The sequence below is a fragment of the Lycium barbarum genome, chromosome 1 (assembly GCF_019175385.1).
Source record: "Lycium barbarum isolate Lr01 chromosome 1, ASM1917538v2, whole genome shotgun sequence".
NCBI lineage: Eukaryota > Viridiplantae > Streptophyta > Magnoliopsida > Solanales > Solanaceae > Lycium > Lycium barbarum.
In genome coordinates, this window is record NC_083337.1 from 162,712,215 (window position 1) to 162,837,482 (window position 125,268).

The window sequence follows — 125,268 nt, forward strand, 5'->3', positions numbered from 1 at the left end:
GTGTTTGCTACAAATACGCATGGTGTTTAATACGGGGCCCACAATTATTTTCACATTTATTAGAGTAAGGAAAAAATTAAAAAGTAATTAAATTCTATCTTATTTTAATATATAAGTATTTTAAGTATGTTACTGTACAATAATTTAATTTGCTCCCACTAATGGATTGATACGCACGCGGTAATGAATCCATCATTATTGACTTAATGAGATACTTTGGAAATTACATGAATATTGTTTGATTTTTTAATATGGGGTGCACTTTTTTTTTTGACATTATTAATTTGCATTATTTTTATGTATATATATATATATATACTATGTTCAAAACACGATTAATATAACATTGTAGTTTGTACTCCGTATCTAAAACTTTATTATATTAGTGTTTACTACGAATACAAAGTCTTTTTTGACATTATTTTTTTTAATATGGGGTTCAATTTTTTTTTTTTTGATATTGCTTGATTTTGTTAATATGGGGTCCACTTTTTTTACCGTGAGTTTGGAGATGGTGGGTTCCACTTTTTTTTTTATATATTGCTTGATGTTGTTTAGTATGGGGTCAATATATATGGGGCCCATAATTTTTTTTTACAATTTTGTTTTTTTATGGGCCTGTTTAATATGAGGCCCAATTTTTTATTTTTTTTATTTTTATATATACTATGTTCAAAACATGATTGATATAACATTGTAATTTGTGCTCCGTATCTAAAACTTTATTATATTAGTGTTTGCTAAGAATACAAAGTCTGCACTTTTTTTTTTACATTGTTTATTTTTTTAATACGGGAGTCATTTTTTTTATATATATTGCTTGATTTTGTAAATATGGGATACTATGTTCAAAACACGATTAATATAACATTGTAGTTTGTGCTCCGTATTTAAAACTTTATTATATTAGTGTTTGCTATGAATACGCATCGTGTTTAATATGGGGCCCACATTTTTTTTAACATTGTTTGTGTTTTAAATATGGGATCCACTTTTTTTTTAATACTGGATGTTATTTAATATGGGACCCACAATTTTTTTTTAATACTGGATGTTGTTGAATATGGGGCCCACATTTTTTTTTTAGGGCCTGTTTAATATAGGGCACAATTTTTATTTTTATTTTTATGTTGGTGGGGGGGGGGGGGGGGGGGGGTCCACACACGGACGACGAAAGAAGCACCAACCGGTGCTTCTAATATAGTAGAAATACATATATATATATATATATATATATATATATAGGAACGTAATTGTATTTTTCCACATGTTAAGCCCCATGTATTAGTTGTGGTCTTCTCACATGTTCTCAACAATTCTCCCTTTATGAGCTAATTTTTTTAGGTTGAGCTAAGCTCAAAATCTCTTTTTCAATAGTATTGTTCTGTGGCGCAATATTGAGCATGGGAAATTATGTACTGGATATTCAAGCACCATCGCACCATATTAAGCTTCCATGGCACTGCGTTGCTATAGTTTTCATGATTTAAGGTGAAGTGTACATAAGAATTTTGAGATTAAATTACAATTTCGTTTATAGCAATTTGCAATTCCTTTATTCTTTGCAAAAAGCTTCAAATATTAATGAAATTCTTTCATGAAAGACGTTTATAAATTATTAGTTAAATAAAAGAGTATAATAAAAAGAATTAGCAAATTAAATTTTAAAAAGTTACAATAACATACTAGATTATTACAATTGTTTAGTAAACGATCCCTTTTTATTTCGCTTACAATTTATGGACCTTCTAGACCACGGTTTAAAAATTCCTTTTGAGCAAATTATAAGATCTTACAAAAAAATATTAGACCATGATCTAAAATTTTATAAATATTAGATGAGAGTTCAATATTTTTTCAATTTCAACTTCAAGGGCTATTCTACGCAACTTTTAAGAATATGGGCATGGTAGCCTAAACAAAGGACATTTGCACAAACCAACCGATTATTACATACATGCGGACCTAGTAAGAGCCCAGTGGGTTCATCCGAACCCCCTTCGGCAAAAAATTGCACTGTATATACAAGGTGAAAATTATTTTTTATGTATATATAGTAGACGTTAAACCCCCTTAGTTTCTTCATTTATGACTTCTTTATATTTTTGAACCTCCTTGACATAAATCCTGGCTCCGCCACCGCATACATACATACACCGCTTCTCTTTTCAGAGCTAAAAATATGAAAATTTGACCGTTAAAGTAAAGAGATACATTACGCGCACTATAAAACTCAAACGAATGTTAACCCTTCTCTTTGCATTCACAACTGTGATAACCCCAAAATTCATAGAGAAAAACGATTATCAAAAATAGCAAAGCAAGAAAAAGAAATCAACAATTTGTTCAGAGTAATCAAGAAGAAGATATTAAAATGGCTACCAGAGACGTAGTTCCAAAAATTACCCAAAGGTGACGGAAAAAATAATCTTTTTGCCATCCCCTTTCTTGTATTTGATGCCATGCCCTATTGGGTTCTTTGTTGTCAATATTTTTTTTCATGTGGAATCAACTTTGAGGACTCATTACTAGTTGTTTGTTGTTGGTTTTAATTTTGTTGGATTAGTATTGAAAGAATTTGTTTGGGTTTTTTTTTTGTTAATGCAAATAGTTATTTGTGAATATTCAGTATCCGCAAGAAAATTTGAAGTGTTGTATATGATCTAGTTGTTTAGATTCTTGATCACTAGTAAAGAAATTCTAAAGAGTTCTGAAAACTGTCTGTCCCTATTTTATGATTCATGTAAAATTTCATATTTTCTTGATCAATCAATGGTAATGTAAACTTGTTCACATTGCTATTCCAAGTCCCAATAAACAAGGAAGATTATGCAAGGTTGACAACCAGAGTAAAGCTACTCAATACTTATATTAGTACACTTATTTTAAGTCCAATATTCTGGTTTTGTTTCAAGAACAATATTTGATGAATAGGAGCAATGAGAATTTGTATAGCTGATTCAAAACTAGGTGTTTGTTGAATTTACTTTGTTCTTCTCGTTTATCCGCATTTCAAACACTACTGGTGACTAATCTCATGAAATCCCATGTCAGCTCTTTTTCTTCATCATGTATAGATTTTTTTAAGGATAGTTATGTAAGCCATGGATTTCTAGAATCAGACCGCTCTGAGCTTGAAAATATGGAATGTTTAACGTGCATGTCAAGAAAGAAGAAAACAAAAATGTTAATTTCGTCTGAGGTATCATACAAGACTGGCAGTCCATTCCTTCAAGAAAATATTGAGTTCTTTATGATACCAACCTGGTATATCATGTACTAACAAGGTATCGTAGATAGCAGATTCATTCCAACATTGCTCAACATTGCTCAACATTCCAACATTCCAACATTGCTCATATCTCATCGTTTAATTGTTTCAAATATTTTATGAAAGCGTTGCACAAAAAATCGCAATTTCGTCCACTCATATGCAAGTCATCTTTTGCAAGTTTCTTTTTCTTATTGTTATTTTAAAATAGCCTTATTATTTAAAACCTTAGCAACATTTATAAATTTTATTTGAAATTTTCCTGTTATGCAAATTATCATATTTTTCCTACAAATTTCATTCTAAAAGGTATCTCATTTAAAACTTTAGTGATATTTATAAATTTTATAGCATTGGAAGTCCCCTTTGATGCAAATTATTATATTGATCTATAAGTTTATTAGCATGTTTATTTAGAGCCTTACCAACATTTATAAACTTTTATTTCGAATAGCATTTTAAAATCTCCTCCTATACAAATTATTAGTCCTATTTTTATAGCCTTATTATTTGAAGTCTCTATAAATCTTATTATAAATAGCATTTAAAATATTCTTTTACACAAATTATCATATCTTTCTGCAAGCCTTATCTTTTAAAAGGGATAACACTATTATGCTAATTTGAAGTTTAAACAGCATTTATAAGTCTTAGCATTTCCTTTTAGGAAAGTTATTATATTTCTCTACAAACTATTTCAAGCGGCGTTATTATACTTTCCTTGGAAACCTTAGTAATATGTGCAAGCTATTTTTCTCAAAATTCAAATACTATATTCAAATCTGGATTAATTAACCTAAGTTTGGTCGGATAACCGTAAGTTAGCAGATTCTAAAGGATGCCTAATCCCTTCCCTTTAGGATAATATAGAACTCTTACCTAGAATCATCCTGGTTAAGCAGACTATTAACGGAGGTTTAGGTTTAACTTTACCTTAGTTAGTATCTAGGTGTCCTAATTCACCGTTAAATTAATTAGGTGGCGACTCCTTAAAACAAAGCAATATAGGAATCTCCAATATGTTGTACTCCGCTTCGACCCGGTTAAAATGGGGTATAACAGCTTGGCGACTCCACTGGGGAAATCTAGGTTCTAACCATAACAAACTTAGGTTAATAATTAATTTGTTGGATGTTTAGTTGTTTTCTTTATGTTTGCTTTTATTGTTGCCGTGTTTGTTTCTTTTATGTTCTTTTAAGTGATTGCTTTATTATGTGAAACTTTCTATGTAATAACATGTTACTGCTTTCCTTAATTTGGCATTCCGTTCATATTTCCTCCACTTCTGGAAAACTCACACTATCACACGTACACGCGAGGTGTGTTTTGCGCACCCGCAAATTTTTCTTCGTAGAGTCCAAATTTTAGGAGAGTTGGCGTATGCGCGGGGTGCCCGAGTAACGGGGACCGCGTAGCCTTCTCACTCGAGTAGTCCGCTCGGGAACCTTGTGTCATAGGAAGCCAACTCCTAGTCAGCCTAAGATAAAGCTAAGCCAAAACCCTTTTTAAGAACATGCACGAAATTAGGAAGGCTTAATACCCAAGGCGTATTAAGTCCATTAGTCAACCTCGTCCAAATGTCCAAGTGGGTTCATGACCCCAAGCGACGCTTATCATGTTATGTGTGCATTATTTGAAGTTGATTGGGCCAAATATCGACCATTGCTCTAATTAATTAAACTTTAGGATGGTGGGGTTTGACTAACCTTTTGTGATGCAGATAGCCATGAAGATCGTCAGTTTTTGAAAGAAGCTTGGACGCAGTTGAGCTTAGCTTATTATTAGGAATATTTGTTCTTTTCTTATTTGACATGTAATAAAGCTTAAAAATATTTATGTACTTCATTTTGGGAATAGACCCGTTTAATTAATTAAAGAGCAAATGGGATGACATATAATGGCACCTTCATCTTTCAAATACACGTTAGGCCTACCTCGGGCATAAGGAGGTCCCCTGCGTATTAACATGCGTGACTGTTATCTTATATACTTGTGTTATAAGCTTTTAAGTTGCGTGCTTGCTTGCTAAGTGGTTTACTTGAATTTATTTGCAATATGCTCGCTTTTGAACTTATTTGCGATTATCACCTGATGCCAAGCTCATTACTTAAATTTATTTGAAGGCTCTTATTTGAATTTATTTGTGAAAAGTTATTACTTGATATTTACTAACATCATCTTTGTTTCAGAAGAAAAGTAAAATTTATATTTGCTTTGCCGCACAATTGCATATTGTTCATTAATTATTTTGCATCATCTTCACTTCAAAAAAAAAAAAAAAACTATTTATTCCGCGGTTAGCGCACTTTAGCCACTCTAGAGCACCTTTGAGATCGTTCGCATTCTTAGCATGACTCCCGACAAATTTCTAATCGTCGGAGGAAATTTCCTAATTTTCGCATACATGAACTAGCCTTGAAAATCCTTAAAGTTAACTCTTATCATTCCAACTTTGTTTTAATAGGCATTCTCTTATCGTTATTTGCTTAGTTAGTCAAATCTATTAGTGTCGAACAATTTATCTCGCATCAAACTACAAATTCTAGAGCCTTTTGTGTCCTTTTACGGGTATGATCTTTTGTCTCAAACGACGAAACATTTGACCCGTTAGCTCCATGCCTCGTAGAATCCATTTGCACTCGGTTTACGTCATGGAACTTTTACTTTCCAATTCTATCATCTTCAGCATTTATCGTTTCTTCTATTGGTAGATGTCCAAATTTATTGGTCCAATCTATCAAATGGCACTTCTCGATATTTGTTCGATTTTTTGCCATCAAGTTGTTCAAGAATGACTGTTCAAGTACCTTGCTTCTGCGGAGCCTTCGCTGAGTCAATCGCGTCATTCTGGGTCGCTGAAATCTATCTTCGCGCACCCATTAATTTCAATTTTTGGCATGCAAGTCGAAGGACAACCTCATAGGTCTCCTCTCCTTGACATTTTGCAACCTGCCAATGCTTCGTAACTCTCGGGTATATTAAATTCAACCGTCTTGCGCCCGATAAATCATGATCTTCTCTAAGCTAATCTCTTGCATTATTAAAAAAAAAAAATCTTTTTACACGCATATGAACTACGCCTGACCTGATTCCCATGGGGGATACGTAGGCGGCCCGCATAGGCCTCGGTCGCATCATTTTAGAACCCTCAATTTCATTTCTGTTTGTAATATGAACTACGCCTGACCTGATTCCCATGGGGGATACGTAGGCAGCCTATATAAGCTCGGTCTCACCATTTCAAAGCTCAACATCCTTTGCGCCAGAAACTGGGACAATTTTTTTTAAAGGCATCACCGCAAGGTGACAACGAGAGACTTGGAAGAATATTGGTTCAACAGAATCATCGGGCAGAGGAAGACTTCCGAAAAGGGGCACTCGCTTTGTTTCACGATGTGTCACAGTTATGAGTTCGGCCGAAAATCATTTATCACTATACACATATTTTACTATGTCTATTTTACTTTGAAATAATGTGATTGTAATCAGACTGTTTACTAGTTGGCCAAGACTTAAAATGAGCGGAGGTTACAGGTTCAGACGAAGTTGGAGGCGTGAAGCGCCAAGAGCCGGATCCTCCAAGTCAACGCGAATCAACCCCCTCCCCAAACTTACAAAATTTTCTTTGGATGCAGGTTTCAAGCTGCAGAAGCTAAAACCTGTACAGCCTTTTACGGATGGCGCGTCGAACGGTTTGAGAGTTCTTCTATCAATTATGCCTTCAAATGTCAATAACTTTCGGCAATCAATAAGCTAATCTTGCAAATTTTTTTTTTTTCAAATATATATCAACGCACAAATATTTTTCTATTGCCTTCGAATACATTGCTTTATTTATTTTTAAATACCCCTGCGTATGCTCGCGGCCGCATTGCACTGCACCTGCATTGCTCACCTTTCGTATGATGCATGGGCTGCGCACCGCCCTTCGCATCGCTTTCATATATTGCCTGGGCCATGCACCGCCCTTTTAAATTTCTGCACAAGGCCATGCACCGCCTTTCATATGATGCATGGGCTGCGCACCGCCCTTCGCATCGCTTTCATATATTGCCTGGGCCATGCACCGCCCTTTTAAATTTCTGCATAAGGCCATGCACCGCCTTTCATATGATGCATGGGCTGCGCACCGCCCTTCGCATCGCTTTCATATATTGTCTGGGCTATGCACCGCCCTTTTAAATTTCTGCATTAGGCCATGCACCGCCTTTCATATGATGCATGGGCAGCGCACCGCCCTTCGCATCGCTTTCATATATTGCCTGGGCCATGCACCGCCCTTTTAAATTTCTGCATAAGGCCATGCACCGCCTTTCATATGATGCATGGGCTGCGCACCGCCCTTCGCATCGCTTTCATATACTACATGAGCCATGCACCGCCCTTTTAAATTTCTGCATGGGCTGCGCACCGCCCTTTGCCTCGCCTTTCATATATTACATGGGCCATGCACCGCCCTTTTAAATTTTCGCGTAAAGACATTGCACCGCACCTGCCTTGTTCTATTATTATTTTGTTAATACCCTGCATATGCTCGCAGCCGCATTGCACCACACTTGCATCGCTGTGTTTCAATATTTATTCTTATTGACTATTTTTATCTAGTTTTTAGTTTCGCAGGAGCTTTAGCGCAACGTGGAACTATTTATTCGGCAGCGAACTGGGGCAATACGTCGGGAAGGACAAGCAGACTTCTCGACAAGGGTCAAAAATCTGCCTCGAACACTCGGCTCCAAATTCAAATTTCCCGTTCACGTTCCAGCACAATCAATTCTCAGGGTTCTATCACAATACCCAGTGTCATCATAATTCGACACTGGGACAATATTTTTTTGCGAAGATTCGCATCAAATCGTGAGCTGCCAGTCATAGGTGTCGTAGTCTTCCCGGAACTACACGCGGCCTGATTCTCGTGCAACCCGAGATATGTAGGCGATTCAAAGACCAGAGTTCGGCCGTAATTTTCTTTACCCTTAATCCTCCATGGTCCTTTAGCCGGGACAAAATAGGCTACTAAGTCAACGTCTTTGCCCGAAAATTCTTTCATCATTACCAGGCAAAGAGGGACAAGTTGTTGACACCCAATTTTGTCCCACCTTTCCTCCAAAATACCTATTTTTCGCTTCTAATATTTTGGCAACTTTAAAAAATAATTATTTGCATTTTTTACTATAATTAGCTTTTATTAATACCGGCATTTCATTATCCTGTCATTATCTTTTACTACCGTCATTACTACCATTATTATTATTACTATTATTATTATTATTATTATTATTATTATTATTATTATTATTATTATTATTATTATTTTTGTTACTATTTTTTATTATTACTAGTATTATCATAATTATCATTTCAATATTTTTACCGTCTTACGCACACGCATCGCATTTATCTTCGCATAATTAAATAACAGCATTTACTTACTGTTGAATTTCAAATATTATTGCACTGCTATTATGACGGCATAATTTATTATCCGAGTATTAATAATTGCACATTAAGTAATTTAAATTAGTCTTTCATTTAAATGTAGTAGCCCAATCAACTCATAAACATTTTTGACCAGCCCATATTTTGAACTCAATTTTCAAATCAGTCCACATTTTAATACCCAGCCCAAAATAAAATCGACCCAGTCCATTAAATCATTTGACCCGACCCAATTCCATTTGAACAAAAAGGAACCACTAGGGTTCCTTTTAATCTCCTTCACGCCGCCAACCCCCTATCGCTCTCTCTCTCTCTCCTCTCCCTTCCGCTTTTCTCTCCCTTCTCTCTTCCACGCCACTGCCGCTCCTCTCCACTTACCCCTGTCCCCCCACGCCTCTGTCACCCACTACACTCTGTCTCCCCGCTCCTCTCTCTCTTCGTCACAAGAAACCCTAAAATTCGCCCTATATATAATCGTTTTCCAAGTCAAGAAAGGGGGATTTTTTGGATGGTGGAAATCCCTCAAGAACAGAGGGATCATCGGAGACAGGAACCATCGGGGGCGAAACTATTGAAAGCCTGGGAAAAACCCCCAAAAGAACAGGGCCCTTTTCAGAAAATTCCCCAGTAACTGATTTTTCGATTCAAGAGATCCCCTGCAAAGTGCATTTTTAGCTGTCATAATATTACCTAATATCGATTAGAAAATACCGAACATTTTGATTGATTCTCTGTTGGCCGTTTCGAATCTGAGAAGATATCGACTTAGGATTCGGTGGTGTTTCGAGGTAAGATCGAAACCCCGCACCCATTTCGCTGCACACGAAATAGGTCAGTCGTCTTATTTCTTTTTCATATATATATATATTTGTACGAAATTTGGCTGAAGTTGTGTTTTAATGTGTGTTGTGGATGCGCTGTTTATTTATGTTAATTGCTTTCGTGTTTCGACGTTACGAGATTAAGTACATAGTAGAACACAGTTGATCATCGATTCAAATCGACATCCTATGTTCATTTCTTTCTGTTAAAATTTACCCTTCTGTTTTCACGAAAAAAAAGTAAATTTCTTTCCTCGTGTTTTAAAGTCCAACATTCCTGTGTGTTTATAAGAGCAATAGTCTAGATTTTAATTGGTTAAGGTTATATGTAATAAGTTAATTAGGTTATGTACGATTTGTTTCATTCTCGGTATGCATTTGATTCAGCCAAATTATGTTCAGTTTATAACATATGCTTATCTTGGTTTAGTTTGATGATGTGAATCATCTACAGGGCAGTCAACTTTAACAATATTATGTATAACTTTGTATCGATTTCAAATCCTTGATAAGTGGCTCGGCTTAAAAAAAACATGATGCTTAGCTTAATCTTGAATTTGATTTATGTGGAAGGGTGAAAGGTTGCGCCAATAGATTTTCCTGAAACCTGAATATTGTGTACGATCAGCATTGTCCATCTTATTAAAATGTGTTCATGCGGTTTGGTATTGAGATTAAACTATTACTGCGTGTCTCCCGATTCGAGCTAAAACTCTCTAAATTTCCTTTCGCATGACTTTACATGTTAAAATACGTGATAAGATGTCTTTTCCAGTGGAAATAGTATAGGTATGGTGTGTGATCTTGAGAGTAAATGTTCGAGATGTTTAAATAAGATCACTGTCAAGATGGTTTGTAAGGATCTGTCATTGCATAAGGATGTCTCTCAGATATTTAGATGGCTGGGATCTTATCTTTATTTGTCTCAATGTAGTTGAGAGTTTGTTTAACTCAAGTTAGAGGTCTGGTATTAGGTCTGATTGTTTGACACCTGCATTTTGGCATCATATGGGGACTGTTTGAAATAATTGGAATAAGATTATATTCTAGTTTTCAAACCACAGATTCTGGGTTGGCCTAAATATATGCAAAGGTTTGATTATTGCTGAATTGAATGAAGAATACATACTAGTTATTGAATTATATATTAAGAGGTTGGGAAACAATTCATTATGCTATGTAGACCTCTTTGTAGGAATAATAAAATACAAGATATAGGAAATGAAACCTAATCTTTCTATAAACATATAGGACATGCAAGCTTGAGCTTCTGGAAACAGTAATCTCATTTTTCCTCTCACACATCCCTGAAGATCTCACTGTAACAGTTTTCTTTATTTTCCTTGAAAGTGATTGTAAAGCTATTTGTTGCCTACATAGGAGGAATCCCGACATATCCTATGAGCTAAAAAAAATTTCAGTAAACTGTTTCAACTTGGTGGGAAATTTGTTCTTTATTTGAATTGATGTGGGTGTGCAGAGGAGGTGTTTTAGCTAGAAGATGTCTTCCTTAACTAAAATGATTTGAAATAGCGGTCTTATTTATGCTCACATTGAGGATATTGAAATACAGTCTATTAACAAACTAAGTATGAAAGGTGATTTTGGTTAAATGCTTGACTCATCTACACCTAGAGCAGTTCCATTTGTGATATCTGTGTCCTAAATAAAAATCAGAATCCGTTATCAACATATAGTTATAGCAGAATGCATTAGTTAGGTGTCCGAATGATTTTGAGATCTGCTGCAATCTTCTTTATGCCTATTGTTAATGCGTGTATTTAGAAGTCTAACATTCATGTGTGTTTATAGTGCTTTATTTAATAGTTACGTACGTTTCTAATCCTTATTATATTTTTCTTTACATGTACACATCCGAGCAAATGGAGTCTCGATTAGGGATTCATTTTCCTCCGCATTCGGTTGGGCTAGAAGCCCAACATGGCTTCCTCTCGTGTCCAGTTGACCCATAAAAAAATATATATACTTTCTGGGCCAAGGCCCAATAGCAAACAGATAACAGCAGCAGCCCCGTAGCCATTCAAATGAAATTTTGGACTGAAGTCCAACAACAATCTGATCATAGCAGCTTTGAAAATGGGCCGAGCTCACTTAAATTATCTCTGACTCTATTTATTTCGCGCATATTAATTTGTATTATTCAACTAACTCTCTGTTTGTTCCGTTTTATTAGTTTAGATAAATCCTAGTCAATTAGTAGGTTTAGTTAGTAATGGGTAGTTAGTTTTGGGAAAAGAACTAAAATATTTTGCAAATATCTTTTAAGGTTATCTAAATTATGCATACGTTTAGCCGAATATAGTTAATAACATAATTTTGGTTTATACTTCTAAAATGCAAGGTCAATTAACATCTCATCGTTTAATTGTTTCAAATATTTTATGAAAGCGTTGCACAAAAAATCGCAATTTCGTCCACTCATATGCAAGTCATCTTTTGCAAGTTTCTTTTTTTTGTTGTTATTTTAAAATAGCCTTATTATTTAAAACCTTAGCAACATTTATAAATTTTATTTGAAATTTTCCTGTTATGCAAATTATCATATTTTTCCTACAAATTTCATTCTAAAAGGTATCTCATTTAAAACTTTAGCGATATTTATAAATTTTATAGCATTGGAAGTCCCCTTTGATGCAAATTATTATATTGATCTATAAGTTTATTAGCATGTTTATTTAGAGCCTTACCAACATTTATAAACTTTTATTTCGAATAGCATTTTAAAATCTCCTCCTATACAAATTATTAGTCCTATTTTTATAGCCTTATTATTTGAAGTCTCTATAAATCTTATTATAAATAGCATTTAAAATATTCTTTTACACAAATTATCATATCTTTCTGCAAGCCTTATCTTTTAAAAGGGATAACACTATTATGCTCATTTGAAGTTTAAACAGCATTTATAAGTCTTAGCATTTCCTTTTAGGAAAGTTATTATATTTCTCTACAAACTATTTCAAGCGGCGTTATTATACTTTCCTTGGAAACCTTAGTAATATGTGCAAGCTATTTTTCTCAAAATTCAAATACTATATTCAAATCTGGATTAATTAACCTAAGTTTGGTCGGATAACCGTAAGTTAACAGATTCTAAAGGATGCCTAATCCCTTCCCTTTAGGATAATATAGAACCCTTACCTAGAATCATCCTGGTTAAGCAGACTATTAACGGAGGTTTAGGTTTAACTTTACCTTAGTTAATATCTAGGTGTCCTAATTCACCGTTAAATTAATTAGGTGGCGACTCCTTAAAACAAAGCAATATAGGAATCTCCAATATGTTGTACTCCGCTTCGACCCGGTTAAAATGGGGTATAACAAGTTGTTCATTTCTTCGGGAAAAAACGCTCCTCAGTCCTTTATGATACCCACACAGTATATTCATATACTGTCAGGGTATCTTAGAGGACTCATTCATTTCTTCGAAAAAAACACTAATCGGTCCTCTATAATACCCACACGGTATATTCATATACTGCTAGGGTACCATAAAGGCTTGGTTCATTTCTTTGGGGAAAAAACGCTTCTCAGTCCTCTATGATACTCACACGGTATATTCATATACTGCCAGGCTATCATAGAGAACTGATTCATTTCTCTGGAAAAAAACTACTCGGTCCTCTTGGATACCCACACAGTATATTCATATACTGTCAGGGTATCATAGAGGGCTGGTTTATTTCTTCGAGAGAAAAAAAAAACACTCTTCGGTCATCTATGATACCCACACGATATATTCATATACTGCTAGGTATCATAGAGGACTAGTTCATTTCTTCGGAAAAAAAACACTCTTTGGTCCTCTATGATGCCCACACCGTATATTCATATACTGTCAGAGTATCATAGATGAGTAGTTCATTTCTTCGGGAAAAAACGCTCCTCAGTCCTCTATGGTACCCACACAGTGTATGAATATATAACCAGGGTATCATCAAAGACTGATTCATTCCTTCCAATACAGTCATATTATATATATAAATTTTGTTTGTATTCGTAAAAAAGTTATAAAAAGTTTTTTATATTAATTTATGTTTTAATAAATAAGTTAGTAACCTTGGTATTTTTTTTAATTACATTTTGTTGTAGTGTAATACATTTAATTTTAATATTTATATATTTATTAGTTTAAAAATAGTTAGTTAATATTTTTATCTTTAAAAAGACAATTAAAGAAGGACAAATGAAACATAGACAAAAGGACAAAAAAAAGAAGAAGATAGATTAGCTACTAATCTTCAAAACAAAGTCGGTGCAATGCCACCGTTTCGACACAAATACCTAATTAAGGCATGTCTTAATGTAAACTATTAGAAAGTGTAAAGATTAATAATGAGGAGTAGTGGTGTCAAAAGGGGCTGGGCTGGGTCAAAGAATTAAATGGGTTAGGACGGGCTGACCTTTTTAATTGAAAGACCTGCAAAATGGCAGCCCAATCCTGCCCTAAACGGGCCGCGGGTTAGGACAAGCTAGCCCTTTAAGTTTTTTCCTCTTCCGAAATAATATTTTCAAAGTGATTTTTGGTACAATTTAAACATGAAACTTTTACAATATGAAATAGAATCCTCTGCCACCCATTCTTGCTCAAATCCATATCATAGAATAAAAAATTCAAGAGAACAAATATAAATTATTATTTTTAATCACTAATTCAGATCACGTTCAAAAGATATTAAACATAATATAAATTCTAAGACTAAAAAGTATTACTCCAATTTCTAATTATTACTTAGTAGTAAGTATATTCTTTTTTCTCATTACTTTTTATCTTTTTGTTTAATTTTTTTTTTAAATAATTAATTTATTATTCTTTTCTGGCCTCAACCCAACCCTTGAGGCCGGCGGGCCAAGAAAGACTGTGCTTTTGAGCCTCACTTCTATATGAGCCAAGAATCTTAGCCTAACCCTACTTAAATAAAGAGTTGGGTTGGGTCGGCCTCGCGGGCTAAGCCCATATTGACAGCTCTAATGAGGAGCCTTGGTTTGTTTGGGATAAATAGTGCTCCAGAAGAGGAGGAAAGTAAAAGAGAAAGGCCTCGCCCCATAAATCAGGCTTTGCTAAGGAATGAATGTGGGTAGATCAGGTAATTATTTTCAGCCGAATGGGTAAAATTATAATTTAATTCCAAAGGGATAAAGAGACGTAATTAGTTTGGGATTGATGGGTAATTTGTGTAGCTTTCCCTATAACTTATACATTGACATACTTATTAATGCTAAAGGTCGTTTATCATCTTTTCTAAGTTATCTTTACGTGTTTGCAATCAAAAGTTATAATCAATTTTTAAGTAACTTGGTAGTACAAAAGTGGACATAAATAAAGGCTAAATCATTTCTAAATTAGTGTAACACCAACTAAGCATCAACGTTAGGAGATTGACATAAAATGTCCATTTGCACTAGTAGCTTCATAATACATTGTGACAAAAGGGAGTATATTCTCTTCCTCAATTTTCTCCGCATCCATCCAAATTTGAGAAAACGAATGCGCTCTTAAATATTTTCCAGTTATCACATACGTTTATCACCCTTCCTTTTAGTGATGGGGAGAGGCACGAAGCAAAGGATGTCCAGTAATAATCAATACGTACCTACTCTTACACATAAATAAATGTACCGATTATACTACAACTATTAGTAAATAAATGTACCGACTGTACCACAACTACCGACTATACGACAACTACTACTAAATAAATGTACCGATTATACTACAACTACTAGTAAATAAATGTACCGACTGTACCACAACTACCGACTATACTACAACTACTACTAAATAAATGTACCGACTATACTACAACTACTAGTAAATAAATGTACCGATTGTACCACAACTACCGACTATACTACAACTACTACTAAATAAATGTACCGACTGTTCCACAACTACCGACTATACTACAACTACTACTAAATAAATGTACCGACTGTACTACAACTACCACTCCTTCCTTTTCTCGTACCATCATCCAATATTCATATTTTTTTGTTGTTTTCTATCCCATGTCTGATATCCATAGTGATGTCCTACTAATCCGGTTACTTGTTTGATTACCTTGAGTTCACGTTATATATGCTTCATTGAATGGGAAACTATTCCCTACCAAACTGACTTTATTCCGGGCTTAAATTTAAAATTATTGATTAAAAGCGAAGGAATCACATACATCCAAGGCGAAGCTAGTGTTTAAGATATGTTTTCCATCAAACGCATTAATTTTGATTCAAATTTTATATTTATCTTTAAAAATCCATTTAATAAAATATAACCTACTAATTTAAAAGGCAATATTTTCGAACTTATAATCTTCGCATCCTAGCTCAATTACACATGTATTCCACCATAGGCAAGCAGGGGCGGATCTACAGTGCCTCGTGTGGGTTCCGGGGAACCATAACTTTCATCCAAACGTTATATGTATAATGGGAAACCTGTTAACTATAAGATAATTTGACATGGGAACATACCACAAAGTCATGCAGATGGCTTCGTGGATAAAGGGAATCAGCAAAGTTTCATCCCAGCCCTTGGACTAGGGATCGATTCTCCATCTGTTTTTTGTTTTTTATAAACTCCATCTGTTTTTTGTTCTAAACAAAACACCTGGGGACCAATATCTCTGGCCATTTTTTGATAAACTTCACTCTGTTTTTTGTTTTACACAAAATCACAGCCTTACTTTATTTCTTTTTTTTCCTTTTAAAAATCACAACAGTCAAAATAAAATGAGACCACAACAAATTTAAAACTTGCTGGAAGTATTACTTTTGCCCAATCTCACTTCTTCAAATCAATTTGAAACCAAAAAATAATGAAAAGTGAGAAAGCTTCGAGTTCTAAAACAATGTTGTTGGTTCTTCCATTTTGTATCAGGTCCTTTCATTCTTCTTCCTCATTTTTTTTTAGTTTTCCTCTTACATTGTAATACATTTCTTCTTAATTTTTTCTAACCATTGTCATGATATATATATATATGAAGTAGTTTTTCGGGTTCCCCGAAAGGGAAACCTCTCTCCATCTTCAGACATGTAAGTTTTTATCTATGTTTTCTGTACTAATCTCCCTACTATGTAAATTATTTTATGTTCAATATTATGTTGAATTAAAATATTATGTTTGAGTAATTACTTACCTGTTGTTATGAATCTATTACTCTTAGTATATGGTTATTCTCTTAATTTCTTAATGAACTCGATGGATTAACCTGTAAATTCCTAGGTGTTTGAAAGGCCGTTTTAATGTCCAAATGATAAAAGGACGATGTTGGCCATGGTAACCGGGGTGTGGTTAAAGAAGACGGATATTAAGAACCAAAATTAAGAGAAAGAGATGAACAGTGTAATAAAGATTCATAACTAAACAGATTTATTTAAAAAAAAAAAAAAAACGAAAAAATGAAAAAACGAAAAATATAAAAATATAAAAATTGGGAGAATAGGCAGAAAATAAGAAAAACACCTACATGATAAGTAGATTCAAGGAGTGAGGAAGTACCGAGTAGGATTGTTTAACATATAAGTAAAAACCACATAATATTGCTATTTTTCTTTCTACAAAAATTAAAACTTATATATTTAGAACTTATATATCTATTGAAACAAAAATATAACCCCCCTATCCCATTTTGGTATCAGAGCGAGAAGATTTTTGGACCTAAATCTGTATTTTAAACCCATATTTTAGACAAAAATATAAACTAGTTTTACTTATTTTTTTTTTGGTAATGAAAGATAATTATTTAGCTGTAAAACAAGAGTTAGAAAAATTATATCCGGAATATACTAAATTAAGCAGTACCAAAGAAAACCAGTTAAGACTACAAGAGTTAATAGATATAATATCAGGATTAGAATATAAATTACTACGATATATAAAATCTAGAAAGACTTTAAAAAACCAAAAGCGATTTAGACCATATTGATTGTATGAGAACACTACCCTTTGTCAGACAAATACAAATTAATCATTGGTATTTATATAGAGATATAAAGAAAAGACGAGAAAATCAACAAGTAGAAAAAGCCCTAAGTGCATATTTAGAGATAATAAATTCAGAAACATTATCATCACTAATACAAAATAGACTTTTACAAAGTCAGATTAACGAAGAAACAATCTCTGCTATAACTTGGGAATTACACGGTATAAGAGAAGATATAGAAAGACTTACAACTAGTATAGAACATCAGAAACAAGTTTGTAAAATAAAAATCCCGTTAGGATAATAAATAAAGCTAGAGAGATAGATATCTTAAAAAATCTAGAATACTTAGACTTAAAAATATACCCAGAAAAGAAGTATAGAGCATTAACAGACCATAGTATTATAAAGTGTAATTTTAGTAACGGAGATCATATATTACATAGTGAAGATAAACAATTAAATACATTAGTAGATTTAGTCATAAATTTCAGTGAAAAAGTACAAGAAAATAATAAAGATATTACTAGAATATTAGAAGTAGTAGCTACATCTCAGACTAAGCAAAAGAAAACCTTTGAAAAATTAGAACAAAACCTAGATTACTTAAAAACACAAGAATTAGAATTAGAAAAGAAAGTTCAGACTCTAGTTAATAAATTTAATCTAGAAAAATTACCTACAAAAACGAAAATAGAAAAGTTAGTTAAAGTTATTATAGAAAAACCAAAAGAAATAGAACTAAAAACAACCCACATAGTCTCTAAAATAACACAACAAGTAGAAGTTTTAACTAGTGACATTAGAGAATTAAAAAAGACAGTAGCAGAATTAAAAGAAATCACTCTTTCATGAGTAGACCAACATTAGTTCAAGAAGAAGCCTCAAAATTAATAGAAAAATCTATACCTTTACCAGCAGACTATAAAGATTATATACCTAGCGCTAAATCGGACCAAATAATAATACAACAGAATACTACTATAATTTCATTAATATTAGAAATAATAAAGAAAATAGAAAAAATAGTACCAAGGTTAGAATTATTAGACGAACGCATCTCGTGGTTAACTGAACAACAAAGAGAAAAAAATAAAGAGACGTTTAAAAATAAAGAAGTTGACGAATTAATAGACCAATTAAAAAAGGTAGAAATAACACCTCAAAAAGATAAAGTTAAAGTACTTAGAAAACCACAAAAATGGACCTTCTTTCAACTAGACAAAGAAACGAAGGAGGATCAGAAAGGCAAGAAAGACAAAGAGTAAATTTTTCAGATAATAGAATAAGTAATAATTTCTTATCAAGAATTTTAAATAGAAGAACCCCAGAAGAAAATAATCAGCAGTTAAGTGAGGTAATAGACGTAGATAGAGATATACAAATTTTTCAACAAAACCAATTGAAACTGTTAAATCCAAAAACTCTATATAATATAAGACAGTTTTCAAGTACAGCTCAATTATATAGACATTATAGAGAACAACAAATATCAGCCATAGGAAATAAAATTACTACCATAAATTTAATAGACCCAGTAGCTGTGAGACAAATAAAAAATACTAGAAGAAGTTTAATGCATATGGGATTAATAGTAGTAGGATTAAAAGGACTAACTAGAAAGAACTTAGGAACTAAAGTTTTAATAGTAATTTATGACGATAGATGGTCAGACATGAAAAAATCAATAATAGGACTAACGGAAGTAGACATGACAAATAATGGAGGAATATTTTATATTAGCCCAGATTTTATAATGAATTTAGCAGAATTTGGAAAGCACATAAAAATAGGAATACAGACCAAGGGATATGAAGAGATGTGTGACGGTAATAATTTATTAATATGCGTAGGATTTCTAGGAAAAATGACTAATAATAGTAATACAAAATTTAAAATTAAGGTAGAAGATGTAGTAGAAATAATGGGAAATAAAGGAATAAGACTAATAAAGCCTATAAAAATAAATCCTGAAGAATATGCAGGGATGGAATGGAATCTAGAGGATTTTAATACAAAAAAGATTTTACAGCCAGAATCCCACCTAATGTACACTAATTCTAAGGGAGAGACATATGTACGTTTTACTAATTATAATTATATGCCACAAAAAGACATAGAAGAAGAAAGTACTTTAGACGAAAATGAAATTACAGACACAACTTTTATGAATATAGAATTAATACAAGACGAGTTTGCGGTAGACGAAGCTATAGAAAAAGCAAAAAGACTTCAAAAAGAAAATAAAAATATGCTTTTTAAATGTAAAGGATGTAAGTTAGGAGAATTAACAATAGAAGAAACCATAAGTCACTTTAAATTATGTGAAGCCCGAACTGATAATTGGGGATATAGAGTAGAACAGATAAACCAAAGAAAATCAGACGATTTTGATAAAATATTAGAAGACAAGCAAAACAGTGATGACGAACTAGAAATAGACTCTATAATAAGTCAAAAAGAATTAATGGAATCTAGTGCATCTAGTTCTAGTCCATTTCAAAGAACAACAGGAGAACAATATACTATAGATACTAGCACAAGAAATGTACCTAGAAGAAGAGTTTTTAGAACAGGAGGAGAACCTTTAAATAATGTTAAACCATCAGGAAAAAGAATGCCTATAGAAGAACCCATTATTCTTCAAGAAGGAGGTAATAAAGATAAAATATTAAATATAGCAGCACATGACCCGCAAAGATGGAATTCAGTGATAGATCTTTGGAAAGGAATAGTAGTAGCAGACTATATAAAAACATATAGTGAAACAGACGCAGAAACAATGTATAAATATTTAGAAACATTTTTAGGAGAATCAGCCAAAGCTTTATGGGAAGCTTATAAAGAAAATTTTCCAATGGAATTTCAACACCTAGTATCCATGGGAGCAAACCCATATAATTTTACTAATAAAATACATACTTTGATTACAGGGGAAGATCCAAATAGTGGATTATTAGTACTACAAAGAAATGCAGTAATAAAATTAGAACAACTAAGCATAAGTAGTTGGTTTCATATTAAGAAATTTTTAAACGATTATTTTTACTACTGTACTATTAGTGGAAATGCATTTAATCAAGAATTAGGTAAAAAGTTATTTAATAAACTACCAGGAGCCTTAGGAAGAGAAATAGAAGATAGATGGAATAAGAGAGACGGAGTAATGCAGAATCCTAATTTAACATGGTCCATAGGACATAGGATACAACATATAATGGATATACTACAAGAAAAATGTACTCATATACAAATACAAAAACAGTTAAAAGAAAATGAAATGAACTTTTGTAAAAGCGTAGTTTACACGACACAAAGTTATGATAAAGACAATTATAAAAAGAAAAAGCATAAAAAATACCGAACGCAGTATAATAGAAATTATCCTCAATATAATAGAAAGAAATATTATCTTAGAAAATCATCAGCTAGAAAACCTTATTTAGACAGAAATAGGCATGTAAGAAAGTACCGAACAGAAAGAAATTATAGAAATAAATTAGAATGCTTCACTTGTGGAAGTATGATTACAAGAGATGGAGTAATTTTCTTAAAACATATTACTCATACACCAGTACAAGTTCTTAAGACTGAAACAAGGATTCGTCATAAAAAGATCCCTACCACAGACCTGCAAAAGAAAAAAGATAGTTGTTGTAAAGAATGTGAAGAAAAGAATACATGTTGTAAAGAAAAACAAGAAATAAAAAATTTAACTTTAGAAGAAAAAGAAATTCTAGAAGAAGAGGAGTTGCTAGAAAAAGATTATACTTTAATAGATATAGAGACAGAGTTATATAATTTTAAAACAGGAATAGAAAAAATAGGAATAATAAAAAATCAAAAGGACCTAGATAATATAATAAAAATTCTAGATGAAATAGAAATTATTGGAGAAAAACCATTAAGACACTGGAAAAATAACAGGATTGTATGTAAATTAGATATAATAAATCCAGACTATATAATTAAAACAGCATCTATTGAAGCAACAAATCAAGATGTAGAAGATTTTAAAGTACAAATAAAAGAACTATTGGACTTAGGAGCAATACGGAGATCTACTTCTAAACATAGATCAGCAGCATTTATGGTAAGAAATCATAGTGAAATAGTAAGAGGAAAAGCAAGAATGGTAATAAATTATAAAAGACTTAATGATAACACTAGAACAGATGGATATAAGTTACCAGACAAAACATAACTAATAAATAGAATACAAGGAAAGAAAATATTTAGCAAATTTGATTGTAAATCAGGATATTGGCAGGTACGAATGCATGAAGATAGTATAGAATGGACTGCATTCACCTGTCCTGAAGGACATTTCGAATGGTTAGTAATGCCATTTGGATTAAAGACAGCTCCACCAATTTTTCAAAGAAAAATGGATAGTATATTTGGAGAATATAAAAGGTTTGTATTAGTATATGTAGATGATATATTAGTATTTAGTAAAGATATTAAAGAACATTTAGGACACCTACAAACGGTATTTAGATTATTTGTAGAAAATGGGATAATAATTAGTAAAAAGAAAATGGAATTATGTAAAAATTATATAAACTTTTTAGGAGTAGTACTAGGAGAAGGTAAGATAAAATTACAACCTCATATAGCCAAAAAAGCTTTAGAAATGCCAGACAAGTTAGACAATGTTAAAGAATTACAAAATTTTTTAGGAATAGTCAATTATGCTAGAAATTTTATAAAAGATTTAGGAAAAATAGCAGGACCATTATATTCAAAGACTGGATCAAATGGTCAAAAACACTTTAATACTGAAGACATTAAATTAGTACAAAAAATAAAAGAAAAAATAAAAAACATTCCAGATTTAAATATGCCACTAGAAACAGACTATTTAATTATAGAAACAGACGGTAGTTTTGAAGGATGGGGAGCAGTATTAAAAGCAAAACCTAGTAAGTATAGTAATAAAAATGAAGAAAAGATATGTGCTTATCAAAGTGGTAAGTATAAAGAAAAAGGAAATATGAGTAGTATAGATGCAGAAATCTTAGCCGTAATATATGGATTAAATAGTTTCAGACTATATATTTTAAATAAACCAGAAATACTAGTTAGAACAGACTGTGAAGCTATAGTTAAATTCTATCAAAAGATAAATGATAAAAATAGTAGTAGAAGACGATGGCTAAATTTTTTAGATACCATTTCAATTTATAATTTAAAATTTGAACATATAAAAGGAAAAGATAATAATTTAGCAGATCAATTAAGTAGATTAAATATTACTGCTAACTAAATTTTTTATTTGGACAGCATGAGACCTTCCAGTTCTCAGACAGCAGACAAGGGGAAAGGCATAGCCTCAACCCAAGACACATACAGACAGACAGTATTAGGTAACCTTCATTTTAGACCTACATCTTTATTAGAAAGAAATGCTATGGAAGAAAGAATACAATTCGGAGCCAATAATTTAGTAGTCTATCAGCCATCAAATTGGACTTTTAAAGTATTACCAGAATATGTAATAGATAGACAACAAAGATGCTTAGTGGATAATTTATGGATTTCGCGTAATAAAAAAGACGGAGCTAAACCTTTTGTAGCCACTATAAATGCACTTTGTCAATATTTTACAGACCGAAATTTAGACAAAAAATTTAAATTTTATGTTGTAGTTCACGGTAAAACTAATGGTATTTTTCAGACTTGGATAGAAGTTGTAGACTCTATTAAAGACATAAGAAAACCTCTTTTTAAGGGATTTAATAATTTTACTGAAGCATTAGATTATGCTAGAGGGACATTGGGTCCAAATTATTATATTTCTCCAGCTCTCAGACAAAACCCAGACAAAATCCCCCAGTACAATGTACAAAAAGACACAGACAAAATAATCTTTTGCGACCATTGTTCTACCATGACTGATGTAGTCAAAAGACTAAACCAGCAAAAAGAGACATTGGTTCAAGAAAAAATGCAACTCTTGGATCAGGTGAAGACATTAGAACAAAGACTACAAGCATTAAAATTCGAATTGATGCAGTCTCAGAGTTCTCCATCTCAGAAAAAAATGGATGAGACGGGTGTGCATTCCCCAATGAATGCAATTAGACCCACTGTATCGGGTAAAGATACAGCTAGTCCGGTTCAAACGGTAGCCGGTAAAGACTTATCAAATCCGTTAATGGCTGTCACTTTGCCAAAAAGTGAAGACGAGGGATGTTCATCTCTCCAAACCAGACGGAGACTACCAAAGACACTTACGCAAGGAGCGGCTTCTACAAGGAAAAGCACACTTGCAAAAAAGAAGAAAAATGAAAAAATAGAAAATATAGTAAAAGAGACACTAGAAAGATTTTTTCAGACAAAAGAAAAAGATAAATATATAGTCAAAGATCCTAGTCCAGAATTATCTCCAAGACAAGAGATGTCACCAGTCCATTCAGATTTTGAAGGAGAAGATATTAATTTTCAAGACTCGCAAGATCCAAATGATGTAGATTCAGGCATGAGTTTTGACTCAATTGCCCTACACAATTTAGACACTTAGATCAGTTAAAAAAAAAAAAAAAAAAGAGATTTGAAAAGACATGGTTAGACATGGTTCAGAAAAAGATGAAAGAAAAAGACAAAGGCGAAGTAGAGAAAAAGTCATGAAAGGAAAAGACAAAGTGAAGTAGAAAGAAAGTCATGACTTGGAAGATTTAGTTCGGTGGATCATGAGGACAAAGACATAGAAAAGAGAAACAAGGACATTAAAAAAATGACAAAAGCATCAATAATTAAAGACAAAGGTATGGAAAAGAGAGAGACAAGGACATTAGTCATCTTTTAGAAAAATGAGATGAGACAAGCTCAATAATAGAGGTAGAAGACTTTTGACTTTGGACTTTGTAATTTTTCAAGACACGTTGGAGCAATAATGTTGACAGTTCAGAAAAAAGAAGACCAGATTTTATTAAAGTAGCTGTAATAAAGTAGTAGTTTTATCTAGAAATGGGACAGCTCAGCAAACGGACAAAATTATAAAGTATCTTTTGAAAAGTTTCATGTGACGATGGGGCCCTAAGAGTACCCGGCTGAACTCAAAAGATTCTTCACAAATTTGAAGTCCGCATTTGAAGTCCGTCAAACCCCTATAAATAGCAGTGTTTTGCAGAGAAGGAGGGCATCAGAAAATTAACATCGATCAAGAAGAAAGACACAATCACCAAAAAAGCCTTCAACAAAAAATTCTCTCACCAACCACTCCATATTCCTCTTCCCTTCCAAAAATGCCCCAACTCCTTTTCCGAATAAAATCCTTTGTAATATAACTTCCCTGTAAAATAGTTTTAATCTTTCCAGTAATTTTCTTTTTGTGTGAAGTAGTTTTTCGGGTTCCCCGAAAGGGAAACCTCTCTCCATCTTCAGACATGTAAGTTTTTATCTATGTTTTCTGTACTAATCTCCCTACTATGTAAATTATTTTATGTTCAATATTATGTTGAATTAAAATATTATGTTTGAGTAATTACTTACCTGTTGTTATGAATCTATTACTCTTAGTATATGGTTATTCTCTTAATTTCTTAATGAACTCGATGGATTAACCTGTAAATTCCTAGGTGTTTGAAAGGCCGTTTTAATGTCCAAATGATAAAAGGACGATGTTGGCCATGGTAACCGGGGTGTGGTTAAAGAAGACGGATATTAAGAACCAAAATTAAGAGAAAGAGATGAACAGTGTAATAAAGATTCATAACTAAACAGATTTATTTAAAAAAAAAAAAAAAAACGAAAAAATGAAAAAACGAAAAATATAAAAATATAAAAATTGGGAGAATAGGCAGAAAATAAGAAAAACACCTACATGATAAGTAGATTCAAGGAGTGAGGAAGTACCGAGTAGGATTGTTTAACATATAAGTAAAAACCACATAATATTGCTATTTTTCTTTCTACAAAAATTAAAACTTATATATTTAGAACTTATATATCTATTGAAACAAAAATATAACCCCCCCTATCCCATTTTGGTATCAGAGCGAGAAGATTTTTGGACCTAAATCTGTATTTTAAACCCATATTTTAGACAAAAATATAAACTAGTTTTACTTATTTTTTTTTTGGTAATGAAAGATAATTATTTAGCTGTAAAACAAGAGTTAGAAAAATTATATCCGGAATATACTAAATTAAGCAGTACCAAAGAAAACCAGTTAAGACTACAAGAGTTAATAGATATAATATCAGGATTAGAATATAAATTACTACGATATATAAAATCTAGAAAGACTTTAAAAAACCAAAAGCGATTTAGACCATATTGATTGTATGAGAACACTACCCTTTGTCAGACAAATACAAATTAATCATTGGTATTTATATAGAGATATAAAGAAAAGACGAGAAAATCAACAAGTAGAAAAAGCCCTAAGTGCATATTTAGAGATAATAAATTCAGAAACATTATCATCACTAATACAAAATAGACTTTTACAAAGTCAGATTAACGAAGAAACAATCTCTGCTATAACTTGGGAATTACACGGTATAAGAGAAGATATAGAAAGACTTACAACTAGTATAGAACATCAGAAACAAGTTTGTAAAATAAAAATCCCGTTAGGATAATAAATAAAGCTAGAGAGATAGATATCTTAAAAAATCTAGAATACTTAGACTTAAAAATATACCCAGAAAAGAAGTATAGAGCATTAACAGACCATAGTATTATAAAGTGTAATTTTAGTAACGGAGATCATATATTACATAGTGAAGATAAACAATTAAATACATTAGTAGATTTAGTCATAAATTTCAGTGAAAAAGTACAAGAAAATAATAAAGATATTACTAGAATATTAGAAGTAGTAGCTACATCTCAGACTAAGCAAAAGAAAACCTTTGAAAAATTAGAACAAAACCTAGATTACTTAAAAACACAAGAATTAGAATTAGAAAAGAAAGTTCAGACTCAAGTTAATAAATTTAATCTAGAAAAATTACCTACAAAAACGGAAATAGAAAAGTTAGTTAAAGTTATTATAGAAAAACCAAAAGATTAGACTCACTAAAAATTTTTGTAATTCTTTAACATTGCGTAAGTGTCTTTGGTAGTCTCCGTCTGGTTTGGAGAGATGAACATCCCTCGTCTTCACTTTTTGGCAAAGTGACAGCCATTAACGGATTTGATAAGTCTTTACCGGCTACCGTTTGAACCGGACTAGCTGTATCTTTACCCGATACAGTGGGTCTAATTGCATTCATTGGGGAATGCACACCCGTCTCATCCATTTTTTTCTGAGATGGAGAACTCTGAGACTGCATCAATTCGAATTTTAATGCTTGTAGTCTTTGTTCTAATGTCTTCACCTGATCCAAGAGTTGCATTTTTTCTTGAACCAATGTCTCTTTTTGCTGGTTTAGTCTTTTGACTACATCAGTCATGGTAGAACAATGGTCGCAAAAGATTATTTTGTCTGTGTCTTTTTGTACATTGTACTGGGGGATTTTGTCTGGGTTTTGTCTGAGAGCTGGAGAAATATAATAATTTGGACCCAATGTCCCTCTAGCATAATCTAATGCTTCAGTAAAATTATTAAATCCCTTAAAAAGAGGTTTTCTTATGTCTTTAATAGAGTCTACAACTTCTATCCAAGTCTGAAAAATACCATTAGTTTTACCGTGAACTACAACATAAAATTTAAATTTTTTGTCTAAATTTCGGTCTGTAAAATATTGACAAAGTGCATTTATAGTGGCTACAAAATGTTTAGCTCCGTCTTTTTTATTACGCGAAATCCATAAATTATCCACTAAGCATCTTTGTTGTCTATCTATTACATATTCTGGTAATACTTTAAAAGTCCAATTTGATGGCTGATAGACTACTAAATTATTGGCTCCGAATTGTATTCTTTCTTCCATAGCATTTCTTTCTAATAAAGATGTAGGTCTAAAATGAAGGTTACCTAATACTGTCTGTCTGTATGTGTCTTGGGTTGAGGCTATGCCTTTCCCCTTGTCTGCTGTCTGAGAACTGGAAGGTCTCATGCTGTCCAAATAAAAAATTTAGTTAGCAGTAATATTTAATCTACTTAATTGATCTGCTAAATTATTATCTTTTCCTTTTATATGTTCAAATTTTAAAATATAAATTGAAATGGTATCTAAAAAATTTAGCCATCGTCTTCTACTACTATTTTTATCATTTATCTTTTGATAGAATTTAACTATAGCTTCACAGTCTGTTCTAACTAGTATTTCTGGTTTATTTAAAATATATAGTCTGAAACTATTTAATCCATATATTACGGCTAAGATTTCTGCATCTATACTACTCATATTTCCTTTTTCTTTATACTTACCACTTTGATAAGCACATATCTTTTCTTCATTTTTATTACTATACTTACTAGGTTTTGCTTTTAATACTGCTCCCCATCCTTCAAAACTACCGTCTGTTTCTATAATTAAATAGTCTGTTTCTAGTGGCATATTTAAATCTGGAATGTTTTTTATTTTTTCTTTTATTTTTTGTACTAATTTAATGTCTTCAGTATTAAAGTGTTTTTGACCATTTGATCCAGTCTTTGAATATAATGGTCCTGCTATTTTTCCTAAATCTTTTATAAAATTTCTAGCATAATTGACTATTCCTAAAAAATTTTGTAATTCTTTAACATTGTCTAACTTGTCTGGCATTTCTAAAGCTTTTTTGGCTATATGAGGTTGTAATTTTATCTTACCTTCTCCTAGTACTACTCCTAAAAAGTTTATATAATTTTTACATAATTCCATTTTCTTTTTACTAATTATTATCCCATTTTCTACAAATAATCTAAATACCGTTTGTAGGTGTCCTAAATGTTCTTTAATATCTTTACTAAATACTAATATATCATCTACATATACTAATACAAACCTTTTATATTCTCCAAATATACTATCCATTTTTCTTTGAAAAATTGGTGGAGCTGTCTTTAATCCAAATGGCATTACTAACCATTCGAAATGTCCTTCAGGACAGGTGAATGCAGTCCATTCTATACTATCTTCATGCATTCGTACCTGCCAATATCCTGATTTACAATCAAATTTGCTAAATATTTTCTTTCCTTGTATTCTATTTATTAGTTATGTTTTGTCTGGTAACTTATATCCATCTGTTCTAGTGTTATCATTAAGTCTTTTATAATTTATTACCATTCTTGCTTTTCCTCTTACTATTTCACTATGATTTCTTACCATAAATGCTGCTGATCTATGTTTAGAAGTAGATCTCCGTATTGCTCCTAAGTCCAATAGTTCTTTTATTTGTACTTTAAAATCTTCTACATCTTGATTTGTTGCTTCAATAGATGCTGTTTTAATTATATAGTCTGGATTTATTATATCTAATTTACATACAATCCTGTTATTTTTCCAGTGTCTTAATGGTTTTTCTCCAATAATTTCTATTTCATCTAGAATTTTTATTATATTATCTAGGTCCTTTTGATTTTTTATTATTCCTATTTTTTCTATTCCTGTTTTAAAATTATATAACTCTGTCTCTATATCTATTAAAGTATAATCTTTTTCTAGCAACTCCTCTTCTTCTAGAATTTCTTTTTCTTCTAAAGTTAAATTTTTTATTTCTTGTTTTTCTTTACAACATGTATTCTTTTCTTCACATTCTTTACAACAACTATCTTTTTTCTTTTGCAGGTCTGTGGTAGGGATCTTTTTATGACGAATCCTTGTTTCAGTCTTAAGAACTTGTACTGGTGTATAAGTAATATTTTTTAAGAAAATTACTCCATCTCTTGTAATCATACAGCTACCATTATTATGTAACATGAAGTCTAATCCTATGACAAAGTCTACATTTATATTAAGGTCTCTTACCCATATCTTATCCATTTTATAACTTGGCTTGTAAAACTCTGAACATGTATTTATAAAGCTAATGTAGGCTTTATGAACATAATGTCTATATATATTATGGGTTCCATCCATTTGCATGGCCGCAACTGGTTTTTCTAGAATTTTTATTAAATTAGGTGGAACTATTCTTTTATTTATTATGCACTTTGTGCACCCTGAATCTACTAATGCTAACGTTTCTATCTCATAATCATCTATTTTAATTCTTGCAAGTATTTTTATTGTTCCTAATTTTTTATCTTCATTACATACTAATGCTTCATTGCCTTCTATGCTCATTAATTCTGCTTGAGATTCTTCTGGTATTATTGTTAATGGTTTCATTATTGGTTGTATATTTGATAATCTTATTTCTTCGTCTTCACTATCTACTTCTCTTTGTTTTCCTCTTTCTAGGTTACATAATCTGGTTTCTAATTCATTTATTCTTGTTTCTAATGTTATTATTCTTAGACTAATAGTAGGGTCTTCAATTTTCTTATGAGTTGTTTCTTTATTTATTTTTGTTTTAAATTTTTTTTCTATACACATTGTACATCCTTCTATGTAACAATTTTTACATTTAACTCTTTTGTCTCTACTAGGATACTATTTACAAAAGAAACATGCATTACTATCCAATCCTTTATTTCGTTCAAACTCATGGTTACAGTCTTCGGCTATATTTGCTAAATTATCCATGGCTTCTAAGTCTAGATTTTCTAATCCTATTTCATTAATTAATTCGTCTGCTTCTGAGTCTGATGAGTCTGTTTTGATTTTTTCTTCAGTGCCTACACTTACTATAGAATATATGCTTTCTGTATCTGACATATACTCGTCTACATTTATTAATGTTTCTTGAAAATCTTCAATTAGCTGGGAATTTCTTGTCTTATTATTTATTCTTTTTGGACATGTATTTGCTAAGTGTTCTACACTTTCACAAGTGAAGCATTCTAATTTATTTCTATAATTTCTTTCTGTTCGGTACTTTCTTACATGCCTATTTCTGTCTAAATAAGGTTTTCTAGCTGATGATTTTCTAAGATAATATTTCTTTCTATTATATTGAGGATAATTTCTATTATACTGCGTTCGGTATTTTTTATGCTTTTTCTTTTTATAATTGTCTTTATCATAACTTTGTGTCGTGTAAACTACGCTTTTACAAAAGTTCATTTCATTTTCTTTTAACTGTTTTTGTATTTGTATATGAGTACATTTTTCTTGTAGTATATCCATTATATGTTGTATCCTATGTCCTATGGACCATGTTAAATTAGGATTCTGCATTACTCCGTCTCTCTTATTCCATCTATCTTCTATTTCTCTTCCTAAGGCTCCTGGTAGTTTATTAAATAACTTTTTACCTAATTCTTGATTAAATGCATTTCCACTAATAGTACAGTAGTAAAAATAATCGTTTAAAAATTTCTTAATATGAAACCAACTACTTATGCTTAGTTGTTCTAATTTTATTACTGCATTTCTTTGTAGTACTAATAATCCACTATTTGGATCTTCCCCTGTAATCAAAGTATGTATTTTATTAGTAAAATTATATGGGTTTGCTCCCATGGATACTAGGTGTTGAAATTCCATTGGAAAATTTTCTTTATAAGCTTCCCATAAAGCTTTGGCTGATTCTCCTAAAAATGTTTCTAAATATTTATACATTGTTTCTGCGTCTGTTTCACTATATGTTTTTATATAGTCTGCTACTACTATTCCTTTCCAAAGATCTATCACTGAATTCCATCTTTGCGGGTCATGTGCTGCTATATTTAATATTTTACCTTTATTACCTCCTTCTTGAAGAATAATGGGTTCTTCTATAGGCATTCTTTTTCCTGATGGTTTAACATTATTTAAAGGTTCTCCTCCTGTTCTAAAAACTCTTCTTCTAGGTACATTTCCTGTGCTAGTATCTATAGTATATTGTTCTCCTGTTGTTCTTTGAAATGGACTAGAACTAGATGCACTAGATTCCATTAATTCTTTTTGACTTATTATAGAGTCTATTTCTAGTTCGTCATCACTGTTTTGCATGTCTTCTAATATTTTATCAAAATCGTCTGATTTTCTTTGGTTTATCTGTTCTACTCTATATCCCCAATTATTAGTTCGGGCTTCACATAATTTAAAGTGACTTATGGTTTCTTCTATTGTTAATTCTCCTAACTTACATCCTTTACATTTAAAAAGCATATTTTTATTTTCTTTTTGAAGTCTTTTTGCTTTTTCTATAGCTTCGTCTACCGCAAACTCGTCTTGTATTAATTCTATATTCATAAAAGTTGCGTCTGTAATTTCATTTTCGTCTAAAGTACTTTCTTCTTCTATGTCTTTTTGTGGCATATAATTATAATTAGTAAAACGTACAGATGTCTCTCCCTTAGAATTAGTGTACATTAGGTGGGATTCTGACTGTAAAATCTTTTTTGTATTAAAATCCTCTAGATTCCATTCCATCCCTGCATATTCTTCAGGATTTATTTTTATAGGCTTTATTAGTCTTATTCCTTTATTTCCCATTATTTCTACTACATCTTCTACCTTAATTTTAAATTTTGTATTACTATTATTAGTCATTTTTCCTAGAAATCCTACGCATATTAATAAATTATTACCGTCACACATCTCTTCATATCCCTTGGTATGTATTCCTATTTTTATGTGCTTTCCAAATTCTGCTAAATTCATTATAAAATCTGGGCTAATATAAAATATTCCTCCATTATTTGTCATGTCTACTTCCGTTAGTCCTATTATTGATTTTTTCATGTCTGACCATCTATCGTCATAAATTACTATTAAAACTTTAGTTCCTAAGTTCTTTCTAGTTAGTCCTTTTAATCCTACTACTATTAATCCCATATGCATTAAACTTCTTCTAGTATTTTTTATTTGTCTCACAGCTACTGGGTCTATTAAATTTATGATAGTAATTTTATTTCCTATGGCTGATATTTGTTGTTCTCTATAATGTCTATATAATTGAGCTGTACTTGAAAACTGTCTTATATTATATAGAGTTTTTGGATTTAACAGTTTCAATTGGTTTTGTTGAAAAATTTGTATATCTCTATCTACGTCTATTACCTCACTTAACTGCTGATTATTTTCTTCTGGGGTTCTTCTATTTAAAATTCTTGATAAAAAATTATTACTTATTCTATTATCTGAAAAATTTACTCTTTGTCTTTCTTACAAGTAGGTATATAATGATAACACTCAATATATATATATATTGAGTGATTTGTAATTTTTTAAATATATAATGAATATCGATACTCATTCTTTTATTCTATTATTATTGTATATTAATTTGAGATCGAGGGAAATAAGAGTGCAAATTTTGGTTTAACCGATAAATGAACCGTAACGAATGCTATTGGTTTATCGATATTGAGTTATCAGTTAAACCAGACCGTTGGCCTAGAAGATATTTTTTTATCCGCTAACCGAATAACTGATGACTGATAACAAATATCTTATTCGTTCGGTCATCGGTTTAGCTTGTGTACAAACTAATAACCGATAAATCGAACTGAAAACAAATAAAATCTAACCGAACCGAGCAGGCCAGTAAGCAGCCCTAACTAGCCCCACAACTTTCAAATCCTAAATCCGCCTCTGAGGCAAGTATGTTTTTTTTTTTTTTTTTCCAATCACCACAGGCAAGTATTGATCATTTTTCCTTTTTGTTATTTGGAAGCAAATTTAACTACGGCCCTGAAACGTCAAAGTCTAAATCCGTCAAATTAAAATATTTATAACGTGCTAGATTTTGCCCGTTTCATTTTGTTTCTCGTCGTTATCTTCCCCTTTTTTCTCTATAAAAACCAATGTAGACTTATTGCCATTTTCTCATTACAAAAAATATTACTGTGCTAATTTCTTCTTCTTACAGCCCAATAAATTAATTATTCGCAGCGATGGCAATGTTAGGAGGTATTACCGATGTTCCTGCAGGATCCGAAAACAGCGTTAAGTACCAAGATCTTGCTCGTTTTGCTGTCCAGGATTTTAATCAGAAACAGGTTACTATTTTTTTTGATTTATTCTTCTAAAAGTTAGAGATTTGATGGATTTTCCTGTTTGTGGATTTGATTTTGTTTGTTCTTGTTTTTTAATGTTGTTTGATTGTGTTTTTAAATAATAGTCCAATGGTGTTGGCCTTAATAATTAATGATACCACTGTTTCTACAGTTTTTATGTTGTTTGATTGTGTTCATTTTGCACTCTTCCTTTTTTTTCTTCTTTAACAGCATATGCTCTGGTATGATCACGGGTTTAAGTTATACATATTAGCAGTGTAAAGGTTCGACTTAACTGGCTATCACAAATTATTGCGCAACTATATTAGCTTGTTTTTAAGAGTTACTTGATGTTGTAGCAAGAGGCGGATATAGGATTTGAAGGTGGCGGGTGTCACAATGTTAGGAACGTGTATTTGGATCGGGTCCATCTCTTTTTAGTTTATTCGGGTCCACTTAATAGGTCTTTTTATTTATAAATATGAAAATTACATCTCAAAAATCAAGAAACTAACATAATTAGCTTCTTAAATAAGGAATCACATCCATTAACAACAAGGTAAAATCAACATTTTCACCAAGGAACTTGCATCTTTTATGTATATTAAAAGTTGAACTTGCACAAGTAAAATAACATCTTCAATAACGGAATTACACCAATCAAAATAAGAAAAATAATAGAAAAACTCTTCAATAGGTAATTACACCCCATAAGTAAATGTAGAATTAGATAAACTACAAGTTCTCAAAAATAAATCATAAATTTCATATTTTTTCTAAGCAATGCTTACGAAATTTCTATCACAATTTAAGTAGTAAACTGATTTAAATTGAATTTAACCATTATAGAATAACACAATTTTTTATAATACACTCCCTCCGTCCATTTTTATTTATCCACTATACTAAAAATATATGACCACTTTTACTTGTAAGTTGTATAGTTTGAAAAACCAAGACATAATTTACTTTTTTATACCTATTTTACCCTTATTATTAAGTACTACAATTTATTTCTCATTTTATTTATTGTTTATTAAGAGTGTCTCGAGTTAAATATAGACAATTAAACATGGACGGAGGGAGTAATAAACAAAAGAAATTATAAAAAAAAATTGAATTTTGATCTCAATCCAAAATTCCCATTGAGACCCACGTCTTTCGATTTAAATACTCACATATTTGAGATTGAGAGAAATGCTGAATTTAAGGGATTTTGAAGTTTCTATTTGTGTGTTCTCGCCAGAGATCACAGATAAAATAATAGAATAGAGGAAAGGCAACATAAATAATAAAAAGATAAATAGAAAATTGGGAGAGCCGAAAAAGGAATTACTGGTACAAAGGAACTAAAAAGCACAAAGAAAGATGGGAGTCGAAAAATGTTCAAACTTGTGTCTACCAACCATGACACCTTTATCTAATTTGCGACTGAGGGTTGCAGGATTAAATATTTAACCTAGTTTAAGCATATTGCAACATAGGTATATAAAAAATTTATCAAGCCACCCCCACCCTAGAGGGTGGATCCGCCCTTGGTTGTAGCCTATAGCTAAGGGCGGAGGTAGAGTATGACTTACGGGATCTGATAAGTTCAACAACTTTGGCTCGAACCCTTTATATATGTTAAAAATTCATTGAACAAGTATAATAATAGATTTCAAACCCAATAAATAAAATCGGTTATCGGTAAAATCTTGAACTCCACTCCACAATTAAAATTAATTCTGGATCCAACGGAACTTAAACTCATTACATCCCATGTTGCTACTAAAAATAAGATTATGTTGGATTAGCTCTGGCACAACTCTATTTGTTAGACCAAGCAAATAAGCCATACGCTGAAGAGCAACTTACAAAGTACTACTCTTAAGTAACATAATTAATCATTCAACGAACAAAGAACTTTTGTATTAAGAAATTGTATAAGAAAGTAACATATAGCCTCATAACATTTTTAACTCTTTACACTAAGAAAACTCTACTATGCTTGAATATTGAAAAATGAACTGGGTTAGTCATGACCTTAGATTGGAGAGAGGTGCTTAGACAGGACATGACCCAGTTTCAGCTTACCGAGGACATGACCTTAGATAGGAGGTTATGGAGGACTCAGATTAGGGTAGAAGGTTAGTAGATAGTCGCAGTTTTGATATATAGTCTATTGTCATTTGATGCTTGCTACTATGTATTGTTTCTTGTACTTCAATTATCTTATTTATCTGTGGTAGCTACTGCTTTCTTTTCTCAGACTGCTCTATCATGACTTATTCGCTTTCTTTAGTTTCATTTTCATTTTACTTTGAATTGCTTGTGCTTATCTGACTTTTTCTTATGTTTTCTCTTGAGCCGAGGGTCTTCCGGAAACAGCCTCCCTATCTTCCAAGACAGGGGTAAGGTCTGCGTACACTTTACCCTACCTAGACCCCACATTGTGGATTTCACTGGGTATGTTGTTGTTGTTGTTGTTGAACTGTGTTAATCATATACATGTGGGGATAAAAAAGTGGTTTCCATATAAATTTATAGTATTCAATTGTAACCAGCTTTGCAAATGCACAAACTTCAAGCTTGTTTAAATTTTAGGTGGATAATCTGAAATGTTTACTTTTTGATGTCTTGAAAGTAGAGATGAATTCAACATTTAAACTTTATGCATTTTGAGTTACTTAGTTCTAACGAACTGTACTTCGCATGCTAACTCCGTCCCTTCTTCAAATGCATTATTAAGAATTAGTTTATTAAGTATTCATGACTTATAATTCTTTCATTTTGAACAACATGTGCTCTGTGAAGAATGCTCTTTTGGAGTTTGTAAAGGTTTTGAGTGTGAAGCAACAAGTAGTTAGTGGAATGATGTACTATATAACACTTGAGGCAATTGATGGTGGAAAGAAGAAAACATATGAAACCAAGATTTGGGTGAAGGAATGGGAGAAGTTCAAGGAAGTTCAAGAATTCAAGCTTGCTGGTGATGCCCGAGGGAGCTAATTAACTATTGCTTGGTGTATGAAATTACTCTTATGTTGGAGATAAATAAAGTCATTTTTATGTGGAAGTATTTGGATGTCGTAGTGTAAGTGTGTAGTGTATTCTCCAGGGAGCTAATTAACTATTGCTTGGTATATGAAATTATTCTTATGTTGAAGATAAATAAAGTCATTTTTATGTGGAAGTATTTGGATGTCGTAGTGTAAGTGTGTATATACACTACTATAAAGTTTTTAAGGTATTGAAAATGTTACTTAGTTCAACATATTCTGTACGTAATATTGATCTGTACGGATTTTTTTTTTTTTTTTTTTAACGTCATATGCAAATTAGTATTTTCCTTTTACTTTGGTTTTGTGTGAACTCACTGGAGATTTTTATGGGTCGGGTAATATCGAATATTTAAAGCATGATAACAATAAAATAGCAGTTGGGGATGTAGCTCAAATGGTAGAGCGCTCGCTTTGCATGCGAGAGGTACAGGGTTCGATCCCCTGCATCTCCACTTTTCATTTGGCTAATAAACTAATTAGGGTTTCAAGAATTCATGAAAAAGAAGCTATGTCCACATTATTATACAATGCATAAGTTGTTAGAGGAAAACCTTACTTCTATTTTAAGTAACTCTAGCAAATTTACAAAGAAATCTGAAAATTTTACAAATATTTAATCCTAACATTTATAACTTGTATATTAATTAATTTAAAGGATGGAAAATAAAACCCAAAAAATTGCATCTGAACTCACTAAGCTCACTAAGCAGCATTGCATAGTTTAAAAGCTAAACAACTTACATTTAGGAGCCTAAATGTTTGACACATTTATATGCTCCAAAGATTTATCCCTTGATAAATGACAAAAATAATAAACAATGAATCAGGGTTAAGAGAAGAACATAAATTTCTCTCACGAGAAAAAATGGATTGTAAAAGACAACAACTTTATCAAATTAGTTTTATTTTAACCAACTTTCTGCATTCAAGTAATAAGCTCGAAGGACTCGATCCCCTAGACGACAATAATGATGATTTATGAAAAGCTGGAAAAATGAAGAACTTGAAGACTGCAATTCGATATATCAATAAACAACCTTTGTGTAAATTAAAATGATTTATGAAAACTACAAATTAACTTTACATTCTTAATCTAGGCTTTTAAAGTAATTGACTCACATAACTAATAAAGGCTACATGCATAGTATACATTGGCTTCCTTCCCTTGCTTTTACTTTCGGAAATACTTCGCCTGGAGACACCAAAAGTAAAGAACTTTATATCAATCAATTAATAAAGGATGTTATATATAGTCAAGAAATTTACTGTTGAAATTTCAAATTGCCATCGAAATATTTGTTTTCCAAATCATGAAAAGCAATTGATTCATATTTTGTCTTCCCCATAGAGTCAAACTAAATCATCTGAGACTGAATGTTGATACTGAGGGACATTAGACGTAAGGACAAATTGCATCACCCATAAACGAAAAGAGATTACGAAATTCCAAAAACCTTAGCTTTGACGCATACTCACTACTCCAATACATATAGTTTGTCAAAGTATATAATGATGTTGAATGTTTAATTGGGAAGACCCCTTCAATATTTGCAAATTAAATTTGTAACTCATGACATAAAGTTAGTAACTGAAATTATAATTAATATGTTAAAACATGTCCAGCCATGTTGAGGAAAGAAAAGGGCTGATCGAGTCAGTTACTTTTAAAAGGGAGGAATAAATATTTTTAGCTGTATAAATTGAGTGATAAATGAAAGAAAAGAAGGAAAAAATATCAAAAAATTTAGAAAAAAGATAAATATGAATGGAGGCTATAGAGAGGTGCCACATCACTTTGTCTATGCCTAGCTTTATATTATATGTAGATATAGATATAGATTATATTTTTAACATGTTAAGCCCCATATTAGTTGTGGTCTCGTTATATGTTCTTAACAATTCTCCCTTTGCGAGCTATTTTTTTTCAATAAGTTGAGGTAAGCTCAATTTTTTTTTTCAATAGTGTTAGAATCATATTGTTCGGTATCTCAATATTGAGCATGAGAAACTGCATACTGGATATTCAAGCACCGTCGCACCAGATTAAGCTTCCATGGCACTGCATTGCTATAGTTTTCATGATGCAAGGTGAAGTGTATATAAGACTTTTGAGATTAAATTACAATTTCGTTTGTAGCAATGTGAAATTCCTTTATTCTTTGCAAAGAGCTTCAAATAATTAATTAAATTCTTTGAGGAAATTTTTAGAAGTAATTAAATAGAATGATTTAAAAAAAATTAGTCATGCTAAATTTAAAAAATAAATTAACAATAAATTACACATCTTTTAATTGTTTTTTAAATAATTAAGCGTAATATCGTGAAACTACAAAATAAATTAGTGTTAGAAGTCAAATCTGAAGGGCGATATATGAAATTATCCCTTATTATTATTATTATTATTATTATTGCTACTACTACTCCTCCTCCTGTTATCCTGATTATTGCCAGAAATTTTTGACGGTCATATCTTTTTGAGATAATTGTTTAGTAAATGATTCCCTTTCTATTTCTCTTGCAATTTATGGATCTTTTAGACTACTGTCTAAAATATTTCTTTTGAACAAATTAAAAAATATTCCAAGAAAATATTAGATCACGATCTAAAATTTTTTTTAGATATTAGATGACAGTTCAATATTTTTTCAGTTTCAAAGATTATATTTGCACAATCTTTAAGAATATGGACAAAATCCGATTGGTAGCCTAAACAAAGGACTTTTGCGTAAACCAACCTATTACCACATATGAAAATTTGACCGTTATAAAGAAAGAGACACATTACGCGCACTATAAGACTCAACCAAATATTAACCCTTCTATTTGCATTCACAATCTGTGATCACCCCAAAATTCATATAGAAAAAAAAAAGGATTATCAGAAATAGAAAACCAAGAAACTTCACTTGCTTGAAATGGCTTCCAGAGACGTAGTTCCAAAGATTATACCCAAAGGTGACGAAAAAAATAGTCTTTTTGCCATCCCCTTTCTTCTATTTGATGCATGTCCTATTGTCAATATTGTTTTTCTTGCGGAATCACTTTGGGGACTCATTACTAGTTGTTTGTTGTTGGATTTTCATTTTCTTGGATTAGTATTGAAAGAAGTTGGGGTTTTTTGTTAATGCAAATAGTTATTTGTGAATACTCAGTATCCCCACAAAAAATTGAAGTGTTGATTGATAATAATGAGTATCAATCTTTCTTGGGGTTTTTTATTAGGTTAATACCTGTTTATATGATCTATTTGTTTAGATTCTTGATCACAATTATTGAAATTCTAGAGAGTTGTGAAAACTGTCTGTCCTTTTTTTTTTTTATGATTCGTGTAAAATTTCATATTTTCTTGATCAATCAATGGTAATGTAAACTTGTTCACATTGCTATTCCAAATCCGAATAAACAAGGAAGATTATAAAAGGTGTCAATCAGTGTAAAACTTGTTGTCTTTTATCCGCATTTCAAACACAAGTGGTGACTGGTCTTTTTCCTCATCATGTATAGATTTTTCAAGGATAGATATGTAAGCGATGGATTTCTAGAATCAGACCTCTCTGAGCTTAAAATATGGAATGTTTAAAGTGCATGACAAGAACGAAGAAAACAAAAATGTTAATTTCGTGTGAGGTATTATACAGGACTGACAGTCCATTCCTTCAAGAAAAAGTTGAGTTCTTTATGATACGAATTTGGTATATCATGTACTAACAAATTATCGTAAATAGCAGATTCATTCCAACACTGCTCAATCATTTATGAAGCCCACATGGTATATTCATATACTGCTAGGGTATCATAAATAATTGGTTCATTTCTTTAAAAAAACACTCTTCGGTCCTCTATGATACCCACACGATATATTCATATACTGCTAGGTATCATAGAGGACTAATTCATTTCTTCGAGAAAAAAAAAACACTCTTTGGTCCTCTATGATGCCCACACCGTATATTCATATACTGCCAGAGTATCATAGATGAGTAGTTCATTTCTTCGGGAAAAAACGCTCCTCAGTCCTCTATGATACCCACACAGTGTATGAATATATAACCAGGGTATCATCAAAGACTGATTCATTCCTTCCAATACAGTCATATTATATATATAAATTTTGTTTGTATTCGTAAAAAAGTTATAAAAAGTTTTTTATATTAATTTATGTTTTAATAAACAAGGTAGTAACCTTGGTATTTTTTTTAATTACATTTTGTTGTAGTGTAATACATTTAATTTTAATATTTATATATTTATTAGTTTAAAAATAGTTAGTTAATATTTTTATCTTTAAAAAGACAATTAAAGAAGGACAAATGAAAAATAGAAAAACGGACAAAAAAATTAAAAAAAGATAGATTAGCTACTAATCTTCAAAACAAAGTCGGTGCAATGCCACCGTTTCGACTAGGCCTGTGCACTAATCGGTTCAATCCGAATTTCCGAACCAATTCGAATCAATTTGGATAATTTAATTTGGATAATACAATTCGATTTCGATTTACAAATGCAATTGTAAAATATTACGGTTTAACGGTTCGGATACGGTTTGCTTCAATTATCAACCGAACCGATCCGAACAAACCGAATTTGTATGCCACTAGTGACTAATATGACTAATTTGGTATATGTAATGTGGTGTTGGCGGATTTGTATGCTTGCACAAGTTGTCAAGCTCTTGTTTTGTTATTTATATGATATTATGCTTGCAAGTTTATGGTTTTTTCTTGGTTAATGTCTTGGTTATAAGGCTGCAAGTTTAGGATCTCATTATTTTTTTGTTATGTTTACTCTAAAACTAAAATGAAATAGTTGCTTGTTTAAATTTCGAATAAATCGAACAAATCGATTTGTGTAACCGAACCGAAACAATAAAAAACGAATCAAATTGTACCTAGAATGGATCGAGTTTGGTTGAGAATTTTAGAAAGCCGAAATTCAAAATTTCAACTCGGTGATGGCCAAAACCGAACCGAACCGATTCGTGCACAGGCCTAGTTTCGACACAAATACCTAATTAAGGCATGTCTCAATGTCAACTATTAGAAAGGGTAAAGATTAATAATGAGGAGTAGTGGGGTCAAAAGGGGCTGAGCTGTGTCAAAGAATTAAATGGGCAGACCCTTTTAATTGAAGAGTTTGCAAAATGGCAGTCCAACCCTGCCCTAAACGGGCCGCGGGTTAGGATAGGCTAGCCCTTTAAGTCTTTTCGTCTTCCGAAATAATATTTTCTAAGTGATTTTTGGTACAATTTAAACATGAAACCTTTACAATATGAAATAGAATCTTCTACCACCCATTCTTGCTCAAATTCATATCATAGAATAAAATTTAAGAGAACAAATATAAATTATTATTTTTAATCAGTAATTCAGATCACGTTCAAAAGAAATTAAACATAATATAAATTCTTAGACTAAGAAGTATTACTCCAATTTCTAATTATTACTTAGTAGTAAGTATATTCTTTTTTCTCATTACTTTTTATTTTTTTGTTTAATTTAATTTTTTTAAAATAATTAATTTATTATTATTTTCTGGCCTCAACCCAACCCTTGAGACTGGCGGGCTAAGAAAGGTTGTGCTTTTGAGCCTCAATTCTATATGAGCCAAAAATCTTAGTCTAACCCTACTTAAATAAAAAGTTGGGTTGGGTCGGCTCGCCGGCTAAGCCCATATTGACAGCTCTAATGAGGAGCCTTGGTTTGTTTGGAATAAATAGTGCTCCAGAAGAGGAGGAAAGGAAAAGAGAAAAGTCTCACCCCATAAATCAGGCTTTGCTAAGGAATGAATGTGGGTAGATCGGGTAATTATTTTCAACCGAATGGGCAGAATTATAATTACATTCCAAAGGGATAAAGAGACGTAATTAGTTTGGGATTGATGGGTAATTTGTGTAGCTTTCCCTATAACTTATACATTGACATACTTATTAATGCTAAAGGTCGTTTATCATCTTTTCTAAGTTATCTTTACGTGTTTGCAATCAAAAGTTATAATCAATTTTTAAGTAACTTGGTAGTACAAAAGTGGACATAAATAAAGGCTAAATCATTTCTAGATTAGTGTGACACCAACTAGCATCAACATCAGGAGATTGACATAAAATGTCCATTTGCACTAGTAGCTTCATAATACATTGTGATAAAAGGGAGTATATTCTCTTCCTTAATTTTCTCCGCAATCCATCCAAATTTGAGAAAACGAATGCTCTTAAATATTTTCCAGTTATCACATACGTTTATCACCCTTCCTTTTAGTGATGGGGAGAGGCACGAAGCAAAGGATGTCCAGTAATAATCATTACGTACCTACTCTTACACATAAATAAATGTACCGACTATATTACAACTATTAGTAAATGAATGTTCCGACTGTACCACAACTACCGACTATATTACAATTACTACTAAATAAATGTACCGACTATACTACAACTACTAGTAAATAAATGTACCGACTGTACCACAACTACCGACTATACTACAACTATTACTAAATAAATGTACCGACTATACTACAACTACTAGAAATAAATGTACCGATTGTACCACAATTACCGGCTATACTACAACTACTACTAAATAAATGTACCGACTATACTACAATTACTAGTAAATAAATGTACCAATTGTATCACAACTACCGACTATACTACAACTACTACTAAATAAATGTACCGACTATACTACAACTACTAGTAAATAAATGTACCGATTGTACCACAACTACCGACTATACTACAACTACTACTAAATAAATGTACCGACTGTACTACAACTACCACTCCTTCCTTTTCTCGTACCATCATCCAATATTCATATTTTTTTGTTGTTTTCTATCGTGTCTGATATCCGTAATGATGTCCTACTAATCCGGTTACTTGTTTGATTACCTTGCGTTCACGTTATATATGCTTCATTGAATGAGAAACTATTCCCTACCAGACTGACTTTATTCTCGGCTTAAATTTAAAATTATTGATTAAAAGCGAAGGAATCACATACATCCAAGACGAAGCTAGTGTTTAAGATATGTTTTTGATCGAACGCAGTAATTTTGATTCAAATTTTATATTTATCTTTAAAAATCCATTTAATAAAATATAACCTATTAATTTAAAAGGCAATATTTTCGAACTTATAATCTTCACATCCTAGCTCAATTACACATGTATTCCAGCACAGGCAAGCAGGGGCGGATCTACGGTGCCTCGTATGGATTCCGGGAACCATAACTTTCACCCAAACGTTATATGTATAATGGGCAACCTTTTGACTATAACATGATATGACATGGGAACATACCACAATGTCATGCAGATGGCTTCGTGGATAAAGGGAATCAGCAAAGTTGCATTCCACCCCGTGGACAAGGGATCGATTCTCCTGTCCACGTTTTTGATAAACTTCACTCTGCTTTTTGTTTTACACAAAATCACAGCCTTACTTTATTTTATTTTTTTCCTTTTAAAAATCACAACAGTCAAAATAAAATGAGACCACAACAAATTTAAAACTTGTTGGAAGTATTACTTTGTCCAATCTCACTTCTTCAAATCAATTTTGAAACCAAAAAATAATGAAAAGTGAGAAAGCTTCGAGTTCTAAAACAATGTTGTTGGTTCTTCCATTTTGTATCAGGTCCTTTCATTCTTATTTCTCATTTTGTCCAATCTCATGAAGAAACTATTTCATCTAAAGATGTTGGAGATGCTCATGTTGCTGCACACGTAAATGAATTCAATACCATTGTAAATCAATTGTCATCGGTAAGAATTGACTTCGATGATGAAGTGCAAGCTCTAATTTTGTTGGCATCCCTAAAATATAGTTGGGAGCCAATGAGAGCAGCGGTTAGTAATTCTATTGGTAGTGACAAACTAAAGTTCAACGATGTTAGGGATCGTATCCTTGCTGAGAAAATGCGCAGGACAGATTCCGGAGAGGCATCGACGATTTTTGCTTTTAATGTTGAAAACAAAAGCAGAAATTATGACAGAAACAACAATCGAAATAGGGGCAGATCGAAGTCAAGGAATGGCAGAGGTCAATCCAGACCAGGACGAACATTTGAGTGTTGGAACTGTGGAAAACCAGGTCACTTCAAGAAGAACTGCAGGGCGCCAAAGAATGAGGACAACAAGGGGGCTGGAATCAACACTGCTATGGAAGACATTGGCGATGCGTTGTTGCTATCGGTTGACAGCCCGATAGACTCTTGGGTTCTTGACTCAGGAGCGTCCTTTCATACCACCCCACATCATGATATAATGACGAAACAGTCTGTACGGACTAAAACAGGCTCCAAGACAGTGGTATTTAAAGTTTGACAGCTTTATGAAGAAAGCTGATTTTTCAAGGTGCGAGGCAGATCACTGTTGTTACTTCAAGAAATTTGAAGACTCGTACATGATACTGCTACTCTATGTCGACGACATGCTAATCGTAGGAGCAAACCTACAGGATATTGATCAGTTGAAAAAAGAGTTATCGGAAGAGTTTGCAATGAAGGATTTGGGAGCTGCAAAGAAAATCCTTGGGATGAGAATCAACCGAAGCAAGGAGGGCATCAAACTCTCACAAGAAGAATATGTGAGGAAAGTTATCAAAAGGTTTAACATGCATGATGCCAAGCCAGTCAGCACTCCCTTGGCTGGACACTTTCGGTTGTCAAAGGATCAGTCGCCGACAACCGAGGATGAGAAGAAGCAGATGGACAAGATACCTTATGCATCTGCAATCGGTAGTCTTATGTATGCAATGATATGTACAAGGCCAGACATTGCACATGCATTGGGAGTTGTCAGCCGATTTATGAGCAATCCGGAAAAACAACACTGGGAGGTTGTGAAGTGGATATTCAGATATCTGAAAGACAGCTCGAGTTCAGCTCTGTATTTCCGAAAATCAGAAACAGGATTGCAAGGGTATGTTGATGCTGACAACGGTGGTGATGTTGATAGCAGAAAGAGCACATCCGAGTATGTTTATACCTTCGGAGGTACTGCAATCTCTTGGGTTTCCACGTTGCAAAAAATAGTAGCTCTCTCTAGTTGTGAGGCTGAGTACGTTGCTGTGACGGATGCCACAAAGGAAATGATGTTGCTATAATCTTTTCTGCGGGAATTGAATCAGGACCACGAGGGAAGTGTGATATAATGTGATAGCCAAAGTGCCATTCATTTGGAAAAGAACCCGGTCTACCATGCTCGAACGAAGCACATACAACTCCGGTACCATTTCATTAGATCAACTTTGGAAGATGGAGTGTTAGTGCTTGAGAAGATCGCAGGGAGTCAGAATCCAGCAGACATGCTGACAAAGGCAGTGACGATAGACAAACTGAAGCAATGTTCAGCTTCAGTTGGCCTGCACGAATTATGAAACTAGGAAAGAGCTGCTGCATCGATCAAAGTGTGAAGACAAATTAAAATTAGCCTTCAAGTGGGAGAATTGTTGTGTACTGTTCACGCGTATAAATACGCAGTTTACTGTTCACGCATATAAAAACGCGATTTATTATTTACGCGTGTTACTGTTCACGCGTATAAATACGCGGTTTACTGTTCGCGCGTTATTTGAAGCTTATAAATAGAGCTCTAAGCTTCATTTGGAAATACCACCAAAAATTGAAGAAGACAACACATCCCAAAGAGAAAGAAAAATCTAACAGAAATACTCTTAGTGAAATGCCTAAGTAAGAGAAGGCTTTTGAGAGAATTTTTAGTAAAAAATTCTTGAGTGAAATTGGGATTGGGGTTGTGAGGTTGAGTGTAGTAAACACTTGTAATATTTCTTCTTTAATAAGATCTGCAGCAGCAACGTGGACGTAGCTCTCACATTGAAGGTGAACCACTATAAATCTGTGTGTGTTATTTATTTATTCTTCGCTTACACCACGACGTAAGTAGGTTCTGTCTAAGGAGGTTGGTATTTAAGTGGTCCAGCTGTGACCCTCCAATCTTTCCTGGGAACCTGCTTACAAAGGTCAGATTTGGGATTCAAATCCTAACAGAGCCTTGGTTTGTTTGGGATAAATAGTGCTCCAGAAGAGGAGGAAAGGAAAAGAGAAAGGTTTCGCCCCATAAATCAGGCTTTGCTAAGGAATGGATGTGGGTAGATCGGGTAATTATTTTCAGCCGAATGGGTAAAATTATAATTACATTCCAAAGGGGTATAAAGAGACGTAATTAGTTTGGGATTGATGGGTAATTTGTGTAGCTCCCTTTAACTTATACACATTGACATCCATATTAATGCTAAAGGTCGTTTACCATCTTTTCTAAGTTATCTTTACGTGTTTGCAATCAAAAGTTATAATTAATTTTTAAACCTAGTAGTACAAAAGTGGACATGAATGAAGGCTAAATCATTTCTAAATTAGTGTAACAACAACTAGCATCAACGTTAGGAGATTGACATAAAATGTTCATTTGCAGTAGTAGCTTCATAATAATTGTGCCAAAAGGGAGTATATTCTCTTCCTTAATTTTCTCCGCATCCATCCAAATTTGAGAAAACGAATGCTCTTAAATATTTTCCAGTTATCACACACGTTTATCACCCTTCCTTTTAGTGATGGGGAGAGGCACGAAGCAAAGAATGTCCAGTAATAATCAATATGTACCTAGTCTTACACATAAATAAATGTACCGATTGTACCACAACTACCGACTATACTACAACTACTACTAAATAAATGTACCGACTGTACTACAACTACCACTCCTTCCTTTTCTCGTACCATCATCCAATATTCATATTTTTTTGTTGTTTTCTATCGTGTCTGATATCCGTAATGATGTCCAACTAATCCGGTTACTTGTTTGATTACCTTGCGTTCACGTTATATATGCTTCATTGAATGAGAAACTATTCCCTACCAGACTGACTTTATTCTCGGCTTAAATTTAAAATTATTGATTAAAAGCGAAGGAATCACATACATGCAAGACGAAGCTAGCGTTTAAGATATGTTTTTGATCGAACGCAGTAATTTTGATTCAAATTTTATATTTATCTTTAAAAATCCATTTAATAAAATATAACCTATTAATTTAAAAGGCAATATTTTCGAACTTATAATCTTCACATCCTAGCTCAATTACACATGTATTCCAGCACAGGCAAGCAGGGGCGGATCTACGGTGCCTCGTATGAATTCCGGGAACCATAACTTTCACCCAAACGTTATATGTATAATGGGCAACCTTTTGACTATAACATGATTTGACATGGGATCATACCACAATGTCATGCAGATGGCTTCGTGAATAAAGGGAATCAGCAAAGTTGCATTCCATCCCGTGGACAAGGGATCGATTCTCCTGGCCACATTTTTGATAAACTTCACTCTGCTTTTTGTTTTACACAAAATCACAGCCTTACTTTATTTTATTTTTTTCCTTTTAAAAATCACAACAGTCAAAATAAAATGAGACCACAACAAATTTAAAACTTGTTGGAAGTATTACTTTGTCCAATCTCACTTCTTCAAATCAATTTTGAAACCAAAAAATAATGAAAAGTGAGAAAGCTTCGAGTTCTAAAACAATGTTGTTGGTTCTTCCATTTTGTATCAGGTCCTTTCATTCTTATTTCTCATTTTGTCCAATCTCATGAAGAAACTATTTCATCTAAAGATGTTGGAGATGCTCATGTTGCTGCACACGTAAATGAATTCAATACCATTGTAAATCAATTGTCATCGGTAAGAATTGACTTCGATGATGAAGTGCAAGCTCTAATTTTGTTGGCATCCCTAAAATATAGTTGGGAGCCAATGAGAGCAGCGGTTAGTAATTCTATTGGTAGTGACAAACTAAAGTTCAACGATGTTAGGGATCGTATCCTTGCTGAGAAAGTGCGCAGGACAGATTCTGGAGAGGCATCGACGATTTTTGCTTTTAATGTTGAAAACAAAAGCAGAAATTATGACAGAAACAACAATCGAAATAGGGGCAGATCGAAGTCAAGGAATGGCAGAGGTCAATCCAAACCAGGACGAACATTTGAGTGTTGGAACTGTGGAAAACCAGGTCACTTCAAGAAGAACTGCAGGGCGCCAAAGAATGAGGACAACAAGGGGGCTGGAATCAACACTGCTATGGAAGACATTGGCGATGCGTTGTTGCTATCGGTTGACAGCCCGATAGACTCTTGGGTTCTTGACTCAGGAGCGTCCTTTCATACCACCCCACATCATGATATAATGACGAAACAGTCTGTACGGACTAAAACAGGCTCCAAGACAGTGGTATTTAAAGTTTGACAGCTTTATGAAGAAAGCTGATTTTTCAAGGTGCGAGGCAGATCACTGTTGTTACTTCAAGAAATTTGAAGACTCGTACATGATACTGCTACTCTATGTCGACGACATGCTAATCGTAGGAGCAAACCTACAGGATATTGATCAGTTGAAAAAAGAGTTATCGGAAGAGTTTGCAATGAAGGATTTGGGAGCTGCAAAGAAAATCCTTGGGATGAGAATCAACCGAAGCAAGGAGGGCATCAAACTCTCACAAGAAGAATATGTGAGGAAAGTTATCAAAAGGTTTAACATGCATGATGCCAAGCCAGTCAGCACTCCCTTGGCTGGACACTTTCGGTTGTCAAAGGATCAGTCGCCGACAACCGAGGATGAGAAGAAGCAGATGGACAAGATACCTTATGCATCTGCAATCGGTAGTCTTATGTATGCAATGATATGTACAAGGCCAGACATTGCACATGCATTGGGAGTTGTCAGCCGATTTATGAGCAATCCGGAAAAACAACACTGGGAGGTTGTGAAGTGGATATTCAGATATCTGAAAGACAGCTCGAGTTCAGCTCTGTATTTCCGAAAATCAGAAACAGGATTGCAAGGGTATGTTGATGCTGACAACGGTGGTGATGTTGATAGCAGAAAGAGCACATCCGAGTATGTTTATACCTTCGGAGGTACTGCAATCTCTTGGGTTTCCACGTTGCAAAAAATAGTAGCTCTCTCTAGTTGTGAGGCTGAGTACGTTGCTGTGACGGATGCCACAAAGGAAATGATGTTGCTATAATCTTTTCTGCGGGAATTGAATCAGGACCACGAGGGAAGTGTGATATAATGTGATAGCCAAAGTGCCATTCATTTGGAAAAGAACCCGGTCTACCATGCTCGAACGAAGCACATACAACTCCGGTACCATTTCATTAGATCAACTTTGGAAGATGGAGCGTTAGTGCTTGAGAAGATCGCAGGGAGTCAGAATCCAGCAGACATGCTGACAAAGGCAGTGACGATAGACAAACTGAAGCAATGTTCAGCTTCAGTTGGCCTGCACGAATTATGAAACTAGGAAAGAGCTGCTGCATCGATCAAAGTGTGAAGACAAATTAAAATTAGCCTTCAAGTGGGAGAATTGTTGTGTACTGTTCACGCGTATAAATACGCAGTTTACTGTTCACGCATATAAAAACGCGATTTATTATTTACGCGTGTTACTGTTCACGCGTATAAATACGCGGTTTACTGTTCGCGCGTTATTTGAAGCTTATAAATAGAGCTCTAAGCTTCATTTGGAAATACCACCAAAAATTGAAGAAGACAACACATCCCAAAGAGAAAGAAAAATCTAACAGAAATACTCTTAGTGAAATGCCTAAGTAAGAGAAGGCTTTTGAGAGAATTTTTAGTAAAAAATTCTTGAGTGAAATTGGGATTGGGGTTGTGAGGTTGAGTGTAGTAAACACTTGTAATATTTCTTCTTTAATAAGATCTGCAGCAGCAACGTGGACGTAGCTCTCACATTGAAGGTGAACCACTATAAATCTGTGTGTGTTATTTATTTATTCTTCGCTTACACCACGACGTAAGTAGGTTCTGTCTAAGGAGGTTGGTATTTAAGTGGTCCAGCTGTGACCCTCCAATCTTTCCTGGGAACCTGCTTACAAAGGTCAGATTTGGGATTCAAATCCTAACAGAGCCTTGGTTTGTTTGGGATAAATAGTGCTCCAGAAGAGGAGGAAAGGAAAAGAGAAAGGTTTCGCCCCATAAATCAGGCTTTGCTAAGGAATGGATGTGGGTAGATCGGGTAATTATTTTCAGCCGAATGGGTAAAATTATAATTACATTCCAAAGGGGTAAAGAGACGTAATTAGTTTGGGATTGATGGGTAATTTGTGTAGCTCCCTTTAACTTATACACATTGACATCCATATTAATGCTAAAGGCCGTTTACCATCTTTTCTAAGTTATCTTTACGTGTTTGCAATCAAAAGTTATAATTAATTTTTAAACCTAGTAGTACAAAAGTGGACATGAATGAAGGCTAAATCATTTCTAAATTAGTGTAACAACAACTAGCATCAACGTTAGGAGATTGACATAAAATGTTCATTTGCAGTAGTAGCTTCATAATAATTGTGACAAAAGGGAGTATTTTCTCTTACTTAATTTTCTCCGCATCCATCCAAATTTGAGAAAACGAATGCTCTTAAATATTTTCCAGTTATCACACACGTTTATCACCCTTTCTTTTAGTGATGGGGAGAGGCACGAAGCAAAGTATGTCCAGTAATAATCAATATGTACCTAGTCTTACACATAAATAAATGTACCGACTATACTACAACTATTACTAATAAATGTGCCGACTATACTACAACTACTACTAAATAAATGTACCGACTGTACTACAACTACCACTCCTTCCTTTTCTCGTACCATCATCCAATATTCATATTTTTTTTTTGTTTTCTATGTCGTGTCCGATACCCATAATGATGTCCTACTAATCCGGTTACTTGTTTGATTACCTTGAGTTCACGTTATATATGCTTCACTGAATGGGAAACTAATCCCTACCAAACTGACTTTATTCCGGGCTTAAATTTAAAATTATTGATTAAAAGCGAAGGAATCACATACATCCAAGGCGAAGCTAGTGTTTAAGATATGTTTTCAATTGAACGCAGTAATTTTGATTGAAATTTTATATATATCTTTAAAAATCCATTTAATAAAATATAACCTACTAATTTAAAAGGCAATATTTTCGAACTTATAATCTTCGCATCCTAGCTCAGTTACACATGTATTCCACCACAGGCAAGCAGGGGCGGATCTACCGTGCCTTGTGTGGGTTCCGGGGAATCATAACTTTCACCCAAACGTTGTATTTTATAATGGCAAACCTTTAACTGTAAGATAATTTGATATTATAACGTAATACACAGTCATGCAGATGGCTTCGTGGATAAAGGGAATCAGCAAAGTTTCATCCCACCTCCTGGGGACCAGGGATCGATATCTCTGGCCATTTTTTGATAAACTTCACACTATTTTTTGTTTTACACAAAATCACAGCCTTACTTTATTTCTTTTTTTCCTTTTAAAAATCACAACAGTCAAAATAAAATGAGACCACAACAAATTTAAAACTTGCTGGAAGTATTACTTTTGCCCAATCTCACTTCTGCAAATCAATTTTGAACTAAAAAAATTATGAAAAGTGAGAAAGCTTCGAGTTCTAAAACAATGTTGTTGGTTCTTCCATTTTGTATTAGGTCCTTTCATTCTTCTTCCTCATTTTTTTTTAGGTTTTCTCTTATATTGTAATACATTTCTTCTTAATTTTCTCTCTCTCTCTCTATATATATATATATGTCATGTTTGAGTGATTTGTAATTTTTTAAATATATAATAAATATCGATACTCATTCTTTTATTCGATTATTATTGTATATTAATTTGAGATCAAAGGGATTAAGAGTGCAAATTTTGGTTTAACCGATAAATGAACCGTAACGAATGCTATTGGTTTATCAATATTGAGCTATTAGTTAAACCAGACCGTTGGCCCCTAGAAGATATTTTTTTATCCGCTAACCGAATAACTGATGATCGACAACAAATATCTTATTCGTTCGGTTATCGGTTTAGCTTGTGTAGAAACTAATAACCGATAAATCGAACCGAAAACAAATAAAATCTAACCGAACCGAGCAGGCCAGTAAGCAGCCCTAACTAGCGCCACAACCTTCAAATCCTAGATCCGTCTCTTAGGCAAGTATGTTTTTTTTTTTCAACCACCACAGGCAAGTATTGATCATTTAACTACGGCACTGAAACGTCAAAGTCTAAATCTGTCAAATTAAAATATTTATAACGTGCTAGATTTGGCCTGTTTCATTTTGTTTCTCGTCGTCATCTTCCCCTTTTTTCTCTATAAAAACCAATGTAGACTTATAGCCATTTTCTCATTACAAAAAATATTACTGTACTAATTTCTTCTTCTTACAGCCCAATAAATTAATTATTCGCAGCGATGGCAAACATAGGAGGTATTACCGATGTTCCTGCAGGATCCGAAAACAGCGTTAAGTACCAAGATCTTGCTCGTTTTGCTGTCCAGGATTTTAATCAGAAACAGGTTACTATTTATTTATTTATTCTTCTAAAAGTTAGAGATTTGATGGATTTTCCTGTTTGTGGATTTGATTTTGTTTGTTCTTGTTTTTTAATGTTGTTTGATTGTGTTTTTAAATAATAGTCCGATGATGTTGGCCTTAATAATTAATGATACCACTGTTTCTACAGTTTTTATGTTGTTTGATTGTGTTCATTTTGCACTCTTCCTTTTTTTCTTCTTTAACAGCATATGCTCTGGTATGATCACGGGTTTAAGTTATACATATTAGCAGTGTAAAGGTTCGACTTAACTGGCTATCACAAATTATTGCACAACTATATTAGCTTGTTTTTAAGAGTTACTTGATGTCGTAGCAAGAGGCGGATATAGGATTTGAAGGTGACAGGTGTCACAATGTTAGGAACGTGTATTTGGATCAGATCCATCTCTTTTTAGTTTATTCGGGTCCACTTAATAGGTCTTTTTATTTACAAATATGAAAATTAAATTTCAAAAATCAAGAAACTAACATAATTAGCATCTTAAATAAGGAATCGCACCCATTGACAATAAGATAAAATCAACATTTTCACCAAGGAACTCGCATCTTTTATGTATATAAAAAGTTGAACTTGCACAAGTAAAATAACATTTTCAATAAGGGAATAACACCAATAAAAATAAGAAAAATAATAGAAAAACTCTTCAATAGGTAATTACACCCCATAAGTAAATGTAGAATTAGATAAACTACAAGCTCTCAAAAATAAATCATAAATTTCATATTTTTTCTAAGCAATGCTTACGAAATTTCCATCATAATTTAAGTAGTAAACTGATTTAAATTGAATTTAACCATTATAGAATAACACAAATTTTTATAATACACTCCCTCCGTCCATTTTTATTTATCCACTATACTAAAAATATATGACAACTTTTACTTGTAAATTGTATAGTTTGAAAAATCAAGACATAATTTACTTTTCTATACCTATTTTACCCTTATTATTAAGTACTCCAATTTATTTCTCATTTTATTTATTGTTTATTAAGAGTGTCTCGAGTTAAATATAGACAATTAAACATGGACGGAGGGAGTAATAAACAAAAGAAATTACAAAAAAAAAAATTAATTTTGATCTCAATCCAAAATTCCCATTGAGACCCACGTTTTTCGATTAAATACTCACATATTTGAGATTAAGATAAATGCTTAATTTAAGGGATTTTGAAGTTTCTATTTGTGTGTTCTCGCCAGATATCACAAATAAAACAATAGAATAGAGGAAAGGCAACATAAATAATAAAAAGATAAATAGAAAATTGGGAGAGCTGAAAAAGGAATTACTGGTACAAAAGAACTAAAAAGCACAAAGAAAGATGGGAGTCGAAAAATGTTCAAACTTGTGTCTACCAACCATGACACCTTTATCTAATTTGCAACTGAGGGTGGCAGGATTAAATATTTAGCCTAGTTTAAGCATATTGCAACATAGGTATATAAAAAAATTATCAATCTAGCCACCCCCACCCTAAAGGGTGGATCCGCCCCTGGTCGTAGCCTATAGGTAAGGGCGGAGGTAGAGTATGACTTACGAGATTTGATAAGTTCAACAACTTTGGCTCAAACCCTTTATATATGTTAAAAAATTCACTGAACAAGTATAATAATAGATTTCAAACCCAATAAATAAAATCGGTTATCGGTAGAATCTTGAACTCCACTCCACACTTAAAATTAATTCTGGATCCAACGGAACTTAAACTCATTACATCCCATGTTGCTACTAAAAATAAGATTATGTTGGATTAGCTCTGGCACAACTCTATTTGTTAGACCAACCAAATAAGCCATACGCTGAAGAGCAACTTACAAAGTACTACTCTTGTAAGTAACATAATTAATCATTCAACGAACAAAGAACTTTTGTATTAAGAAATTGTATAAGAAAGTAACATGTAGCCTCATAACATTTTAAACTCTTTACACTAAGAAAACTCTACTATGCTTGAATATTGAAAAATGAATTGGGTTAGTCATGACCTTAGATTGGAGAGAGGTGCTTAGACAGGACATAATCCAATTTCAGCTTATCGAGGACATGACCTTAGATAGGAGGTTATGGAGGACTCAGATTAGGGTAGAAGGTTAGTAGATAGTCGCAGTTTTGATATGTAGTCTATTGTCATTTGGTGCTTGCTACTATGTATTGTTACTTGTACTTCAATTATCTTATTTATCTCTGATAGCTACTGCTTTCTTTTATAAGACTGCTCTATCGTGACTTATTCGCTTTCTTTAGTTTCATTTTCATTTTGCTATGAGCTACTTGTGCTTATCTGACTGTTTCTTATGTTTTCTCTTGAGCTGAGGGTCTTCCGGAAACAGCCTCCCTTTCCGAGACAGGGGTAAGGTCTGCGTACACTTTACCCTCCCCAGACCCCACATTGTGGGATTTCACTGGTATGTTGTTGTTATTGTTGAACTGTGTTAATCATACATGTGGGGATAAAAAAGTGGTTTGCATATAAATTTATAGTATTCAATTGTAATCAGCTTTGCAAATGCACAAACTTCAAGCTTTTTTAAATTTTAGGTAGATAATCTGAAATGTTTTCTTTTTGATGTCTTCAAAGTAGAGATGAATTCAACATTTAAACTTTATGCATTTTGAGTTACTGAGTTCTAACGAACTGTACTTCGTCCCTTCTTCAAATGCATTATTAAGAATTAGTTTATTAAGTATTCATGACTTATAATTCTTTCATTTTGAACAACATGTGCTCTGTATTTCAGAATGCTCTTTTGGAGTTTGTGAAGGTTTTGGGTGTGAAGCAACAAGAAGTTGCAGGAATGATGTACTATATAACACTCGAGGCAATTGATGGTGGAAAGAAGAAAACATATGAAACCAAGATTTGGGAGAAGGAATGGGAGAAGTTCAAGGAAGTTCAAGAATTCAAGCTTGTTGGTGATGCCCCAGGGAGCTAATTAACTATTGATTGGTATATGAAATTACTCTTATGTTGGAGATAAATAAAGTCATTTTTATGTGGAAGTATTTGGATGTCGTAGTGTAAGTGTGTAGTGTATTCCCCAGGGAGCTAATTAACTATTGCTTGGTGTATGACATTACTCTTAAGTTGGAGATAAATAAAGTCATTTTTATGTGGAAGTATTTGGATGTCGTAATGTAAGTGCGTATATACACTACTATAAAGTTTTTAAGGTATTGAAATTGTTACTTAGTTCAACATATTCTGTACGTAATATTGATCTGTACGGGATTTTTTAATTAACGCCATATGCAAATTAGTATTTTCCTTTTACTTTTGTTTTGTGTGAACTCACTGGAGTTTTTTATGGGTCGGGTAGTATCGAATATTTAAAGTATGATAACAATAAAATGGCAGTTGGGTATGTAGCTCAAATGGTAGAGCGCTCGCTCTGCATGCGAGTGGTATAGGGTTCGATCCCCTGCATCTCCACCTAATAAACTAATTAGGGTTACAAGAATTCATCCCGATGAAAAAGAAGCTATGTCCACATTATACAATGCATAAGTTGTTGGAGGAAAAGCTTACTTCTATTTTAAGTAACTATAGTAAATTTACAAAGAAATTTGAAAATTTTGCAGATATTTAATCCCTTTTTAAAATTTAGTGAAAACGAACATTATTATGAATATGCATACAAAAATAATATTGTAAACATCTATAACTTGTATATTAATTAATTTAAAGGATGGAAAATAAAACCAAAAAAATTGCATCTGAACTTCACTAAACAGCATTGCATAGTTTAAAAGCTAAACAACTTACATTTAGGAGCCTAAATTTTTAACACATTTATATGCTCCAAAGATTTATCCCTTGATAAATGACAAAATTAATAAACAATGAATCAGGATTCAGAGAAGAACATAAATTTCTCTCACGAGAAAAAATGGATTGTAAAAGACAACAACTTTATCAAATTAGTTTTATTCTAATCAACTTTCTGCATTCAAGTAATAAGCTCGAAGGACTCGATCCCTCTAGACGACAATAATGATGATTTATGAAAATCTGGAGAACTTTAATCAGTTAAAAGAAAAATGAAGAACTTGAAGACTGCAATTCGATATATCAATAAACAACCTTTGTGTAAATTAAAATGATTTATGAAAACTACAAATTAACTTTACATTCTTACATCTATCACAGGCTTTTAAAGTAATTGACTCACATAACTTTTTTTTTTTTTTTTTATCTCACAAACAAAACAAAATCATTGAATAACATGAAAAACATAAGTTCCTCAAAATGATTGTATGAATAAACCTTCATCACAAGGTCTACTAGAAAGTTGATAATGCTTAACAGACTACAGAACAATTCTAAATTGCTCACTTCTTCTCGTCCTTTGCAGCTTCAGCTGCCCTCTTCTGCCTCACTCCAACATGTCGGGCATTTGTACGCTCAATTCGCAGCTTGCCATAGGCATTGAATGATTTCATCTCCTCTGTGACCTTCACAAGTTCAACAGCTGGCTGCTCCCTAGTAATAGGCATGTATGAACCCTGGACCTGGGTGGCAGTAGCAAGCTCCTCTGCACTAGAATCACCAGCCTTGACCTTCTTGGCACACCTTGGGAAGATAACTAGCTTAGCCTTGTAAGTCTTCAGCCTCTGGACGTTGGTTTGTAGACCTTCCAAGGATCTGTTCCTGCGACGATGATCAACAGCAATGCCAATGGTTGGTGCTAGTTTTTTGGGAATACCAGCTGCCTTCAGTTCTTCAAGCGAAAATCCTCTGCCAGCACGGACTTTCATGTTGTATTTTAGTGTTTGTCCATGAACAATGGGTCGGAGAGATCCAGCAGTTGGCCTAGGGAAGATCTTCACAGCCTTCTGCTGCCTAGCATTGCGTCTCCTTGTTTTCCTAGCAGGCTGATTGAACCATGTCTTTACATAGTTCTGCCAATGCTTCTTGAAGTGACCATTGGGAATAACGCTGTTGTGCTTCATGTCTTACCTGGGGGGGGGGGGGGGGGGAAGATTGGGGGCTAGGGTTCTGGAGGCAATGGTAGAACATTGACTCACATAACTATTAAAGGCTACATGCATATTTTTTAAGCAACATCCATGTATACATTGGCTTCCTTCCTTGCTTTTACTTTCGGAAATACTTCGCCTGAAGACACCAAAAGGTAAAGAACTTTCTATCAATCAATTAATAAAGGATGTTATATATAGTCAAGAAATTTACTGTTGAAATTTCAAATTGCCATCGAAATATTTATTTTCCAAATCATGAAAAGCAATTGATTCATATTTTGTCTTCCCCGTAGAGTCAAACTAAATCATCTCAGACTGAATGTTGATACTGAGGGACATTAGAAGTAAGGACAAATTGCATCACCCATAAACAAAAAGAGATTACGAAATTCCAAAAACCTTAGCTTTGACGCATACTCACTACTCCAATACATATAGTTTGTGAAAGTATATAATGATGTTGAATGTTTAATTGGGAAGACCCCTTCAATATTTGTAAATTAAATTTGTAACTCATGACATAAAGTTAGTAACTGAAATTATAATTAATATGTTAAAACATGTCCAGCCATGTTGAGGAAAGAAAAGGGCACATCTGATCGAGTCAGTTACTTTTAAAAGGGAGGAATAAATATTTTTAGCTGTATAAATTGAGTGATAAATGAAAGAAAAGAAGGAAAAAATATCAAAAATTTTAGAAAAATAGATAAATTTGAATGGAGGTCATAGAGAGGTATCACATCACCTTGTCTGTGTCTAGCTTTATATTATATGTAGATTATAGTTTTAACATGTTAAGCCCCATAGTAGTTGTGGTCTCGTTATATGTTCTTAACAATTCTCCCTTTGCGAGCTATTTTTTTTCAATAAGTTGAGGTAAGCTCAATTTTGTTTTCAATAGTGTTAGAATCATATTGTTCGGTATTTCAATATTGAGCATGAGAAACTGCATACTGGATATTCAAGCACCATCGCACCAGAATAAGCTTCCATGGCACTGCATTGCTATAGTTTTCATGATGCAAGGTAAAGTGTATATAAGACTTTTGAGGTTAAATTACAATTTCGTTTGTAGCAATGTGAAATTCCTTTATTCTTTGCAAAGAGATTCAAATAATTCATTAAATTCTTTGAGGAAATTTTTAGAAGTAATTAAATAGAATGATTTAAAAAATAATTAGTCATGCTAAATTTAAAAAATAAATTACACATCTTTTAATTGTTTTTTAAATAATTAAGCGTAATATCGTGAAACTACAAAAGAAATTAGTGTTAGAAGTCAAATCTGAAGGGCGATATATGAAATTATCCAGAAAGTCTTTTTTCGTGCATCCATGAATAGGAAGATTGCTGCCAAGTTAGCTCAAATGAATTACTATTCTTGAAAGTAGCTATGCATAGGAGGATAGAGTGTACTGGTTGTTTGGGAGTTTGTACTGAATTGTTCGCTTCGTAAACAATACATTTAGTTACAAAAAAAAAAAAAAAAAAAAAAAAAAGGACAAAATCCGATTGGTAGCCTAAACAAAGGACTTTTGCGTAAACCAACCTATTACCACATATGAAAATTTGACCGTTATAAAGAAAGAGACACATTACGCGCACTATAAGACTCTACCAAATATTAACCCTTCTATTTGCATTCACAATCTGTGATCACCCCAAAATTCATATAGAAAAAAAAAAGATTATGAGAAATAGAAAACCAAGAAACTTCACTTGCTTGAAATGGCTTCCAGAGACGTAGTTCCAAAGATTATACCCAAAGGTGACGAAAAAAATAGTCTTTTTGCCATCCCCTTTCTTCTATTTGATGCATGTCCTATTGTCAATATTGTTTTTCTTGCGGAATCACTTTGGGGACTCATTACTAGTTGTTTGTTGTTGGTTTTTCATTTTCTTGGATTAGTATTGAAAGAAGTTGGGGTTTTTTGTTAATGCAAATAGTTATTTGTGAATACTCAGTATCCCCACAAAAAATTGAAGTGTTGATTGATAATAATGAGTATCAATCTTTCTTGGGGTTTTTTATTAGGTTAATACCTGTTTATATGATCTATTTGTTTAGATTCTTGATCACAATTATTGAAATTCTAGAGAGTTGTGAAAACTGTCTGTCCTTTTTTTTTTATGATTCGTGTAAAATTTCATATTTTCTTGATCAATCAATGGTAATGTAAACTTGTTCACATTGCTATTCCAAGTCCGAATAAACAATGAAGATTATAAAAGGTTGACAATCAGTGTAAAACTTGTTCTCTTTTATCCGCATTTCAAACACAAGTGGTGACTGGTCTTTTTCCTCATCATGTATAGATTTTTTAAGGATAGTTATGTAAGCGATGGATTTCTAGAATCAGACCTCTCTGAGCTTAAAATATGGAATGTTTAAAGTGCATGACAAGAAAGAAGAAAACAAAAATGTTAATTTCGTGTGAGGTATTATACAGGACTGACAGTCCATTCCTTCAAGAAAACGTTGAGTTCTTTATGATACGAATTTGGTATATCATGTACTAACAAATTATCGTAAATAGCAGATTCATTCCAACACTGCTCAATCATTTATGAAGCCCACATGGTATATTCATATACTGCTAGGGTATCATAAATAATTGGTTCATTTCTTAAAAAAAACACTCTTCGGTCCTCTATGATACCCACACGATATATTCATATACTGCTAGGTATCATAGAGGAGTAGTTCATTTCTTCGGAAAAAAACACTCTTTGGTCCTCTATGATGCCCACACCGTATATTCATATACTGCCAGAGTATCATAGATGAGTAGTTCATTTCTTCGGGAAAAAACGCTCCTCAGTCCTCTATGATACCCACACAGTGTATGAATATATAACCAGGATATCATCAAAGACTGATTCATTCCTTCCAATACAGTCATATTATATATATAAATTTTGTTTGTATTCGTAAAAAAGTTATAAAAAGTTTTTTATATTAATTTATGTTTTAATAAATAAGTTAGTAACCTTGGTATTTTTTTTTAATTACATTTTGTTGTAGTGTAATACATTTAATTTTAATATTTATATATTTATTAGTTTAAAAATAGTTAGTTAATATTTTTATCTTTAAAAAGACAATTAAAGAAGGACAAATGAAAAATAGAAAAACGGACAAAAAAATTAAAAAAAGATAGATTAGCTACTAATCTTCAAAACAAAGTCGGTGCAATGCCACCGTTTCGACACAAATACCTAATTAAGGCATGTCCCAATGTCAACTATTAGAAAGGGTAAAGATTAATAATGAGGAGTAGTGGGGTCAAAAGGGGCTGAGCTGTGTCAAAGAATTAAATGGGCAGACCCTTTTAATTGAAGAGTTTGCAAAATGGCAGTCCAATCCTGCCCTAAACGGGCCGCGGGTTAGGATAGGCTAGCCCTTTAAGTTTTTTCGTCTTCCGAAATAATATTTTCTAAGTGATTTTTGGTACAATTTAAATATGAAACCTTTACAATATGAAATAGAATCTTCTACCACCCATTCTTGCTCAAATTCATATCATAGAATAAAATATAAGAGAACAAATATAAATTATTATTTTTAATCAGTAATTCAGATCACGTTCAAAAGAAATTAAACATAATATAAATTCTTAGACTTAGAAGTATTACTCCAATTTCTAATTATTACTTAGTAGTAAGTATATTCTTTTTTCTCATTACTTTTTATTTTTTTGTTTAATTTAATTTTTTTAAAATAATTAATTTATTATTATTTTCTGGCCTCAACCCAACCCTTGAGACTGGCGGGCTAAGAAAGGTTGTGCTTTTGAGCCTCAATTCTATATGAGCCAAAAATCTTAATCTAACCCTACTTAAATAAAAAATTGGGTTGGGTCGGCTCGCCGGCTAAGCCCATATTGACAGCTCTAATGAGGAGCCTTGGTTTGTTTGGAATAAATAGTGCTCCAGAAGAGGAGGAAAGGAAAAGAGAAAAGTCTCACCCCATAAATCAGGCTTTGCTAAGGAATGAATGTGGGTAGATCGGGTAATTATTTTCAACCGAATGGGCAGAATTATAATTACATTCCAAAGGGATAAAGAGACGTAATTAGTTTGGGATTGATGGGTAATTTGTGTAGCTTTCCCTATAACTTATACATTGACATACTTATTAATGCTAAAGGTCGTTTATCATCTTTTCTAAGTTATCTTTAAGTGTTTGCAATCAAAAGTTATAATCAATTTTTAAGTAACTTGGTAGTACAAAAGTGGACATAAATAAAGGCTAAATCATTTCTAGATTAGTGTGACACCAACTAGCATCAGCATCAGGAGATTGACATAAAATGTCCATTTGCACTAGTAGCTTCATAATACATTGTGACAAAAGGGAGTATATTCTCTTCCTTAATTTTCTCCGCAATCCATCCAAATTTGAGAAAACGAATGCTCTTAAATATTTTCCAGTTATCACATACGTTTATCACCCTTCCTTTTAGTGATGCGGAGAGGCACGAAGCAAAGGATGTCCAGTAATAATCATTACGTACCTACTCTTACACATAAATAAATGTACCGACTATATTACAACTATTAGTAAATGAATGTTCCGACTGTACCACAACTACCGACTATATTACAATTACTACTAAATAAATGTACCGACCATACTACAACTACTAGTAAATAAATGTACCGACTGTACCACAACTACCGACTATACTACAACTATTACTAAATAAATGTACCGACTATACTACAACTACTAGAAATAAATGTACCGATTGTACCACAATTACCGGCTATACTACAACTACTACTAAATAAATGTACCGACTATACTACAATTACTAGTAAATAAATGTACCAATTGTACCACAACTACCGACTATACTACAACTACTACTAAATAAATGTACCGACTATACTACAACTACTAGTAAATAAATGTACCGATTGTACCACAACTACCGACTATACTACAACTACTACTAAATAAATGTACCGACTGTACTACAACTACAACTCCTTCCTTTTCTCGTACCATCATCCAATATTCATATTTTTTTGTTGTTTTCTATCGTGTCTGATATCCGTAATGATGTCCTACTAATCCGGTTACTTGTTTGATTACCTTGCGTTCACGTTATATATGCTTCATTGAATGAGAAACTATTCCCTACCAGACTGACTTTATTCTCGGCTTAAATTTAAAATTATTGATTAAAAGCGAAGGAATCACATACATCCAAGACGAAGCTAGTGTTTAAGATATGTTTTTGATCGAACGCAGTAATTTTGATTCAAATTTTATATTTATCTTTAAAAATCCATTTAATAAAATATAACCTATTAATTTAAAAGGCAATATTTTCGAACTTATAATCTTCGCATCCTAGCTCAATTACACATGTATTCCACCACAGGCAAGCAGGGGCGGATCTACGGTGCCTCGTATGGATTCCGGGAACCATAACTTTCACCCAAACGTTATATGTATAATGGGCAACCTTTTGACTATAACATGATATGACATGGGAACATACCATAATGTCATGCAGATGGCTTCGTGGATAAAGGGAATCAGCAAAGTTGCATTCCACCCCCGTGGACAAGGGATCGATTCTCCTGGCCACGTTTTCGATAAACTTCACTCTGCCTTTTGTTTTACACAAAATCACAGCCTTACTTTATTTTATTTTTTTCCTTTTAAAAATCACAACAGTCAAAATAAAATGAGACCACAACAAATTTAAAACTTGTTGGAAGTATTACTTTGTCCAATCTCACTTCTTCAAATCAATTTTGAAACCAAAAAATAATGAAAAGTGAGAAAGCTTCGAGTTCTAAAACAATGTTGTTGGTTCTTCCATTTTGTATCAGGTCCTTTCATTCTTATTTCTCATTTTGTCCAATCTAATGAAGAAACTATTTCATCTAAAGATGTTGGAGATGCTCATGTTGCTGCACACGTAAATGAATTCAATACCATTGTAAATCAATTGTCATCGGTAAAAATTGACTTCGATGATGAAGTGCAAGCTCTAATTTTGTTGGCATCCCTAAAATATAGTTGGGAGCCAATGAGAGCAGCGGTTAGTAATTCTATTGGTAGCGACAAACTAAAGTTCAACGATGTTAGGGATCGTATCCTTGCTGAGAAAGTGCGCAGGACAGATTCTGGAGAGGCATCGACGATTTTTGCTTTTAATGTTGAAAACAAAAGCAGAAATTATGACAGAAACAACAACCGAAATAGGGGCAGATCGAAGTCAAGGAATGGCAGAGGTCAATCCAGACCAGGACGAACATTTGAGTGTTGGAACTGTGGAAAACCAGGTCACTTCAAGAAGAACTGCAGGGCGCCAAAGAATGAGGACAACAAGGGGGCTGGAATCAACACTGCTATGGAAGACATTGGCGATGCGTTGTTGCTATCGGTTGACAGCCCGATAGACTCTTGGGTTCTTGACTCAGGAGCGTCCTTTCATACCACCCCACATCATGATATAATGACGAAACAGTCTGTACGGACTAAAACAGGCTCCAAGACAGTGGTATTTAAAGTTTGACAGCTTTATGAAGAAAGCTAATTTTTCAAGGTGCGAGGCAGATCACTGTTGTTACTTCAAGAAATTTGAAGACTCGTACCGTGCCTTGTGTGGGTTCCGGGGAATCATAACTCTCACCCAAACGTTGTAATTTATAATGGGAAACCTTTTAACTGTAAGATAATTTGATATTGTAACGTAATACACAGTCATGCAGATGGCTTCAAGGATAAAGGGAATCAGCAAAGTTTCATCCCACCTCCTTGGACTAGCGATCTATTCTCCGGGCCACATTTGTTTTTTTTTTTTTATAAAACTCCTGGGGACCAGGGATCGATATCTCTGGCCATTTTTTGATAAACTTCACACTATTTTTTGTTTTACACAAAATCACAGCCTTACTTTATTTCTTTTTTTCCTTTTAAAAATCACAACAGTCAAAATAAAATGAGACCACAACAAATTTAAAACTTGCTGGAAGTATTACTTTTGCCCAATCTCACTTCTGCAAATCAATTTTGAAATAAAAAAATAATGAAAAGTGAGAAAGCTTCGAGTTCTAAAACAATGTTGTTGGTTCTTCCATTTTGTATTAGGTCCTTTCATTCTTCTTCCTCATTTTTTTTTTAGGTTTTCTCTTATATTGTAATACATTTCTTCTTAATTTTCTCTCTCTCTATATATATGTCGTGTTTGAGTGATTTGTAATTTTTTAAATATATAATAAATATCGATACTCATTCTTTTATTCGATTATTATTGTATATTAATTTGAGATCAAAGGGAATAAGAGTGCAAATTTTGGTTTAACCGATAAATGAACCGTAACGAATGCTATTGGTTTATCAATATTGAGCTATTAGTTAAACCAGACCGTTGGCCCCTAGAAGATATTTTTTTATCCGCTAACCGAATAACTGATGACCGACAACAAATATCTTATTCGTTCGGTTATCGGTTTAGCTTGTGTAGAAACTAATAACCGATAAATCGAACCGAAAACAAATAAAATCTAACCGAACCGAGCAGGCCAGTAAGCAGCCCTAACTAGCGCCACAACCTTCAAATCCTAGATCCGTCTCTTAGGCAAGTATGTTTTTTTTTTCAACCACCACAGGCAAGTATTGATCATTTAACTACGGCACTGAAACGTCAAAGTCTAAATCTGTCAAATTAAAATATTTATAACGTGCTAGATTTTGCCTGTTTCATTTTGTTTCTCGTCGTTATCTTCCCCTTTTTTCTCTATAAAAACCAATGTAGACTTATAGCCATTTTCTCATTACGAAAAATATTACTGTACTAATTTCTTCTTCTTACAGCCCAATAAATTAATTATTCGCAGCGATGGCAAACATAGGAGGTATTACCGATGTTCCTGCAGGATCCGAAAACAGCGTTAAGTACCAAGATCTTGCTCGTTTTGCTGTCCAGGATTTTAATCAGAAACAGGTTACTATTTATTTATTTATTCTTCTAAAAGTTAGAGATTTGATGGATTTTCCTGTTTGTGGATTTGATTTTGTTTGTTCTTGTTTTTTTAATGTTGTTTGATTGTGTTTTTAACTAATAGTCCGATGATGTTGGCCTTAATAATTAATGATACCACTGTTTCTACAGTTTTTATGTTGTTTGATTGTGTTCATTTTGCACTCTTCCTTTTTTTCTTCTTTAACAGCATATGCTCTGGTATGATCACGGGTTTAAGTTATACATATTAGCAGTGTAAAGGTTCGACTTAACTGGCTATCACAAATTATTGCACAACTATATTAGCTTGTTTTTAAGAGTTACTTGATGTCGTAGCAAGAGGCGGATATAGGATTTGAAGGTGACGGGTGTCGTAACATTTTCAATAAGGGAATAACACCAAAAAAAATAAGAAAAATAATAGAAAAACTCTTCAATAGGTAATTACACCCCATAAGTAAATGTAGAATTAGATAAACTACAAGCTCTCAAAAATAAATCATAAATTTCATATTTTTTCTAAGCAATGCTTACGAAATTTCCATCATAATTTAAGTAGTAAACTGATTTAAATTGAATTTAACCATTATAGAATAACACAAATTTTTATAATACACTCCCTCCGTCCATTTTTATTTATCCACTATACTAAAAATATATGACAACTTTTACTTGTAAATTGTATAGTTTGAAAAATCAAGACATAATTTACTTTTCTATACCTATTTTACCCTTATTATTAAGTACTCCAATTTATTTCTCATTTTATTTATTGTTTATTAAGAGTGTCTCGAGTTAAATATAGACAATTAAACATGGACGGAGGGAGTAATAAACAAAAGAAATTACAAAAAAAAAAAAAAAATTGATCTCAATCCAAAATTCCCATTGAAACCCACGTTTTTCGATTAAATACTCACATATTTGAGATTAAGATAAATGCTTAATTTAAGGGATTTTGAAGTTTCTATTTGTGTGTTCTCGCCAGATATCACAGATAAAACAATAGAATAGAGGAAAGGCAACATAAATAATAAAAAGATAAATAGAAAATTGGGAGAGCCGAAAAAGGAATTACTGGTACAAAAGAACTAAAAAGCACAAAGAAAGATGGGAGTCGAAAAATGTTCAAACTTGTGTCTACCAACCATGACACCTTTATCTAATTTGCAACTGAGGGTGGCATGATTAAATATTTAACCTAGTTTAAGCAAATTGCAACATGGGTATATAAAAAAATTATCAATCTAGCCACCCCCACCCTAAAGGGTGGATCCGCCCCTGGTCGTAGCCTATAGGTAAGGGCGGAGGTAGAGTATGACTTACGAGATTTGATAAGTTCAACAACTTTGGCTCAAACCCTTTATATATGTTAAAAAATTCACTGAACAAGTATAATAATAGATTTCAAACCCAATAAATAAAATCGGTTATCGGTAGAATCTTGAACTCCACTCCACACTTAAAATTAATTCTGGATCCAACGGAACTTAAACTCATTACATCCCATGTTGCTACTAAAAATAAGATTATGTTGGATTAGCTCTGGCACAACTCTATTTGTTAGACCAACCAAATAAGCCATACGCTGAAGAGCAACTTACAAAGTACTACTCTTGTAAGTAACATAATTAATCATTCAACGAACAAAGAACTTTTGTATTAAGAAATTGTATAAGAAAGTAACATGTAGCCTGATAACATTTTAAACTCTTTACACTAAGAAAACTCTACTATGCTTGAATATTGAAAAATGAATTGGGTTAGTCATGACCTTAGATTGGAGAGAGGTGCTTAGACAGGACATAATCCAATTTCAGCTTATCGAGGACATGACCTTAGATAGGAGGTTATGGAGGACTCAGATTAGGGTAGAAGGTTAGTAGATAGTCGCAGTTTTGATATGTAGTCTATTGTCATTTGATGCTTGCTACTATGTATTGTTACTTGTACTTCAATTATCTTATTTATCTCTGATAGCTACTGCTTTCTTTTATAAGACTGCTCTATCGTGACTTATTCGCTTTCTTTAGTTTCATTTTCATTTTGCTATGAACTACTTGTGCTTATCTGACTGTTTCTTATGTATTCTCTTGAGCTGAGGGTCTTCCGGAAACAGCCTCCCTATCTTCCGAGACAGGGGTAAGGTCTGCGTACACTTTACCCTCCCCAGACCCACATTGTGGGATTTCACTGGTATATTGTTGTTATTGTTGAACTGTGTTAATCATACATGTGGGGATAAAAAAGTGGTTTGCATATAAATTTATAGTATTCAATTGTAATCAGCTTTGCAAATGCACAAACTTCAAGCTTTTTTAAATTTTAGGTAGATAATCTGAAATGTTTTCTTTTTGATGTCTTCAAAGTAGAGATGAATTCAACATTTAAACTTTATGCATTTTGAGTTACTGAGTTCTAACGAACTGTACTTCGTCCCTTCTTCAAATGCATTATTAAGAATTAGTTTATTAAGTATTCATGACTTATAATTCTTTCATTTTGAACAACATGTGCTCTGTATTTCAGAATGCTCTTTTGGAGTTTGTGAAGGTTTTGGGTGTGAAGCAACAAGAAGTTGCAGGAATGATGTACTATATAACACTCGAGGCAATTGATGGTGGAAAGAAGAAAACATATGAAACCAAGATTTGGGAGAAGGAATGGGAGAAGTTCAAGGAAGTTCAAGAATTCAAGCTTGTTGGTGATGCCCCAGGGAGCTAATTAACTATTGATTGGTATATGAAATTACTCTTATGTTGGAGATAAATAAAGTCATTTTTATGTGGAAGTATTTGGATGTCGTAGTGTAAGTGTGTAGTGTATTCCCCAGGGAGTTAATTAACTATTGCTTGGTGTATGACATTACTCTTATGTTGGAGATAAATAAAGTCATTTTTATGTGGAAGTATTTGGATGTCGTAGTGTAAGTGCGTATATACACTACTATAAAGTTTTTAAGGTATTGAAATTGTTACTTAGTTCAACATATTCTGTACGTAATATTGATCTGTACGGGATTTTTTAATTAACGCCATATGCAAATTAGTATTTTCCTTTTACTTTGGTTTTGTGTGAACTCACTGGAGTTTTTTATGGGTCGGGTAGTATCGAATATTTAAAGTATGATAACAATAAAATGGCAGTTGGGTATGTAGCTCAAATGGTAGAGCGCTCGCTCTGCATGCGAGTGGTACAGGGTTCGATCCCCTGCATCTCCACCTAATAAACTAATTAGGGTTACAAGAATTCATCCCGATGAAAAAGAAGCTATGTCCACATTATACAATGCATAAGTAGGGCTGTTCACAGTTTTGGTTAAAACCAAAACCAAACCGAAAATTTAACCAAAACCGAATAAAATAACTGACATTTGGTTTAGTTTGGTTTGGTTTGGTTTGGTTTTAAATTTGAAAAACCAATAATATTTGGTTTGGTTATGGTTATAGTAAAAAATAACCGAACCAAACCGATAATTATATACATAAAATTTATAATTATTTATATGTATAATATTAGCTTTTCATAAATAATTAAAGATATTTTATACCTTTTAATTATTAATTTAATTTTGGTCTACTTATTTTTAAGGCCCATGTCTTAAAAGAATATGTCCTACAATCCAAGCCCAACTCTAATAAGTCGTAAGCATAAGAGTTGTTTGTATTTTGAAACCTCTGTTTGACTTGTTCTTTTGAATCTAAACTGCGTTGCAAGTTTGGTCCACCTGATTTGCCAACAGCGTGTCTTTCCCTCAATATGCAGCAAAGTTCACCCTTGTGGGCTATGAGGAAAAAAAAGCTTCATAAGAAATTTGAAGAATGTAGAGAGAGAATATTTGAATTGTCACGGCTAGTCATAAACCGAAAAACCGAACCAAACCGACAATAACCAAACCGGTGGTTATTATTTTACTTGGTTTGGTTATGGTTTTAGACATTTAAAAACCGACTAAATTGGTTTGGTTATGATTTTTACCAATAACCGACCCAAACCGAACCATGAACACCCCTATGCATAAGTTGTTGGAGGAAAAGCTTACTTCTATTTTAAGTAACTATAGTAAATTTACAAAGAAATTTGAAAATTTTACAGATATTTAATCCCTTTTTAAAATTTAGTGAAAACGAACATTATTATGAATATGCATACAAAAATAATATTGTAAACATCTATAACTTGTATATTAATTAATTTAAAGGATGGAAAATAAAACCAAAAGAATTGCATCTGAACTTCACTAAACAGCATTGCATAGTTTAAAAGCTAAACAACTTACATTTAGGAGCCTAAATGTTTAACACATTTATATGCTCCATGTCACACCCCATTTTAACCCGTGAGAGTTAAATTTAGAAGTATGATGTATTGGAGATTCCTGTTTTTCGTGTTTGTTGTTAAGGAGTCGCCACCTAATTATTTACGGTGAATTAGGACACCTAAAGTTTATTAAAGTTATATTTAAAGTTAACTCTGTTTAAGGTCTGCGAAACTTAAGATTCTAGGTAAGGGTTCAATTAGTCTAAAGGGAAGGTATTAGGCATCCTTTAAGACCCATTAATAATGGTTAACCGACCGGACTTATAATTAATTAGGCTAAGTGTAAATATAGTATTATAGGAAAAAGAAAGTAACTTTGTAAGTATGACTAAAGTTATGGATGGACATGTAAGGATACTATTAAAATAGAATTTGTAGAAAATAATAATTTGTATAAAAGAGTACTTTAATGCTATTTTGAAATATGACTTATAAATGTTGTTAAAATTTTAAATGAAAGTATAATAGTGTTGTTTAAAATAATATTTATGGAAAACATAATAATTTGCGTAAAGAGTTTCTAAATGTTAATTGAGACTCAAAATATTGCTAAGGCCTTAAATGAGAAATATAATAATGTTATTCGAAAAAATAAGATTTGTAAAAAATAAGATGATTTGCCTATGAATAATAGCCTTTTAAAAGATGATTTGTTAAATGTTATCTTTAGATGAAATGATGTTATATGAATATGGTGGTATAGAAATGCCTAGACTTATGTTCTTAAATACGATGAAAAACCCGTAAGTTTCTTTCTATCTTTTTTTTATCACTCTTTATTTAAACAATTTCGGCTAAAAAATATGTATAATTGGATAAATCTTGTAAATGTTTATAAAATATGATTGAACTCCTATTTAACGATGTTTTGAAGTTCATGAGATAGTAAGAATAAAATATGATTCACTTAACTTAAAAAAACATATAGTCATATTATTTGAAAATCCATTATTCGAATAAGTATTATAGAAGTGAACGTAATTTGTGGAATTAACTACCCATAACTAAACTAAACCCTGAATATTACTAAAGTTTGTCTAAACTAACAAATGAGAAAAAATGTTAGTCATACAATACTCATCAAATGCACATAAAAAATAAAAATATAGGAATTGGTATGATGTAAATGGGCTCAGCCCATTAAGAAATACTGTTATCCGCTACTGTTGGGCTTCGGCCCAGCAGATTTTGTTCATATATTGCTACGGGCTGTCTCTGTCTGTTGGGCTTTGGCCCATATGTTATTTTCCGTTCGGCTGCTGCGAGGGGCTGACCAGAGAGGAGCTGTGTTGGGATTTTGGCCCAACGCCCAAAATGCGGGAGAAAATGACGAGTCGCTTGGACTCGTATGCGGGATGTCGTGCATAAAAAAAAGAAAGAAAGAAAAAAAAAACGATTAGGAAATGAGCAGTGAATAGCAAAGATAAAAAAAAAAAAAAAAACAAACAAACGATTAGGAAATGAGCAGTGAATAGCAAAGATAAAACACACATGACATTAAATTTCCAAGCAGACACAGGAAGTTACAGCAAACCTAAAGAAAAACCTTCAGATGTTTAATTAAAGCATATGTTATAACTTTACTTATTAGTAACAAATCTGGTCTCATTTGAAACATGATTATCACAAATCAGAAATGTATAGGCTAAACACTGAGTATTACAAAGTCCTCCGTTAGAAGGTTGGCCAGGCCCAAAGTGACCTTGATAAAGTTCAAAACAGATCTGTTCACAATGTACTGATGATTTAAATCGAAATGGAAAAGATCACTTGGCAGAATTCGAGACAATGAATAATGCACAATGCTGATATTTCATGATATAAGGAAGCTCTATCATATCACGACACATTTAGGAAGTTCATAGAAGCGATTAAGAGACAGAACTCGAATGATACACACGATATTCAGAACCTTAAAGACAGCAAAACAGTTGTACATGCAAGATTTCCTTAATAAGCTTAACAAGCACAGAGGAGAACTATCGTAATCGAATTTTAAAAAAAAAAGTGCTATGCCATGAAGAATAGGAAACTAATAATGCATACTACCACAGATCCAAGGTGTTACTAGGCAGACCAAATAAAACCACAAACTGACATCTTAATCCCATACTCAAGTCATGACGACCAACTAATATTTCAATGGACACTTAAAACACAAACAGCCAAGACTGAATTTAAACTTTCGGTTATTTAAGGCAACCTCAGAACTCCACTGGTGCATGCGAGTTCGAGAAATAAACAATTACCATGGTTGAGAGGTTCAAGTAAGATTATTCAATTTAAACCTATGAGATACCAGCAATTGAACAAAACATTTAAGTAAATAGGGACTGGTTATTTCTTTGACGCTTCTGATTTCGATTAAGAGTTAAACATACGGAGCAATAACATAGTCTCGGATCATCCAAATTTTACAGGGAAAAAACCGACATACGCAGATTCACAGAGATAAAGATATAACACAGTAGGGTGAACCATAAAGCGATTAACACACATAAACATAACTGTCAAACCATATGAATTTAGTTAAGATGAGTTTGATTGAAGAACACACTGATTCTAAGCACAAAATCATTTTAACTGAGAATTAGCAGGTGGTTAAACTAATCTGGACAGGACTAACAATTATGAACATACTGAATCAGAAACCAAACATTATGGACAAAATCATCCACGCACGAACTCATATGAATACCTAAATACTGACAGAATTGAAATCAAACTAAACCAAACTAGATTTGGTCACATTAAACACTCCACTTGAAACTCATAGTAACAATATCACTGCCACTGTTTCATATAAGCATTAACCAAACAAAAAAACCTAAACTTACGAAAGACAATTATGAGGATGGTTCAGTGTCAATCCGTTCTAATCACATACACAATATACCTAAGATATACACATCATGATGGGTATATCAGATGTATATCGAAGATATATCTTCTTCCTACCTTGATAGCCCACTGTATATCCTATGTATATTCATCATTGATTAGGTTCTAAACCCTGAGAGTTCGGTCTAATCATCCAAAACTACAATGTACTTCTTTCAAATTCATTTTTAGTAATCAACATCTTATTCTAACAGCATCCAGGCATCAAACAAGCGATACAATAATAAAGAAAATATATAACTACTCAAGACGACAGAATAACTTAAATTCTTAACCCAAACAGAAATTAAAGACAATAAGCGATAAATGTGTCAAAGTTTACCTCTTTTGTGTGCAGTGAAGTGGGGATCGTCGAGGTCTCGAATCTACACTTGAATGCGATGAATTCGAACTCGAGAAAAAAAAAGTCTTTCAAAGTCGAAAAAAAATCGACAGATCCGAACACTCTTTTTTTAAAAAGGAAGTTCGGTTTGATTTTTTAGTAATCCCAAAAAACGTAGATAAAATGGCTCGAAACAAACTTAAAGTGAAGCAGATTTGAATTTCTAAAGTAATGGAATCCCCCCAAATGTTGAATCCCCTCCCCTCAAAAATACTGAATCCCTCTCCTCAAAGTACTGAATCAATTCCCAAAAATCTCAAAATCCCTTAAAGCGATTTCTCCAAAAAATACCCTTTTTTTTTTCGATCTGTTTTCTTGTTGATTTCTCTCAGTTCATTTTTTCTGATATGTTTTGATCTTGTTTCTTCTCCCCCTCTTCTCCTTCGTCCCCCCTCCATTTATAGGGCTTCGTTTGGTTTAATAAAAGAGAGGAGAGTGCGAGAGAGACGGAGGAGTGGGGGACAAAAGTGAGTGGAGGGGAGCGTATGTGGGGGTGCGGCGGAAAGGAGAAAGAGAGAGGAGTGAGTGAAAAAGGGAGGGAATCAAGGAGCGGCGACGATGAGAAAAAAAAAGGAAAAAGAAAAGAGAGAAAGAGATGAGGGAAGGCGGAAGAAAGAAGAAGAGGAAAAAGAAAGGGGGAAGGGAATTAGGTTAAAGGGGAAGGGGAAATGGTGGGCCGGGTCGGGTGAGTGTGGTTGGGCTGGATCTGTTGAAAACGTGGGTAATGGGCTGGTCCGTTTGGGCTGGTCCATTAATTTAAATATGGGCTGATAATGTGGGTTGAGTATTAAAGATGTGGGCTAATTATTTGGGTAGGGAAATAATATTGTATTTTAAAGTCATTAATTTAGCTAAAAATTGTTGGTCCTTCCTTCTCTATTTAAATTATTTTTTGGGCTTCTAGTTTAATAACTGGTATAATATATATTATGTAAATAATTAATATGTAGAAAAAATAAATATTTTGCAAAGTGTTGTCTTGTAATTAATTTAACGATTCCAAACCCGAAAAAAGGAAACGATGACTAACCGTTTAAAATCTGTGATAAAGTAATACTTATAATGTTAAAAAAATAAAAGTAGCGAAAATAATAGTAGTGAAAATAAAATATTTAGCTTGTCAGTAAATTTAGAAACCCAGGTAAATTAAATAGGGGAGGGACAAAATTGGGTGTCAACAGATGCCCCTCTTCGACCGGAGACGATGTAAGAGTTTTTGGGCGAAGAAGTTGACGTAGTAGCCAATTTTGTTCGACCAACAACATATGAATTTGTAAGGAAATACGGTTTCAGAGAACTGGTGGAAAATATTATGAGGGTATAAGGAATTATGGTCGAACCTGTTGAGAGAATGTTATTTATAAATTTATAACTTTGCAAGGGTTGTAGACAAGTGATGAGAACGTTCAAGAATGGAACATATGTTTATAGCCTCCTAATTATAAATGTGGCGCGCGACACACCTTTAAGTAGGACTCTACTAGGCACGATATAAATTCTTCAAAGATGCCCCAGTGTTGAGTTATGGAGACACTAGGGGTGTAGAAAGGAATATGAGGTTGTGAAAAGAGTAGATTTAGTAGAATTTTAGCGGAGGATGTGAAAGAGAAATTAACCTACGTCTCACGTGTTTATGGACATAGGCGGAATTGAGTTCGAGAGTAGATTCGTGACCTTTGCTTGTGAGTTTGGTATTCCTCTTTAGCAAATTTGCCCCAGTTCACTGCGTAAGATAAAGTTTCACGCGTGTTACTGTTTACGCATATAAATACGCGGTTTACTGTTCACGCGTGTTACTGTTCGCGCGTTATTTGAAGCTTATAAATAGAGCTCTAAGCTTCATTTGGAAATACCACCAAAAATTGAAGAAGACAACACATCCCAAAGAGAAAGAAAAATCTAAGAAAAATACTCTTAGTGAAAGACCTAAGTAAGAGAAGGCTTTTGAGAGAATTTTTAGTAAAAAATTCTTGAGTGAAAGTGGGATTGGGGTTGTGAGGTTGAGTGTTGTAAACACTTGTAATATTTCTTCTTTAATAAGATCTGCAGCAGCAACGTGGACGTAGCTCTCACGTTGAAGGTGAACCACTATAAATCTGTGTGTGTTATTTATTTATTCTTCGCTTACATCACGGCGTAAGTAGGTTCTGTCTAAAGAGGTTGGTATTTAAGTGGTCCAGCTGTGACCCTCCAATCTTTCCTGGGAACCTACTTACAAAGGTCAGATTTGAGATTCAAATCCTAACAGAGCCTTGGTTTGTTTGGGATAAGTAGTGCTCCAGAAGAGGAGGAAAGGAAAAGAGAAAGGTTTCGCCCCATAAATCAGGCTTTGCTAAGGAATGGATGTGGGTAGATCGGGTATTTATTTTCAGCCGAATGGGTAAAATTATAATTACATTCCAAAGGGGTAAAGAGACGTAATTAGTTTGGGATTGATGGGTAATTTGTGTAGCTCCCTTTAACTTATACACATTGACATCCATATTAATGCTAAAGGTCGTTTACCATCTTTTCTAAGTTATCTTTACGTGTTTGCAATCAAAAGTTATAATTAATTTTTAAACCTAGTAGTACAAAAGTGGACATGAATAAAGGCTAAATCATTTCTAAATTAGTGTAACAACAACTAGCATCAACGTTAGGAGATTGACATAAAATGTTCATTTGTAGTAGTAGCTTCATAATAATTGTGACAAAAGGGAGTATATTCTCTTCCTTAATTTTCTCCGCATCCATCCAAATTTGAGAAAACGAATGCTCTTAAATATTTTCCAGTTATCACACACGTTTATCACCCTTCCTTTTAGTGATGGGAGAGGCACGAAGCAAAGGATGTCCAGTAATAATCAATATGTACCTAGTCTTACACATAAATAAATGTACCGACTGTACTACAACTATTACTAATAAATGTGCCGACTATACTACAACTACTACTAAATAAATGTACCGACTGTACTACAACTACCACTCCTTCCTTTTCTCGTACCATCATCCAATATTCATTTTTTTTTTGTTTTCTATGTCGTGTCCGATACCCATAATGATGTCCTACTAATCCGGTTACTTGTTTGATTACCTTGAGTTCACGTTATATATGCTTCACTGAATGGGAAACTAATCCCTACCAAACTGACTTTATTCCGGGCTTAAATTTAAAATTATTGATTAAAAGCGAAGGAATCACATACATCCAAGGCGAAGCTAGTGTTTAAGATATGTTTTCGATTGAACGCAGTAATTTTGATTCAAATTTTATATATATCTTTAAAAATCCATTTAATAAAATATAACCTACTAATTTAAAAGGCAATATTTTCGAACTTATAGTCTTCGCATCCTAGCTCAGTTACACATGTATTCCACCACGGGCAAGCAGGGGCGGATCTACCGTGCCTTGTGTGGGTTCCGGGGAATCATAACTCTCACCCAAACGTTGTAATTTATAATGGGAAACCTTTTAACTGTAAGATAATTTGATATTGTAACGTAATACACAGTCATGCAGATGGCTTCATGGATAAAGGGAATCAGCAAAGTTTCATCCCACCTCCTTGGACTAGCGATCTATTCTCCGGGCCACGTTTTTTTTTTTTTTTTTTTATAAAACTCCTGGGGACCAGGGATCGATATCTCTGGCCATTTTTTGATAAACTTCACACTATTTTTTGTTTTACACAAAATCACAGCCTTACTTTATTTCTTTTTTTCCTTTTAAAAATCACAACAGTCAAAATAAAATGAGACCACAACAAATTTAAAATTTGCTGGAAGTATTACTTTTGCCCAATCTCACTTCTGCAAATCAATTTTGAAATAAAAAAATAATGAAAAGTGAGAAAGCTTCGAGTTCTAAAACAATGTTGTTGGTTCTTCCATTTTGTATTAGGTCCTTTCATTCTTCTTCCTCATTTTTTTTTTTAGGTTTTCTCTTATATTGTAATACATTTCTTCTTAATTTTCTCTCTCTCTCTATATATATGTCGTGTTTGAGTGATTTGTAATTTTTTAAATATATAATAAATATCGATACTCATTCTTTTATTCGATTATTATTGTATATTAATTTGAGATCAAGGAGAATAAGAGTGCAAATTTTGGTTTAACCGATAAATGAACCGTAACGAATGCTATTGGTTTATCAATATTGAGCTATTAGTTAAACCAGACCGTTGGCCCCTAGAAGATATTTTTTTATCCGCTAACCGAATAACTGATGATCGACAACAAATATCTTATTCGTTCGGTTATCGGTTTAGCTTGTGTAGAAACTAATAACCGATAAATCGAACCGAAAACAAATAAAATCTAACCGAACCGAGCAGGCCAGTAAGCAGCCCTAACTAGCGCCACAACCTTCAAATCCTAAATCCGTCTCTTAGGCAAGTATGTTTTTTTTTTTCAACCACCACAGGCAAGTATTGATCATTTAACTACGGCACTGAAACGTCAAAGTCTAAATCTGTCATATTAAAATATTTATAACGTGCTAGATTTTGCCTGTTTCATTTTGTTTCTCGTCGTCATCTTCCCCTTTTTTCTCTATAAAAACCAATGTAGACTTATAGCCATTTTCTCATTACAAAAAATATTACTGTACTAATTTCTTCTTCTTACAGCCCAATAAATTAATTATTCGCAGCGATGGCAAACATAGGAGGTATTACCGATGTTCCTGCAGGATCCGAAAACAGCGTTAAGTACCAAGATCTTGCTCGTTTTGCTGTCCAGGATTTTAATCAGAAACAGGTTACTATTTATTTATTTATTCTTCTAAAAGTTAGAGATTTGATGGATTTTCCTGTTTGTGGATTTGATTTTGTTTGTTCTTGTTTTTTAATGTTGTTTGATTGTGTTTTTAAATAATAGTCCGATGATGTTGGCCTTAATAATTAATGATACCACTGTTTCTACAGTTTTTATGTTGTTTGATTGTGTTCATTTTGCACTCTTCCTTTTTTTCTTCTTTAACAGCATATGCTCTGGTATGATCACGGGTTTAAGTTATACATATTAGCAGTGTAAAGGTTCGACTTAACTGGCTATCACAAATTATTGCACAACTATATTAGCTTGTTTTTAAGAGTTACTTGATGTCGTAGCAAGAGGCGGATATAGGATTTGAAGGTGACGGGTGTCACAATGTTAGGAACGTGTATTTGGATCAGATCCATCTCTTTTTAGTATATTCGAGTCCACTTAATAAGTCTTTTTATTTACAAATATGAAAATTAAATTTCAAAAATCAAGAAACTAACATAATTAGCATCTTAAATAAGGAATCACACCCATTGACAATAAGATAAAATCAACATTTTCACCAAGGAACTCGCATCTTTTATGTATATTAAAAGTTGAACTTGCACAAGTAAAATAACATTTTCAATAACGGAATAACACCAAAAAAAATAAGAAAAATAATAGAAAAACTCTTCAATAGGTAATTACACCCCATAAGTAAATGTAGAATTAGATAAACTACAAGCTCTCAAAAATAAATCATAAATTTCATATTTTTTCTAAGCAATGCTTATGAAATTTCCATCATAATTTAAGTAGTAAACTGATTTAAATTGAATTTAACCATTATAGAATAACACAAATTTTTATAATACACTCCCTCCGTCCATTTTTATTTATCCACTATACTAAAAATATATGACAACTTTTACTTGTAAATTGTATAGTTTGAAAAATCAAGACATAATTTACTTTTTTATACCTATTTTACCCTTATTATTAAGTACTCCAATTTATTTCTCATTTTATTTATCGTTTATTAAGAGTGTCTCGAGTTAAATATAGATAATTAAACATGGACGGAGGGAGTAATAAACAAAAGAAATTACAAAAAAAAATAAAAAAAATTGATCTCAATCCAAAATTCCCATTGAGACCCACGTTTTTCGATTAAATACTCACATATTTGAGATTAAGATAAATGCTTAATTTAAGGGATTTTGAAGTTTCTATTTGTGTGTTCTCGCCAGATATCACAGATAAAACAATAGAATAGAGGAAAGGCAACATAAATAATAAAAAGATAAATAGAAAATTGGGAGAGCCGAAAAAGGAATTACTGGTACAAAAGAACTAAAAAGCACAAAGAAAGATGGGAGTCGAAAAATGTTCAAACTTGTGTCTACCAACCATGACACCTTTATCTAATTTGCAACTGAGGGTGGCATGATTAAATATTTAACCTAGTTTAAGCAAATTGCAACATGGGTATATAAAAAAATTATCAATCTAGCCACCCCCACCCTAAAGGGTGGATCCGCCCCTGGTCGTAGCCTATAGGTATGGGCGGAGGTAGAGTATGACTTACGAGATTTGATAAGTTCAACAACTTTGGCTCAAACCCTTTATATATGTTAAAAAATTCACTGAACAAGTATAATAATAGATTTCAAACCCAATAAATAAAATCGGTTATCGGTAGAATCTTGAACTCCACTCCACACTTAAAATTAATTCTGGATCCAACGGAACTTAAACTCATTACATCCCATGTTGCTACTAAAAATAAGATTATGTTGGATTAGCTCTGGCACAACTCTATTTGTTAGACCAACCAAATAAGCCATACGCTGAAGAGCAACTTACAAAGTACTACTCTTGTAAGTAACATAATTAATCATTCAACGAACAAAGAACTTTTGTATTAAGAAATTGTATAAGAAAGTAACATGTAGCCTCATAACATTTTAAACTCTTTACACTAAGAAAACTCTACTATGCTTGAATATTGAAAAATGAATTGGGTTAGTCATGACCTTAGATTGGAGAGAGGTGCTTAGACAGGACATAATCCAATTTCAGCTTATCGAGAACATGACCTTAGATAGGAGGTTATGGAGGACTCAGATTAGGGTAGAAGGTTAGTAGATAGTCGCAGTTTTGATATGTAGTCTATTGTCATTTGGTGCTTGCTACTATGTATTGTTACTTGTACTTCAATTATCTTATTTATCTCTGATAGCTACTGCTTTCTTTTATAAGACTGCTCTATCGTGACTTATTCGCTTTCTTTAGTTTCATTTTCATTTTGCTATGAACTACTTGTGCTTATCTGACTGTTTCTTATGCATTCTCTTGAGCTGAGGGTCTTCCGGAAACAACCTCCCTATCTTCCGAGACAGGGGTAAGGTCTGCGTACACTTTACCCTCCCCAGACCCACATTGTGGGATTTCACTGGTATGTTGTTGTTATTGTTGAACTGTGTTAATCATACATGCGGGGATAAAAAAGTGGTTTGCATATAAATTTATAGTATTCAATTGTAATCAGCTTTGCAAATGCACAAACTTCAAGCTTTTTTAAATTTTAGGTAGATAATCTGAAATGTTTTCTTTTTGATGTCTTCAAAGTAGAGATGAATTCAACATTTAAACTTTATGCATTTTGAGTTACTGAGTTCTAACGAACTAAACTTCGCATGCTAACTCCGTCCCTTCTTCAAATGCATTATTAAGAATTAGTTTATTAAGTATTCATGACCTATAATTCTTTCATTTTGAACAACATGTGCTCTGTATTTCAGAATGCTCGTTTGGAGTTTGTAAAGGTTTTGAGTGTGAAGCAACAAGTAGTTAGTGGAATGATGTACTATATAACACTTGAGGCAATTGATGGTGGAAAGAAGAAAACATATGAAACCATGATTTGGGTGAAGGAATGGGAGAAGTTCAAGGAAGTTCAAGAATTCAAGCTTGCTGGTGATGCCCCAGGGAGCTAATTAACTATTGCTTGGTGTATGAAATTACTCTTATGTTGGAGATAAATAAAGTCATTTTTATGTGGAAGTATTTGGATGTCGTAGTGTAAGTGTGTAGTGTATTCTCCAGGGAGCTAATTAACTATTGCTTGGTATATGAAATTACTCTTATGTTGAAGATAAATAAAGTCATTTTTATGTGGAAGTATTTGGATGTCGTAGTGTAAGTGTGTATATACACTACTATAAAGTTTTTAAGGTATTGAAAATGTTACTTAGTTCAACATATTCTGTACGTAATATTGATCTGTACGGAGTTTCTTTTTTTTTTAACGTCATATGCAAATTAGTATTTTCCTTTTACTTTGGTTTTGTGTGAACTCACTGGAGATTTTTATGGGTCGGGTAATATCGAATATTTAAAGCATGATAACAATAAAATAGCAGTTGGGGATGTAGCTCAAATGGTAGAGCGCTCGCTTTGCATGCAAGAGGTACAGGGTTCGATCCCCTGCATCTCCACTTTTCATTTGGCTAATAAACTAATTAGGGTTTCAAGAATTCATGAAAAAGAAGCTATTGTTAGAGGAAAAACTTACTTCTATTTTAAGTAACTCTAGCAAATTTACAAAGAAATCTGAAAATTTTACAAATATTTAATCCCTTTTTAAAATTTAGTGAAAAAGAACATTATTATGAATATGCATACAAAAATAATATTGTATTTAATCCCTTTTTAACATTTAGTGAAAAAGAACATTATTATGAATATGCATACAAAAATAATATTGTAAACATTTATAACTTGTATATTAATTAATTTAAAGGATGGAAAATAAAACCCAAAAAATTGCATCTGAACTTCACTAAGGAGCATTGCATAGTTTAAAAGCTAAACAACTTACATTTAGGAGCCTAAATGTTTGACACATTTATATGCTCCAAAGATTTATCCCTTGATAAATGACAAAAATAATAAACAATGAATCAGGTTCAGAGAAGAACATAAATTTCTCTCACGAGAAAAAATGGATTGTAAAAGACAACAACTTTATCAAATTATTTTTATTCTAACCAACTTTCTGCATTCAAGTAATAAGCTCGAAGGACTCGATCCCCTAGACGACAATAATGATGATTTATGAAAAGCTAGAGAACTTTAATCAGTTAAAAGAAAAATGAAGAACTTGAAAGCTGCAATTCGATATATCAATAAACAACCTTTGTGTAAATTAAAATGATTTATGAAAACTACAAATTAACTTTACATTCTTAATCTAGGCTTTTAAAGTAATTGACTCACATAACTAATAAAGGCTACATGCATATTTTTGAAGCAACATCCATGTATACATTGGCTTCCTTCCCTTGCTTTTACTTTCGGAAATACTTCGCCTGGAGACATCAAAAGGTAAAGAACTTTATATCAATTAATTAATAAAAGATGTTATATATAGTCAAGAAATTTACTGTTGAAATTTCAAATTGCCATCGAATATTTGTTTTCCAAATCATGAAAAGCAATTGATTCATATTTTGTCTTCCCCATAGAGTCAAACTAAATCATCTGAGACTGAATGTTGATACTGAGGGACATTAGACGTAAGGACAAATTGCATCACCCATAAACGAAAAGAGATTACGAAATTCCAAAAACCTTAGCTTTGACGCATACTCACTACTCCAATACATATAGTTTGTCAAAGTATATAATGATGTTGAATGTTTAATTGGGAAGACCCCTTCACTATTTGCAAATTAAATTTGTAACTCATGACATAAAGTTAGTAACTGAAATTATAATTAATATGTTAAAACATGTCCAGCCATGTTGAGGAAAGAAAAGGGCACGTCTGATCGAGTCAGTTACTTTTAAAAGGGAGGAATAAATATTTTTAGCTGTATAAATTGAGTGATAAATGAAAGAAAAGAAGGAAAAAATATCAAAAAATTTAGAAAAAAGATAAATATGAATGGAGGTCATAGAGAGGTGTCACATCACCTTATCTATGCCTAGCTTTATATTATATGTAGATATAGATATAGATTATATTTTTAACATGTTAAGCCCCATATTAGTTGTGGTCTCGTTATATGTTCTTAACAATTCTCCCTTTGCGAGCTATTTTTTTTTTTTCAATAAGTTGAGGTAAGCTCAATTTTTTTTTTTTCAATAGTGTTAGAATCATATTGTTCGGTATCTCAATATTGAGCATGAGAAACTGCATACTGGATATTCAAGCACCGTCGCACCAGATTAAGCTTCCATGGCACTGCATTGCTATAGTTTTCATGATGCAAGGTGAAGTGTATATAAGACTTTTGAGATTAAATTACAATTTCGTTTGTAGCAATGTGAAATTCCTTTATTCTTTGCAAAGAGCTTCAAATAATTAATTAAATTCTTTGAGGAAATTTTTAGAAGTAATTAAATAGAATGATTTAAAAAAAATTAGTCATGCTAAATTTAAAAAATAAATTAACAATAAATTACACATCTTTTAATTGTTTTTTAAATAATTAAGCGTAATATCGTGAAACTACAAAATAAATTAGTGTTAGAAGTCAAATCTGAAGGGCGATATATGAAATTATCCCTTATTATTATTATTATTATTATTACTACTACTACTACTACTCATGTTATCCTGATTATTGCCAGAAATTTTTGACGGTCATATCTTTTTGAGATAATTGTTTAGTAAATGATTCCCTTTCTATTTCTCTTGCAATTTATGGATCTTTTAGACTACTGTCTAAAAAATTTCTTTTGAACAAATTAAAAAATCTTCCAAGAAAATATTAGATCACGATCTAAATTTTTTTAGATATTAGATGACAGTTCAATATTTTTTCAATTTCAAAGATTCTATTTGCACAATCTTTAAGAATATGGATATAGATATCTGAAGTGTGCAGGCAGATATCTATAGGATGTGTCTAGCTGGGGCTGTTTATCATATATGGCTCGAAAGAAATGCTCGAGTGTTCTCACAAGGACAGAAGGAAGACAAGGCTTTGGTCAAACAGATTATCCAGAAAGTCTTTGTTCGTGCATCCATGAATAGGAAGATTGCTGCCAAGTTAGCTCAAATGAATTACTATCCTTGAAAGTAGCTATGCATAGGAGGATAGAGTGTACTGGTTGAATGAGACAGATTTGAGGCTAGTAGCTCAATTTGTTTGGGAGTTTGTACTGAATTGTTCACTTTGTAAATAATACATTTAGTTACAAAAAAAAAAAAAAATATGGACAAAATCCGATTGGTAGCCTAAACAAAGGACTTTTGCGTAAACCAACCTATTACCACATATGAAAATTTGACCGTTATAAAGAAAGAGACTCATTACGCGCACTATAAGACTCAACCAAATATTAACCCCTCTATTTGCATTCACAATCTGTGATCACCCCAAAATTCATATAGAAAAAAAAAAAAGATTATCAGAAATAGAAAACCAAGAAACTTCACTTGCTTGAAATGGCTTCCAGAGACGTAGTTCCAAAGATTTTACCCAAAGGTGACGAAAAAAATAGTCTTTTTGCCATCCCCTTTCTTCTATTTGATGCATGTCCTATTGTCAATATTTTTTTTCATGTGGAATCACTTTGGGGACTCATTACTAGTTGTTTGTTGTTGGTTTTTCATTTTCTTGGATTAGTATTGAAAGAATTTGGGGTTTTTTGTTAATGCAAATAGTTATTTGTGAATACTCAGTATCCCCACAAAAAATTGAAGTGTTGATTGATAATAATGAGTATCAATCTTTCTTGGGGTTTTTTATTAGGTTAATACCTGTTGATATGATCTATTTGTTTAGATTCTTGATCACAGTTATTGAAATTCTAGAGAGTTGTGAAAACTGTCTGTCTTTTTTTTTTTTATGATTCGTGTAAAATTTCATATTTTCTTGATCAATCAATGGTAATGTAAACTTGTTCACATGGCTATTCCAAGTCCGAATAAACAAGGAAGATTATAAAAAGGTTGACAATCAGTGTAAAACTTATTCTCTTTTATCCGCATTTCAAACACAAGTGGTGACTGGTGGTCCCATGAAATCCCATGTCTGCTCTTTTTCCTCATCATGTATAGATTTTTTAAGGATAGTTATGTAAGCGATGGATTTCTAGAATCAGACCTCTCTGAGCTTAAAATATGGAATGTTTAAAGTGCATGACAAGAAAGAAGAAAACAAAAATGTTAATTTCGTGTGAGGTATTATAACAGTCCATTCCTTCAAGAAAACATTGAGTTCTTTATGATACGAACCTGGTATATCATGTACTAACAAAGTATCGTAAATAGCAGATTCATTCCAACACTGCTCAATCATTTATGATGCCCACATGGTATATTCATATACTGCTAGGGTATCACAAAACAATTGGTTCATTTCTTAAAAAAAAACACTCCTCGGTCCTCTATGATACCCACACGATATTCATATACTGTTAGGGTATCATAAAGGACTAGTTCATTTCTTCGAAAAAAAAAACACTCTTCGGTCCTCTATGATGCCCACACGATATATTCATATACTGTGTGGGTATCATAGAGGACTCATTCATTTCTTCGAAAAAAACGCTAATCGGTCCTCTATAATACCCACACGGTATATTCATATACTGCTAGGGTATCATAAAGGACTGGTTCATTTCTTTGGGGGGAAAAATGCTTCTCAGTCCTCTATGATACCCACACGGTATATTCATATACTTCCAGGCTATCATAGAGGACTGATTCATTTCTCCGGAAAAAAAACTACTCGGTCCTCTCTGATACCCACACGGTATATTTATATACTGCCAGGGTATCATAGAGGGCTGGTTCATTTCTTCGAGAGAAAAGAAAAACACTACTCAGTCCTCTTTGATACCCACACGGTATATTTATATACTCTCGGGGTATCATAAATGACTGGTTCATTTCTTCGGAAAAAAATACTCCTCGGTCCTCTATGATACCCACACAGTATATTCATATATAACCAGGGTATCATAAAAGACTGATTCATTCCTTGCAATAGAGTCATATTATATATATAAATTTTGTTTGTATTCGTAAAAAAGTTATAAAATGTTTTTTATATTAATTTATGTTTTAATAAATAAGTTAGTAACCTTAGTATTTTTTTTAATTACATTTTGTTGTAGTGTAATACATTTAATTTTAATATTTATATATTTATTAGTTTAAAAATAGTTAGTTAATATTTTTATCTTTAAAAAGACAATTAAAGAAGGACAAATGAAAAATAGAAAAACGGACAAAAAAAAATTAAAAAAAGATAGATTAGCTACTAATCTTCAAAACAAAGTCGGTGCAATGCCACCGTTTTCGACACAAATCTATATATAATATAAAGCTAGGCATAGACAAGGTAATGTGGCACCTCTCTATGGCCTCTATTCCTATTTATCTTTTTTCTCCTTTTTTTGGCTTTTTCTTTTATTTTCCCTATTTTTCTTCCAACTAATCACTCATTTTATCCGTTCAATGTTGAATTATTTATTTCATATTGATTAGATCTTAAAGCTCTTCAAATCCTCATCAGTACGTCCCTTTGCTTTCTCATTGTCTTTTTTTTCCTTTCTCCATAATAACTGTAAATATTTTTGTTTCCTTACTCTATGATTAATGTCAATTATTCTGTGTAATTATATGTAATGACTAACCATTATTCCTTTGACGTTACTAACCATTCCAAAAGCCACTTTCTTCATCCCTTTTAATTTCTCTTTCTCTACTTTCCGTTCCACTTTGTATTAATTTAATGTATATTAATGTAGTATTCACTTTTAATGTATATTAATGTAGTATTCACTTTGTATTCTTTAACCATTCTATGTATAAAAGCAAACAATATAACAACAATTTGGCATTCTACATTTTCATCCATTAGTTGCACCTATGTATAATAGTATATGATCTTTTGTTTGTTTGTTAGATTATTTATTTATTCAAGGAAGCTGACCAGATGAGCTATTTCTTAATCCCTTTTTACTTTTTGCTTAACATATTTTATTTTATTTTCTTGATTATACTCTTCCTTAATTTCTACGATCTTATTGTTTGAATTTTCATGTCACCTTATAAGAAAAGATTTTTTTCTAATCTAAGTGAAGGTGTTTTTTTGAAGAAAATATTACTATATATATTTTGTGATGAGAATATTTTAAGATGATGAGGCTTATCCACACTCTGGTGGAAAATTTTTATCTGAAAGGTAAGTTACATAAGATAAATACTTTTATCATATATCTTTCTACTCATAGACATAGCTATTTCAAGTTTAATTTGACTTATGTTTGTAATTTTTCTAGGAAAACAAGCCCTGGATAAGCTATCAAGTTGACACAAAAGTTGATTGGTGAGAATGATTTCATTGCGGTAGTCTTTAACGATTTCATTGCGGTAGTCTCTATGACCCTTGATATTTTTACTTGAATATAAATTCCACAAGAAGTAGTCAAGAGTGTTTTTTTTTCCCCTGTAATTCCTTTTTATTTTTAGTTCTCTTCTCGTATCAAATAGAGATGTTACTATTTTCAATAGCTGTATAAATTGCACTTCAGTTTTTATCTGTTTGGAAACCGTCTTTCATTATTAATTACTTCATTGTTCTTTGAGGTGAAGGATGATCCAGACAAGCGTCAAACTATTACTAAGTTGTGTTTTCGCTAAAGGCATGCTAAAAAATCTTTATTGCCATTGATCAGAAAATTGGTGTTAATGAGTCCTTTGTTATAAGCTGTCGTTTATTTTGGAAATTGTATCAGCTTTTGCTTACTATGAAGTTATTATCTTCATTATCCTTATATATGTGGAAGAGTAGAGTGATTGCAACACACGTTTGTTGTTTGTTGTTAGTTGCTAGCCTTCTTTTTTCCGTTTTAGTTCTAGAAGTTGATGGTCAAAATCTGTAGAAATCTCAAGTATTCATACTTTACTTCGTGATATACTGCTTATTGAACTAAATATTTATCGGTGGAAGTGAAAGTTTTAAAGTACTTATTGAATTGAATACAGACTACTTGATTATTGTCAATAGTAATGAGATTATTCTCTCTTAATATATTGACAATCTAATTTTAAATTAGTGTATATAGGCAATCGATGTGCGGGCCTTGGGCAATATCTTGAATGTTAAAGGTGTTTTTATGCTCGAATATTGCACATATATTTATACATGAGTGTTTACAGTCCAATTGACGCAAGTGCCTTTTGCACTTTCTTGAATGTTAAAGGGGTTTCTAAGCTCGAATATTGTACATATATCTACATGTGAGTGCCTATAGTCCAGTTGATGCAAAAGTGGTACTTTCTTGAATGTTAAAGTTGTATTTAGTCTCGAATATTGTACATGCATCTATACATGAGTGTCTACAGTCTAATTGATGCAAGGGCGGCCTTCGGCACTTTCTTGAATGTTAAAGGTGTAGGCTCAAATATTGTGCATATATATGTGACCACTAGGTTGAAATTAATTTAAAAAGAATATTCTAAGTTGAAAATATAATTTTGTAAAGTTAGTTATACGTTGATTTGTACTTCACTTAGCAAAAGAAAAAGGTTTGGAAAATTTTAAGCCTGATAAGGCTTCAGCCTTTGCTTTGTATTGCTGCACTTGGTAGTTAACAAACCCAATAATAAGTTGGTATTTTTTTTAGCTTTGAATTCAGGTGTTCTCTTATTTGAATATAAGAAAAATGATACTTAAAGTAAAAGCATGTATTAGAATTCTTCTTCTTTTACCATTTCTTTAGAAAAGAAATTGATAATGAAAAATGCAGTTCAACTAAAAACTAATTCCAAATAGTAGTATCTTTTTTATTTAATCAATCTAATAAAATTAAACTTTCTATGCATATACAATGAATATTTTTTTTTTATCTATTCTATCTAAATTAATTTTATAAAAACATTTTTTGAAAACTTATTGGTATTTTTATAATCGCGCGAAACGCGGACAAATTTACTAGTACCTAATTAAGGCATGTCTCAATGTCAACTATTAGAAAGTGTAAAGATTAATAATGAGGAATAGTGGGGTCAAAAGGGGCTGAGCTGGGGCAAATAATTAAATGGGCTAGGATGGGCGGACCCTTTTAATTGAATAGTTTGCAAAATGGCAGCCCAACCCTGTCCTAAACGGGCTGCGGGTTAGGACAGGCTAGCCCTTTAAGTTTTTTTCTCTTCCGAAATAATATTTTCTAAGTGATTTTTGGTACAATTTAAACATGAAACCTTTACAATATGAAATAGAATCTTCTACCACCCATTCTTGCTCAAATTCATATCATAGAATAAAAAATTCAAGAGAACAAATATAAATTATTATTTTTAATCACTAATTCAGATCACGTTCAAAATAAATTAAACATAATATAAATTCTAAGACTAAAAAGTATTACTCCAATTTCTAATTATTACTTAGTAGTAAGTATATTCTTTTTTCTCATTACTTTTTATCTTTTTGTTTAATTTTTTTTTTTAAATAATTAATTTATTATTCTTTTCTGGCCTCAACTCAACCCTTGAGGCCGGCGGGCCAAGAAAGGCTGTGCTTTTGAGCCTCACTTCTATATGAGCCAAGAATCTTAGCCTAACCCTACTTAAATAAAGAGTTGGATTGGGTCGGCCTCGCGGGCAAAACCCATATTGACAGCTCTAATGAGGAGCCTTGGTTTGTTTGGGATAAATAGTGCTCCAGAAGAGGAGGAAAGGAAAAGAGAAAGGTTTCGCCCCATAAATCAGGCTTTGCTAAGGAATGGATGTGGGTAGATCGGGTAATTATTTTCAGCCGAATGGGTAAAATTATAATTACATTCCAAAGGGGTAAAGAGACGTAATTAGTTTGGGATTGATGGGTAATTTGTGTAGCTTTCCCTTTAACTTATACACATTGACATCCTTATTAATGCTAAAGGTCGTTTACCATCTTTTCTAAGTTATCTTTACGTGTTTGCAATCAAAAGTTATAATCAATTTTTAAACCTAGTAGTACAAAAGTGGACATGAATAAAGGCTAAATCATTTCTAAATTAGTGTAACAACAACTAGCATTAACATTAGGAGATTGACATAAAATGTTCATTTGCACTAGTAGCTTCATAATACATTGTGCCAAAAGGGAGTATATTCTCTTCCTTAATTTTCTCGGCAATCCATCCAAATTTGAGAAAACGAATGCTCTTAAATATTTTCCAGTTATCACACACGTTTATCACCCTTCCTTTTAGTGATGGGGAGAGGCACGGAGCAAAGGATGTCCAGTAATAATCAATATGTACCTAGTCTCAAAGGATTTTTTTCCTTTTAAAAATCACAACAGTCAAAATTAAATGAGACCACAACAAATTTAAAACTTGGTGGAAGTATTACTTTTGCCCAATCTCACTTCTTCGAATCAATTTTCAAACCAAAAAATAATGAAAAGTGACAAAGTTTCGGGTTCTAAAACAATGTTGTTGGTTCTTCCATTTTGTATCAGGTCCTTTCATTCTTCTTCCTCATTTTTTTTTAGTTTTCCTCTTATATTGTAATACATTTCTTCTTAATTTTTTCTAACCATTGTCATGATATATATATATATATATATATATATGTTGTGTTTGAGTGATTTGTAATTTTTTAAATATATAATGAATATCGCTACTCATTCTTTTTTTCGATTATTATTGTATATTAATTTGAGATCGAAAGGAATAAGAGTGCAAATTTTGGTTTAACCGATAAATGAACCGTAACGAATGCTATTGGTTTATCGATATTGAGTTATCAGTTAAACCAGACCGTTGGCCCCTAGAAGATATTTTTTTATCCGCTAACCGAATAACTGATGACTGATAACAAATATCTTATTCGTTCGGTTATCGGTTTAGCTTGTGTACAAACTGATAATCGATAACAAACAAAATCTAACCGAATCGAGCAGGCCAGTAAGCAACCTTAACTAGCCCTAACTGAGAACCCACAACCTTCAAATCCTAGATCCACCTCTGCACACGCAAGTATAGTTTTTTTTTTTTCAACCACCACAGGCAAGTATTGATCATTTTTCCGTTTTGTTATTTGGAAGCAAATTTAACTACGGCACTGAAACGTCAAAGTCAAAATCCGTCAAATTAAAATACTTATAACGTGCTAGATTTTGTTTCTCGTCGTTACCTTCCCCTTTTTTCTCTATAAAAACCAGTGTAGACTTATTGCCATTTTCTCATTACAAAACATATTACTGTACTAATTTCTTCTTCTTACAGCGCAATAAATTAATTATTCGCAGCGATGGCAAGGTTAGGAGGTATTACCGATGTTCCTGGAGGATCCGAAAACAGCGTTAAGTACGAAGATCTTGCTCGTTTTGCTGTCCAGGATTTTAATCAGAAACAGGTTACTATTTTTTTTGATTTATTCTTCTAAAAGTTAGAGATTTGATGGATTTTCCTGTTTGTGGATTTGATTTTGTTTGTTCTTGTTTTTTAATGTTGTTTGATTGTGTTTTTAAATAATAGTCCGATGATGTTGGCCTTAATAATTAATGATACCACTGTTTCTACAGTTTTTATGTTGTTTGATTGTGTTCATTTTGCACTCTTCCTTTTTTTCTTCTTTAACAGCATATGCTCCGGTATGATCACGGGTTTAAGTTATACATATTAGCAGTGTAAAGGTTCGACTTAACTGGCTATCACAAATTATTGCGCAACTATATTAGCTTGTTTTTAAGAGTTACTTGATGTTGTAGCAAGAGGCGGATATAGGATTTGAAGGTGGCGGGTGTCACAATGTTAGGAATGTGTATTTAGATTGGGTCCATCTCTTTTTAGTTTATTCGGGTCCATTTAATAGGTCTTTTTATTTGCAAATATGAAAATTACATCTTAAAAATCAAGAAACTAACATAATTAGCATCTTAAACAAGGAATCACATCCATTAACAACAAGGTAAAATCAACATTTAACCAAGGAACTTGCATCTTTTATGTATATTAAAAGCTGAACTTGCACAAGTAAAATAACATTTTCAATAAGGGAATTACACCAATCAAAATAAGAAAAATAATAGAAAAACTCTTCAATAGGTAATTACACCCCATAAGTAAATGTAGAATTAGATAAACTACAAGTTCTCAAAAATAAATCATAAATTTCATGTTTTTTCTAAGCAATGCTTACGAAATTTCCATCACAATTTAAGTAGTAAACTGATTTAAATTGAATTTAACAATTATAGAATAACACAAATTTTTATAATACACTCCCTCCGTCCATTTTTATTTATCCACTATACTAAAAATATATGTCCACTTTTACTTGTAAGTTGTATAGTTTGAAAAACCAAGACATAATTTACCTTTTTATACCTATTTTACCCTTATTATTAAGTACTCCAATTCATTTCTCATTTTATTTATTGTTTATTACGAGTGTCCCGAGTTAAATATAGACAATTAAACATGGACGGACGGAGTAATAAACAAAAGAAATTATAAAAAAAAATGAATTTTGATCTCAATCCAAAATTTCCATTGAGACCCACGTTTTTCGATTTAAATACTCACATATTTGAGATTAAGAGAAATGCTTAATTTAAAGGATTTTGAAGTTTCTATTTGTGTGTTCTCGCCAGAGATCACAAATAAAATAATAGAATAGAGGAAAGGCAACATAAATAATAAAAAGATAAATAGAAAATTAAGAGAGCCGAAAAAGGAATTACTGGTACAAAGGAACTAAAAAGCACAAAGAAAGACGGGAGTCGAAAAATGTTCAAGATAGATTCAAACTTGTGTCTACCAACCATGACACCTTTGTCTAATTTGCGACTGAGGATGACAGGATTAAATATTTAACCTAGTTTAAGCATATTGCAACATAGGTATATAAAAAATTTATCAATCTACTCTAAAGGGTGGATCTGCCCCTGGTTGTAGCCTATAGGTAAGGGCGGAGGTAGAGTATGACTTACGGGATCTGATAAGTTCAACAACTTTGGCTCGAACCCTTTATATATGTTAAAAATTCACTGAACAAGTATAATAATAGATTTCGAACCCAATAAATAAAATCGGTTATCGGTAGAATCTCGAACTCCACTCCACAATTAAAATTAATTCTGGATCCAGCGGAACTTAAACTCATTACATCCCATGTTGCTACTAAAAATAAGATTATGTTGGATTAGCTCTGGCACAACTCTATTTGTTAGATCAAGCAAATAAGCCATACGCTGAAGAGCAACTTACAAAGTACTACTCTTGTAAGAACATAATTAATCATTCAACGAACAAAGAACTTTTGTATTAAGAAATTGTATAAGAAAGTAACATATAGCCTCATAACATTTTGAACTCTTTACACTAAGAAAACTCTACTATGCTTGAATATTGAAAAATGAACTGGGTTAGTCATGACCTTAGATTGGAGAGAGGTGCTTAGACAGGACATGATCCAGTTCTAGCTTACCGAGGACATGACCTTAGATAGGAGGTTATGGAGGACTCAGATTAGGGTAGAAGGTTAGTAGGTAGTCGCAGTTTTGATATATAGTGTATTGTCATTTGATGCTTGCTACTATGTATTGTTTCTTGTACTTCAATTATCTTATTTATTTGTGGTAGTTACTGCTTTCTTTTCTCAGACTGCTCTATCATGACTTGTTCGCTTTTTTTAGTTTCATTTTCATTTTACTTTGAACTGTTTGTGCTTATCTGACTTTTTCTTATGTTTTCTCTTGAGCTGAGGGTCTTCCGGAAACAGCCTCCCTATCTTCCGAGATAGGGGTAAGATCTGCGTACACTTTACCCTCTCCAGACCCCACATTGTGGGATTTCACTGGGTATGTTGTTGTTGTTGTGGAACTGTGTTAATCAAATATGTGGGGATAAAAAAGTGGTTTACATATAAATTTATAGTATTCAATTGTAATCAGCTTTGCAAATGCACAAACTTCAAGCTTGTTTAAATTTTAGGTGGATAATCTGAAATGTTTACTTTTTGATGTCTTCAAAGTAGAGATGAATTCAACATTTAAACTTTATGCATTTTGAGTTATATAGACAAGATCATTAAAAAATTAAAGTTACTGAGTTCTAATGAACTGTACTTCGCATCGCATGCTAACTCCGTCCCTTCTTCAAATGCATTATTAAGAATTAGTTGATTAAGTATTCATGACTTATAATTCTTTCATTTTGAACAACATGTGCTCTGTATTTCAGAATGCTCTTTTGGAGTTTGTAAAGGTTTTGAGTGTGAAGCAACAAGTAGTTCAAGGAATAATGTACTATATAACACTTGAGGCAATTGATGGTGGAAAGAAGAAAACATATGAAACCAAGATTTGGGTGAAGGAATGGGAGAACTTCAAGGAAGTTCAAGAATTCAAGCTTGCTGGTGATGCCCCAGGGAGTTAATTAACTATTGCTTGGTATATGAAATTACTCTTATGTTGGAGATAAATAAAGTCATTTTTATGTGAAAGTATTTGGATGTCGTAGTGTAAGTGTGTATATACACTACTATAAAGTTTTTAAGGTATTGAAAATGTTACTTAGTTCAACATATTCTGTACGTAATATTGATCTGTACGTGATTTTTTTTTTTTAACGTCATATGCAAATTAGTATTTTCCTTTTACTTTGGTTTTGTGTGAACTCACTGGAGGAGAAATGTTTTTGTGGGTCGGGTAATATCGAATATTTAAATCATGATAACAATGAAATGGCAGTTGGGGATGTAGCTCAAATGGTAGAGCGCTCGCTTTGCATGCGAGAGGTACAGGGTTCGATCCCCTGCATCTCCACTTTTCATTTACCTGATAGACTAATCAGGGTTGCAAGAATTCAACCCAATGAAAGATGAAAAAGAAGCTATGTCCACATTATACAATGCCTAAGTTGTTAGAGGAAGCTCTGTTCTATTTAAGTAATAGTAAATAAAATTTTACAAATATTTAATCGCTTTTATTATGAATATGCATACAAAAATAATATTGTAAACATCTATAACTTGTATATTAATTAATTTAAAGGATGGAGAATAAAACCCAAAAAATTGCATCCGAACTTCACTAAGCACCATTGCATAGTTTAAAAGCTAAACAACTTACATTTAGGAGCCTAAATGTTTGACACATTTATATGCTCCAAAGATTTATCCCTTGATAAATGACAAAAAATAATAAATAATGAATCAGGGTTCAGAGAAGAACATAAATTTCTCTCACGAGAAAAAATGGATTGTAAAAGACAACAACTTTATCAAATTAGTTTTATTCTAACCAACTTTTTGCATTCAAGTAATAAGCTCGAAGGACTCGATCCCCTAGACGACAATAATGATGATTTATGAAAAGCTGGAAAACTTTAATCAGTTAAAAGAAAAATGAAGAACTTGAAGACTGCAATTCGATATATCAATAAACAGCCTTTGTGTAAATTAAAATGACTTATGAAAACTACAAATTAACTTTACATTCTTACATCTATCATAGGCTTTTAAAGTAATTGACTCACATAACTATTAAAGGCTACATGCATATTTTTTAAGCAACATCCATGTAGGGGTGTTCATGGTTCGGTTTGGGTCGGTTATTGGTTAAAACCATAACCAAACCAATTTAGTCGGTTTTTAAATGTCTAAAACCATAACCAAACCAAGTAAAATAATAACCACTGGTTTGGTTCGGTTTTTCGGTTTATGACTAGCCGTGACAATTCAAATATTCTCTCTCTACATTCTTCAAATTTCTTATGAAACTCTTTTTTCTTCATAGCCCACAAGGGTGAACTTTGCTGCATATTGAGGGAAAGACACGCTGTTGGCAAATCAGGTGGACCAAACTTGCAACGCAGTTTAGATTCAAAAGAACAAGTCAAACAGAGGTTTCAAAATACAAACAACCCTTATGCTTACGACTTATTAGAGTTGGGCTTGGATTGTTGGATATATTCTTTTAAGACATGGGTCTTAAAAATAAGTAGACCAAAATTAAATTAATAATTAAAAGGTATAAAATATCATTAATTATTTATGAAAAGCTAATATTATACATATAAATAATTATAAATTTTATGTATATAATTATCGGTTTGGTTCGGTTATTTATTCGGTTATTTTTTATTATAACCATAACCAAACCAAATATTATCGGTTTTTCAAATTTAAAACCAAACCAAATCAAACTAAACCAAATGTCGGTTATTTTATTCAATTTGGTTAAATTTTCGGTTTGGTTTTAATTTTAACCAAAACTGTGAACAGCCCTACATCCATGTATACATTGGCTTCCTTCCCTTGCTTTTACTTTCGGAAATACTTCGCCTGGAGACACCAAAAGGTAAAGAACTTTATATCAATCAATTAATAAAGAATGTTATATATAGTCAAGAAATTTACTGTTGAAATTTCAAATTGCCATCGAAATATTTGTTTTCCAAATCATGAAAAGCAATTGATTCATATTTTGTCTTTCCCGTAGAGTCAAACTAAATCATCTGAGACTGAATGTTGATACTGAGGGACATTAGACGTAAGGACAAATTGCATCACCCATAAACGAAAAGAGATTACAAAATTCCAAAAACCTTAGCTTTGACGCATACTCACTACTCCAATACATATAGTTTGTCAAAGTATATAATGATGTTGAATGTTTAATTGGGAAGACCCCTTCAATATTTGCAAATTAAATTTGTAACTCATGACATAAAGTTAGTAACTGAAATTATAATTAATATGTTAAAACATGTCCAGCCATGTTGAGGAAAGAAAAGGGCACATCTGATCGAGTCAGTTACTTTTAAAAGGGAGGAATAAATATTTTTAGCTGTATAAATTGAGTGATAAATGAAAGAAAAGAAGGAAAAAATATCAAAAAATTGAGAAAAAAGATAAATATGAATGGAGGCCATAGAGAGGTGTCACATCACCTTGTTTATGCTTAGCTTTATATTATATATAGATATAGATATAGATTATATTTTTAACATGTTAAGCCCCATATTAGTTGTGGTCTGTTATATGTTCTTAACAATTCTCCCTTTGCGAGCTATTTTTTTTCAATAAGTTGAGGTAAGCTCAAAAATTTTATTTTTTTTCAATAGTATTAGAATCATATTGTTCGGTATCTCAATATTGAGCATAAGAAACTGCATACTGGATATTCAAGCACCATCGCACCAGATTAAGCTTCCATGGCGCTGCATTGCTATAGTTTTCATGATGCAAGGTGAAGTGTATATAAGACTTTTGAGATTAAATTACAATTTCGTTTGTAGCAATGTGAAATTCCTTTATTCTTTGCAAAGAGCTTCAAATAATTAATTAAATTAATTCTTTGAGGAAATTTTTAGAAGTAATTAAATAGAATGATTTAAAAAAAACAAATTAGTCATATTAAATTTAAAAAATAAATTAACAATAAATTACACATCTTTTAATTGTTTTTTAAATAAAATTAAGTGTAATATCGTGAAACTACAAAAGAAATTAGTGTTAGAAGTCAAATCTGAAGGGCGATATATAAAATTATCCATTATTATTATTATTATTATTATTATTATTATTATTATTATTATTATTATTACTGCTACTACTACTCCTCCTCCTGTTATCCTGATTATTGCCAGAAATTTTTGACGGTCATATCTTTTTGAGATAATTGTTTAGTAAATGATTTTCTTTCTATTTCTCTTGCAATTTATGGATCTTTTAGACTACTGTCTAAAAAATTTCTTTTGAACAAATTAAAAAATCTTCCAAGAAAATATTAGATCACGATCTAAATTTTTTTTAGATATTAGATGACAGTTCAATATTTTTTCAGTTTCAAAGATTATATTTGCACAATCTTTAAGAATATGGACAAAATCCGATTGGTAGCCTAAACAAAGGACTTTTGCGTAAACCAACCTATTACCACATATGAAAATTTGACCGTTATAAAGAAAGAGACACATTACGCGCACTATAAGACTCAACCAAATATTAACCCTTCTCTTTGCATTCACAATCTGTGATCACCCCAAAATTCATATAGAAAAAAAAAAAGATTATCAGAAATAGAAAACCAAGAAACTTCACTTGCTTGAAATGGCTTCCAGAGACGTAGTTCCAAAGATTTTACCCAAAGGTGACGAAAAAAATAGTCTTTTTGCCATCCCCTTTCTTCTATTTGATGCATGTCCTATTGTCAATATTTTTTTTCATGTAGAATCACTTTGGGGACTCATTACTACTTGTTTGTTGTTGGCTTTTCATTTTCTTGGATTAGTATTGAAAGAATTTGGGGTTTTTTGTTAATGCAAATAGTTATTTTTGAATACTCAGTATCCCCACAAAAAAATGAAGTGTTGATTGATAATAATGAGTATCAATCTTTCTTGGGTGTTTTTTATTAGGTTAATACCTGTTGATATGATCTATTTGTTTAGATTCTTGATCACTGTTAATGAAATTCTAGAGAGTTGTGAAAACTGTCTGTCCTTTTTTTTTATGATTCATGTAAAATTTCATATTTTCTTGATCAAATAATGGTAATGTAAACTTGTTCACATTGCTATTCCAAGTCCGAATAAACAAGGAAGATTATCAAAGGTTGACAATCAGTGTAAAGCTACTCAATACTTATATTAGTACACTTATTTAAGTCCAATATTCTGGTTTTTGTTTCAAGAACAATATTTGATGAATAGGAGCAATGAGAATTTGTATAGCTGATTCAGACGAATTTGTATAGCTGATTCAGACTAGGTGTTTGTTGAATTTACTTTGTTCTTCTCTTTTATCCGCATTTCAAACACAAGTGGTGACTAGTCCCATGAAATCCCATGTCAGCTCTTTTTCCTCATCATGTATAGATTTTTTAAGGATAGTTATGTAAGCGATGGATTTCTAGAATCAGACTTCTCTGAGCTTAAAATATGGAATGTTTAACGTGCATGTCAAGAAAGAAGAAAACAAAAATGTTAATTTCCTGTGAGGCAGGGAGTAGTTGATACTGTTCTAGCCTGCCAACATTCTTTATAATACTAGTAGAAAATGTCTGATTTGTTGAATTCTTTTGTGTTTCACTGTTTTGCATCTATGACTGCATTTTTTCTTGCCTTAGATTGCTATAATTCTTGTTTAAAAGGACATTCTTATGCTACACAAAATTTATACAGATTTCTACATTCTCTTGCACTGATCTCATATGACAATTTTTTTTGGATACGATCTCATATAGTAACTGCATCTATCACCATTTTTCGTTGTGTCTTTTAACTTTCGTTCATTGCCATCAGCCTCATGTCATTGGCCAGAGAATTCATTTTCTTGGCCAAGGTTTTTCTTGTTTTGTATATAATCAGTGAGTTTATATTCTTTACTAATATGTGAGTTTGAACTATTTAGTAGTAGGAGGGGGAGAGGTTAAGAAGAAGAATGGACAAGCAGATGGAAGAAATAGGCGTGCTTTGGGAGATATTGGAAACCTTGTTACTGTTCCTGCTGTTGGAGCAAAGCCTCAAACTAAGGTTTCTCGCCCCGTCGCTAGGTAGAATTCAGTTACTCTGAAGAACTTTATGCTTTTTGGTCTTATCTTGTATAGCCTACCCCAATTTGCTTGGGCTTGAGGCTTAGTTGTTGTTGTTGTTGGTTTTATCTGGTATGTGCATGTGTAACTAATATGAGAATTTTCAACATTCAGGAGGTTTGCTTCCCAGTTAATAGCTAAGAAACAAGAACCAGTGCAGAAGAACAAGGTAATTTCATCATTATCTGTTTGAATAATAGTTCTCAAAAAAGTTTTCCTATTAGTATTTTTCTGATTTTAAGTATAGGTCCGAGATGGTTTATATATTCAGTTCTTGAAAAGAAAAAACTTTTTCCAAAAGTTGTCCAATCAGCTTATTATTTTGGTTTGTTTGTAGAAGAAGCCTCTTGTAGAAGTAACTAAAGAAGTTGCGGCAAGGAAAGCTGTTGGTGTTCCAACAAAAGCCGAAGCTATTAAAAAGGATTCTGTCAAAGCAAAAGCTGATATAATTAGTGTTATACGCCCTGATGACGATGCAAAAACCATTGAAGAGATCCCCTTGAACGAAAGAAAAGTAAAGAAGAGTGAAAAAACTCTTACTTCTATCCTAACTGCGCGAAGCAAGGTTGTTCTTTTTACCTCTTCCCTTAGCTTAAAATGTAGTAAGCAAGATCAGTATGTAGTGTAACTGACCAATTATCTTTCAGGCTGCTTGTGGACTCTCCAACAAACCAATAATACAGATTGATGATATTGATGCTGCTGATGTTGATAATCACTTGGCTGCTGTCGAATATGTTGAGGATCTTTACAAATTTTACAAGCTCGCAGAGGTATGATGGTGAATATCATCTGCCTCTGTTTTGATGTTCTGGTTGTTATACCCCATTTTAACCGGGTTGAAGCGGAGTACAACATATTGGAGATTCCTATATGCTTTATTTTAAGGAGTCGCCACCTAATTGATTTTACGGTGAATTAGGACACCTAATTATTAACTAAGGTAAAGCTAACTAAACCTCCGTTAATAGCCTGCTTAATCAGTGTGATTCTAGGTAAGGGTTCTATATTATCCTAAAGGGAAGGGGTTAGGCATCCTTTAGAATCCGTTAACTACGGTTATCCGACCAATCTTAGGTTAATTAATTGAGGTTTAAGAAATTTAAGAAAAATAGCTTTTGAGAAAAGAAGAAAAAGAAAAAAATAACTTATAGCTAACAAGTTTAAAATATTATTATATGAATGATGCACTCTGTATGATGAAAAATAAGTATTTAATTTTAGAGTGGCAATCCTAAATGACAGAATCTACCCCTTTCTAATCCTACATGAATCATAGGTTCTCCACCTAATTTTAAAACACACACAATCCAAAACGCAGACAAATCAGCAATCATAAAAATGGATGAAAGGAAATGAATGATACGAAAAAAGAATAAAAACGTTACAGGCGGCCTCTAACGAGTTTCGCCTGCCCGATGTGATCTAAGAATTGCGGCGCGAGATGACCCTATGGATGGGTGTGCTGAGTCTCCTCTTGAGACTTTGTTTTAATAAAATCCCGAATTAAGACTCCGTTTGTTCCGATGTGTACATGTAAAAGAAAGGGGAAAAGAGATAAAGATTAGCACCCAACCGTGACAAAAGCTATTATTGTTCTGAGAAAATGTAACAAATTAATTAGTTCCTTCTTTACTTTAACCCAAGTATAGAAAAACAACAAAAGAAGCTAAAAAACATGAGCGACATTATTTTAAAAGCAAACCACATAGAAGAACAGCGAGCAAAAGCTGACTAATACCAACAACTAAGAAACAACCGTGACAAGAAAACCTATAACATGAACGCAAATAAACAGAAACGAGAATTTCAAAGCAAACCACATAGAAGAACAGGATTGTAAAATGAAAGGAAGAAGGAAAATCACTTAAACAGATTCTGAAAGAAAAGGGGAAACTCATTAATTGGAAACACCACAGTGAGGGAAAGCTAAGGCGGAACCACACTTGAAATTAACAAAATATTCATAACTAATGGCTCTGTTCCGGTTGGCAAACAACTAACATTTTAGTTACGTTTAGCATGGTACGACTATTCTTGGACCATGAACAAAATTAGCTCAATGTTTAATCAAAATCCAGAGCCAGAAAAGGTAACGTATTGGTTATGCTTAGTTCTATCTCCGTTAAAGATAACAAGTTGCTGGGTTTTAACTAATTGCTCTTAACATTGATCTTCACCATATACTAAGGGAGAAAAACGCAAAGAGAACATAGTAAAAACTTCATATTTTCATACAGTAGCAAGGAAAACTAATTTTTTTAGCTAGATAAAACAAACTTAAGCTAATCTTATACGACACAGACACATAGAGTTAAAAGTAGAAGAATTCTAAAATAAAGAAGGAAATTACTGAAACTACTAATCTAATCTACTTCTAATAAAAGCTAATAAATAAACTAATCTCGAAGCTAATATAAAATCATAATCGGCAGAATCAAAATAGAAATGCTAAGACAATGAGAGAATTACCTTCTTCGGGTGCAGCGAAGTGAGGCGCGGGGTTTCCAATCTACCTCGAAACACCACGAAATCCGAACTTGCGCGCGGTCGAATTCAAACAAATAACAAGGGCAAAACAGAAAAGAATTTAGTGCTTGAATCGATATTTAGAAAATTAAAACTAATATTTAAAGAGGGAAATTCGTGCGATTAGGGACTGATATTTTCAGGAGTATTCAAAGCTGAGGAACTTCTTTTCAGGGAGGTTTTTTCGCGATTCCAAAAGCCCCCTATCCCGATTCAACCCACCACCATTTATAGGGTTTTTGATCTTTTGGCGTTGAAGAAAGAGGGAGGAGCGGGAGAGAGAGAAGAGCGGGGAACAAAGAGGGAATGGGGTGACAGACGCGTGGGGGACAGGGAGGAATGGAAGGGCAGTGGCGTGGGGAGACAAGGGAAGGTGGCGAAGATGAGCGATGACAGAGAAGAGAAGAGGGAAAGAGAGAGAGAACAGGGATGGGGGTGGTGTGCGGCGTGTAGAGGTAAAGGAAAATGAAGGGAAAATTGGATCGGACCCGGTCCATTTGTGGACTGGGTCAATTTTTAGACTGGGTATTAAAGGATGGACTAGTGAATTAAAACATGGACTGGTCTAAAAAATTGAGATAAAAATATGGTCTAGTCCAAAAAGTATTAGGAGTTAATCGGACTTTGATTTGGGGTCCGGTAAGTCAAAATACGGACCGAGTGCAAGAAATAGTTTGGCTTCTAAATTTGAATAAGAGATCCATTTTAATGATGTACTAAGGGTTCCAGAATATCACCTAATACGAAAATGTGTAATTATAAGAGACCTGAATAATAAAATTATATGATGTTGCAATGACCGTGCAATAATATTTTAACAATAAATAAACGCTATCATTTTAAATGTGCGAAATAAATGCGATGTGTATGCGGAAGTTGGTAAAACGCTGAAAAAATGCAAATTTCAATAATACTAAATAATAGCAGCAAATAAATAGCGGTAGTAATACTGCTAATAATAAAATAATAATGATGATAATAATAACTGCAGTAGAATAATAAAATGTGGGTGTTAATAAGAGATTAATAATTATAGTAAAACTTAAATGCATATTTTTTTTTAAAAATTTTCAAAATACCAGAAGTATAAATAGGTATTTCGGAGGAGAAGCGGGACAAAATTGGGTGTCAACAACTTGTCCCTCTTTGCCCGGTAATGATGAAAAGAGTTGTCGGGCAAAGACGTTGACTTAGTAGCCTATTTTGTCCCGGCTAAAGGATTTTGGGGCCTAAGGGTTAAGAATATTACGGCCGAACTCTGGTCTCTGAATCGCCTACATATCTCGGGTTGCACGAGAATCAGGTCGTGTGTAGTTCTGGGGAGACTACGACACCTATAACTGGCAACTCACGATTTGATGCGAATCTTCGCAAAAATATTGTCCCAGTGTCGAGTTATGATGACACTGGGTATTGTGATAGAACCCTGAATATGGAGTGTGCTGGAATGCGAACGGAAGATTTGAAATTGGAGTCGAGTGTTCGAGGTAGATCATTGACCCTTGTTGGGAAGTCTGCTTATCCTCCCTGACGTATTGCCCCAGTTCGCTGCCGAAGAAATAGTTCCACGTTGAGCTAAAGCCCCTGCGAAAACTTTAAACTAGATAAAGATAGTCAGTAAAAAATAAATATTGAAGTAAAGCGATGCCAGTGCAGTGCAATGCGGCTGCGAGCGCACGCAGGAGCATTTGAAAATAATAATAAAACAAGGCAGGTGCGACGCGATGCCTTATGCAGAAATTTTCACAGGGCGGTGCGCAGCCTTATGCAGAAACTACAAAGGGCGGTGCGTAGCCCATGCAAACATGGAAGGCGGTGCATAGCCTTATGCAGAAAATTTAAAGGGCGGTTCATGACCCAGGCAGTATATGAAAGCAATGCAAAGGGCGGTGCGCAACCCATGCATCATATGAAAGGCGGTGCGCAGCCTTATGCGAAAATTTTAAAGGGCGGTGCATGGCCCAAGCAATATATGAAAGCGATGCAAAGGGCAGTGCGCAGCCCATGCATCATATGAAAGGTGGTGCACAGCCTTATGCAGAAATTTAAAAAGGGCGGTGCATGGCCCAGGCAATATATGAAAGCGATGCAAAGGGCAGTGCGCAGCCCATGCATCATATGAAAGGCGGTGCACAACCTTATGCAGAAATTTAAAAAGGGCGGTGCATGGCCCAGGAAATATATGAAAGCGATGCAAAGGGCAGTGCGCAGCCCATGCATCATATGAAAGGCGATGCACAACCTTATGCAAAAATTTAAAAGGGCGGTGCATGGCCCAGGTAATATACGAAAATGATGCAAAGGGCGGTGCATGGCCCATGCATTATATGAAAGGCGGTGCACAGCCTTATGCAAAAAAAAATAAAAGGGCGGTGCATGGCCCAGGCAATATATGAAAGCGATGCAAAGGGCGGTGCGCAGCCCATGCATCATATGAAAGGCGGTGCACAGCCTTATGCAGAAATTTAAAAGGGCGGTGCATGGCCCAGGCAATATATAAAAGCGATGCAAAGGGCGGTGCGCAGCCCATGCATCATATGAAAGGCGGTGCACAGCCTTATGCAGAAATTTAAAAGGGCGGTGCACAGCCCATGCGACATATAAAAGGCGGACGAGCTTAAAATGTCCTATTAAAGGCGGACTAGCCTAAAATGTCCAATTAAAGGCGGACAAGCCTAATGTCATATTAAAGGCGGACAAGCCCAAATGTCCAATTAAAGGCGGACAAGCCTAAATGTCCTATTAAAGGCGGACAAGCCTAAATGTCCTATTAAAGGCGGACGGGCCTAAATGTGCTATTGAAGGCGGACGGGCCTAAAATGTCCTATTAAAGGCGGACGAGCCTAATGTCATATTAAAGGCGGACAAGCCTAAATGTCCAATTAAAGGCGGACGAACCTAAAATGTGGTGCTTTTGCGAACAATGATGATGTGCCTTTGCAGGGCATTTGAAAGTAATAATGTAATGCAGGTGCGGTTGCTTTTGCAGTGCGGGGCATTTGAAAACAGTAGTGCGTATGCAGTGCGTGGTATTTAAAATAGTAGTGCATGCAGTGCGGGGAGTTTAAAGCAATAGTGCATATGCAGTGCGTGGTATTAAAAATAATAGTGCATGCAGTGCGGGGAATTTAAAGCAGCAGTGTGTGGTATTTAAAATAGTAGTGCATGCGCAGTGCATTTGAGAGCATTTGAAAGCAATAATATTTGTGCGTCGACACGTTTGAAAAATCATTTGCAAGACTCAAGCATTAATTTGTTGCGAATCTCGCAAATTATTGATACTCGAGAGGCATAATTGTTATAATAAAGATCAAACCGTTCGACGTGCAATCCTTGCAAGGCTGCGAACATTATATATTTTGGCTTCTGCAACTTGGGAACCGTGAAACAAAGCGAGCGTCCTTTCTCCCAAGTCTTCTTTTTGCCTGATGACTCTGTTGGCCATATTCTCTTTCATGTTCCTCGATGTCGCTTGTGATGATGCCCTTAAAAATTGTCCCAGTTACTCGCATAAGAGGGTGTCGTTTTGCTATGATGCCCCTTAAAACTGTCCCAGTTTCTGGTATAGGAGGATATTGAGCTTTTGCGGTGATGCCCTTAAAATTTGTCCCAGTTTCTGGTATAGGAGGATATTGAGCTTTTGCGGTGATGCCCTTAAAATTTGTCCCAGTTTCTGGTATAGGAGGATGTTGCTTTTGCGAATGACGAGACCGAGCCTGACATAGGCTGCCTATGTATCCCACTAAGGGAATCAGGTCAAACGCAGTTCAAATTACAAGGCAGAATAAAATTGAGATAGAAGACGGTGCTCGATCTTATGCTAAAATTTCAAAGGGGCGGTGCACAGCCCAAAAATGTCCTTTTAAAGGCGGACGAACCTAAAATGTCCTATTAAAGGCGGACGAGCCTAAGATGTCCAATTAAAGGCGGACGAGCCTAAAGTGTCCTATTAAAGGCGGACTAGCCTATAATGTCCAATTAAAGGCGGACGAGCCTATAATGTCCAATTAAAGGCGGACAAACCTAAATATCCAATTAAAGGTGGACGGACCTATAATGTCCTATTAAAGGCGGACGGGCCTAAAATGCGGTGCTTTTGCGAACAATGGTGTTGTGCCTTTGCAGGGCATTTGAAAGTGATAATGTAATGCGGGTGCGGTGCGATGCGGGGCATTTGCAAATAATAAAGCAATGCTAGTGCAGTGCAAATGCTTTATGCAGGAATTTCAAGGGGGCTGTGCTCAGCCTTATGCGAAAAATTCAAAGGACGGTGCATAGCCCAGACAACGCATAAAGGCGGAATGAGCCCGAAATGACCTGCTTGATTTATGGTTACCAAAATTAGTACGGAGCGAAGAGCCTTTGCGATGCTTGATTCATATACGGTGAGACGTGTCTCGACGCAGTGCGTAATTTGCGGCAACAAATATTCATGATGCAATGCCGAAGATTTGGGGGACTTTCTACCCTGCCAAAATTTGCAACTAAAAGGTTCCTGCACTCAAAGAAATTTGTAAATTTCAAAATTAATTAGTATCAAGTTGACTTTGCCCTTTGTTGTATCTGAATCTTGCAATTGCCGATTTGATACTGTGCGATGTCCTTCAAGAATAGCTAAAATATGTCCCTGCATTACTCAAAGAAAATTTTGTTAGTGTAAAATAACATGGTTGCCTTGCATCGAACACCAAAGCTTTGGCGTTGAATCTGCATTTCTTGAGGTGATGGCATTGCAACAATCTGGTGACGCTGATATATTGTTCGAGATTTCGATTCATGTTTTTTGTCGAATAATGATAGGCCATTTGCAAAGCTGCCCCAGTGTTGCTTTATGGGGAGGATGGAATTTTCACTATATTAAGACCGTGTCCGAGAATGGACTGCCTACTTATCCCGAAGGAATCAGGTCGAAAGTAGTTCATAACAAGCTTTAGCAAAAATTACAAGAAGGAAAGCTGATGGGTGGAGAATGCTAGTGACGGTAGATCCTTTCAATAGTCTTGCTTAGTCCTATACTTCCTTTTCAAATGTCTCGGTGCCAATTTTGACAGATCACCGGTAACAATAATTGCATTTGCAACTGAAGGGCCATCATTGTCGTACAATTTATTTTGTTGCACACTTATCTTATCCTTTTCGATCATGTTCTGGATCTTATGCTTAAGAGCCGGGCAATTTTCTGTGTCATGACCTGGAATATTAGAGTGGTAAGCACAACTCTTGGACCAATCAAAATCTGGCGGTAGGCTTTTAGGGATCCATCCTTTCTTTGGCTTCAGGAGTCCCTTGGCTTTCATTTTCTCAAATATGCTGGTTAACGACTCTTCAAGAGGAGTAAAAGTGCGGAGTTTTGCGTGCTCTGACCGTCGTAAGCTAGACTGTGCTGGATCGGGTTGATATTGAATGCCTCGTTGATGAAGGTATATATGATCACGCGAACATTGATAGTTCTGTCGTGATTGCGGCTGATGTGTAGACCGGATAGCTGAGTCGGTTTCTCTGTTTTTGCCTTGCAAATTGTTGAATGTCTCGACTTGAAAAGTTGCTTGTACTGATGAACTGTCAACAATTCTTCCTGCTCGAATGCCCGCTTCTACTTGCTTTCCAATTTGAATTAGATCAGCAAAGTCGCGCAACCGCGCACATAACAACTTTTCATAATATATGCCCTTTTGTATTTGGATGAAAGTTGAAATCAACTCATTCTCAGGCAACGGAGGACGTATTTTTGAAGCTTCCAATCTCCATCGGATGGCATATTCCTGAAAAGACTCATGTGGCATCCTTTCTATCTCAAGCATATCATACAGATTTGGACTAACCCCGATGTTAAATTTGAAATGTTCTACAAAGTCGCGGGCCATGTCCTCCCATGTGTACCATTTGCGAAAGTCTTGTTCTGTGTACCAATCTAACGCCAACCCTGATAGGCTCAGAATGAACAATTTCATTATTATGGCTTCATCTTGTCCAATTCCCATTAATCTGCTACAATAGTCCTTCAAGTGCGTAATAGGATTTCCTCTGCCATTAAAGGTGTTGAATTTTGGCACTTTGAATCCTGGCGGCAACTCAACATTTGGAAGTATGCACAAACTTTCATATCTTAAGCTTTGGACATTTCTTGCCCGCATCTCTTCTTCGACAATTCTCCTCAAATTGTGAAGCTCTCTATCCGAGTCATTCTGGTTGATTGCGTTCGCTTCATTTCTCAATCTCTTGTGTGGGTATACCGCTAGCTGATTTTGCTGGTTTTCTGTGAAGGGCGCTGCAAGTGCAGGCTTTTGGACATTAGGTATCAATGTGACTTGCAAAGCTTCTGGTTTAATAGAGTATCTTGGCGGTATATTTGTAGGAGCTGGGTGAGGAGAAATAGTGAAGGAAATGTTTTGGGTAGAGCTGGAAGCTGAACTTGTGTTAGGAAGAAGGCTGAGGGTATTTCCCAAATTGACCAATACGCTTCTTTGTACTACATTCTTCTCGCCATCCTCATTTTGCGCTTGCACCAACCCCACACCGGTGTTGAATGACTCAAATCTTTTTGCCATTGTATCTCGTCCTTAATGCAGATTCGCAGCCAAAACAATGTTCAATGCCAGATAACCCGTAAAAGAAGGACACAAGAAGCTCTAGAATTTGTAGTCTGACGGTATCGTGACAGGCTGAATTGATGGCACGTAATCCTGATTTGATCTGTCTTTAATCTCGTCAACCTTCAAAAACAGGTGTATAAAGTTATAGAATTATTTTGATAAGAAAAAATAAATTAAAGGATAAGGCTGAAAGCAAAGCCGCATGGCTTTTGAGGCGAGGCCACAATGGCCCTGATTAATAGACTTGATTGTTGATCTTGCGATTTTAAGTTCCTGCATCCAAAGAAAAATTCTCAGTTTGGGAGGGGGAAAGTTGATTCGTGTTGACTCGAAGCTTGACTTTGTTGGCGCCCCATTCATCCTGTTTGTTTGGATCTTGCGGCCTCCGTTTAAAGCCTCGGTAGATGAACAGTAGTGAAACAATTGAAGGAAAGTCTTCCGTTTGAAAAATATATACGTAAGTGTATGTATGTAAGGAAAGATATATATGAAAATATATGTATACAAGTTGTAAGATATTCCTGCTAACTTTCGATTGCGACACTTCCGAGAACTTTGAAAGGTCATTTGTGTGTACTATTCTTGTCTAGTAGCCTTAATAGTGTCGATGTCCAACTTTTCTCTTGTCTAATCTTCCAAAATATGCCCCAGTTTTGATTCATATGCTATGTTTGTGACCGAACCTTGTATAGGTTGCCTACGTATCCACCAAGGAATCAGGTCCGAACGTAGTTCGTGACGCATAAGATATTTTGGATTTTTGTTATAAAGCAACCGAACCCTATGTGGGTTGCCTACGTATCCCACCTCGGGAATCAGGTCAGAACGTAGTTCGTACGCATGTGAATGGCAAAAATTCTAACCTAGTATGACCGAGTCCCTATGTGGGCTGCCTACGTATCCACCGAGGAATCAGGTCAAGCGTAGTTCGCAACTAAAGGAAAGGTTGCAAACTAGGTTGTCTAACCTAATGTCGTACTTCGATTTCTTCTTGAATTGCTAGCTTTTAGACTTATGTTGTCACCTATCGGCTATTTCAATTTCTCGAGTGGAATCTTGTCTTGTCCCCTAGTTTCTTTGTTACTCTATTCGTTCATGTCATAATCGTAGAGTTGGCAGATTTGATAAGTAAAGTAGAAAATAGATGATTACGGAAAATCCGAAATGCATTCATACTTTTGCAATTCAAGCTTCCACAAGGTGAAGCAAAACAAACAAAATTTTGGGTACGGTTCAAGCATCAATAAAAGAAAACAAGTTCACTACATGTTCATGCCACCAAGGCTCCTGGCGAAGCAGGGACGGAGTACAAGTCCAGTTCTTCAGAGTCTCTCCTGGTTCTGTACCCTGGATGGTTGGTGTCTCAGTAGTTGTTGCAGCCATCTTCACTGGCACTTGTTTTCGGATCATCCCCACAGGCGCAACGAACGTTGATGACACGCCTCTCTCCATCTTTTCCAATTGGCGTAACAGCCTCCTTCTGATTCTTAATTTTTTTATAATTATCATGTTCACGTTGGCGTTTTCGTGAGTAGGAAAAGGGATGGCGATCCATATCGGGTCGAGCTCCAGTGAGCTGGATTGTTCCTTCCTTAATCAAGACTTCGATTTTGCTTTTGAAGCCATAGCAATCCTCAGTGGCATGCCCAGGAACTCCAGAATGATATGCGCAATGCTTGGAACTATCAAACCATTTTGGGATAGGATTGAGAATCTTCCCTTCAATAGGTTGTACCACGCCTGCCGCTTTCAGTCTTTCAAATAGCTGAGACAAAGGTTCAGCGAACTGAGTGTAATCACGGGTGTTTTTTATGACAGGGTTTGGACGGGTTCTATGTGTGGTATGTGGTCGATTTCGGTGGGTGGAAATTTGGGCAAATTGGTATGGACGTAAGTTTTGATATTGAGGTGCTCGGGGTCGGTAGTAATTTGGTTGAGTACTATAGACAGGGTAAGGGAATAGTGGAGCTTGGTAGGGTTCAACGTAATGGTAAGGGTAGAAAGGTTGTTGTGGATGGCCAAAGTATGTAAGGACTTGGTTTGGTGGGTTTAGAGGAGTAATTGTAGGTGGTGGGTTAGTGTTGGTGGGTAAAGCAATGTAAGGAGTATTACCTAGTGATTGATTTGGTGGATTGACGGGCGGTGGATCAAGAGCGACATAGGTAGTGTAGGTGGGTGATTGATTCTGTGGAGGGGTGTAGATGGGCGATGGATTTGGTGGATTTGCGGAGGTGGTTGGAGGTAAGTTGTTGTTGATAGGTGCATTGTTTTGTGGAGGAAAATGTTCTGGAACTAAAGGTTCAATTGATGGAAAATGAGGCGGGTTTGGTGCGACATCCCTAGGTTCAGGAGGTGAACTTTGGAGTGTAACAGATGAGTTGGTCATGCTTCTAACCCGATTCAGTTCTCTGCGTAGATCCTTAATCTCTTGAGTCAGGCGGGCAATATGTTCATCCCGTTGAATAGTAGTTCCATGTTCGGGAATCTCGGGTGGATTGCTAGAGATCACGATATTTTCCATACCAGTTGAAATAGCTGCGGCCGGATCGGACATAGTAATTTCATTTCCTTGAACAGCCCAACTACGTTCAGGTAACGACGACGTCTTTGACCTTGTGATGTAAGGATGGTCGGCCATCGAATGTCAACACGAATCAACTCTCTTTGGGGAATAAGATAAACGAAACATAACGATGTTAGTCTCATGAGCATATCTAGGCAAAGTCATGATCACGTAAAGTCAAGTAAGGCATGTAGCAAATAATTCATCAAATAGAGTCAAACAAGTTGTCAAACAAGTATATCAAACAATAACGCGTCCTAATATGCATGTGACCTCTTTGTGCCCGAGGTAGGCCTATCGTCGTTTGAAGGGTAAAGCGTGCCATAATATGTCATCCCGTTGCTTTAATTAATTAAACAGATTCTATTTCTCAAATAAAGTACAAGATAATGCAATATTTATTACATGTTAAATGAATACAACATAAAGTGTTTCCTAATTTAAGTAAAGTAAATACAGTTTCCTATGTCTAACTTCTAGCTCCATTTGTGCTGTCTTTGATCTTCATCATTCGTTGTACTCCAATGCAAATCCATACGTGTCATAGAAATATTAATCATGCCCTCCCTCCTAAAGTTTAATTAATTAGAGCAAATAGTCAATATTTAGGCACAATTATCCTTCAAACATGCACATAAAGTATGATTGGTGTCACTCGGGGTCGCGAACCCGCTTGGACGTTTGGGTAAAGTCATCTAATGAATTTAATACACCAAGGGTATTAAACCTCCTAGGTCATGAAATGTATGCTCCTAATAGGGTGTTGGTTTAGCTCTATCTTAGGCAGATTAAGAGTTGGTTTCCTATGACACAAGGCTCCCCCAAGCGGACAACTTGGGAGTGGAAAGTCCGTGGCCGTCGACTGCACCGCCGATCGACTAAATCCACAAGACCGATCCAACTAAAAGGGCAATTTGGTAGTGCACGGGCGCAAACTACGAAGCCGCTTTAAGTGTGTGAATATGTGTGAGTTTTCCAGGAGTGGAAGAAATATGAGCGGAATGCCAATTTAAGGAAAGCAATAACATACATATTACATAGAAATTTTTCATAAGGAATAAAATAAAAACAACCAAAAGCATATAAGGAAAAAGCGGTAATAAAGGCAAAAAAAGAAAAACCAACAAAATATCCAACAAATTAACTATTAACCTAAGTCTGTTATGGTTAGAGCCTAAGAGTCCCCAGCAGAGTCGCCAAGCTGTTATACCCCATTTTAACCGGGTTGAAGCGGAGTACAACATATTGGAGATTCCTATATGCTTTATTTTAAGGAGTCGCCACCTAATTGATTTTACGGTGAATTAGGACACCTAATTATTAACTAAGGTAAAGCTAACTAAACCTCCGTTAATAGCCTGCTTAATCAGTGTGATTCTAGGTAAGGGTTCTATATTATCCTAAAGGGAAGGGGTTAGGCATCCTTTAGAATCCGTTAACTACGGTTATCCGACCAATCTTAGGTTAATTAATTGAGGTTTAAGAAATTTAAGAAAAATAGCTTTTGAGAAAAGAAGAAAAAGAAAAAAATAACTTATAGCTAACAAGTTTAAAATATTATTATATGAATGATGCACTCTGTATGATGAAAAATAAGTATTTAATTTTAGAGTGGCAATCCTAAATGACAGAATCTACCCCTTTCTAATCCTACATGAATCATAGGTTCTCCACCTAATTTTAAAACACACACAATCCAAAACGCAGACAAATCAGCAATCATAAAAATGGATGAAAGGAAATGAATGATACGAAAAAAGAATAAAAACGTTACAGGCGGCCTCTAACGAGTTTCGCCTGCCCGATGTGATCTAAGAATTGCGGCGCGAGATGACCCTATGGATGGGTGTGCTGAGTCTCCTCTTGAGACTTTGTTTTAATAAAATCCCGAATTAAGACTCCGTTTGTTCCGATGTGTACATGTAAAAGAAAGGGGAAAAGAGATAAAGATTAGCACCCAACCGTGACAAAAGCTATTATTGTTCTGAGAAAATGTAACAAATTAATTAGTTCCTTCTTTACTTTAACCCAAGTATAGAAAAACAACAAAAGAAGCTAAAAAACATGAGCGACATTATTTTAAAAGCAAACCACATAGAAGAACAGCGAGCAAAAGCTGACTAATACCAACAACTAAGAAACAACCGTGACAAGAAAACCTATAACATGAACGCAAATAAACAGAAACGAGAATTTCAAAGCAAACCACATAGAAGAACAGGATTGTAAAATGAAAGGAAGAAGGAAAATCACTTAAACAGATTCTGAAAGAAAAGGGGAAACTCATTAATTGGAAACACCACAGTGAGGGAAAGCTAAGGCGGAACCACACTTGAAATTAACAAAATATTCATAACTAATGGCTCTGTTCCGGTTGGCAAACAACTAACATTTTAGTTACGTTTAGCATGGTACGACTATTCTTGGACCATGAACAAAATTAGCTCAATGTTTAATCAAAATCCAGAGCCAGAAAAGGTAACGTATTGGTTATGCTTAGTTCTATCTCCGTTAAAGATAACAAGTTGCTGGGTTTTAACTAATTGCTCTTAACATTGATCTTCACCATATACTAAGGGAGAAAAACGCAAAGAGAACATAGTAAAAACTTCATATTTTCATACAGTAGCAAGGAAAACTAATTTTTTTAGCTAGATAAAACAAACTTAAGCTAATCTTATACGACACAGACACATAGAGTTAAAAGTAGAAGAATTCTAAAATAAAGAAGGAAATTACTGAAACTACTAATCTAATCTACTTCTAATAAAAGCTAATAAATAAACTAATCTCGAAGCTAATATAAAATCATAATCGGCAGAATCAAAATAGAAATGCTAAGACAATGAGAGAATTACCTTCTTCGGGTGCAGCGAAGTGAGGCGCGGGGTTTCCAATCTACCTCGAAACACCACGAAATCCGAACTTGCGCGCGGTCGAATTCAAACAAATAACAAGGGCAAAACAGAAAAGAATTTAGTGCTTGAATCGATATTTAGAAAATTAAAACTAATATTTAAAGAGGGAAATTCGTGCGATTAGGGACTGATATTTTCAGGAGTATTCAAAGCTGAGGAACTTCTTTTCAGGGAGGTTTTTTCGCGATTCCAAAAGCCCCCTATCCCGATTCAACCCACCACCATTTATAGGGTTTTTGATCTTTTGGCGTTGAAGAAAGAGGGAGGAGCGGGAGAGAGAGAAGAGCGGGGAACAAAGAGGGAATGGGGTGACAGACGCGTGGGGGACAGGGAGGAATGGAAGGGCAGTGGCGTGGGGAGACAAGGGAAGGTGGCGAAGATGAGCGATGACAGAGAAGAGAAGAGGGAAAGAGAGAGAGAACAGGGATGGGGGTGGTGTGCGGCGTGTAGAGGTAAAGGAAAATGAAGGGAAAATTGGATCGGACCCGGTCCATTTGTGGACTGGGTCAATTTTTAGACTGGGTATTAAAGGATGGACTAGTGAATTAAAACATGGACTGGTCTAAAAAATTGAGATAAAAATATGGTCTAGTCCAAAAAGTATTAGGAGTTAATCGGACTTTGATTTGGGGTCCGGTAAGTCAAAATACGGACCGAGTGCAAGAAATAGTTTGGCTTCTAAATTTGAATAAGAGATCCATTTTAATGATGTACTAAGGGTTCCAGAATATCACCTAATACGAAAATGTGTAATTATAAGAGACCTGAATAATAAAATTATATGATGTTGCAATGACCGTGCAATAATATTTTAACAATAAATAAACGCTATCATTTTAAATGTGCGAAATAAATGCGATGTGTATGCGGAAGTTGGTAAAACGCTGAAAAAATGCAAATTTCAATAATACTAAATAATAGCAGCAAATAAATAGCGGTAGTAATACTGCTAATAATAAAATAATAATGATGATAATAATAACTGCAGTAGAATAATAAAATGTGGGTGTTAATAAGAGATTAATAATTATAGTAAAACTTAAATGCATATTTTTTTTTAAAAATTTTCAAAATACCAGAAGTATAAATAGGTATTTCGGAGGAGAAGCGGGACAAAATTGGGTGTCAACACTGGTGACTTTACCATTAAATTCAGTTGTATTGGCTGTTGTGACTTCATTTTTAGTGGATAAAATTTAGTAATCATAAGTAAAATTAAGGGCTTTTGTCATTTTTAGCTTAATTACAGACGCTAGCCAAAATATACAAAACCTATACACTGATTATGTATATATATGTATATTTATGTAAATTTTGTGTATCTAATATGTATATTATGGTATATCTGTACTTAATATACAAAACCTATACATTGCGGCTATTATTCTTTTGAGCGGTCCAGAAATGTAATTATCCCTAAAATGAATCCTGTTATTCTGATGATTTGGTTGATTCAGGACGAGCATCAACCGTGTGATTACATGGATTCACAACCAGAGATTAATTCCAGGGTGAGAGCAATTCTTGTTGACTGGCTGGTAGAAGCACACAAAAGGTTTGAGCTGAGGCCTGAAAGCCTTTACCTCACAGTTAACATAATGGACCGTTTCCTGTCAGAAGAGACTGTTCCTAGACGCGAACTTCAGTTACTTTGCATCAGCTCAATGCTTATTGCCTGCAAATATGAAGAGATTTGGGCTCCGGAGGTACAATAATATGAAGTAATATGAAAATGTGTTAAATCTGTTCAGTTCAGATTTATCATAATGTTCTGATTCTCTGCTACGTATGTTTCTGCAGGTTAATGACTTGCTAACCATAACAGACAATGCTTATGTCAGGGACCAGATACTTGTAATGGAGAAAGCAATTTTGGGAAAGCTGGAGTGGTATTTAACCGTTCCAACGCCATACGTCTTTCTGGTTCGTTACATCAAAGCTGCTGGTCCATCTGATCAGGAGGTATTGATCTATTATTCTCAACGTGAATTAGCTACCTAAGGTTCCAAATAAAGACAGCCCCGTTTAGCTGATCACATTTTCTTTGTTGTTTTATAGATGGAGAACATGACATTTTTCTTGGCTGAGCTCGGGCTGATGAACTATACTACCGTGATATCTTACTGCCCGTCAAAGCTCGCTGCTTCTGCTGTTTATGCTGCTCGTGCTACTCTCAACAAGAGTCCTCGATGGACCGACACTCTGAAGCACCACACCGGCTACTCACAAGACCAGCTGATGTAAAAGAAAAAGAAGAAGTTTAATTCCTGTTTAAACACTTGTGATTTGGGATTGGTGTAACTAAACTCCACAGGTTTATGTGCTAATTGTGTTGTGTATTTTCTAAAACAGGGAATGTGCAAAGCAATTAGTTAGTTTCCACTCAGGTGCTGCTGAAAACAAGCTGAAGGGAGTTTATAGGAAGTTTTCTAGTCCAGATAGAGGTGCCGTTGCCCTCTTGCCCCATGCAAGAGACCAATTAGGCCCCTCCAGATATAGCAAGTTCTGGAAGCAAGATTGTGAATGTGAGTGAGATCATGTCAGCTTTCTGATCTCTGTTTTGAAGTCTGAAAAATTCATACTTTTATATGACTTACTTACTAGTAAAGTCGTGTCTTTTGTAACATGTATGGTTGTGTGAATATTTGAATGTTGGGTGATACTTTTATTCCTTCTGAATTGGCACTTCATTGAGAAAAATATTGTTGCATTCAATAAGAAAGACATATAAAGTCAGAATTATTTGATGCATCTTCCATATAGAGGAGTTTTCAGTGAAGGGAACATTTAGAAATATGACAAAAATGAAATGACTCATTTTCAGCTAGTTTCTGCAGAGGGGATTTGAAATCAAATATCTGCTACTTCAATTAGTCCTACAATTTCAGTCCAAATTTTCATAGCCAAGCTCTCTTTATTCTCTTTCATGAATATATGCAGTAATCTTGAAAACAGCAACTTCCATATTAAGCTCTTCATACGTGGTAGCCTTCTTAAACTTTATGATTAACATTCCTGGAAGGAAGTCGCCCAATCATGATACTAAAAAGAAGCAGTTCGGTATAAATTACAGTCTAATATAATAGTATTTCATACTGTTAAGAATGGTTTTGGCTCTATACATTAACCCTCTCAGGCAAAATAAATTGGAGCTTAATGTATGAATTATTCGATAATTGCTATTGTTGTGTTGGGGAAATAGGCAGAAGGACTGAAGAAAGTAGATAGAACAACATTAAGAATGATTTGTCTATGAAAATTTGGGGAAACTGATTTGGAGTACAAAAATATGTTTGATACAGACTAAAAGAATTTGTGGTTTTTACACCACAAAATAAAGCAATGACAGAAAACAGATTATCTAAATTTGCTGCTTATGAGTATTATATTGTGACACGAAAAATAGCAAAAAAGAACTTGAGAAGCTGACTTGGAGTACATTACGAATGATTTGGCTATGCATACATATTATGAGATTAGACGAAAACAAATTGGAGCTTAAGATATAAAATATCCGCTAACTGCTGTTGTCGTGTCACGGAAAACAGGGAAAAAGAACTTCAGAAACTGATTAGGACATTAACAGCCTGTTTGGCCTAGCGGTTTGAGGCCAAAAGCGCCTTTTTAGCACTTATTTTGGATGTTTGAGGTGTTTGGCCAATTAGTAAAACTGCTTTTAACTAGAAGCAAAAGCAGTTTTTCTACGATTGGGAAGAAGCAGAAAATTATTTTTTCAAGACAAAAATATCCCTGCCATGATTACACATTTACCAAGTATATCCCTCATTAATCCGCTAATTTCTAATCAATAATTCTTTGTGTTAAATTTTAATTTGTGGAATGATTTTAAATTTTGTTTGGGTTGTAGTGTTTAGTATATTTAAATCAGTGTTGATATTATATCACTATTAATATTTATTTTTTATTTATCTATGTATTATATTAATTGAAAATTTTAATATGTATTATATTAATTGAAAATTTTAATATGTATTATTAAATTTTAATTAAACAAATATGTATTATAATATTTAAATTTTAATATGTATTATAATAGATATTTAAAAAAAATTCTCTCTGTAAAACAATCTTGATAGTAAACATTCATTTGATATTTGTCCTTTTTCGTAATTTGACACTCAAAAGCACTTTTTACTGATGATTAGCCAAACACAATCTGCTTATTTAAAGCCGTCAAAAGCACTTTTCAAATGAATTAGCCAAACACAAACTGCTTCTCACGAAAAGTATTTTTTTGAAAAACACTTTAAAAAAAAAACACTTCTCAAAATAAGTTGTTTTTAACAGCTAGGCCAAACAGGCTCTAAGAAAGATTTGGTCATAAACACATACTAAGAAAATATGAGGGAAAGAAGACTAAGAATGATTTTTACACCACAAAATGAAAGCAGTGATGACAGTTGATCTAAAGTTATTCTGCAGTATAGCATGATACTGTATCATGAAAAATAAAGAAAGGGTATTGAGAAAACTCATTTGAAAGACATTAACAATGATTGAGCTATAAAAAAACAAAAACATTGCACATGAGAGCAAGGATGGACAAGGAAATTGAAAGAAGAATGAATTACCATTTATTATTTTTCGGGTTTGCTTAGACATGAAGGGTTTGTATGAAATACAACAACATGTGCTTCAGAACTACCTACAAGAATCTGCATTTTCGTCATTGACTTTAACCTTTGTCCCACAGCAACTCTTTCTCTCATGTGCCTCCACTTTCTTTTTACCAGAGCAAGCGCCGGCTTGATCCTCTGATGTCTTCACAAGTTCTGGCATCCTATCTATAAACTCTTTATTCTCTTTCCACACCTCTCCATTTGTATATATCTCCTTCTTCCATATCGGAACTGATGCTTTAAGCTCATCAATCAGAAACTTGCAAGCATCCAATCCATCTGCTCGATGGACAGATGAGATTGCAACAAATACACTAGTCTCTCCAACAGGAACAGTACCCAAGCAGTGGGCAACTGCTATCGAGTGGATATCCCATGATGCTCGGGCAGAAGAACAAAGGGATTTCAGACAACGTATTGCCATTGGAACATATGCTTCGTATTGTAGCTCTACGACTTCTTTACCGTCAAATGTATCACGTGTTGTACCTGCAAATGTTGCTATAGCTCCACATTTGGGAGAACGAACATAACTAATATATTTGTTGATGTCTATTGGGTTATTCTCTTCCAAGATCTCAATTAGATCTCGCTCCTCGTCAGCCATTTGAATCACCTGTAATCCAAACAACAGTTCAAAACTTCACTTTGCTTCCTTAAGGCAATGTAATAAAGGAAAAGTTTTATTTATGAGACAACAACGAAAACAACTAGTCCTCAATTCTAAACAATTTGGGGCAGCAATATGCGAGAAGCGAGATTAAGATGGTTTGGGCATGTTGTGGAAGACAAGATGCGAGAAGCGAGATTGAGATGGTTTGGGCATGTGGAGAGGAGAGACAAAGATGCCCCAGTGCGGAGGTGTGAGAGGTTGGCCATGGATGGTTTCAGACGAGGTAGGGGTAGGCCGAAGAAGTATTGGGGAGAGGTAATTAGACACGATATGGCACAATTACAGCTTACCGAGGACATGACCTTAGATAGGAGGGTTTGGAGGACCCAAATTAGGGTAGAAGGCTAGTAGATAGTATCGTTATCCGCTCTTATTAGTAGTCGCAGTATCACAATATAATTTCTTGTGCTCCGATTTGTGCTATTATCTGCTATTTCCTGTGCTTTGATTATCCTATGGCATCTGTGTCGATTGCATTATTTTATTTTATATTATTGCTTTTCCATGTCGCTTTGAATTTTTTAGCCTTATCTGACTTTTTTTTATGCTTTTATGCTTTTCTTGAGCCGAGGGTCTTTCGGAAACAGCCGTCCTACCTTGGTAGGAGTAAGGTCTGCGTACACTCTACCCTCCCCAGACCCCACGATGTGGGATTTCACTGGGTTGTTGTTGTTGTTGGGGCAGCAATATGAATCCTCGTTATGCCTGTAGCTCCATTTAAACTCACCTCGGTCCAAAAAGTTAATAACTAACATTCACACATTTCTTCAAGTAACTGTCCGCCTCATTTTTCCTTCTTTCCAGTTTATAGAAACTTTATCGCCGGAAAATTTAACTAGATTTGTAGGATCAAATTAAAAGACAAGGGATTAGACAGGATGTACCAGTAGATTGAGTTTCATAAGAGTTTTATCGGTTACCATAGGCTATAATTGTCCAACTATACCTCTAAACAATCAACTTCAGCTTATGATATTGGATTATAATCTCAAACACTGCTTCATGAACTGCTAAATTCAACAAATTGCAGTTCACTTTCTAATCATTCATTAATAGAATAACCTTGGTAGACAAAATAATTACTCCCTCTATCTCAATTTATGTGGCACAGTTCAAACTTTGAGAGTTAAACTTTTAAATATTGACCGTAAATTTAGACATGGAATCTTTAAGTTTTTTAAAATAAAAATTTACATATTTGAAAACTATGCAAAAAAAACTTTAAATCACGATAATTGACAATTTAGAATATCTGGAAGGCATATGAAAAAATCGCGGTCAAAGAAAAACTTTTTTGACTCTCGAAATCTAAAAGGTGCGCATATAAATTGGGGAGAGAGTATCAGTTACAATTTGAGATATTAATAATCTTTAACCAATTAGCCTCAAGTCAACTCCAGACTAAACTGATTGAGACTATAGGAAAATCTTTGTTGAATTGATTTCAAATGCAAGGATTTGAGATATTTAGAAATTTAATCAGTTCTGAAAAAAATTATTAATAAGGTAATGAGTTGAGTTTTATTACTTCCATACCAAGAACAGAAAGAAAACTCGCAAATGATAACTATTCCTATCGTTTTCATTTGTTTCATGATATACTATTGTTAATCAAGAATAAAGAAAATAACCCTTTAAGGGATTTACAAAAAGATTGAATCTTTGAAAACTTACCTGTTGAATGAAGCGGCTGGTTGTTGAAACTGCAGTTTTGGAGCTTATCTTTCTGATTCAGAGTAGAAGTTGACAATTTTTGGCAGAGAAAATGATAAAAATAGTCCCTTATCTTTTTAGCAGGTTCAAAATAGTTCCTTAAATATTATTTAAATAGTTTTGGTCCTTTAAATTTCTTAAAAGTACACACTTTTTGTCTCTGTAAGATATTTATCATACTTTAATTGCTAAACTTAACCCGAAACCGTGATGACAAATAAAGTATTGAATTTGTTATAGGTTCGACTAGTTTACAACCAACCTCACTACCAACTTTTATATCCAAAATTAAGCTGGGCAAAACTGAGATTAGAAACCATGCTCCTCGCTTTCTTACTGTTAATTAAAACACAAGTCATGAATTTCAAAATCGTAATATTTTTTTTTTCCCAGTAAACAACTGCATTGTATTATTGCATAATATGCTTCAACTTTTCGTAAGATGTCATTGCGTCATTTAAAACTCAACATGGGAAAGCAGAATCCCAAGAAACTCTATATGAAAAGAAAATAGAGAATTTAGCTAAATTATGAACTAACACATTCCATGTACGGGGAATATATACAAGCTGGATCTCTTCAAAGAATTCATCAGTCGCCATATATCCTTGCAAGTGGTATCTATTTCCCAAGATATTGTCATCTTCTTTCGTAACATTTGTACCACATTCTTTGCGTTTGATAGTAGATGAACCTTTGACCAACCATGTTGTAGCGCTCCCTCCAATGCCTCCCGAATTGCTAGTGCTTCAGCGGTTATGGTCTTCCCTACAAATTGAATAGGGTACTAAAGGCATGAAGCAAATGACCATAGCTATCCATAGCCACCATTCCAATGCTTGCTTTTCCTTTATCTACTTGTAAATCTGCATCTGTGAAAATAACAACTCCGTCTTGTGGCATAGTAATATATCCATCTGTTAGTGTCAAGTTTTAATGATGACAATTTTAATTGTGTAGATATGGAAATCAAACTAAGTACAAGAAGCAAGGACATCAAGGAAGTTGTCGGCATGTGTGAATCACGGAATAAAGAAGCCCACAAGCCCAACAGACGCATGGGCTTACACATGGAATCTTCCTCAGACCCCTCAACAAGGCACAAATATATGGTGGCTAAAAGAGATACTTACAGCCAAGGAAAGCAGTACAAATCAACTTCAAGAAAGGAAAGAGTAATATAGGATCTGCCGCATTTATGGAGAAATATTCAATCAAGTGTAACAATCTTCTTGATTGAAGATACAGTTTCATCACACAAGGAAAGACCATCAAGAAGTATCAAGACGCACCAATCAACTCTAACCTTATTCTTGGAAATAGGATCACCAATTCCTTTTCCAAGGATCAAGTCCCTTGGGTTGACATCTCTGCGTGAAGAAGCCCAACCACTATAAAAGGCGACTTCACAGAACAAGAAGAACTATACCTTAGTCTCATTCTCTCAAGCTCTCTATTTTACTTTTAATAAACATTGTATTTCTGAGTGATCTATAGTGTAAGTAAAAAGAAGGAGAGACATAGTATAGTGTGTGAGGCATTGTATCAAAAAGATTACGAGTGTTTGAGTGTAGACGTAATCTTTTTGGTCAAATCACCCTTGTACCAAACTTTTCATAAAGAGCTGCAGAGAATACCCTTGCAACCCAAGAGGACTGGACTAGGATTCACATTGAATCTGGACCAGGATAGAAATATCTGGTGTCATTTACTTACTGCACTTTACTTTAGCATTCACTGGGTTAATGGTCGACTACCAGTATCACTTAGTCGACTAACAAATCGAAAAAGTTACAATTCACCCCCTCTTACACTTTCACCATCCTGATTCCTATTAGGTATATAGGTCAAAACAGATGCAGTATGCAAAGCATTGTCATATTCATGTAAATCAAATAAATTTGCTTTTGGTTGCCCTTTGCAGGGGTTTAAAACCATTTGAGTTAGGAATCCACGGATCAGTCCAAACTGTAATGTTTTCCCCATTTCCTACTCTCCATCTAATTCCTTGTTTCAATAGATCTCTCTCCCAGATAATGCTTTTCCAAATTCAAGAGCTAGACGGGGGACATCCCACACTAAGAAACGAGGTGTTCTGGAAATATTTATTTTTTAGCATCTTATGAAGGAGAGAATCTTCTTGAGTTAAAATTCTCCACGCAAGCTTAGCCAACTGAGCCCTGTTAAAAAAATTTAAATCTCTAAACCCAAGACCACCTTTAGATTTGGCCTCACAAAGTTTCTACCATTTTTTATAATGCATTTTCCTTTTCTCCTCGTTTCGTCCCCACCAGAAATCAGAAAAGATAGTAGTAATCTCATTACATAAGTTATTAGGAAATTGAAAACATAACAACACATATGAAAGAATAGCAGAAGCACCGATTTAAGCATTACTTCTTTGCCCGCAGGACTTAAGAAGTTACCTTTCCATCTCATTATCTTAGATTTGACTCGTTCTTTAATAAACTCTAGCATGCTCTTTTTTTATCTCCCAACTATCGCTGGTAGGCATAGATATAGACCCAGATTGTCCCTTTGTATTTGTTCTATCTCTGCTATAATATTATTCTTTTCTTCCTTAGTAGTATTTCTACTAAAAAAATACTGCCGATTTATTAAAATTTACCTTCTAACCCGAATAAGGTTCATACGTTCTTAAGATTTCCGAAATTTTAGTAGCACTTTCAGTAGTAGATAAACAAAATCAAAATCGTAATACAAACCCCCCCCCCCCCTTTTTTTTAATACTAACTTCGGCGTTTTTGCCCTTTGCTTCTCGATTTGCTAAAGGTAAATAGTTTAAAAAAAAATCTTTTTCCCTTTAGTTTGGGTCAAGCAGATTATAATCTCACCGGTGAAGTCCATGGAGGGTAATATGTAACCAAGCCTTATCCCTACCTTACGAGGGTAGGAAAGCTCTTTCCAATAGATTCTCGGCTCAAGAAAATCGTGATGTTTGCATTTTGATTGAAAAAATCATGGTATTTGCATATTGCTAATGAAAAACATTTACACCTAACTCTCATAGAAGTGTATTTACTACCGGGAAATAAATATAGCATTCACCTGTCGCTTCTCCTCTTTAGTCCCATATGTTAATTGTGCCTTCTTTCTTTTCCCCTTTTGGAGATTCCATAATTACCCTTTCTTGAATTTAGAGTGACTCCACCACTCTCCAAACTGCTTCCTTTTCTCTTAATCCCCAATTCTTGATTTCATCTTCCTCTAATTTATTCAAAACCCTAGTATTTTCTAGCTGGATTATAGGGTATTGTAGAGGAATTGAATCAAGAAAAGGTTCAATTTGAAGATCAGTAAGAGATGGCAATAGCTGGACCAGAACAACTTAACCTAACAGAAGCTCCAACATGGGGTTCTAGAACTGTTGATTGTTTTGAGAAATTGGAGCAAATTGGTGAAGGCACTTATGGGTCAGTTCTTCTATTTCTAATTATTTCTTACATGTAGTGTATGTGTTAAAAATGCCATTTTTTTGTTTAATTGAGCAGATTGGTGAAGGGACTAATGGGTCAGTTCTTTTATTTTCAATTATTTCTTCTATATGTAGTGTCTGTGTGTGTTAAAGTTGTCATTCTTTTGTTTCAAACACAGAGATTGTGAAGGTACTTATGGGTCAGTTCTTCTTTCTTGAATTATTTCTTCTACATGTAGCGTCTGTGTTAAAGTTGTCTCTTTTTTTTTTTTGTTTAAAAAAGAATATTGAGCAGATTGGTGAAGGCATTTATCGGTTAGTTCTTCTTTCTTGAAAATTATTTCTTCTACATGTAGTGTTTGTGTTAAAGTTGTCATTTTTTTTTTTGGTTTAAAACACATAGATTGGTGAGGGCACTTATGGGTCAGTTCTTCTTTCTTGAATTGTTTCTTCT

At 33.7% G+C, this 125,268-nt stretch overlaps 7 protein-coding genes and 3 non-coding genes across 12 annotated transcripts in view; 8 read left to right on the top strand and 2 right to left on the bottom strand.

Annotated features, from left to right (window-relative positions):
- The first annotated feature begins 33,165 nt into the window (after positions 1 to 33,165).
- Positions 33,166 to 36,642, top strand: LOC132603456 (cysteine proteinase inhibitor-like). The gene is made up of 2 exons (XM_060316535.1): positions 33,166 to 33,391; positions 36,185 to 36,642. The coding sequence occupies exons 1-2, from the start codon at positions 33,287 to 33,289 to the stop codon at positions 36,377 to 36,379; spliced, it is 300 nt and encodes a 99-aa protein (XP_060172518.1). The 5' UTR covers positions 33,166 to 33,286; the 3' UTR covers positions 36,380 to 36,642.
- Positions 36,643 to 36,811: 169 nt separating this feature from the next.
- Positions 36,812 to 36,884, top strand: TRNAA-UGC (transfer RNA alanine (anticodon UGC)). Its single transcript has one exon. It is a non-coding gene; the product is annotated as a tRNA-Ala (tRNA).
- Positions 36,885 to 52,606: 15,722 nt separating this feature from the next.
- LOC132603451 (cysteine proteinase inhibitor-like) lies at positions 52,607 to 55,992 on the top strand. Its single transcript, XM_060316520.1, has 2 exons — positions 52,607 to 52,834; positions 55,614 to 55,992. The coding sequence occupies exons 1-2, from the start codon at positions 52,730 to 52,732 to the stop codon at positions 55,806 to 55,808; spliced, it is 300 nt and encodes a 99-aa protein (XP_060172503.1). The 5' UTR covers positions 52,607 to 52,729; the 3' UTR covers positions 55,809 to 55,992.
- A 1,080-nt stretch (positions 55,993 to 57,072) lies between these two features.
- LOC132603444 (large ribosomal subunit protein eL13y-like) lies at positions 57,073 to 57,869 on the bottom strand. The gene has a single exon (XM_060316511.1). It carries the CDS (start codon positions 57,823 to 57,825, stop codon positions 57,205 to 57,207), a length of 621 nt encoding a protein of 206 aa, XP_060172494.1. The 5' UTR covers positions 57,826 to 57,869; the 3' UTR covers positions 57,073 to 57,204.
- Positions 57,870 to 65,610: 7,741 nt separating this feature from the next.
- Positions 65,611 to 94,733, top strand: LOC132603459 (multicystatin-like). The gene is made up of 8 exons (XM_060316543.1): positions 65,611 to 65,825; positions 68,373 to 68,552; positions 70,517 to 70,528; positions 78,100 to 78,195; positions 80,991 to 81,170; positions 87,806 to 87,821; positions 91,470 to 91,561; positions 94,393 to 94,733. The coding sequence occupies exons 1-8, from the start codon at positions 65,721 to 65,723 to the stop codon at positions 94,585 to 94,587; spliced, it is 876 nt and encodes a 291-aa protein (XP_060172526.1). The 5' UTR covers positions 65,611 to 65,720; the 3' UTR covers positions 94,588 to 94,733.
- On the top strand, positions 81,614 to 81,686 carry TRNAA-UGC (transfer RNA alanine (anticodon UGC)). The gene has a single exon. It is a non-coding gene; the product is annotated as a tRNA-Ala (tRNA).
- Positions 94,734 to 94,903: 170 nt separating the features above from the next.
- Positions 94,904 to 94,976, top strand: TRNAA-UGC (transfer RNA alanine (anticodon UGC)). The gene has a single exon. It is a non-coding gene; the product is annotated as a tRNA-Ala (tRNA).
- Positions 94,977 to 98,150: 3,174 nt separating this feature from the next.
- On the top strand, positions 98,151 to 117,138 carry LOC132603466 (G2/mitotic-specific cyclin S13-7-like). Of its 3 annotated transcripts, none has more exons than XM_060316562.1 (9): positions 98,151 to 98,306; positions 99,569 to 99,710; positions 99,864 to 99,918; positions 100,090 to 100,314; positions 100,397 to 100,522; positions 115,810 to 116,058; positions 116,153 to 116,314; positions 116,411 to 116,592; positions 116,705 to 117,138. In XM_060316562.1, the coding sequence occupies exons 1-9, from the start codon at positions 98,267 to 98,269 to the stop codon at positions 116,883 to 116,885; spliced, it is 1,362 nt and encodes a 453-aa protein (XP_060172545.1). In that variant the 5' UTR covers positions 98,151 to 98,266; the 3' UTR covers positions 116,886 to 117,138. The 3 variants fall into 3 exon arrangements, with proteins under 3 accessions (XP_060172545.1, XP_060172549.1, XP_060172537.1); XM_060316566.1 differs by having other exon boundaries at positions 99,575 to 99,710; positions 100,087 to 100,314; positions 116,705 to 117,137; XM_060316554.1 differs by having other exon boundaries at positions 98,152 to 98,306; positions 100,087 to 100,314; positions 116,705 to 117,136.
- A 1,786-nt stretch (positions 117,139 to 118,924) lies between these two features.
- LOC132603479 (molybdopterin synthase catalytic subunit) lies at positions 118,925 to 121,492 on the bottom strand. Its single transcript, XM_060316580.1, has 2 exons — positions 121,340 to 121,492; positions 118,925 to 119,608 (listed from the first exon to the last, which is right to left on the bottom strand). The coding sequence occupies exon 2, from the start codon at positions 119,597 to 119,599 to the stop codon at positions 119,015 to 119,017; it is 585 nt and encodes a 194-aa protein (XP_060172563.1). The 5' UTR covers positions 119,600 to 119,608; positions 121,340 to 121,492; the 3' UTR covers positions 118,925 to 119,014.
- Positions 121,493 to 124,296: 2,804 nt separating this feature from the next.
- The window catches only part of LOC132603488 (cyclin-dependent kinase C-2-like), a 9,051-nt gene continuing 8,079 nt past the window's right edge, over positions 124,297 to 125,268 (top strand). Inside the window, exon 1 of the mRNA XM_060316587.1 lies at positions 124,297 to 124,812. Coding sequence (XP_060172570.1) covers positions 124,703 to 124,812 — 110 coding nt within the window. The 5' untranslated portion in view covers positions 124,297 to 124,702. The remainder of the gene's footprint in view (positions 124,813 to 125,268) is intronic.

Bases quoted from the DNA above. Each gene is read 5' to 3' on its own strand.
- LOC132603456 (XM_060316535.1), top strand. From the start codon at position 33,287: ATGGCAATGTTAGGAGGTATTACCGATGTTCCTGCAGGATCCGAAAAC. The intron at 33,392-36,184 runs GTTACTATTTTT...TGCTCTGTGAAG, and splicing joins AGGATTTTAATCAGAAACAG to AATGCTCTTTTGGAGTTTGT.
- LOC132603451 (XM_060316520.1), top strand. From the start codon at position 52,730: ATGGCAAACATAGGAGGTATTACCGATGTTCCTGCAGGATCCGAAAAC. The intron at 52,835-55,613 runs GTTACTATTTAT...TCTGTATTTCAG, and splicing joins AGGATTTTAATCAGAAACAG to AATGCTCTTTTGGAGTTTGT.
- LOC132603444 (XM_060316511.1), bottom strand. From the start codon at position 57,825: ATGAAGCACAACAGCGTTATTCCCAATGGTCACTTCAAGAAGCATTGG.
- LOC132603459 (XM_060316543.1), top strand. From the start codon at position 65,721: ATGGCAAACATAGGAGGTATTACCGATGTTCCTGCAGGATCCGAAAAC. The intron at 78,196-80,990 runs GTTACTATTTAT...TCTGTATTTCAG, and splicing joins AGGATTTTAATCAGAAACAG to AATGCTCGTTTGGAGTTTGT. The intron at 91,562-94,392 runs GTTACTATTTTT...TCTGTATTTCAG, and splicing joins AGGATTTTAATCAGAAACAG to AATGCTCTTTTGGAGTTTGT.
- LOC132603466 (XM_060316554.1), top strand. From the start codon at position 98,267: ATGGCTTCCAGAGACGTAGTTCCAAAGATTTTACCCAAAG. The intron at 98,307-99,568 runs GTGACGAAAAAA...TGAACTATTTAG, and splicing joins TCCAAAGATTTTACCCAAAG to TAGTAGGAGGGGGAGAGGTT. The intron at 116,315-116,410 runs GTATTGATCTAT...GTTGTTTTATAG, and splicing joins CTGGTCCATCTGATCAGGAG to ATGGAGAACATGACATTTTT.
- LOC132603479 (XM_060316580.1), bottom strand. From the start codon at position 119,599: ATGGCTGACGAGGAGCGAGATCTAATTGAGATCTTGGAAGAGAATAAC.